The sequence below is a fragment of the Meles meles genome, chromosome 9, assembly GCF_922984935.1.
Source record: "Meles meles chromosome 9, mMelMel3.1 paternal haplotype, whole genome shotgun sequence".
Taxonomy (NCBI): domain Eukaryota; kingdom Metazoa; phylum Chordata; class Mammalia; order Carnivora; family Mustelidae; genus Meles; species Meles meles.
In genome coordinates, this window is record NC_060074.1 from 92896268 (window position 1) to 93040446 (window position 144179).

At 36.4% G+C, this 144179-nt stretch overlaps 1 protein-coding gene across 2 annotated transcripts; it reads right to left on the bottom strand.

The window, feature by feature from the left end:
• Nucleotides 1-20967: 20967 nt before the first annotated feature.
• SPOPL (speckle type BTB/POZ protein like) lies at nucleotides 20968-86582 on the bottom strand. 2 transcript variants are annotated; one of them, XM_046019466.1, is made up of 11 exons: nucleotides 86268-86582; nucleotides 48489-48625; nucleotides 47578-47699; nucleotides 47181-47332; nucleotides 45182-45309; nucleotides 39444-39534; nucleotides 39221-39276; nucleotides 37689-37811; nucleotides 27621-27763; nucleotides 27478-27531; nucleotides 20968-25269 (listed from the first exon to the last, which is right to left on the bottom strand). In XM_046019466.1, the coding sequence occupies exons 2-11, from the start codon at nucleotides 48564-48566 to the stop codon at nucleotides 25125-25127; spliced, it is 1092 nt and encodes a 363-aa protein (XP_045875422.1). In that variant the 5' UTR covers nucleotides 48567-48625; nucleotides 86268-86582; the 3' UTR covers nucleotides 20968-25124. The 2 variants fall into 2 exon arrangements, with proteins under 2 accessions (XP_045875422.1, XP_045875421.1); XM_046019465.1 differs by having other exon boundaries at nucleotides 39357-39534.
• Nucleotides 86583-144179: the final 57597 nt, after the last annotated feature.

The following is a 144179-nucleotide window of genomic DNA, read 5'->3' on the forward strand; positions in this document are numbered from 1 at the left end:
AAAGAGGAGAGATCACAACTAACACCAAAGAAATACAGACAATTATAAGAACATACTATGAGCAACTCTACGCCAACAAATCTGACAATCTGGAAGAAATGGATGCATTCCTAGAGACATATAAACTACCACAACTGAACCAGGAAGAAATAGAAAACCTGAACAGACCCATAACCAGTAAGGAATTGAAACAGTCAACAAAAATCTCCAAACAAACAAAAGTCCAGGGCAAGATGGCTTTGCAGGGGAAATCTACCAAACATTTAAAGAAGAACTGATTCCTATTATCCTGATACTATTCCAAAAAATAGAAATGAAAGGAAAACTTCCAAACTCATTTTATGAGGCCAGCATCACCTTGATCCCAAAACCAGACAAGGATCCCACCAAAAAAGAGAACTACAGACCAATATCCTTGATGAACACAGATGCAAAAATTCTCACCAAAATATTAACCAATAGGATTCAACAGCACATTAAAAGGATTATTCACCACGACCAAGTGGGATTTATTCTAGGGCTGCAAGGTTGGTTCAACATCAGCAAATCAATCAATGTGATAAAACATACTAATAAAAGAAAGAACAACAACCATATGATACTCTCAATAGATGCTGAAAAAGCATTTGACAAAGTACAGCATCCCTTCCTGATCAAAACTCTTCAAAGTGTAGGGATAGAGGGCACATACCTCAATATTATCAAAGCCATCTATGAAAAACCCACCGCAAATATCATTCTCAATGCAAAAAACTGAAAGCTTTTCCGCTAAGGTCAGGAACACGGCAGGGATGTCCATTATCACCACTGCTATTCAACATAGTACTAGAAGTCCTAGCCTCAGCAATCAGACAACAAAAGGAAATTAAAGGCATCCAAATCGGCAAAGAAGAAGCCAAACTATCACTCTTCGCAGATGATATGATACTATATGTGGAAAACCCAAAAGACTCCACTCCAAAACTGCTAGAACTTGTACAGGAATTCAGTAAAGTGTCAGGATATAAAATCAATGCACAGAAATCAGTTGCATTTCTGTACACCAACAACAAGACAGAAGAAAGAGAAATTAAGGAGTCAATCCCATTTACAATTGCACCCAAAACTATAAGATACCTAGGAATAAACCTAACCAAAGAGGCTAAGAATCTATATGCAGAAAACTATAAAGTACTCATGAAAGAAATTGAGGAAGACACAAAGAAATGGAAAAATGTTCCATGCTAATGGATTGGAAGAACAAATATTGTGAAAATGTCTATTCTACCTAAAGCAATCTAAACATTTAATGCAATCCCTATCAAAATACCATCCATTTTTTTCAAAGAAATGGAACAAATAATCCTAAAATTTATATGGAACCAGAAAAGACCTCAGATAGCCAAAGGAATATTGAAAAAGAAAGCCAAAGTGGGTGGCATCACAATTCCGGACTTCAAGCTCGAATTCAAAGCTGTCATCATCAAGATAGCATGGTACCGGCACAAAAACAGACACATAGATCAATGGAACAGAATAGAGAGCCCAGAAATAGACCCTCAAATCTATGGTCAACTCATCTTCGACAAAGCAGGAAAGAATATCCAATTGAAAAAAGACAGCCTCTTCAATAAATGGTGCTGGGAAAATTGGACAGCCACATGCAGAAAAATGAAATTGGACCACTTCTTTACACCACACACGAAAATAGACTCAAAATGGATGAAGGACCTCAATGTGAAAAAGGAACCCATCAAAATCCTTGAGGAAAACACAGGCAGCAACATCTTCGACCTCAGCCGCAACAACATCTTCCTAGGAACATCACCAAAGGCAAGCGAAGCAAGGACAAAAATGAACTATTGGGATTTCATCAAGATCAAAATCTTTTGCACAGCAAAGGAAACAGTTAACAAAACCAAAAGACAACTGACAGAATGGGAGAAGATATTTGCAAATGACATATCAGATAAAGGGTTAGTGTCCAAAATCTACAAGGAATTTAGCAAACTCAATACCCAAAGGACAAATAATCCAATCAAGAAATGGGCAGAGGACATGAACAGACACTTCTGCAAAGAAGACATCCAGATGGCCAACAGACACAAGAAAAAGTGCTCCACGTCACTCGGCATCAGGGAAATACAAATCAAAACCACAATGAGATACCACCTCACACCAGTCAAGAATGGCTAAAATTAACAAGTCAGGAAATGACAGATGCTGGCGAGGATGCATAGAAGGGGAACCCTCCTACACTGTTGGTGGGAATGCAAGCTGGTGCAACCACTCTGGAAAATGGCAAGGAGGTTCCTCAAAATGTTGAAAATTGAACTACTTTATGACCCAGCAATTGCACTACTGGATATTTACCCTAAAGATACAAACGTAGTGATCCGAAGGGGCACATGCACCCGAATGTTTATAGCAGCAATGTCTACAGTAGCCAAACTATGGAAAGAACCTAGATGTCCATCAACAGATAAATGGATAAAGAAGAAGTGGTATATATACTAAATGGAATACTATGCAACCATCAAAAGAAATGAAATCTTGCCATTTGCGATGACGTGGGTGGAACTAGAGGGTATCATGCTTAGTGAAATAAGTCAATAGGAAAAAGACAACTACCATATGATCTCCCTGATATGAGGAAGTGGAGATGCAACATGGGTGGGTAGGGGGAGGGAGAAGAATGAATGAAGCAAGATGGGATTGGGAGGGAGACAAACCATAAGTGACTCTTAATCTCACAAAATAAACTGAGGGTTGTTGGGGGGAGGTGGGGTTGGGAGAGGGGGAGGGGGTTATGGACATTGGGGAGGGTATGTGCTATGGTGAGTGCTGTGAAGTGTGTAAACTTTGTGATTCACAGACCTGTACCCCTGGGGATAAAAATATATTATATGTTTATTAAAAAAAAAGAAATAAATTAAAAATTAGGAAAAAAAAGTTAAAAAAAAAAAAAAGAAAAGAAGATGAAGAAACCAGGTGCCTATGGTAGTTAAGCATCTGCCTTAGGTTCAGGTCATGATACCAGGGTCCGGGAATCAAGCTCCTTGTCAGTGGGGGAAGCCTGCTTCTCCTCCCTTTGCAGCTCCCCTACTTGTACTCTCTCTGTCATATAATCGATTAAAAAATAACACAAACAAACAAACAAACAACCTTTATAAGAGGGGCACCTAGTTGGCTCAGTTTGATAAATGTCTGCCTTGGGCTCTGGTCATGATCCCGGGGTCCTGGGATCCAGCCCCACATGGGGCTCCCTGCTCGGCAAGGATCCAGCTTCTGTCTCTCCCTCTGCCTGCTGCTCCCCTTTTTTGTGCTCTCTTTCTCTCTGTCAAATAAATAAATAAAATCTTAAAAAAAATACTTTCAAAAGAAAATGAAGAAACAAACTACAAACTAGGATGAAAAAAACAGATATATTTGACAAAGGATTTGTATCTGGAATACACAAAGAACAATAAATCAATAATAAAATTAATGATAAGTAAATAATATAGTAATTAAATTGTATTCGAAATAAATAAAATAAAATAAATGATAAAAACATCTTAGAGGTGTCTGGGTGGCTCAGTGGGTTAAGCCTCTGCCTTCGTTCGGCTCAGGTCATGATCCCAGGGTCCTGGATGGAGCCCCACGTCAGGCTCTCTGCTCTGCAGGGAGCCTGCTTCCTCCTCTCTCTCGCCTACTTGTGATCTCTGTCTGTCAAATAAATAAATAAAATCTTAAAAAAAAAATCTTAAAGTGGGCAAAACTCTTGAACACTTCACAAAAGACGATATATGGATGACCAACAACAGTTATGGTTCAAGGTCATTCATTTAACAATTAAATCACAAAGATATCACTTCACACACAATGGAATAGCAATAATTTAAAAATGTGGGCAAAAATGTGGAATAACCATAACTCTCATACTTTACTCTAGGGACGTAAAAAAGTACAACCACTTTGGAAAACTGTGAACTAGTGTCTTATAAAGTTAAACATACACACATCCTATAATCCATTAATTTCACTCACTGGTATTTATCCCAAAGAAACGAAAATATCCCAGACTTACAAAACAAAAACTTGTAAAGCAATGTTCACAGTAGTGTCATTCATAATGTTTCTTAAATGGAAACAATTCAAATGTGCATCAACCGAAGAATTAATAAACAAATTGTTACATAAACATATAATAGACTACAGCTTAGAAATTTTTAAAAAAACTACTGATATATACAACATATTAATAAATCTCCAGAGCATTATGTCGAGTGAAAGAAGCCAGACATAAAAGAGTACATGCTGTATAAGTTCATTAATATGAAGGCCAAGAGCTGGCAAATCTATGGTGATAGAAATCAGTGGTGTTGCCTCTGGAGCAAGAGGATTGGCTGCAGAGGGGCATAAGGAAATTTTCTGAGGTAATGGAAATGTTCAATATGATTGGGGTAGGTTGACAATAAGAAAAGCTTATTAAACTGTACACCTAAGATCCATGCATTTTGTTTTATATAAGTTATATCCCAGTTAAAAATATCAGAGGAAAAGAAAAGCTTTAAAAAAAAAACTAGAAGAAATTTCTAAAGAAAATTAAAAAATCAATGAGCTACAGAAAAAGATGGATAGATTAATCCTCTTAAATCCTCATATATCTCTATATATATATCTATATTACATAGAAATATATATATGTCATATATATATATATATGGCTTAAAGTCACCATAAAAGAATGAAAAAACAAATTACAGACCAAAAATAGAGAGTTGCAACTTATGAAACAATTTTAATAGTCTTAATAAGCAGAATTTCTTTTAAATAAGTAAGAAAAACATAGACTGTTCAAAAAAAATTTAGCAAAAATGGTGACTAAAATAAAATACCAGTAATATCCTTCAGTCCAGAAATCCCACTTTGTATTTTGTCCATGGAAATATACACTACGGGGCTCCTGGGTAGATCAGTAGGGCATCTGCCTTCCGCTCAGGTCATGATCCCACTGTCCTGGGATCTTGCCCCATGTTGGGCTCTCTGCTCAGCGGGGAGCCTTCTTCTCTTTCTCCCTTTGCCTGCCTCTCTCTCTCTTTCTGTGTGTGTGTGAAATAAATAAATAAAATCTTAAAAAAAATGGAAATACACACAAAGAAGGAATATGTACAAGATATCTATTGTTTATAAATTTAAAAATTCAAGAAACCAAATGTATATTTTGTTATCCTTCTATTGACAAACTATAGTATAACCATATTATAGAATTAATCAAGGAAATTTAAAAAGAATGAGGTAGTTACATGTATATTCACACTGAACGATTTCCAATGCATGCATTAAGTAAAGCACAAAGCAAATTAAAATACAGACAGGTTTTAATTTCAAAGTTGATGTTTGGGCTATTTTACAACAAAACGATTTTTTAAAGATATCTAACTATACTTCCTATGCCCCTACTCCTTCCTGAACAACCTCAATTCTACAGTCATTATGCGGGTAGAACAAGTTTGGTGACCACACCAATGAAAGGAGAAGCTGCAGTGTCTCAGAGTGGGAAGTAAGAGACTGAACAGGGTGAAAAGGATACCTGTGTAAGCTTGTGGGGTGGGGTGGTGGTACAGATAAGAGGTTGAATGCACTCTCGATAACTGACAAAACAACTAAACCTATTAAGGATAATGTAAGAAAGTTTTATCACTGGCAAAGAAGAAGTATATAGCTACAAAAGAGAGAACATTTAAAGGAATCTTGTGGTTTGGTATTGGATTTGGAAGTATTAATGTCAACCTGTGGTTTTCAATATAGAGATGGGTGTAAAATAAGTATAAAGATATCAGTATATAAATGTATATACATATACATATACATGTACATATACATATACATATATCCTCTAGCTCTGTCCATGAAAAGGATCTGGGAACAGATATTCTTTTAGCAATAAGCATACAAAGTGCCTAGATCCAAATACCATTCTCCACTAAAGGAACTGGGGTTACTTGAAGAAATGGCTGATTCTAGGGTTGAGGCAAAATATAAGTCTGAAATATCTTGCTGTATTAGGAAGCAAGAAAATGCTTAAAGAATATCAGGAGACACGGCCAAAAAAACCACAGAAGTTACCCTAGCTAGATCAGGGACAATTTGACCATCAAAAGAAATAATGATAGTAATGGGTTATAATCCATTGGAAAAAGTATGCATGTTCATATGGATATAAATAAACACATAAAGAAGTAAAAAAAAAAAACATGGAGTGGGATATGTACTTGGTTTCAAAGTAACTCGTCACAAAAGACTTAACTAATTTCAAAATATAAAAGACTAACATCACAGTGGAAAAGCCTGGAAGGGAGCATCTTAATTAAATGATTAAAATGAATATGATCAGTAATGGGACAAAGGAGAGTGACCTATCACCAGATAAGACACAAAGAGAAGAACACAGATTTACTTCTGTGATATTCCTGCTAGTGTATTCCTGTGTGTAACCTGAATTTAATCAGGAGAAAAAAATCAAACTAACCCAAATTGAAGGACATTCTAACAAATGATTGGCCAGTAATCTTCATAGGAGTCAAGATCATGAAAGTCAAGAAAAAACTGAAGGAGACTAAAGACATTACAACTAAATGTAACAAGTGAGGCTGAGTTGGATTCTTTTGTCGTAAAGAACATTGCTGAGACAACTGAAATGTCCATAGAGTCTCAGACTAGATTTTTTTTTTAAATTTATTTATTTATTTTACAGACAGAGATCACAAGTAGGCAGAGAGGCAGACAGAGAGGAAGGGAAGCAAGCTCCCTGCTGAGCAGAGAGCCTGATGTGGGGCTTGATGTGCAGCTGGATCCCAGGACACTGGGATCATGACCTGAGCAGAAGGTAGACTCTTTAACCCACTGAGCCACCCAGGCACCCCATCAGACTAGATGGTTTTAATGTACTGATGTTGATTATCTGACTTTGATGATTTTCTTGGATAACATCCTTGAATGTAGGAAGTTTGCACTAAAGTATTCAGGATTATGGATTTGCACTAAAGTATTCAGGATTATGGATTATCAGGTCAGTAACTTCCTCTCAAATGATTCAGGAAATCAAGTCTTTGTTTTGCACCTGCAAATTTCTACATCTGTGATTATTTTAAAAAATTCTTAAAGACAACTATGTAAAATAGTATATAAAGTACATTATAAATATGAAAATAAAAAACAAAACGGTGCATAGTTTTACATAGAAACCTATGAAAATATGTAGGGAAAACTTTAGATGAACTGGAGTGCATTTGAAAAAAATGATTGGTTGGTGAACTTAAAAAGGATTCTTATTTGTGATTCAAAATATTTCTGTATTGCTTGATTTTTTTATACAATGAATAATGTACTCATATATTGCTTATATAAAATGGGAAGGAGGACATAAAACTGTCACTATTTGCAGGTGATATGATTATATACTTGGAAAATAAAATTAACTTGAAAACTACTAGAAGCAACAAGAGAATTCAATAAGGTAGTAGAGTAGAAAATTAGTATTCACAAATCAATAGATTTCATATATAACGGAAACAAGTTACAAAGTGTGATAGAAAAAAAATCCCACTTCTAATTGCAACAACGAAAATGTATAGCTTTGCAGGGGAAAACATAACAAGATGTTGGTTCTCCTTAAATTAATTTTAAAGTGTACTGTAATCTCAAAAGTATCAACAGGACGCTTTTAAGAACTAAAAAAAAAATGTTATTCTGAAGCCTGTATGGAAAAACAAACAAACAAAAAAACAGGACAATTCTGAAAAAGAAGAACACTGAAAAGGAAGTAAAACTATCAGATGTTAAAACAGATAATAAATTTTGCATAATGAAACCAGTGTGGTATAGGTGCAAGAATAGACAATGTAGCAAGGTAAATATAGAACAAAAAAAGATCCAGAGATAGACCTATATACAAGTGCATTTGAAATGACAGGGGATAAGATGGACTTTTCAGTAAATAATGTCAGAAGAGCTTAATAGCCATCTAATAAGTAACGTTATTTCCAATCTTCCATTTTATAATGTGATTAATTCCACATCAATCAAATAATTGTCTAAAAAAAGTTTTCAAGTCTTCTTGAGCAAATTCCTTTACAAACTTGGAGCCTTTCTAGGATTCAAAATCTAGAAGCTATTAAAGAAAAGATAAATAGACACACTCACTTCTATAAAAATAAAAACTTCTACTCAACTAAAAAACAAGACCAAAAGCAAAGTCAAAATATTACTAACTGAAAAAAGTATTTACAGTTTGTATTAGAAGTATAGTGCCAATCTTCTTAATAAAGAATAAAGAGCTTCTAGAAAATGAAAACAATGACTCATAACTTAACAGTAAAGGAGAAAGGTGATGAATAGCTTCTTTCCAGGCAGGGGATGGGGAGAATTCCTTGAATGAGACACACGTACACACACAAACACACACACACACCCCCCTAAGCTTTATTCATAGTAATGGAAATATAAATTAAAACCAAACAAATGTTACTTTCCTCCTATCATATGGACAGAAATTCTAACCATTTAATGACATATTATGTTAGCAGAGCTTCAGGGAAAAGTTTTTTTTATTCATTGCTTGATGGGAACATAAACTACCCCTATAGAAACAATATGATGGTGTTTATCCAAAGTGCAAATATTTTGAACATTGGACCCACCAACTCCATTTCTGAGACTGTATCTTAATCCCCCATCTGCACACATAGGATGTAACGACAGTGTTATTTACTACAACATGGTTTGTAATAGCAAAGATTTGCCGGGTGATATCAATAGTCATCTTAAAAATACCACCAACCTGAAAAATCCATTAATTGGGGGGGTGACAAAATGAGTCATATTACATTCTTATAATGGAATATTTATATACTTGTTTTTAAAAAGAGAAGAGGTGAGGAGGACAAGAAGCTACTGATAAAAAATCATGATTTTTTTTTTTTTTAAGCAAAGCATATAACTGCGCATGGTCTACTTTTTTTTTTTTGCAAAGAAAAGGAAAAATAAAGAATATGTTGGTTTTAATTTTTTTTTGTTTTTTTGCTTATTGATGTAAAGATATTCTGGATGAAGATAAAATTACCACTAAAAGGAGCAATGGGTTTGAATGGATATAAGGATAGGAATAAATTTTCCCCATATTACTAATCTTAAGCTAATGAGATGTGAGGTTATTCCATATGAAATTGGCAATATGTAAGTATTCTGACCTATAAAAATGGTGATTTCTAATAGTTACTATTCCTGTTGCCATTTTACAGATTTTGAATGTATGTGAGAGTCTTGAACAGAGGAGATGCTGATATTATTGAGATGTTGTCATATAATCAATTCCATTAACAAATCAACATTTAAAAAGGTATCATCTGAGGAATTGGTACATTTCCTTTTATGGGATAATGTTAATTTATCAGTTTTTCTTTTTGCCTTGGCTAACAAGAATCTCAAATATTGACATTTAATAGTTGTCCTGTTTTCTCTTGTTCTTTTCTTCTTAATTTGTGCATACTTAAATATTTTTTCTGTACTATTAAGTTTAATTATAAAAGGTGTAGTACAAAAATGTTGTTGTTAAATAGCTGGTGCCCATCCCTACCCAGTGGAAATGGAAGATGTTAAGGGTAGTGGTACATAGAGAAATTAAGCCTTGATTTCAGATAGTCCCATAAGAAGTACTGAAGGTCTGTGAGGATACACTAATCAAAGAGTCACAATATACACCACATTTTTGTTGCCGCTTGGATCTTTGAAGATGTTTCCCTTGTGGTTGGAATAAGGACCGAAGATGTAAGAGACAAATTATTAAGAGGAACACTGGGGACTAAGTGAAGAATGTGGATTAAACATAAATAAAAATGCAGGTTGGACCTTGAGTTCAGAGGGCTGGAGAGACATAAGCTCTAATCCAAAGTTTTTAAAGTTTTTTATGTACCCTGAGTGAATATTTTCTCAAAATGATATCATAAGCAGGATTGGGGCTGCAGCTCTCCCAGAAGCAGAAAGATAAAACCTCATTTCACAATTCTAAGAAGCACTGTCCTAAACGCACAATCAGTTTCTTCTATCTGTGGCTCAGAGTGTCCTTTCCTTATGTGATGTTCTGATTTCATCAATGGTTGCAACCCAGTCTCAGATCCAAAATGTCTCTAGGAGGAAACTGCTCTCTTCCCTGATGTCATCAGCTGTCATCTTATCAGGGTACACCAAGTCACCTTCAAGTCCCAGGAGAGAGTATGGGAATCAGCAAATAACTTCTCGCTCTCCCCACCCTTCCTTGAATGATAAAGTGGCCAAGGAAAGGAACAAAGAATAGGGAAATGGAGGGGAAAAGGAGGAAAGCATCAGCTAAAAAATATAGGCCCTAAGACTCTAAGTAGAAGGTCACTTAATCTGAGACAATTTTGGAAAGAGGTTCTCAGCATCTTTTTCACAAAACATACTCAATACCCTAAGAGATACAAACATTGACCAAGAAGACAGGAAATCACTAAACTTAAATGTAGATGAGCTACAGAGATACATTTTATTCCAAGAGCTACAAAAGGAATAAATATAGCCATTATGTAAAGCCCTTTCTACAAACCTGAAAATAAAGAAACATTTCGGAGAGGAAGGGAAGGAATGAAACACTGCCTGATTGGAAAAGACAAACAAGCAGATGTCTGATCCAGGCAGAAGGAAGACAGACCATGTGAGCATCGTTTACTTTACAGATTAACAAAATGCTTCAGCTTCATGTTTGCTCTGCTGTCTTTTCTTTCCCATGGTTTCTAGCTCAGGAAGTTGGTTCAACAAGCTTGTTTTGGGAGTTGAGAAACCAGGGCATAGATCTTATCAAAAAGACTGATGGTTTCAACTTTGATAAAGATGAAACTTAAATTTAGATCCACAGTATTAATATTTTATTTCTAATCCCCACAACAAAGGGCACCTGCTTTTATCTCAGAAACAATTCAAGCCCCGTTTTGGATTTGTAAGACATAAAGACAACTTCCTAGATTTATCCTTCATTTTAAAAAAACGGGGTGGGAAGAGAGAAATTAAGAAATTCTTTACTTAGAACAGTAACAAAAACAACATCACAGATTTTCCTTTGCTATCTCTAGATCCCATGTCCTGGCTGCCCCATTTTGTTGGGAGGAAACAAGACTTGAGAGGTCTCATGTTAATTTGAAAGAGAAAGTCATTACGTGCAAGGATGCCCAAAGACTTTGGCCAGCATCTGCTCTAGGATGCAGCTGATCCATTATGGAGAATTAAGAGACTGTAGTTAGGTACTAAAAGAAAAGAAGTCAATTTCTGAGAGAAGCCCAGTCTGTGGTATGATTCATTTAAGTTTAGTGCTTAACTGGAAGCTCTCAGCAGTGTTAGGAGTGAACTAATGTCCCTTTCTGGAAAAACTGTTCTATCCTGCATTATGTCACTGTATAGACAGTGTCAAGTTTCATGAGGTTTGAGATTTATACAATTTGGGGAGGAGGCTCTTTAAGAGAAAAAAACTAAAATATTAATACAAAATTTGTTAGAAAAGTGAATATTTAATTTGAATGGGGAACAAAATTACAATAAACTACAAACTTATCAAAGCTGATAGACATCACAAAATCAATATAAACACCATATTTTTACTAATTGCCTGACATATGCTATACTTCTTTTTCTTAGATTGCATAACCTTTGAATACTTCTTCATATTGGAAATTTTGTGGTATATTGTCTCTAAAGAGGTAACAGAAATATAACTCAGCCTGAAACATGGATGATGAAATTCGTTATAGTACTGCTAGTTTTTTTTTTTTTTTTTTTAAGTCCGCCTTACAACTTGCTATTGGTAATGAGATGCAGTATGTTGGGATGCATAAAACATGACTTTGCACCCAGGTGTACCACATCTTCAATACCGCTACGGGTTTTGTGCTGTAAATATAGATATTGGGATAAATTTCACACAAATTCCATCAAGAGAGAAAAAATGATTATGCATTGATAATTATATATGGTGAATTATTGAGTATATTCTTAACGCAACTTCTGTTTTTTTCTAGGTATTAATGAGAACTAAATTCACCTCTGGAAAACTTACACATTTGATAGAAGACTTTCCCACAAGCCATTTGGCTCCATACTTTTCAAACATTGTTTCTCCTTCATTATCCATTACTCAATGTCGGTCGGGTGTAATAGGACAGGTTTATATCAGATACAACATATGATCCTGTATGGTTTGCTTGTTTTTACAGGTTTTAGGGAAGTGGCATGGCGGGAAGTAGGATTATTCCTAGAAGCCATTCCTACCAGAACAGCTAGCAGTAGCTTAACTGTATGTGAACATTTGTAACCCACATACATACAGCCCACAAAACTCAAACTAAATGTATTCCTAACTCATCTTTCCTTGGTAGGAGCCTCAAAATTCCTGTGGCCACTCCAATACCTCCCAAGAACAAGGGGAAGAGTGACAGAAAGTTGAAGTGAAAGGCAATGGTCTTACAATTCCAGTTAAAACATTCTGCAGTTTTTATGAAAACACTCGAATATGCAATCACATTACCAAATTTTCTCCCAGAGCCCTGGAAGGAGCTCATCTGTGCAAGTAAGGGAGCTTTGAAGCTAAAGCTTTATTAGTTTCATGATAAACCCACATTTATACAGGAGCTACTGCCTCCTGTAGCCAAGTATATGCTTGTATGCATGTCAGGTGTAACGGGTGCATTCATATCTACTCTGTCGTTCAATTGTCACAACATTCCTATAAGGTAATAAAGTTATTATCAACATTTTAAGAAATGGGGCAATGAACTCAGAGTTTCAGTAACTTGCCCAAAAACACACAGCTGGTAAGCAATAGAGGATTCAATTGCAGTGATACCAACTCCCAGCTGCTTAATAACATCTATGTGGGCTGAGAGCAGGAAACATTGGTGGTTGGTGGACCCAAGTTCTAACCGTCAGACTTAGACCGAGCATCCTTCTATGCAGCTTTCTCTCGTCACTATCGTCAGGCATACCAAATCCTTTCTTAGGCCCAGAGCACACCCACAAGCTCTACAAGACAGAAAGTTATGCACAGTAGACTTTGTTTTGTATTCCCATTCGATTTCAAACTTGTTTAACATTTTGACGATATCTATCCAAAGCACAGGAGTTCAAAAATTATAGGGATGACGTAGACAGTTGTAATTTTTCTGCAGATGCTAACAGCCCTCAGGTATCTGTAAACAAACCTTACTTTGGTTATTCAGAGAACAGAAAAGAACACATCTTCAAGACTGAAGTCACTTGGGGCGCCTGGGTGGCTCAGTGGGTTAAAGCCTCTGCCTTTCGCTCAGGTCATGATCCCAGGGTCCTGGGATCAAGCCCCGCATCGGGCTTTCTGCTTGGCGGGGAGCCTGCTTCCTCCTCTCTCTCTCTGCCTACCTCTCTCCCTACTTGTGATCTTTATCTGTCAAATAAATAAATAAAATCTTAAAAAAAAAAAAAAAGAAACCACTTTCAAAAAAAAAAAAAAAAGACTGAAGTCACTTGAGGGGAGTAAACCTGAGACTAAGTGGAAGGAAAAAAGAAATTATGAAAGGAAGCATACAAAATAAATTAAGTAGTAATGTATCAGGCTATGAGGATGAACATGATAACAAAAATAATCCAAAGAAAATGAATGAAAAATTTTTAAATGATTAAAAAAATCCTCTCATTGTCACCACAGCTGGGTCTCAGGGAAAAGCAGTAGCACTTTGCTTACATTTTACTCTCATGCTGCGGTCATAGAGAAAATAGAATCAGGACACACTTCAGTTTCCTACCACCAGACACAGAGAGCTACCATCATTTGCTCTGATCCTATCATCCTTTCCTCTTGTTCAATAGACCAGAAGAACTATCTTTTCTTGTATTTAAGGCCATTTACTTTTTGGATTATCATACCAATGTGTGTAGTCAGAAATCTTACCTGGTCCATTTGTCTGTTTCTTCTATACTTGTGTTTTTTCTCTCACTGAAATAGTCCCATTGGCTTCACAATTGTTTTAGTTATCAGATTAGTACACGTATATAGCATAAAAAGTCAAACGGTAAAATTAAACCTGTTAGGAGAAAGAGCAGTCCCTCCCCTACTGCCACTCCTGCTTCCCAGAGGCAAACTCTGCCAACTGTCCAATCTTCCCTGGGGAACTTACTTTCCTCTTTCCAAACTCCAAGTTTGCTGCTATGACTATTAAATTCTTAACCTAATTTTGTACTTTTTATTTTCATATATTATTAATTTCCCACTAAGAAAGATCAGAGCATAAAATCACAATTTGTGGTTATGATACTATTCAGTGTATACAACATGATGCTGGTACAAAAACATCGTTCTCAGATGGGGCACATAGTATGCTGATTTCATTCCCTCTCTGTAGGACTATTTTGGTTCCAGGAGCTGATGTTTTTGTTTGTACATTTGTTTACTTTTCAGATTATCAATCACTAACTTATCAAAACAGTCTCCGGAGCTCTCTAAATAAATTCAATAGATGGAAAGTCAGATTTATGGGAATAAGAGCATTGAAATAGTAAATATGGGTAAAGAGAAAATATTTTTCATTAATTTTCCTCTAATTTCTTTAAAAGTGCTATTCACTGTTTAGAACAATAACCATAACATGATATTGTATTTAGAACAATAACTATAACATGATAGAACAACTATAACATGATAACAATAACTATAACATGATATTTAGAACAATAACTATAACATTATTTAACATGATATTTTAGGGTTTATAATATATGTTGAAGTAAAGCATATGACAAGAGTAGTGCAAAAGATAGTAATAAATGAAACAGTTGTGCATGTTTTATACTTTACATGAAATGATGCAACACTGCAAGTAGACTGTGATAAGGATACATATTGTAAAGTCCAGAACAATGACCAAAAATGCAAAAAAGTATAGATTAAAAAGTAAAAAGAAGAAATAACATAGAATATGTAATAAAAAGAAGAAATACAATATTAAAAACTTTAAAAAAAACCCAACAAAAAAGCAGGGGGCTCCTGGGTGGCTCAGTGAGTTAAAGCCTCTGCCTTCAGCTCAGGTCATGATCTCAAAATCCTGGGATCGAGCCCCGCATCGGACTCTCCACTCGGTGGAAAGCCTGCTTCTCTTCCTCTCTCTCTCTCTCTGCCTGACTCTCTGCCTACTTGTGATCTCTGTCTGTCAAATAAATAAATAAAATCTTTAAAAAAAATACAAAAAGCAGGAAAGGAGCAACAAAGGAACAAAAGACAAAGGAAATAAAGAAAAGCAGTATTAAGACAACACATAAATTCTAACACATCAGTAATTATATAATGTAATTTATAAAATGTATTTTATAGTTTACACACACCAGTTAAAAAGCAGAACGTATTAGACTGGATAAAAAAAATAAGACACAACTATACATTGTCTACAAAAGACTCACTTCAGATATAAAAACACAAATAGGTTGCAATTGAAAGAGTGCCATTATATGCATCATGCTAATGTGTGAACTTTAGACTTCAACAGCATTCTGAGAGATAAAGAGGGCTGTTTTATCATGATTAAAGATCAAGTCATTAGAAAAATGTAAAAATCCTAACTATGTGTATATCTAATAAAAAGAGTTTCAAATTCAAACACTGCCAGGACTCAAAGGAGAAATGAACAAATCCACAATTACAGTTGGTGAGAATATTTACTAGGCTACCGCTACCACTGGACACTGCATCAGTCTTACACGTATGATTTCCTTTACTTTCTGCAATTTCCTAAGGTTACCTGGTTTATAGTAGCTTAAAAGAAAATACTTTTCAGCATTTACTTCAATTCATGTATCATGGGAATGATCAGTTCCTAGAAAGTTTGAAATCATTTCCATATAAAGTCAACCTAATTCCAAGCCTTTTGTGGAGGTAATTCTTTGATTATTGTTTCCACTTTTTTTCCTTGGTCTAGTCAATTTGGGCAATTTAGAACTTAAAAGGGTTTCCCCGACTTAGTCCTACTGTGATTCTCTCACTTGGATGTCTATCCTCAAGAAAAGACACAGAAACACAGAGACACTACACAACAACAAAAAGCACTAGCCCTCAGCTCTACTGTATTTCAGTAAAATCACCACCCCCATTTTCCCCTGGGCTGCCTCACTTGTCCCTTTATAAAAAATGCTCTTGTTCTATGCCGGGCTAACAATTGTGGACTGTGAGATGTGCTTCACAAAATCCTTTACTTCCCTTTCACAAGGCTTTTATTATTGGTTTTATAGTAAACTCTATCAGAATAGGGCATTTCTCTCTCATTATTACATTTCGAGCTCGCACAACCTGCTGAATGAGATCATTGCTGAATAACTTTTCTTATAGTAGGTGTGTTTAACTTATTCCAATTGTTATACTACTTCTGCTAGATCTTTGTAATTTTCTTTGCCTTCTCCTTTCTTTGGTGTCCTAATTGGGTTCTCCCCCCACTGTGACACACACACAATGTTTTGGAGGATATGTATGTAGTCTATTTTAAATTCTACCAGTGGATAGTTTAAGGTTTTTTGTTTTTTTTTTTAAAGATTTTATTTATTTGACAGACAGAGATCACAAGTAGGCAGAGAGGCAGGCAGAGTGAGAGGAGGAAGCAGGCTCCCTGCTGAGCAGAGAGCCCGATGCAGGCCTCCATCCCAGGACCCTGAGATCATGACCTGAACCGAAGGCAGAGGCTTAACCCACTGAGCCATCCAGGCGCCCCAGTTTAAGCTTTTTAATTTTAAAAAGTCCTTAAATGTTTATAACTCAAGGTTTAAAAATCAGTAAAAAAATACTTTTAATTCCCATTTATGCAAGAGGAAGAATTTTGTATTTTTATTTCCCAATTCCGGTTCCCTGTCTTCCTCCTGTCTGGTTTCCTTTATATTTACAATAGATGACCATTCTAACATTTATAACATTTATATTTTTACATTTTATATAGTTTATACTTCTAAACTAATCAAGGTTCATCAGCAAGGCAAGAAGACCCCTCTGCAGGGAAGCTAATAGCTGTCTCCGTAGGTCATCCTGAAGGCAGAGGCGGAGGGGCAGGCAGGGTTGGGAACGCACCAGGTTGGGGTGAGGGAGTTGTGGTCAAGTTTTACATTTATATTTATGCATGTTACAATAAGTTAGACTTCCTTCTAACAGTTTAATACTCATTGCCAGTCTTTATAAGCCTCAACTTCCTATGCTCAGATTAATTTTTGTTAATATTCATCATTGCCTACACTTTAGGGACTGTGTTAATACACTACTTCTATGTAATTTAAATGCGAACATTAGAAGTGAATTATTACACAGCTAAGAGTTTTTGAGTAAGAATTTCTTTCACTAAAGTCTCGTCAGAGAAATAGGACTTTTAAAATACTTACTTCTTGGATGTTCACACTATCTTTCCAATTTACAAGTCACCCATTGTGTCTGGGTTTAGATAACTGTTGATGAACTTTACCTGGAGAGCTATATATTTTCTCATTTCCAAAATTCATTTAAAAAATATTTTAAAGTAATCTTTACACTCAAAGTGTAGCTTGAACTTACAACCCTGAGATCAAGTCACATCTCTACCAATGGAATCAGCCAGGCGCTCCAAAATTTCATCTTTTTTGAAGAAAAGTGATTAATAGCTTTAGTCACTGTCTTCCAATTATGTCTTTGATATTATCAATTATGTAAAGATTTGTTACCCTTAACTCATCCTCTGTAAAGTCATGGTCTCCAATTTCAACTGGGCCATCCATGTATTTTCATATTTGTTATTTCAAAACTACTCTGGTCTTCCCAAATTTTGAACTCAGTGAACTATGGCACAATAGTCAAAACCAGCCGAATGCCTGCTTTTGTAAATATTTCGAATGGGACACACCCACACTGTTTCTTTACATACTGTCTATGGCAGTTTTATGCTACAATGGCATAATTGAATAGGTAAAATATTTACTATCTAAATCCTTTATGAAGTAAGTTTGCTGACCCTTGCTCTAAACCCATCACCTGCCTTTATTCTGAATAGTTGACTTCACAAGGAATGAGACGTAAAATATTAACTTTCAGACCAAAACAAAACAATGTATAAGTCTGACTCTGCATCCATCATTTCTCCCTTGCACATGTTAGGAGCAATCTTCCTGTCTGGTATCTAATTCCATTTCTCTTCTATTCGGACTAAAACCTCAGTAATCCCATCTGTTTTCTACTTTCTGACTCCTTGTCATTACCTTAATAAACACACACTTCTCCTAGCATAAAAGAGAATAAAGTAAGAAACTGATCCTAAATCCTATCCCATAGCTAGTTTCTTCCCTGCTGTCTTTGCCGAACATCCTGTTTTGTACTTGGAGCATCCATTTTCTCACTCCAGTCCTACCTACTTCTTTCCCCACTTCAGACTCCTGTCAGGTCCTCTTTCAAATATTGAATTCATTTTCTAGCTTCCTACTTGACCGCTCAGCATTTGACACTGTTAGCCATTTCTTCTCTTGAAGCATTGTTTTTTCTAACTTCTGGGACAGGTCACTCTTCTGGTTTTATCTTTGTGACCATTCATTGTCTTTTGTAAAAGCTACTTTCTCTATTCTTGTTTCTTCCCTTTGCTTTTTACTAACCTGCATGCACTGATTATCTTCTTTATGTTGAGGATTCCTGACTTGATAACCCAGATCACTCTCATGTCTAAGACTCACCCAATCAGAATGTCCAATAGGAATCTTAAGCCTAACAGGCTCCAAATCAAAATAATTGCTTTTCTCTCAAAGTTGCTGTTACCCTTGTGATTACTGTATAGTGAATGGTACTACCCTCCATCCTGTCGCTCAAATACAACACCCAGGAGTCACTCCTGAATCTTTCTACCATATGCAATTTATTTCCAAGCCCTCATAGTATTTCCTCACAGATTTCTCCCTTTTGTTGCAATTTATTTCCAAGCCCTCATAGTATTTCCTCACAGATTTCTCCCTTTTGTTCCATTTCAGAGCTCCTGGCCTAGCAGAGCACGAGCATTCCTCATCTCTTCAGAACTTTCCTTACCTTCTCCTCTAGGCCCCTGCAGTTCATTTGAAGATTGATAGATTATTGATCATGACATAACCACACTTAAAATCCCTCAAGTTAAAACTTGACTCCTGATACCTTCAAAAAAATCATGACCTTCATCTTCTGGTTTACTCTCTCCTTCTCTTACACATAAGGATATTGCCATGTTCATCTTCATTCCCATACACGTTCTTCATGAACTTTGGTTCAATCTCTGGGATTTCACATAATGGGGTGGATGATACTCCCACTAAGCTGCCTAAATTCCACTTAATTTCAATTTAGATATCACTTCCTAAGAGGGTATTCAGGATCTCCATCACCTTCCCAGAATAGGTGGCCCTCTTGTACTCCTATCACAATTCACATACATATTATATAACTGTGCTTTCTTCAAGAATACACTTATAAGGATATGAGCTATTTATATTTTGTTTATATTACCAAGTTTGGTACAATGCCTGGCACTCTATTTAATTATCTGGATATAGAAATTAAACTGAATCATCTTTATTTTCATCTATTCTTGTCTTTGTAATCTGGGAGCAGTTATGAGCTTTGTCTTCTATTGATTCAAATTCCTGCTTTGCATCTCTGGTATTTATCAAGTTTGATGCATCTAATTTTGTTCCTCTTTTTCAGCTGCATGTCATTCTTATTTTTCCTCATTTCTGCCCATTCCATTTTCATGAATTGCACAACTTTTTAGCTAAAAACTCAAGCATATTCTAATAATCTGCCATAGCAATAAATTTATTTTAGAGCAAAGTAAGTATCAGAATTGTCAGGACACTTTTTTTGTTTGGTTTTGGGGTGTGTGTGTGTGTGTGTGTGTGTGTGCGTGCGCGCAAGCACGCACATGTGAGTATGCTGTACTGTTATTCCTAAATCCTACAACTATCTGGCTATATCTGAATCCTTCATAAAAAAATTAAGGATGTAAGGCAATAGAAGAAGAGGTGAAAAGGCAGCATTCATAACAGAAAGGACAAACCTTTTTTTCTACTATCCACTGCAGATACAAGCAAACCTTTCTGATACCAAAAAAGTAGCAACAACGTTATCACATGCAAGATTTCTACCAGAGTGTCTTCTATTTAAAAGTGTGACCAAATTAAAATTGAATGGATATTGAACAAAAAAAAAGCAGTGATCAAAACAAATACCACTTTTGGCATTCTCTTAGAAATAAATGATTCTTGGGTGGTAGAACTAAGGAAACACTACATTCCAATGTTCTAAAAATATATATATTCAGAATGCTGGCTGCTGCAGAGTAGAAAGGGAATGGTTATACATAATTCATTTAAAGTTTAGAATATAACCACTACCTGTCCTATTTTACTTTAATTGAATAGACAATGTTCTTAAGTTTTTCAGGCCTTCCTTTATTCTTCTAAGGGTAACGTAGTGTGCGTGCACATGTGTATATGTGTGTTGGGTGTATGAAAGGTTTTTTCACTATGCATTCATACTGCCACTTTGGCCACAATTTTTATGCACTAATTGTGTTACTGTTACTAAAAGAGGCCAGGAATGCATTGCCCCAATTCTGCCCTTTTTGATGGCAGCAAATAATTAAGTTGTCGGTTAATAATGAAGAAGGAACAGGAGGACCAGGGAGAGGTGATCTTTAAGTACTACATTAAAGCTACAGGACATTAGCATAAATCTTCCAATATTGATAATGCATACTTAAAAGCAAATATAGGTATATCTCACAGTTAAGGAATAAGTCTTTAGTAGGTTCCAAAAAATACTAGTTTTCCTATGTAGGAGAATTAACTACTATGCATAATTTAAAGTTACTACATCAAACACATGGCTCTTCTGCAAAACATCATAGGAACTGAAAATGAAAGAGTTCTTATTTTCAAATAAACACAAAATAAACCAATTAATTCTGAATAAGTAGTAACAACTTTATTTTAACTCAACGTGCTGAAATGCAAAAAATATTTTCAGCAACAAGATACAAAAAGTATGTATCTCATCATTAACATCAGCTGATTAAAAATGAGGCTGAAAAGTTCATATAAGTCTTTACACATTTGAATCTTGAAAATCAAGTTCCCCCAGAATTAATTTTTAAGTAATTTTAGCAGAATTTTATTTTCAAAAATGGGGCTCAAGTTATATCTTCATTCTAAAAAACTGGATGTGAAATTAACGGGGTTACAGTATACAACGATAAACTCTAACAAACAGAAAAAGATTTAAATATAAGAATTCCTTTTTAAACATAAAGTCCACATACTGCAAACAGAAGACACGGTGTGGTGATTTCATTCCTAGTGAAGAGGAGTCTTGCATATGATAGGCACTCAATATTTGTTCAACTAGACCTAAAATTGACATCATCCCATGAACACTTAAAGTAGAGCTCATAATTTGTATAAAAGAGGTTTACAAAAAAAAAAAAATACTCTTATGTGCTGAAAGTGCTGTTTTTATAATCTGAAAACAGTAAAGCCCACTCATCCACCTCCTTTTGCAAGAATACATTGAGTATTTTTATTTTATCCATCAAAGAGCAAGAATGTCCAAGTCAGAATAATTCATCTTTCAAATACCTTGCTAGGAAGAAAGCTTATTGAGTTGGATTTTAACAAAATAATTTACTGAAGTCTCTAGTGTTCTAATTTAGTTACACTGGGTAGCATGTATGAGCAACATTTTTATAAAAACTTTTACTTAGATTTTACATTTATGCACAAAACTTAAATGGGTAAATCAGTAATTATGCTTTTGGCAATTTAAATTCTAACTTAGATCTAGTTTAAAAATAAGCTAATAATGTTCATGACAAGTTTTTAAGATATATTTGAATATTTTAAAACTTAACTTTAAACTTGATGTCCTAAAAAGGCACTGTTTTCACATTTCATCAAGCAGTAAATGGTCACATTTTTGAAAATTATAATTTCCTATCAATTGCCCCCCAAAATAAAGCTCATTTAATGAAATATTTCAACTAACCTGAATTTTCAACATTTAACTGAGTCCTATTTTCAGAAATTCACTCTTCTAAACATACCACACACAAGTCCAAGCAAACACAAGTATGTGTACACACACACACACACACACACACACACACACACACAGATGACATAATACATGCATGGTTCTCCAATTACTATTTCAAGACAATGACACATGAATATTCAAGGAGGTAACAATGGCAAGCCATAACATTATGGCACCTTCATATTTGTGCTCTAAATACCAATGTATGTTAAAATTTAAAAACGAAAAAAGGCACAAATACAGTATTTCTGTATCTCAAGCTAATGAACAGCTCTCCAATGGTTACTTTGATAACATGTAACAACATTTAAAACCAGTCACTACTTTTCTAAGGAAAAGCTCTGTTTAGGTGACAAAAGGGAAACAAGAGCAGGCTAATAAAAGGCAAAATTGTTCAGGACAGATTCTGTCCCTACTGAAAATAATGTGTGTAGTTTCAAAATGAAAAAATAAAAAAGCTATTAGAGCACTCACATCAGAATACATTTTTTTTTCATTGCCTCAAGAACCCACAATACCAAAAAAAAACCAAAAAACCCCATAATAAATAAAAAAAATAAATCAACTATGATATGATTCTGTTAGTATCATGGTAGGCATTATATAATCTGAAAAGTGGACATTTCTACAAACGTGTATCTCCTCACAGCACAGTGTTTGACGTTTTTGGTACAAAATGTGCTACCAAACTTAGAACAAAACCAAAAAACAACTTTATAATAAAAACCTTAAGATCTGCAATAAACACTAAAGTAAGTAGGTAGGAGCAAGCTTCAGTGTTCATTATATGGGTGTTATTACTGAAGTCACTATCGTTAGAAATGTAGATATAAGCATTGAATTAATTCACAATGAGCCTGTGTATATTTGATATAAATGGATACACCAGTACTTTTTTGAAAACAAGGTTCTACAGCCTGAGGAATTTTAAGACCTTGGAAAAATATTAAAATCTTAACGTGTATATGTATGTGTATGTATAAAATTTGTACATTGTAAATTTAATGGATTCAATCTGGTTAATAAGGAAGCGAGGTTCTACTCCCTACAGTATTCTTACACAGGATGGAGTCCAATAACATGTAAGAATCCTTCTATCCCAAGGGATTTTTCCAATTTCAAATAAGTTAACATAAGAAAGATTCCCATTAAACTACACAGAAAGAAATGAAGCTATCTGAAAACACGATCTTTTCAAACTACAGTTTGTTGTGGATTAACAAACGCTTATTTGACAGTGCTTGCTTAATGTAAGTATGAATCATTTTTTATATATTAAGATTGCTTCAGTGACTACCTAACAAAGAGATAACAAAAATGCAATCTATTTTAAAACCTCAGGCTTCATTTTTCTCCTTTTGTCCTAAATTCAAAAATTAAACAAACACATCATACAAATTTTAATCTGGGGAATAAAGTATGTATGTGAATATATAGGTACATGTGTTTTTTTTCCAGTGACACTTTTTCCCTTGTGGTCAAGTATAAATCTTACCTAAGAAGCATATTGTCACTATCACAGAAAATCAGATGCAGTGACTTGCCACTGATCACTCCTACTTCTCTGGGATAATACACCAGAACAGACCTCCACTGTGAACGGAGCTATCCAAACACTAAACATGTGTATGTGTTTAAAGCTAAATTCATTTATAATAAAGAACTGGCCCATGAAAAGCAGTTTATAAATAGTTTATCCTGTTCACATTATGCAGAATTTCAATATCATCCACAATGTTAGTACAGTAACTGAAACAGAAAGGAGAAAGCTAGGGGGGAGAAAAGGTTCAGAGTGTGGCCTGACATATTTCTAAGGGCTCTCTCCTTTAGTCTGCAAATAATGTAAGTTCACTGTTTTCAGGAGGAGAGTAGAGTATGCAGGATTTGTTTGTTCAGTTGCCTTCTCCAAAGTGTGATAAGACAGGAATAAATTCAATAATAAATATCTGAAATTTAAACCAATTTAACTATAATCAAGGATATTGTTCTTATCTATTATCACAAACATCCCAATTGCCTCCATTGGTCTTAAAAAATTCTTTCAAAAGTTAAGACACAATTAATTATACCTTATTAATACCCTCAAAAACAAAAAAAAATATATGTACCATTTAGCATACAAAAGTTACACATTAAAAGTGCATATATATCTTTCTTAATTGGCCCACTCCTTAAATTTACATTTGGTCATCCTTACTTTCAACATGGACAGAATTCTTCATATAAATGTATGTCACTATAAATTAAAAAAAATTAATTCAGCATAAAACATGCTTTCTTTTTATTGAAATCTTAACCTCAATCAGTTCTCAATCATTGTAAACTTGAATAAATCCACAAAAAACACAAGCAAAAGTTTGTTATGCTTTTCTTAGTTTGTTGGACAGCCAACACACAGACAAACGTCACAAATTTTACTAAAAATTTGGGCCAACTCATTGCATATTTGCCCCCTGAAATGAAAAATAAATTAGAATTGAAGCAGTGTATTGCCGTAACTTACCTTGAAGGTAAGCAGGTTCTCCTATATGTATAGAACTTAGACTGGAGACATTATCAGTAATCTCCAATTCAAGTGCTTTTAAGAAGAACCTAGTTTTAAACTTTGAGACAGCACAGGACAAACCCTATAAAATTCATTTTGCTTTTTTCTCAAACTAATGGAAGATCCTTTTGAAACTTAATATCTTCAGTTATCAATATTACTGCATTATGGACCTAGTGCAATCCTGCATAGCCTTAGTCAAAATGACAAGGCACAATAAAAAAATTAAAGTATTATATGAACAAGAGAAGTCACTGAAGATAATTTAAGGCCTTGAAGTGAATTAGAGTATAATCAGTCTAATTTAAAGCTGAAGAATAAACCATAAATTATCCACCTGAAATGCAAGCAATATGCTTTTTCAGCTTCTGTTCTGTGGACAAGACAACAGAAACAACTCTTGCTTATGGTTTGTATATTAGAATCCTTCTGGACCTGGAGGAGTAAAAGTCAATTCCATTTTTCTACAGTTCATGGAAGATTTCAGGACTGTTTTAGCCGTTTGCGTGGAATGCCAAACTGTGGACACTGTGCAGATGCTAGTGCTCGGAAGGCTTCTGCTACTAAATGAGGGTGAGACTGAATCATGGACTTCCATCCCGATGTTTCCATTATGTCTGCTGCTTGGCTGAAAAATAAAGTTATGTTATGTTTACTAAAGAGTACTTTTCAAAACACATTATTATTATTTTTAAAACTTACAAATTTCAAAATGTTTTAAACACTTCATTTCTCTATGTCATCAGGCCCCATGAATTCATGAAAATACCGTCTTCACCTTACTGGTATTTTATGTTGCAGCAGAAACTCTTAAATTCTTCTGGAAGTTCTATACTCTGGAACTATGTTATGCTTTTCTCCATAGACCTAACTCCCATTGTTACCATTTGTGTATCAGCTCTTTCAACAGCTCTTTTCCCTGGCTGTTACACACAGGTTTTCTCTAGAGTTCCAACTTTTTCCCTCTGTTCTTCTCCCTCTACTTCAATACTATCAACTTCTACTAATACTTTAGGTGTTTTTTCAACAATTCCTCAAAAAGGCTTTCTTCCCCTAGCTTAGGTAAGATTCTTTTGCTATATGCTTGGATGGGTATGTTATATAGTATCTATTGTTATACTTTATTTCAATAACTTGTCTAATTCCAATTTGCCTCCTGCTAAGCTATAAACCCCGTGAAGGCAGGGGAACATTCATCATGTTCACTACTATATTCTTTGTATAAGCACAGTGCCTCAGGTATTTACTGGACAGTAAATATAAATACCTGTCAAATGAATGGTCACCGACTGCTTCATGCTTCTATACTTTGGATGGAGCTATCCTTTCTGTTCACAATGCCTGTTATTTCCTTCTTAGTTTTACTAATTCCTATTTATGTTTAAAGGCTCAAAAGTCATCTCCAAAAAGCCATCCCTAAACCATCCAACCTTTATCCAGTGCCCTGTACATATCTTCCTTTATCACATTACTTACCACATTATAATAACATATTCATGTACTTAGTTTTTATCAATAGATAAATTTCTCAAGAGAGGATTTTTCCTAATCACTTTTATATGAAACTCCTTAGCATGGTGCTTGAGACACAAGAGTACCAGGTAAATGTTTGTGGAACTAAACAGTAGCTAATAACAATAAAACAACTTTTTAAATTTGCCTGATATCATATTACCTCTATGTCATTGTGTTTGTAATTTTAACTAATTGTTCAGAATCACAAAGATACCTATCAATATACCTGGCATTTTCATTTATTTAATTCAATAAATATCTATTGAAGATCTGCATCTACAACAGCTTTTCCAGGGGATGTGAAATAAACCGGCATTTGCTGACAGTGGAAAAAAGTTGTTCAATGTAATATTTTCTTAACAGAATACAATTAGAACTTGAAAGTGGCTAAGTACAAAGGATCACAAAATTATCATTTACTGCTAATACATTATATTTTTGATTCAAATGGATTTTTTAGGATCAAATGCCATGATGATAATGTATTATCACACACCAATCAATATACAGAACAACCAATAACTTAAAAGTGGCCATAGATGAAAACAATGGGAAGTAATTAAATGGTCAACACTCATTTTATTGTCTCTAACACTGTCTTTTTTCACTTATATCAACTTTTGATAATATGTGAAAATGGAACTGAAGGGTTTACAGGTAAAAACTAATCAAAAGCAGGTACAAATTCTTTATACTATCAACTCTTCTTTGATTTTGAAAAATTATAAAACTTAGACAAATCATTCTAAAAATGAGAGAAGAAAACGTAAGAATGGAATAGTAAGTTCTAGTAGTTCATACTCAGAAGGCCCAGGCTTAGAAACATGTAACAATTATCACACCTCTTACAGTTTTACCAGAGAAAGGAAAGACCAAATAGAACCAGCAGCTAGTCTAAAATACTTGGCTAACCTAAGAAGCAGTGGATGAGCATTCAAATGTAAAGACTTTCTAAGCAAATCTGGAAGAACACACCTCAGAGGATAAAATGAGTATTTCCCACATTTTTAGAAATGCTTTCTGAAGGGGCAGGGTAAAGATCTCCAATAGCTATTGAAATACCTCGACTCAGTTATATACTATAAGCATATGTGCATAAGAAATTAAAATGTCGATCCCAGTTCACATTAGAAGCTGATGTATAAGGAAGCATAGCCTCAAGAATCCACTAAGTCAAATTATTAACTTTTAAAATAACTGGCAGTTTACTTCCTATAACTAATATCTGGATTCATACTTATGCAGATGAGCAAAAGGCTATGCAAACACTTAATTTCATGTATGCAGATCAACTTTAAGTCAGAAACTGATGTCATCTTACTTGCTGTTCCAGTTTTTCCCATCTTTACACCCAAGCTGTCGAAGTACACTGCACCTGCATTGAAGATTTAAACACACTTAAAAAAAAGTCCGGTGGAAAAATGTTGAAGGTGTCACACCCACTGAAATACAGGCATAGCTTACCTATTAATAAAGTCTATGGCTTGTGCTTTCAACTGTTCTGCACTGTGCAAATCTGCAAGGACAAGGGTATCAGCAACATTTTCTACTGAGAGGTTACTACACAAAGCTTCTTCACACATGACCTTCAGCCGTTCCAGTGCGTACTATCCAAAAGGAAAACATAACAATTAAACATTTACTCAAACTACCAAGTTTTAAATACTTGGTATCTGTAATTTAGAAAACACTTGGTATCTGTAAACTAGAAAATAAAGTCAAAGCATATTATACTCTGAACTGAGAATTAAGAAAAAGTCTTTTATTTTTAAAAATATTATTTATTTATTTTGAGACACAGAGAGAGAGAGAGCACACACGCACGTGTAAGTGCACATGAGTGGGGGCTGGGGATAGAGGGAGAAGCAGACTCCCCACTGAATAGAGAGCCTGATATGGGACTGGATCCTAGGACCGCAGGATCATGACCTGAGCCTCAGGCTGACGCTTAACAGACTGAGCCACGCAGATGCCTCTATGACTGAGAATAAAAAAACCCAAAAACCTCAAAGTTATTTTAACCTAATATTAAGATGCTCTTGAATGAATATTAAGAAGATTAAGAAGATTCTCTTGAATGAATTCAAGAGAAAGACTAATTTTCTTTAGGAAATTTCAATTTATGCAAAATACACACTGTCAATTTTTAAAAGTTTTATTCTTTTAAAAAAATCTTTCTTGCTCAATACTCTTAATGAGTGAATTTCTCTTCTCTATTTTAAACACCAAAGTGTACCTGTATGTTGCCACTGCTCAATCTTGAAGAATGAATTATAAAGCTGAAAAAATCATTTTGATAACTTCTTTAGTTATAATGACAACTTTAGCAGCTTTATTGAAGTATAAGTGATATAGGGCAAACTGCACAAAGTTTATACTTTGGTAAGTTTATAACACATAACCGTTATTAAAACATGACATTGAACATATTCATCATCCCTAAAAGTTTCTTCCTACCTCTTGGTAACCCTACCCTTTCACCCCACCCCAGGCTAAACCTCTGATGTTGCTCTCTACTGCTGTAGTTTGCATTTTCTGGAGTCTTCTATAAATGGAATCATATAATTTGTACTCATTTTTGACTGGCTTCTTCTACTCAGAATATTTATTCTGAGATTCATGCATGTCTGCTATTTTATCAACAGTTCAATGTTTTTTATTGCTAAAAAAAAAAATTCCATTGCATAAAGACATACCATATTGGTTTCTGCATTCCTCTGTTGATAAAAATTTGGGTGTTTCCAGTTTTTAGCTATTACAAATAAAGCTTCTATAAATATTCACATACAAGTCACTTTATGGGAATATGCTTTTTTTTCCTCTTAGATAAAATAGTAGACTCACTAGATCACATGGTGTGAAACTTCTAAGAAGTCACCAATCTTTTAAAGTGGTTGTAACATGTTACATTCCATCAGCAGTGTATAAGAGTCCTAACTTACACATCCTTGACCATACTTTATGTGGTCTCTATAATCTCAGCTATTACAATACATGTGTAGAAGTAACTCATATGGTTTTAATTTACCTTCCCCTAATAACTAATGATGTTGAGTATCTTTTGATATAGTTAACTGACATTAATTGAGAAAATGTCTGTTCAAATATTTTCTTTACTTTTAGAAACAACATTGTTAGGCACCTGGGTGGCTCAGTCAGTTAAGCATCAGTCTTCAGCTCAGGTCATGATCCCAGGGTCCTGGGACTGAGTTCTGAATCAGGCTCCCTGCTCAGAGGGGAGTCTGCTTCTCCCTCTAACCACTCTCCCCCTCCCCCCACCTCATGCTCTCTCTCAAATAAAATCTTAAAAAAAAAAAAAAAAAGGAAATACATATTTCCTTTAAAAAAATATTGTTTTCTTATAATTAAATTTTGGCAGTTCTTTATATAGTTTGAATGCAAAAGTCCTTTAGCCGGGGTGCCTGGGTGGCTCAGTCATTTAGGCAGCCAACTCTTGATTTTGGCTCACATCCTGATGTTAGGGTTGTGAGATCAAGCTCCATATCAGGCCCCATGCTCAGCAAGGAGGCTGCTTGAGATCCTCTCTCTCTTCCTCTGCCCCTCTCTCTGCTTATGTTCTTTTTCTCTCTCTAAAATAAATAAGTAAATCTTAAAAAAAAATACAGCCTTTTAGCAGCTATATTCTGAATAAAAGCTGCTAACTGTATAGATGCTTTGCAAAGTATTTTCTCCTAGTTTGTGTCTAGTCTTTTCATTATGTGTTTTCTGAAGTTTTAAAACTTTACTTAAGCCTAATTTACCAATTTTTCTTTTATGTATTATGTTTTTTGGTGTGATAGCTCAAAAGTCTTTGCCTAACACAAGACTATGAAGACTTTATCCTATGTTTTCTCTTCAAAGTTTTAGATTTGTAATCCATTTTGCATTACTTTTGTATTTGGCTTAAAGTTCATATAAGAAGTTCATATTTTTTTTTCTTTCAGGCATATAGGTATCCAATTGTTCTAGTATCACTTGTTGAAAAGACTATCCCTTCTTCACTGAATTGTCTTTTCACCTTTATCAAAAATTAGGTATCAATATATGTAACAGTCTATTTCTGTATTTTCCATTCTATTCCAATAAGTTGTCTGTCTTGTAACCAAAATACTTCTTAAATCCTGAAGCTTTATTTATTTTTAAAAAATATTTTATTGGGGCGCCTGGGTGGCTCAGTGGGTTAAAGCCTCTGCCTTCGGCTCAGGTCATGATCTCAGGGTCCTGGGATCGAGCCCCACATCAGGCTCTCTGCTCTGCAGGGAGCCTGCTTCCTCCTCTCTCTCTGCCTGCCTCTGCCTAGTTGTGATTTCTCTCTGTCAAATAAATAAAAAAAATATAAAAAAAAATATTTTATTTATTTATTTGAGAGAGAGGGAGAGGGAGAGAGCATAAGCAGGCGGAGCAGTAGGAGAGAGAGAAGCAGGTTCCCTACTAAGCAAGGAGCCTGATGCCAGAGGTTGATCCCAGGACCCCAGGATCATGACTTGAGCCAAAGGCAGACGCTTAACCAACTGAGCCTCCCAGGCACCCTTATTTCTATTTCTAGAAATAGAAAAATTTCTCTATTTATTCAGGCAGTCCCTGAATTTCACTTATCAATATCTTGTAATTATCAGTTCAGTCTTTTGGCATCTTTTGCCTGATATATGCCTATATATTTAATATTTTTGATGCTATTGCAAATGTCATTTTAAAATTTGTATTGAGATAGCTATAGGTTCATGTGTAGTTTTAAGAAATTAATAGATTCCAGCTTGAGAGAAATATGGCAACAGAGTAGGAGGACTCTAGGCTCTTCTTGTCCCACAAATACAACTAGGTAACTATCAGATTATCCTAAATACCCCAGGAATAGACTAGAAGACTGAAAGAACAAACTCCACATCTAAAGGGAGAGAAGAGGCCACACTGATAAAGGCAGGAAGTGTGGAGACCTGGTTTAGCAGAGAATGGATTGTGGGTGCTGTAGAGGGGAGGGAGTTGCAGTCATGGAGAAGGATGAAGGAGAGAGGAACACACAGAGGAGTTCAAAAGGGAATGTTTCTCCAAAAATGATGGGCTATAAAATGAGAGGACCTGAATTTCATGACTTCTTGCAGAAGTGGGCCAGAGTTCTGTGGGCTTGGCTGGATAGAGTTTGGAGGGTAATGCCCTGCTCCTGGACAGAAGGCAGACAAAAAACCCAGGGGTAGGTTGTGTGGAAACAGCTATCTGAAGAATGTCTGGGACACATCAGGGTCATATTATTTGCTCTTCTCTGAGGACATCCCTGAGAGGCAGCATTCACAGTGCCATTTCTCCTAGAACAAAGGAGCTAGTCAGTGCCAGTTAACTCCCCCACCTCTCAGCATAAATACAGACCCAGCACTGCATCCACATTGGCTGCCTTACTTGCTAACACCAAGCCCCCCTCCCTTGCACTCCAGCAGGACCACCCTTCTCAGTCAAGCTTCTGTCAGTCCCAGCACAGCAGGCTCTTCCCCCAGAAAATCAGCACAAACCCTGCCCATAGTTCTGCAGGGCCTCAGTTCCAGATGAAGCAGTGTCAGGTCACATTTCACAAACAGCCCAGAGCACAGCTAGTTAAAATTTGCCACATCTACATTAGGAATGAAACATGGCCTCCAGTAAAGAAGGAGAGTCTTGTGGACAACTGGCTTAAAGGACAGAGTAATCAGAATACAACAGTGGACCACATGCAGAACACACTCGAGACGTGCCCTGGAAGTGCCAGGCCCTGGGCACTACATAACTTCTTCATTAGGCCATTACTTTCAGGAACAGGAGACATAACTGGCTTTTCTAACACAGAGAAGCAGGAGATAAAATGAGAAAACAGAGAAAATTACCCAAAGTGAAGAAACAAGATAAGGTCATGGCCAGAGATCAAAGTGAAACAGATATAAGTAACATGCCTGATGGAGAATTTAAAGGAATGATCATAAGGATACTCACTGGACTTGAGAAAAGACTGGAAGATCAGTGAGACCCCTAGCACAGAGATAAAGGAATTTAAAAAGAATCAATCAGAGATGAAGAATACAATAAACAGGATCAGAAACAAGCTTGATGCAATGAACAGATGGCTGAAAGAAGCAGAGGAACAGATTAGTGAACTAGAAATAATGGAAAATAATGAAACTGGATGAAAGAGAAAGAATTACACAACATGAGAAGACTTAGGAACTCGAGTGTCTCCATCAAATGTGTAAGTCTCCTATTTTAAGAGTCCAGAAGAATAAGGAGCAAAGGGGGCAGCAAATTTACTTGAGGAAAAAATAGCTAAAAATTTCCTTAATCTGGGAAAGGAAACAGACCTGCAGATCCAGGAAGCATAGAGAATTCCCATCAAAATCAACTAAAGCAAGCCCATACCAAGGCATATTATAACTATGTTTGCAAAATACAGTGATAAAGAAAAACTCTTAAAAGCAGAAAATCAAATGAAACTCTTAAAAGCAGAAAATCAAATGAAGTCCTTAAAAAGGGATGACCTAAGGCTAGCCAGGGATTCCTCAACAGAAACTTGGCAAGCCCGATGGGGGTGGCATGATATATTCAAAGTGATGAGTGGGAAAAATCCGTAGCCACAAACAGTCTATCCAGCAAGACTTTCATTCAGAATAGAAAGAGAGAGTAAGAGCTTCTAGAAAAACAAAACTAAAGGAGTTCTTAATCACTAGACCAGCCCTTGCAAGAAATATTAAAGGGTACTTTGATTGCAAAGGAGAGTCCAAAAGTAACAAAAATAAGGAAGGATCAGAAAAAAATCTCCAAACAATGGCAGAATAAGTAATAAAATGGCAATAAATACATAGTTATGAATAACTGCTTTGAATGTAAATGGACTAAATAATCAAAAGACATAGAGTGTCAGAATGGATTAAAAAAAACAAGACCCATATATGCTGCCTATAAGAGATTCATTTGAGATCTAAAGATACCTGCAGATTGAAAATGAGGGGATGGAGAAAATTAACATGCAAATGAATGTCAAAAGAAAGACAGAGTAGTGATACTTATATCAAACAAATTAGACTTTAAAACAAAGACTGTAACAAGAGATGAAGAAGGACACTGTACCATAATAAAGGGGATAACCCAACAAGATATAACAATTGAATAATCACAAATTAGCCCACAAAGAGTCATTAACAAATACAAGAAAACTAAAATCATCCAATGCACCTTTTTTGACTACAATGCTATGAAACTACAAGTCAACCACAAGAAAAAAATCTGGAAAACCACAAATACAGGATGTTAAATAACACGCTATTAAACAATAATGGGTCAAGCAAGAAATCAAAAATGAAATTAAAAAAAAATACATGGAAACAAATAAAAGTGAAAACACTATGGTTTAAAACCTTTGGGATGCAGCAAAAGCAGTCCTAAGATGGAACAGGAATACCTTAAGAAGCAAGAAAAACCTCAAGCTTTAACTTTTCACCCGAAGGAGCTAAATAACAAAGGCTAAAGCCAGCAGAAGGAAGGAAATAATAAAGGTTAAAGCAGAAATAAATGATACAGAAACTAAAAACGAAACCAAACACACACACAAAAAAACAAAAAACCCAACCGAACAGATCAATGAAACCAGTAGTTGGGGAAAATTAAAAGGATTGATAAACCTCCAGCTAGATTTATCAAAAAAGAAAAGAGAAAGGACCCAAATAAATAAAATCACAAAGAGAGAAGAAATAACAACCAACACCACAGAAATACAAACGATTATAAGAGAGTATTATGAAAAACTATATACCCAACAAATTGGACAACCTAGAAAAAATGGATAAACTCCCAGAAACATATAAATCGCCAAAACTGAAACAGGAATAAATAGAAAACTTGAAGAGACTGATAACCAGCAAAGAAACTGAATCAGTAATCAAAAAACTCCTAACAACAAAAGTCCAGGATCAGATAGATGGCTTCACAGGCAAATTCTACCAACCATTCAAAGAAGAGTTAATACCTATTCTTCTTAAACTATCCTAAAAAACAGAAAAGGAAGGAAAACTTCCACTTTCATTCTATGAGGCCAATATTACCGATACAAAAACTAGATGAAGACACTGCTAAAAAGGAGTACTACAGGTCAATATCCTTGATGAACACAGATATGAAAATCCTAGCAAACTGAATCCAACAATACATTAAAAAAAATCATTTACCACAATCAAGTGGAATTTATTCCTGAGCCGCAAGTTTGGTTCAGTATTCATAAATCTATCAACATAACAGATCACATTAATAAAAAGAAAGGATAAGAACCAAATGATCATTTCAATAGGTGCAGAAAAGATATCTGACAAAGTACAAAATCCATTCATGATAAAAAACCTTAACAAATTAGGTTTAAAGGGAACACATCTCAACATACAATGAGAATATATGAAAACCCCACAGCTAATATCATCCTCACTGGGGGAAAAACCGAGACTTTCCCTATGTTAAGGAACAAGAAGACAAGGATGTCTACTCTCACTAACATAGTACTGGAAGTTTCAGCCATGGCAAGGAGACGACAACAACGAAAAACAAAAGGCATCCAAATTAGCAAGGAAGTAGTAAAATTTTCCCTATTTGCAGAAGACAGGACTCCACCAAGAAACTGCTAGAACTGATGCATGAATTCAGTAAAGTCTCAGGATACAAAATCATCGTACAACAATCTGTGGTATTTCTATATAGCAATAATGAAGCGGCAGAAGGAGAAATTAAGGAATCAATGTCATTTACAACTGCACCAAAAATGATAAGATACTTTGGAATAAACCTAACCAAAGAGGTGAAAGACCTGTACTCTGAAGAATATAAAGCACTAATGAAAAAACTTAAGATGGCACAAAGAAATGGAAATATATTCTATGCTCATGGACTGGAAGAAAAAATATTGTTAAAATGTTTTATTACCCAAAGCAATCTACACATTTATTGCAAATCCCTATCAAAATATCAATAGCATTCTCTGGAGAGCTAGAACAATCAATCATAAAACTAATATAGAAATAAAAGAGACCCTGAATAGCCAAAGCAACCTTGAAACAGAAAAGCAAAGCTGGAGGTATCGCAATTCTGGACTTCAAGTTGTGTTACAAAGCTGTAATAATCAAAGCAGTATGGTACTGGCACAAAAGCAGACACAAAGATCAATGGAACAGAATAGAAAACCCAAAAATGTATCCACAATCATAGGTCAATTGATGTTCAACAAAGCAGGAAAGAACATCCAATGGGAAAAAGACTGCCTCTTCAACAAACTGTGTTGGGAAAACTGGACAGCAACATGCAAAAGAATGAAACTGGACCACTAGCTTATACCATACAGAAAAATAAATTCAAAATGAAAGACCTAAATGTGAGACCTCACACCACAAAAATCCTAGAAGAGAACACAGGCAGTAACCTCTTTGACATTAGCTGTAGCAACTTCCTTCTGCATATGTCTCCTAACACAAGGGTAACAAAAGCAAAAGTAAAGTACTGGGTCTTCATCAAAATAAAAAGCTTCTGAAAACAAATGAAACAACCCACAAAACTAAAAGGCAACCTACAGAATGGGAGAAGATATCTGCAAATGATGTATCTAGTAAGAGGTTAATATCCAAAATGTATGAAGAGCTTATAAATTTAAGAACTTATAAATTTAAAAATGGGCAGAAAACACAAACATTTTTCTAAAGACATCCAGATGGCCAAGAGACCAATTAAAAGATGCTCAACATCACTCATCATCAGGGAAATTTAAATCAAAACTGAAATGAGGTATCACCTCACATTTGTCAGAATGGCTAAAATCAACAACATAAGAAACAAGAGGTGTTGGTGAGGATGTGGAGAAATAGGAACTCTCTTGCACTGTTGGTGGGAATACAAACTGGTAGAGCCACTTTGGAAAACAGTATGGAAATTCCTCAAAAAGTTAAAAATAGAAAATACAAAAATACTGACTCAAAGGAACACATGCACCCTGATGTTTATGGCAGCATTATTGAGAATAGTCTATTTAAGAAAATAGCCCAAGTGTCCACTGACAGATGAATGGGTAATGAAGTTGTGATATATACAGAATGGAGTATTACTCAGTCAAAAAAAAAAAAAAAAAAAAAAAAGAAATCCTGCCATTTGCAGTGACATGAATGGGGCCAGAGAGTACTATGCTAAGTGAAAAAAACAAATACCGTATGATTTCACTTATATGTGGAATTTAAGAAACAAAACAAATGAGCAAAGAGAGAAAAAAAAAACAACCGAGGCAAATCAAGAGTCTTAACTACAGAGAATAAACTGGCTACCAGAAGGGAAGTGGATGGGGGGGATGGGTTAAATAGGTGATGGGAATAAAGGAGGGCACTTGCGTCGAGCACCAGGTGATATATGGAATTGCTGAATCATCATACTGTACACCTGAAACTAATATTACACTGTATGCTAACAGGAATTTAAATAACAACTTGGGGGAATAAAAGAAATAACAGATTTTATACATACTTGGCCTAGTAATGGCCCCTCTGGCAATATTTTATAAAACAAGTACAATACTGGGGTGCCTGGGTGGCTCAGTTGGTTAAATGTCTGCCTTCAGCTTGGATCACGATCCCAGGGTCCAGGGATCGAGCCCCAAGTTGGGCTCCCTGTTCAGCGAGGAGCCTGCTTCCCCCTCTCTCTCTGCTATTCCCCCAGTTTGTGTTCTCTGTCAGATAAATAAATAAAATCTTAAAAAGAAAGAATGCTGTCTGTATATGTGTATATATGTATGTATATATACATGCACATATTCACACACATAGGCGTATCCATAAACTTACATACTATATATACATAGATATAAGTAGCATGAACATTAATACTTTTCAGAAAAACCTCCCAATGTCCTTCAGGATTGAGAATTACTGGATTTGAGATTTTCTGGCATTTTTGCATTGATTCTCAAACTTTAAGAAATCACCATTATAGGGGCACCTGGGTGGCTCAATTGTTTGGGCATCTGACTTCGGCTCGGGTCATGATCTCGGGGTCCTGGGTCAAGTCTCATGTTGGGCTCCTGCTCAGTGGAGAGTATGCTTCTCACCCCCTCTCTGTCCCTTCCCCACCCCACTCATGGGCACATTCTCTCTAAAAATACATAAATTTTCTTTAAAAAAAAATAAAAATCACCATTATAAAAGAACATTATAACATTAACATTTTTTTTCTCTTTCTGTGCTATTGTGTTAAAAAATAAATGTCTGAATAAAGGGAATTAAGTTAGAAAAAAAATCCAATATTTTCTTCTTTTTTATCTTATTATTTTATTTATATATTCTAACTAGTTCAAGATATTTTTATGCCTTATTGATTTTTAAAAAATCTAATTTCCATATTATCTTCACTCTGCTATTTCATAATATGCTCAAGAGCCATCTATAAATAGTATAAATTAATTCTTCAATATTTTAAGTTATTTGGAGTTTTTCTTTGATGATAGCTTTTTCGATACAACAAGCTTGAGGAGATTTTTCAGCTTTTTAAGACATAATTACTTACTTTGTCTGCAGCTGCCAACAAGTTGTCAGCCATTTTGTCAAGGTTTGGTGCTTTCCCTGTGTAAATGAATCTCATCATTTCTTTAAAAACCTCAGGGTCTACATCATTTATTTCCACTCGATTCTGATATTGAAAACAACATAAAAAAGTTATACTCAAAGAACATACACATGCACAAATGAACCAAAGCAAAACTTTGATAATAATTTAACGAAATCTGCACCCAAGTGCTCTATTTTAAACTCTACTTTAAAATGGAGATAAGTAAATCTTCAGTAAGCTAAGCAGGCAAAGTGAAGCAAGCAGGTCTAACAGAAGTATACCCAGACAAGTACTACCATGTAGGTACATAAAACCTCAATTTCTCAATTAAAAAAGAGTAAAACAAAAACAAACAAAAGCCTTTAGGCCAAACAAAATATGTGCGTTCAGTTTTTAACCTCTCTCTTAGAAGAAGACAGCTATTAATTTTTTCTTTGTTGAATTCCAAGGTCATAGCACAATGCCTATGACCCCCAAACCAATGGTGCTATTCCTAGCACTAAGCAAAAGCAGGGTCAGGTATTTCATGTAATTCCACAGCCACTACCTTGGAACTCTCCCTTTTGCAAAAATGACATGTCATACTATCTATGGGCATATCACCTCTTTGCTCAAAACATACTCAAGTCCAATGAGCAGTAATCCCCCCCCCTTTTTTTGAGCAGTAATCCCTTTTTTATTCCTACATCTTTGTATCTGGTTTCTCTCAAAGGATCAATGAAGCTAAACATCTAACACTAAACCATACCAGACTTTTCTGACCCTTTGCTGACAATAATATTTGACATTATTCATGTTTCCTTGTGTGGAAGTCATTAGAAAGCTAATCATAGTATCTGGCAGAACAACAATCCAAGAAAGAAAGCAGCTATTTGCTGCAGCCTTTAGCTCTACAGAAAGAATGAAGGAGAGCCATATAAATAAACTCTGGAGTTATCTAGTTAGAGCATGAAGGCTGCTATGTAATGTAACTAACAAAGAATCAATTTCTGATCTTTAATCTGACTACATTTTAAGACAACAGTGAAGGACAACATTTGAGAAAACCAAAGAGATACTGGTTAGAGTAAATATACAGTAACACTGATGTAATTTATGTTGTTTTTTTAAAAAAATCTAATAAATATCTTATTTTAGTGGTAAAAAGAATGCAGAATTCCAAAATCAATGGATAGTTTAGAAAAGAAGAATAAACATCTTAACCAGAGAACACTCAAATAGCTATAGACCAGAACCACTCCTTTGGATAAGAACTACCCACTTATTTTGCCACTAGATGGACATCAAAATAGCTATTATTTGGAATATTCATCCACATTAAGCTACATCTATTGTTCTACTACAGAACAATTTTTTTCCCTATTTTTCCCTATCCCTCTATTTCTAAAATCATAATGTAACAATGAGAACATGAACCGTTACTTTCAAAACATACATTTCACTATTCTACATTAGTACAAATTAAATATTAGCCTTTAAACCATGTTTACCTTTTTGCTTTCTTCCATTTCATGTTCAAACATTGCATTAAAAACTGGGGATCGAGCTGTAACAAGATTAAGCATCATTATTTAACGCACAGATTTATGGAAAAAATGTACAATATTGCCCAAAAGTTGAAAGTACCTGCAAGTACAGATTTATGAGCTTTAAATTCTTGTCCTCTCACAAAAAAACTGCAATCTGTAAATCTTGTGTTTTCCCAGAGATTACCTAAATCTTCTGCTAGTCGACATTCAGGCACCTTCAAAGTATTTGTATTAGTATGTCCTGATATATTTACTGAATCTTGGACCACACTCACCTAATAAAAAAGGTACAGCAAGAAAAACACTTTTATAAATTAGTATCAGTGATTAAGTCTATACTTAGATTTCTTATCATTAAAATCATCTGGATAATTCAAAGTACTCCTGATCATAAATGTTAATACTGGGAACTAAATTTAAGGATACAATTTAAAGGAGAGACTAGAAAAAGATCAGAAACACTAGATCATTTTCAAGTGACATTTTATGTAAATAGATGACTTATTGATTGGTTGGAATGCTTGGTCATTAAATTAATCACGAAAACTATTTCTCAGGGAAATAAAAGTCATAAAATGAGGGCGAACTGAACAAGCAGGAGACATTTCTGAGAGATGAAGGAAGAAATTTCTTTAATTTTTATTTTCTCACTGACACCAAAGACCTATCAACATTTAAAGTTTATTACACATGTAATAAACATGGCATCACACTCAAAAGGACTTTTTAGAGTATTAAAAAAGGTTATACAACTACAGTGTATGACATGCAATTTCTGAAGTATTGTAATTCCTACATGTTTTGACTCTAGTAAAATTGATTTAAATATCTAGTAATATTGATTTAAATTGTAAAGTACAAGAATTCTCACAAAAGCAATTGCGCTCATTAAAATTCATGGAAATCTTTTAATATAATCAACAATAAGAATAATACAAATACAATTTAGTTCAATCTGTAGACCTGTTTATCTATGAAATAATAAATGAAAGTTAGTATGATTAAAACATTGCTTTTATAAAGATTTCAATATAATTGGATTAAATTTTCTCTCATTAAAGATGACTATATACCGAAAAATCTTAAAAGACCATTGATTCTTGCACATGACTTTTTAGAAAAAGTATGTTACTAATATTAGAAATTTCGTATTATTTTAATAAGTGGAAGAAAATACCAGTCAATTAGTAAAGCAAATATTTCAGAGTAAATGAACCATTAGTGCATTAGTGCTACGTGTTAGTTATCTACTGTTTTAAGCTTCTAAGTTTTGTGGTCATTTGTTAGCTAACACAGAACATGTAATAATGGCCCAGTATAAAATATTTGAAGAATATTAAATCTCAGGAAGTCCTCCTTCATTCTGATGTATATAAACACGTGTCACATGGGAATAAATGGATACTTCTAGAGAAAAATTTTATTTTTCTGAGGATATTTTTATTAGTCATTTTGTTTTTACAACTTGTATTATTAACTATTTGGAATCCTGTATATCATAGAAATCATCTTATCTAATCACCTTGTTTTATAGAAAGACTTCAAAGGAAGATCAAAGAAGGTAACTAATGTGTCAATCACACCAGCAATCAGTATCAAAGGAAGACTAGAGACTATAATTCTCAAGATACTTTTTTTTTTAGACCATTCTTTGTATTACACAAATACTTCTTTGGATATCTTTTAAAATCAGTAGTGCTACTTTAATGCATCTATGGTTCAAAAAGGATTTATTGCAAAAACACTGTGAGATGATTTTCTACTTACAGGAGCCAAGACATTGTGTATGTACATACATACATAAATACATGAAATCCAACAATAAAGGTTATTTATTCTGTTGTTTAAATTTCTAAATTGTTTCTAAAATGACTACAAAAAAGAAAAAAAGAACTTCACTAATCCCTACCTAATTACCCTGTTTTGCCACGCACTATAATTTAATGATAATTAAAAAATGCTGGTGTTGATACTCAGAGTTTAGTTGGAGATCACTTTTTTATCACATAAACAATATTTATTTCTTCCTATCAAGCACTGCTCTTAAAAATTTCTAGATAGTAGAAGTGGATTAGTTCAATTACTTGCATAAAGTATGCAGTCAAGTCATAAAAATGTGACAACATAATTTAGGAAAGTATTTTTAAAATTTTATTTATTGTCTATCATCCTAACTCAAAATAATATATTAAATATAAAAATTTGACCAAAATCAGGTGACAGAAAAAATAAAATGAAAAAATAAGACCATTTTTACGAGGCACAGATATTGATAATGTTTTAGTTTTATTTTGTATATGTAATCATAATTCAGAAGTTGTATTATTACCATTCATCTACACAGTATCATCATGGCAACCACAAATTTTAACTAAGAGTTAAGATTTCATACTTCAAGGTATATTCAAGGGACTATTATGCAGCAAAAATTAACAACCTATTAACAGAATTAACAGAACAAAATCTGATTATTTTCTTGATACCTATAATTAAGAAATCGGTAAAATTTAGTTTTCTCTAGCACATATTCAAACACAGGTAATGAACATTCTTACTGAATGGAACCTAGAGTAAAAAATTCAGAAAAAAGTCTGAGATTCTTTCCTATGATTAAATTGTTGTTCTTTCAAAATAAAAAGGTAAAGTTATAATATTCAAAACTGACAAATGCTGCAAAGCAAAACATGAAACACATCTGAAAACTCTTCTTCAAATTTGGTTTTAGCTCAATTGTGAGAATTATGATTTAGACTAAAGATGAACATGTACAAATTCTAATCAACTGTGACTACCCTAGAAATCTGGGTCTCCCATAGTGTAAACTGAAAGACTTATGTTTCCAGTTTTAAAAAATCTCAATTCTCCAAACTAGTTTTAAAAACTAGGAATTTACAATGGTTCCTCATAGTACAAATTTTGCCACTCTTAATCAACTATCTAACCATCCCTCACAGTGGTTCCACAGTGAGAAACTTTCGATAGTCCAATTTCACATTTTCTAAAATAGTGGATCTTAGACTTTGACTGTCCTAGATAGGTATCCTTCTTAAAAATTTGGTTGACAGAAACAAGGCTGTCATTTTGTCATAAAGGGCTTTTTTTTTAAATTTTTTTAAAAGATTTTATTTATTTATTTGACAGACAGAAATCACAGGTAGGCAGAGAGGCAGGCAGAGAGAGAGAGAGAGGAAGAGAAACAGGCTTTCCGCCGAGCGGAGAGCCCGATGTGGGTCTCAATCCCAGGACCCTGGGATCATGACCTGAGCCGAAGGCAGAGGCTTTAACCCACTGAGCCACCCAGGCGCCCCCATAAAAGGGCTTTTTAAAGAATAAAACCCAACTTCCATCTATTATCACAAGTATTTTAAACAGAAGTGATAACTTAGCAAAAAAAGATAGGATGGAAAAAACAGTGTATCCTTCTAAATGAATTAATAACTTCAAGAAAAACTCAATACATACATATATTCTACCATATATACATAATCTTCTGCAATCATGGGATACTATGGGTCTATAGACTATGAGGTTTAAAATCTATTGGCCTGGGTGCCTGGGTGGCTCAGGGGGTTAAGCCTCTGCCTTCCGCTCAGGTCATGATCTTGGGGTCCTGGGATCAAGCCCCCTATCAGGCTCTCTGCTCAGCAGGGAGCCTGCTTCCCCCCCGCCCCCACCTGCCTCTCTGCCTACTTCTGATTTCTCTCTCTGTCAAATAAATAAAATAAAATCTTAAAAAAAAAAAATCTACTGGATTTAAAAAGATGGACTAATCTAAACAGTTTTCTATTTTTCAAACGTATTCCTCAAGTCCTGTCTTCTGCATAATTTTGGGAGGGAGAGAAGGGGCAGAGATCTTTACACTGCTAGAAATATCTACCTCTGGCTACTTGATTCATGATATGGAAGTTGCAAGATGAAGTTAGGTCTTGCAGAAAAAGGGTAGCACCAAACTGCCTTACCTGTCTACAGCACCACTTGCAGGGGAGGGGGAGGAGGCAGTTCTTTAGGTAGGGCAGTGCAATGCTTCCTCCTCTTCTGCAAGCAGTGCTGGAGGTGCTGTAGAAGGAAGGGCATCAATGAGAGGTATGGAAGAAATGGTGGACGGCATGAGGAATGCTCGTTCAAATTACTTTTTGCCCACCGATGCTAAATACAGTGCATTTTACTGATATAGAGACCAGAGTATAAGTTTCTATATCAGTAAAAAGGTACATATTACAACTATCAAAAACTGAATCTGACCAATGCCAACTTACAAGTCATGGTGGGTTATATTTTTAGGAGTTCACTAGTAGGTGGATAAAAAACATACTTCAAAAGTATATATTGAAAAAAAGATCTTAATTTCAGCCTTCATTCTGAATTTCTTGGTTGACTAGGTTCCAATATAATATGCTTAGGAAAATATCTGTTAACACTATTTGAATTCTAACACAACAGTAAAAAGAAATTATTTTCTTAAAAGAGTTTATTTATATAAAGACTTTTAACCGCAATAAATTTTTGAAACTGGATTACATAACTTTTTAAGGTCCTTTAAATTCAAAGATTATATGACTTAAAAAATTTAACATGTTGGAATTTAAGATAATTGCTAAAATTCTGGAAGAGTCTACATTAAGGATACTAAAATTTTAAAATAATATAACCTGTATTTATTTAAAATATTACTCTGAATATATGTCTATTGGCAACAAATGCTTTAGTATTTGTTTTACAAATTATTTAATGATAAACTCTGCTGAAGACACTAGTGGTATGTGCTTTACCAACCAAATAATTATATTCATAACAAATTCATCCTACAGTTCATTTAACTTGCCTAAGTGCAAATAAGATGCACTGTATTTGCATTATGTAGTCTCTAGAGCCACATTTCAATTATTTTTCTGACACAGCATAAAATCGTACAATTAGTTTATAATGTTGCCAAGAAATTCTACAAATTCCTACAATGAGATTAAGGCTAATTTTGTAGCAGTTAAAGTAAGTTACCATACTTCCAAGACACTCATTGGTCTGAAGTATATTTAACACTGAGTTTACTTGAGCATAACTTTTCAATCAGTTTTCCTATGAAAATTATCAACTACCTTAAACATTTTGATAAAACTATGTATATTCTCTATAAACTGTATTGGTAACATAACATAATCCTTGAATTCACTCCAAAGAGGAATCTCAACAATTTGCATGAGTAAAATCATGTAATGGTAACAATGACAAAAGCAAATTCCAGCCTCAAATTAAGACAAATCATAGGTGTAAATTATTTCAGGGGCTATACTGGTAACTGTTAAAATATGACATTTTATACAAATAAATATACCTTGTAAGTCTGTGAACAGACACGGGCAAATTTAAAAAATTTGGGATACTATTTCTTATAATGCTAACATCTATTTAACTAAATGAACCCAACTGTCTGAATAAACAAAAAGCTTCCCAATCTTTTCAGGCACTTTCAATATGTATGTATGTATCTATTTCAGTAGATATTCAAATTGATATATTACTAATCATGTTTAATATGTTCGACCTGAAAATGACAAAAAAATGAACATCTATGTTAGAATTATTCAGAATGAAGAACATACTTACACATTTTCATAAAAAGATATACACATCCATAGTCTTCCTAGGAGGAAGAAGTATTTAGTATGTGGTAGTATAACTACCATATATAATTTATAGCTATACACATGACAGTTTTTTCAGGATGAGCTACTTACTACACTGATTTCTGAAACAATCTAGTCTTACTGGTAAAACACAAACGAAACCTTATCAATTATACTAATTACTTAATTTTAAAAATATACCCTTAAATTTAAAAAAGTACACCCAATATTGTTCTACTTTGTATTTTTGTTTATCATGAGATATAACTTTGGAGTTCCTTGAAATAAAAAATATACGCACCTCACAAAATAATGTAAGCTTGTCGTCTGGTAAAAGACCATTAGCTTCATCAAGCAAAAAATCCCTTCGAATGAATTTTTTAAAACCCCAGTCTTTCCCTTGTACAAATCGATATGCTCTTTGGCTTTCTGGTGGAAAATAGAATAGAAGTTTAAATAAAAAAATAATCTAATTGAGAACACAGTTAAATGAATGCACAAAAATAAAACTTGGCCAATATATCCATTATAAGAATTATAGATGTATGTGTTCATAAAAGAAATGTCTTAAGAGTTATATCACATAGGACAAGATTGTTTCACAGCAGTATTCAAATTCTGGCCATCATCAATCAGCTCACATTCAGATTTCTGCATCTCTAAGTGGAAGAAAAGCCATATCAAAACTCTTGGAAGACATCTCTCTAACAGGCCCTTGAATAATGAAGGAGGAACAAAATACATGGGCATAGCCATATTCCTCCTCATCAAAACCTGATTATATACACATACCCCTCATTTCTTGCTTCTCCCTCTAAAAATGGACGCTCTGTATCACCAGGGCATCCTTTAACGTTCCTGGGGCATCTATCCCACTAATTTAAGTTTTACTCAACTAGAGAAAGATCCATCAACTGGTAAAACAAAACAAAGTCTTTTATCACTCCTAGATCTCCCCTCATCCCTAAAAACAACTTTCATGAAGTCTAAAAGATGATTTTAGTACAATTTGTAAAAGACAACCAATAATGTGTGAGGTAGATGTTTCAAATGCCTAGCATACTACAGAATTGTGTATTATAAAATAAACAAGATCCTCAGTAGAAAGTATTTACAATCTGTTACACAAAGTATTAACTAGAGGTGAAAAACAAGTAATACATCTAATAGAAAGACTCCACATTATGGACTGAATGTTTGTATCCCCTCAAAATCCTTATGTTGTGATCACATGTCCCTGAAGGATGGTATCAGGAGGTCAGTGAATGGAATTAGATGAGTTCCTGAGGGTAGAGACATCATGAATGTGATTAGTGCTCTTAAAAAGGAGACTGCACAAAGCTCCCTAGCTCCATCAGCCATATAAAAACAGTGAGCATTCAGCAGTCTACAGCCCAGAAGATGGTCTTCACCAGAACTTGACCATGCTGGCACTCTCATCTTGAACTTTCAGCCTTCAGATCTGTGAGTCTGTTGTTTATTATAGTACTTTGTTATAGCAGCCTAAACCAAGACACTCCACTACCATAAATGTCAGACATGAGGAAAATATATATAAAACTATGTATTACTTTGGCAATAAAAGATATTATTTAAAATTTTATCTGGAGGAAGGTTTTTTAATTTTTTGGTAATGATATTACTTGATTCTATGATTCACTTCTAGAAATCACGTAAAATTAAAAAAAATTTAATGTGGCAGTTCATGATATACTTTCCTACTATGCACACTGTACATTTCCTACAATGCTCTTATATTATGAAGCTCTAGGCCACGGTTTCAGCTGGCTATATACATGAAGCTTTGAAATGAACTTAATAGGCCCTGAGACTAAGAAAAACTGATTTCCTTTTGGTCAGTGTTCAGTCCATCGCTCAAAAAAAATTCTAGTGACAGAATACCAGAACATTCAATCTCCTTTCACACTGTTCCTCAGATTTTATTATCTGGAAAAACAGCAAGGGAGAACTATTTCCTGAACACCAATTATATTTGCCAGGAATTGAAGCAGGCATCATGCCCTAAAAGCAACTATTTTTCTAAGTGACAAGTAAATATTGTTTTAGGACATGAAAAGTAGAATTTTAATATTATTTTTAACAAATTTTACATGTCTTATGAAGTCAAAGATTCATTAAAATAACCATGACTCCAGACCAGCATTTAAAATTAAACAATGGCTGCATGGCATGTTTGAGGTTAAGCAGATTTCAGTGGGGAAAAAAAATATATCCTTTTCTAGGCAAAAGTACATAAGTTAACACATAGTTACTCAGAGACTTTACTCCAAACCACTTACCCATTGCTTTTGTTTCTTCCCTTTTGGCGTTTAGAAGGGAAAATTTGAATTTTGCTCGAACTTCACTTTTTGGGCAGCTGACTAAAAGCAAATATAAGGACAAGTAGTCTTTACTTTCATCATCTAATCCCTTTGGATTTACCCTCAGGCACCTAAAATAAAACAACAAGCTCATATGGAGGAATATAAAACTTAAAACATTCAAAAGAGAGAGGCAATGCTGAAATTAGTTGTTAAATATCACAAATAGCACTCCTATTAAATATCTCCAATTCTTTATAATTCTCTATACTATTAGTAACTTACTATAAATCTAATATAACCCATTAAGAAACAGTAACAAAACCATAATGTAGCTGATAACATCAAAAACAAAAATTCAAAACAAAAATCTTACCATTTCATTTTGTCACTGGGGCTAGACGAGAATGTTGAACTTTTTAACACTTCACCCATTTCCTCTCGACAAAAACTGAAGTTATTAATTGTCCACATGTAGGAAAATTTTACTACTTTAACCTAAGAGATTCAGAAAACCACTTTTACAATGATGACTTTTTTTTTTTTTTTTTTTTAATTTATTTGACAGAGAGAGATCACAAGTAGGCAGAGAGGCAGGCAGAGAGAAAGGGGGGAAGCAGGCTCCCTGCGGAGCAGAGAGCCCGATGCGGGGGCTCAATCCCAGGTCCCTGAGATTATGACCTGAGCTGAAGGCAGAGGCTTAACCCCTGCCACCCAGGCGCCCCACAATGATGACTTTTTGCTTTTAACTTGTCACGTTAAAATTCCGTGACCTGCTTTTTTTTTTTTTTTTTTAAAGATTATTTATTTATTTGATAGAGAGAGATCATAAGTAGATAGAGAGGCAGGCAGAGAGAGAGAGAGAAGCAGGCTCCCTGCCGAGCAGAGAGCCCGACGCAGGACTCGATCCCAGGACCCCGAGATCATGACCTGAGCCGAAGGCAGCGGCCTAACCCACTGAGCCACCCAGGCGCCCCCTTTTTTTTTTTTTTTAAAGATTTTATTCATTTATTTGATAGAGAGAGATCACAAGCAGGTAGAGAGGCAGACAGAGAGGGAGGAAGCAGGCTCCCCGCTGAGCAGAGAGTCCGATGCAGGGCTCGATCCCAGGACCCTGAGATCATGACCTGAGCTGAAGGCAGAGACTTAACCCACTGAGCCACCCAGGCACCCTGTGACCTACTTTTTTAACACTTGGAGTAACTCTAACAAAATGCTTTACAATAGTTTCAAAATACTATAAAATTTTTAAGTGATATAAAGTTAGGCATTTTTAACAGCACGTACCTGTGTATAACACCAGCTTTCTGCTATAGGACCAGTAGACATATCTCCAGGGAGAGGTGGGCTGGGTTCCCGAGACATTGCTACTTTACTGCAGTCTTCCAAGATTTATGCAATATCTCACACAGATGAATACTTTACTACAAAGAAAAGAAGTTCCATTTATTGATCAAAAGGTTTGACTGAGGGGGTATAGCTCAGGGGTAGAGCATTTGACTGCAAAAGGTTTGACTGAATCAAGAGGGAGTATTTAAACAGTCATAAGACAATTAGTTTCCCAAATTTGATTATGAAGGAACGTGCAAGGATTTCGTTATTTCAGTAATTTAAAAAAAAATCAAAACATTCTATAACATGTAACACTTAAAATCTAAACAAACTTAATGCTTACAGATATTATTTTATAAAGGTATACTTATTAAAATACCACAAAGCAAAAAATAACATATAGTTTAATAGTAAGAATATAAACATAAAATCACAAAATAACATGAATGCTTACTGATAACATTATGATTGAGCCTTGAACAAGGTAGGGGTAAGAGCACTGAACCTCCTGGCAGTCAAAAATGCACATATCACTTTTGCCTCCCCAGAAACTTAACTACTAATAGCCTACTGTTGACCAGAAGTCTTATTAATAACATAACAGTTGAATAACACATATTTTACATATGTTATATACTGTATCTTTACAATAAAGCTAGAGAAAAAAGTTATAAAGAAAATGCATTTACTGTACAGTATTTATTGAAAAAAATCCTCATATAAGTTGACCTGCACAATGCAAACCATGTTATTCAAGCGTCAACTAATATCTGATTCACCTTTATCTTCTGATATATCAAAAGGATTGCGAAGTTAGAGCAGCCCTGAAAACTACAAATATTAGTCACTCATCTGTCTAAGTTTTGGTCAAAACACAAGAGTAAAAACTAACGAGCAATATTTTATGTGAAGAATAACATAGATTTCCACAGAAGTCTACCTCTATCTCAGATAAACAGGTCTCTGTTGAAGATTTTGCCCCTATCAGATAATGTGTACTTATCATAAAATTTCCTCCTATTTAGCTGCTGTCTTACTATATTCATTTATTTTATTTTTTTTTTTTACTACTATATTCATTTAGACACAAAATTAATTCAGCATAATCTTGCCAGGATATTAGTGACTAAAGGATGATTCTTCGCAACATGTAAAGTCTATAAAAGAAAAGCGAAACTCAAGAGGATCTAAGTGTAGTTTGTAGGTGTGTGGGTGGGGGTGTTTGAAGATTACATTCAAACATAGGCACGTCATCCAAAATTCATAAGAAAATCTTTGTTCTGTGTCTACAATGAAACTGTAGTATGAAACAAGAAAACAAAGATGGAAGAAAGCTATCGGAAAGATGCACAGAAACAAAAGGACCTATAAAAGATATAAAAAAATTTAGAAGTACAAATGAAGACGCACATTAAAAATCTGCACCAGAAATAAACAATAAAAATATAAAACTACCACTGAGATATATTTCTGTGAAATTCAAAATGAGAAAGAAAATGTTACAAGTATACATGTGTTCCTTTAAAGGAACAAAAATCAAGATGGCCCTATTTTTCCCCCTCATTGTGAAATGCCTGAGGGTAACACGATAATTACTATAGAGTTCTAAGGGAAAAAGAGCTGTAGCACAAGGATTCTACACTCTATCATGTTTTTATTCATGTTTAAAGCAGCAGAAATTCATTTCCAGATGTGTAAAAATACGTAAACTACCTCCAGAGCTATTTGGTAAAAGGATTAATTCATGCAAATTATTTTCCAGCCAAAGTCAGATGAATCAAAAGCAAGAACAGAGACAAAAACTTCACCACCATGATGTCAAGTTTTCATATTTATATCTCGGATCATGTAAAACAAATCTATGTTTTAAAACTTTACAGACATAAAAAAAAAAGTTCTTAGAGCACTGTGACAAAATAAGTCAAATGAATAAAATATTAAGTAAAATTATGAAGTAAGTTATTCTTAAGGCACTAAATCAGTAGAAATCTATAAAGGAAGGGGTGCTATCCATCTAATCCTTAGATCAAGAAATAGCTACTTCAAATCAAAAGCCAGGTTTGTGGGGAAAAAACCCACTAACTTAAATGATTTAAGGTTTAGTTTAAAGGAAAAAAACCCTGACAAATTAATTATAATTCACTGAACCACTGAAAACTAATGCATTCAAAAACAGAAAACATGGAAAAAAATAAACTAAATAAATTACTAAGTAAGACAATAAACTACAGTAAATGAAACTAAAAGAAAAGAAAGAAGAAAAGTAATTTTTATGCAATAGCTGAAAATTCTTCAACTAGATATGGGGAAAATCTGTTATGTCTCATGCTCTGAGAGTTGATATTTGAGTTGAGAACTAAAAGGTAAGAAAAAGAGCAAAGACGAGTCAAGGAAAAGGTGTGTGTAAGAGGAGAAAGAGCAGCCACTGTCAAGGTCCTAGGGCAAGAAAGAATCTGAGAAAATTTAAGGAAAAGAAAGGAGTCATGTCACTGATGGATTTTTTAGCAGATTAACAATGTAATTTAGATAGTAGTATGATCAGAATTACAACTTTTCAGGAAATAAACCAAATAAAAGCAAGAAAATAAATTGGAGAGGTATTAAGAATTGTATGGCAAGAGACAATGACAACAGATTAATACAGCATAACAGTAGAGGTAAGGAATGTGGTCTTATCAATTGAAATAAGTATTAAAAATAAAAAGAATTTTTTAAAAAATTAAAAACACAAAAATCAACAGAATTTGTGATGGAATAAAACTAAAGGAAGGACAAATCAAAGATTGGTTCTAGCTTGGGACTGGTGAACGGGGAGGATGGCAATGCCATATACTCAGATGGGAAAGACTGAGACAAAAGACTAATTTTGGGGTGGATGGGGGATGCAACTTCATTAAAGTGATATGTGCAATGATGAAAATATTCCAAATGAAACAACTTTAAAATTAACCCTTTATAAGTAGACTGTGTCATTTCTCCTTTAAAGTATGACAACTAAACTAATACACTCACACAAATGTACTTATATTTGTGTAAGTTCCTCACATACAAGAGTTCCTGTCACGTGATGTATCTGAAGCACAGCAAAATGTGAGAATCACCAAAATATCCAGCAAAAAGTCAGAATAATAACACTGGGAATATTCTATCAGGAGTACTTAAAAATCACAAACGCATTAAAGGAGAGGTTATAGAAAAAAAAAAAAAAGTGGATGTTCCTTAACAAAACAAGTAAAAATAGGGGCATCTGGGTGGCTCAGCCAGGTTAATCATCTGCCTTTGGTTCAGGTCATGATCCCAGGGTCCTGGGATAGAGCTCTGAGTCCCTCTCCCTCTACTGTTCCCCCTGCTTGTGTGCTTTCTCTCTGTCAAACAAAATCTTAAAAAAAAAAAAAAAGCAAAAAAAAAAAAAAAAAGCCAAAATAGCGATGAATGATGGCAAACAGCATGCCTCAAAGAAAAGTGAATATGTAATTTAAGAGCATTATCCATTATCACTTTAACAAGAATTTCTCATTTATGCATAAAAATTAGGTACTGGTTTTAAATACCTCCCAAGTTGTCACCTTCAACTGCTTTTATAAAACACATATGGTTATTTACTTTTATCTGAAAGCAGAACAAAAGACAAGCACTCACAACAGTAAGTTAAGATCACTAACAGTCACTTTAAAGATAGTAGTTCTCCCTACATATTTAACAGCTTTATTGAGGTATAATTTACATATCACAAAATTCACTCATTATAGGTGAATGAGTTTTAGTGAATTTATACAGTTGTGCACTCATCAATACAATACAGTATTATAATTCTCCTATGATCCTCAAGGGTCCTTTGTACCCCCACACTTTAAGCAACCACTAGTCTGCTTTCCATAGTTATACCTTACCTAGATGTTCCATTTAAATAGAACTGTATCATATGTAGTTTTAAGACTGGCTTCTACCGTTTTTCCTGAATGTTCGTTATAGTTTCCTGTTTCTTTGCATGTCTCATAATTTTTGGCTGAAAGCTGAACAATGATTAATATATTGTAGTAACTCTGAATTCTGATTTTTTTTTTTTTTTCTATGGATTGTTGTCTTCCTTTTAGTAACTTGCCTGGAATTAACACTAGTATCTGTTGCCATCATACTGTGTGACTGCTGATGTCCCTCCTGGCTTTTTATTACTTTTTTTAAAAATTTTTTTTGGTGGGGGGGGTCTAGTTACTTAGCAAAACTGCAGACTGTTCCCCTTCCTTCTACCGAGTCTGCTACTTTAAGTTGACTAAACTACAGGTTCCCCACCCTTTGGCCCCAAATCAAATCCACCTGATCTGGCTGCAAAACTGCTGTTTCCCTGGCTAGGCCCAGACTGATAAAACTGCCACTACTGTTTACTAGGCTGGGAATGGAAATATGAGCAGAAATATGAATTGGATATTTCTCTTAACCAAATTCAATTAATAAATGTACTAAAAAGGGGTGCCTGGGTGGCTCAGTGGGTTAAAGCCTCTGCCTTTGGCTCAGGTCATGACCCCAGGGTCCTGGGATCCAGCCCCACATCCGGCTCTCTTCTCCGGAGGGAGCCTGCTTCCTCCTCCTCTCTGCCTGCCCCTCTGCCTAGTTGTGATTTCTCTCTGTCAAATAAATAAAATATTTAAAAAAAAAATGTACTAAAAAGAGTAATGATTATCAGAGTTATCTGTTAGAAATTTGTGAAAGGACCCTATCCTAGTTAATACTTTGCCAGCTGCTCTAAAGCAAGCTGATAAACCATCATGAACAATTGCAAAAACACAAACCAAGAAAAGTATCTTCACTGCATTAAATCAGGAGGGGTTAATTTCCCCAGTATGTAAGAAATTCCTGAAAATTAGAAAAAGAATACAAATAATTCACAGAAAAAGAACTTTACTCATTATTGGAGAAATACGACTTAAAAGAAAATTAAGAATTTATTTTTTAACCTATCAGACTGGCAACAACAATCCAAAAGACTCATACATTTCTAGTGGGAATATAAGTTATAAAGCTGTTTTAATAATCACCCTTCTCATTTTTTTGAAATTCCTGGCAAAAGAGAAGGAAATAATGCTAATAAAAAAGCTACATATTTTAAGTATGAGAATACCTATGGCATTATTTGATGGCCCTGAGAACAATTTATATAATTTCTAGCAACTTAGAATGATTTCAAAAAACATTCAGAAAAATGGTTAGATATACAAGCAAGTCACATGAAAAGAAAAAATTTAACCTTTGTAATCAATGAATACAAAAAGAACACATTCAATTTTTTACCTATACTACGGTCAAAGATTATTTTAAATCATTAATCTCTGTTCACCCAACAAAATTGCAGAGAGACAGACATTTAGTCTTTTTTTCTTTTTTAAAGATTTTATTTATGAAAGAGAGAGTATAAGTGAGGAGAGCACACAAGCAAGGGGAGCCCGGGCAGAGGGACAGGGAGAAGCAGGGCTTGATCCCAGGACCCCAGGATCATGACCTGAGCCAAAGGCAACAGCTTCAATGACTGAGCCACCCAGGTGCCCCCAGTTAGCCTTTTCTGTAAAACACTTTTACAATTAGTATCTAAAGAAACTCTTCACCAGATTCAGCCTACATATTTATCCCGAGAAAAGTATTACAATTGTGGAAAAACAAAATTAAGTATAAATACAGTATGTTTTTGTGATATACACGTAGAACTATGCAACCATTAAGAGTATTAAATTTTCTTATGACAGGGAAAGTATTCAAATCTGCTGTGCATGGGTATATACAATTTTAATTAATGTAATATATTTAATGATATGTAATTTTATATTCATGTACATACATATGTACATAAGGAGTATGCCTAAAAGGATTTCACTTATTTAAGTAACATACAGAGTCAATACAAGTACGAAAAAAACCAGACTGGCACAAAGATCACTGAGTTACACTTTGGCATTGCAATATCAACACTGATAAGTTATACACCTAAATATTTTTTTTTTAAAGATTTTATTTATTTATTTGACAGACAAGAGATCACAAGTAGGCAGAGAGGCAGGCAGACAGAGAGAGGAGGAAGCAGGCTCCCTGCAGAGCAGAGAGCCCGATAAGGGGCTCGATCCCAGGACTCTGGGATCATGAGCTGAGCGGAAGGCAGAGGCTTTAACCCACTGAGCCACCCAGGCGCCCCTACACCTAAATATTAATAAGGGCTATATCTGGGTGGTAAGATTTTCTAATTTTTCTCTATATTAATAAATAAATTTAAGTCATTTTTTTTTAAAGATTTTATTTTATTTATTTGACAGAGAGAGATCACAAGTAGATAGAGAGGCAGGCAGAGAGAGAGAGAGAGAGAGAGGGAAGCAGGCTCCCTGCTGAGCAGAGAGCTCGATGTGGGACTCGATCCCAGGACCCCGAGATCATGACCTGAGCCGAAGGCAGCGGCTTAACCCACTGAGCCACCCAGGCGCCCCAATAAATTTAAGTCATTATTTTTAAAAGTAGAAAATAGTTATTTGCATGCCATATGAACACACAAAAAACATGTAATGTGTGTGTGTGTGTGCATGTATTACTTTCTAAGTAGGAGAGATTGAGAGATGTTCAAAGAAAATGTTAATGTTAATCTTCCTAATATTTAAATTTTCATAAGAAGATACCAACTACTTATCATTAATAAAATACATGTAAGTTTAAAAAACCAGAAGCATAAAGAACAGAGTTCTTTAATGCCTCTACAAGAGCTATTACCTCCTCAAATGTAACTCACAACATAATTAATATATAAAGCCAACTAAGTAAGAGGCTAAAAAGATTTTTGTTTCTTTTCCAACTATTCTTGCAAATGATGCAGTTATGGAATGGGAGTATGGAGAATGCCGCTGAGCGCTTAAAAGACATTACATACTTGTTTATTCAACAAATCTATGAGATGTGTGGTAATAATTCCATCTTAACCATGAGAAAATCATCAGACAGGTTAGAAAGCTTACTTTAGACTACAGATAACCAGAAAATGGTTGAACACAAATTTAACGGGTTTCAAAGTCTATATATACTCTTTCCGTGGAATCAGCTGCCCCTTCTGATATTAGAGAGCTGAAACAGCCCATACCTAACTGGTCCAACTCTCATTTTACAGATGAGAACCAAGAGAGAGACTGGGTACAGAAATAAACTGTCCAAGCTTATACTGTTAGATAAATATTAGAAGAAAGAAAAAGAACTCCCAAAGTCCATTTCAGTGCCGTTTCCAGTATTTTTTTTTTTTTTTCTCTTCCAAAAAAAAAGCACAGTAGACTATCAACCATCAACTACATCCAGGACATTCAGGACTTCCTAATCTTGTTCTCACAGAAGAGCTTGCAGAGAGAGCAAAACTAAAATAAGATCTAGAGAATAATACAAGATAATCAATCAACATATTAACTAATAAGTAAAAGTTTCTTCCATATTCTACATAGGCTTTTGAAAGTTTTAAGTAGTGTTTCCTAGTTTTACGTACTAAAGGAAAACAAGACTCTTGTTATTGAAATAAACACATGTAATTTTCTACCTTAACAAAATGTCTGAGTGCCAAATTAGTGTTCAAATGTATTTGTCATAGACATACACATAACTCCATAAATTATAAAGAATTTCAAATATTCAAAAAATGTCAACCATCTTCCTCCCAATATCCTTGTGTGCCCTCCCACCACCAAACCTCCTCTCCCCACGAAAGTTATCTATATCCTGAATTTGTCATCACAGTGATGAAATTTCTTCACATTTTTATTACCCACTTATGAATCTCTGAACTATATAGAGAGAAGCTCACAGATAACAAAATATATGAACATAGATGTCATCAAAAATAGCAAAGTGCGGAACTCCAAAACTCCATCCCTTCACAAACGCAATGAATAAGCTGGGAAAAACTTTTTGGAACTCTGAAATCAAATGAAAACTTACAGTCAGGAAAAAGCCTGATGAAGAATGCAGCTGCTAAAATTTCAGGGAGTATGTTTTAACATATGTACTTACCACAGCCCCTTCCTCAGTTAAGCAGCAGCCATGAAGACACGAGCCCACATTTCTGGTGCAGGTTGCTGATACCAGAGGGAGCTATACAGACTTACTCCAAAAGAACTGTGCTTATGTACTTTCTTTAGGTTTGTAACTCCCTGAAGGATCAGCTCAAGAGCCTTCCTTTGTTTTTACATGTCTTGGAGCTTCCACAGGGTAGAAGCAATATTCTGGGTGGCAGCCTTTGTCAAAGCATTTAAAGGCAAATGTATTAGCTAGCTGCAGCTGCCTGGAACAAGGGTTAAGAGTTAATAAGCAATACCCAGACAGGAAAGTCTGGGAAGAAAAAAAACTAAGAAAGATACGTGGGGGGCAAAGGGCTTTGAAAAGTTCCTGCACAGGGCACCTGGGTGGCCCAGCCTGTTAAGCATCCTGACTCTTGGTTTTGCCTCAGATTGTGATCACATGGTTGTGAGACTGAGACCCACATTTGACTCCATGCTTAGTGTGGAATCTGTTTGAGATTTTTCTCCTTATCCCTTTGTCCCTCCTGCTCATGCTCTCTCTCTTTCTAAAATCAGTCCAAAGAAAGGAAAGAAACAAGCAAACCAACAAAGAAAAGATCCTGTGTAAACTGAGGAAACTAGAAGGCCACGTGCATATCTGGGAACAAACACATGCTTGCCAAATATGAGAGAACACCATAAGCTATCAACTCTGGCTGCCCTTTGGGTACCATGTAGATAGTGAAGATGAAGGCAGAGTTCTAAATAGCCTGCCTAAGTAATGTCCTAACAGAGAGTGTTGGCTATGAGGCTAGAAGTAGTTTCCATGTATTTATGGAAGTCAAAAATAAGTTGAAATTGAAAAGATGGAAAAACATACTTCATGTAAATAAGCAAAACAGACATCAAAATTGTTACAATACATAGAAGAACTTACATATTGATAAAAGGATTAAGATAAAACAACTGTAAACATATATGCACCAAACAACAGGTTCCAAACTATATTAAGCAAAAACCAAGAGAATGAGAGAAATACACAATTCTGCAAAAGTAGTTGAACATATCAATAACTGCCTTCCAACAATGCATAGAACCAGCAGGAAGAACATAAACACAAAAACAGAGAACTTGAACAGCATTATAAAACAACTGAACCATATGTGCTATGATGCGTGCTGTGAAGTGTGTAAGCCCGACAATTCACAGACCTGTGCCCCTGAGCTAATAATACATTATATGTTAATTTAAAAAAAAAGTGAAATCAAAAACAAAAACGAATGAACAAAAAAACAACTAAACCTAACAGACATCTACCTATCAACAGCAGAATATATACTCTTTTTGAGTGCACATGAACAGACTCCATATATACCATATGCTGACATAAAACAAGTGTCTAATAAATTTTAAAAGACTAAAATCATACAAAGTATCTTTTCTAATTGCAATGGAATGAGACTGGAAATCAGTAAGAGGAAAACTGAAAAATTCACAAATATTTGGCAATTAAACAACACATTCTTAAACAACAAACAGGCAAAAAAGAAATAGCACAAGCAACATTAGAAAAGAGTATTTTCTTTCAGACAAAAGAAAATGGGAATACAACATACCAAGATTTATAGGATACAATGAAGGATGCATTCAGACAGATATGTATAGCTTTAAACACCTATAATAAAAAAAGAAAAATCTGAAATCAATAATCCAGTTTTATACCTTGAAATTTTAGAAATAGAAGAAAACACTAAGGTGAAAGCTTACAGAATGGAGGAAATATAAAAAATTAGAGGGAAGAAAAATGAAATAGAGAATAGAAAAACAACAAAAGCAGTAAAACAAAAGTTGGTTCTTTGAAAAAAATTGACAAAACCGACAAACCTTTAGCTAGACCTGACCAAGAGAAAAAAGAGGACTCAAATGACTAAAATCAGAAACAAAAGTGAGGACATAATATTACCAACCTGACAGAAATGAAATGCATGACAGAAATGAAATGCATAACAGAATAATATTAATTAAGTGTACACCAACAGATTAGATAACCTAGAGGAAATGAACACATTCCTAAAAAAAAAAAAAACAAAATACAAATGAAGGCTGACTCAAAAACAGAAAACTGGAACAGATCTAACAGATCAGTAAAGACACTGAATTATTAATCAAAAACAAACAAACAAGCAGACCCCAAAACAAAAACAAAAAACTTCGAAGCATGACAGCTTGAAGAACTCCACAGATTTGCTCTCCAGTGAAAATTACAAAACCAAAACTATTTGTTGTAGTCCCTGGAAATGGTCCTGGGGACAGAGGGGAAGTGAAGAAAGTTTTACTCAAGAAAATCTACTAAGGATTTTAAGACAAGTGAAAGTCTATGATGTTTGTACCAGGACTCGCCTGGCCCCCTTGCCCTAGCTCAGAAAGTGTCAACTCCACTCCAGACTGGTACAGCTGAGAGAACAGGGCTCCCTTTTTCCCCTGTGGGCTCAGGAATCTATCTTATTGGGAAGGTCAGGATATCAACATTTCTCATCCTGCCTCCAGGTACCTATTGCTGAAGGTAAAGTACTAGGTAAATGCCACTAAGTATGTGGGGGGAGGGAAGGTTCTCTTTTTCCATACAACCTACACTGATGGGATGTAGGCTTTAACCTTCCCATAATGCTGCTGGGGCACTAACTGCTATTACTCCAGCTTCTAAGGTGAGAATTCCACACTGGGAAAGCCAACCCAAGTAGACCTGTGTATACTATTCTCTTCATTACACAAACAGCTCAGATCCTATAGCAGAGAGATAACTGGGAGAGAAATGCATCACTGTCCACACTGTATACTTGAGACCTGATCTGGAGATATTGTCTGTGAGAGGAAGGGAGCCATAAAACATACAGCTCCAAATCTCTTCTCTGAGAAATACTTCATTTGCAAGCGAATGGACAAACGTGCTCTGAAAAACATTGGAGGCCCTGGTGGAAAGGAAACTGAGAGGAGACTGGAGAAATCATTGGACATAAAGACTAAACCATAGGTTGTTTGGTTGGCTGGTTTCCCAGACTGAATAAAAATGGGAGGTAACAGAAGCAACCTGCCTGGAGTCGGAACAAACTTCAAGCACTGATTTAAGAAACTATTCCTCCAAAGGAACTCAAATTTGATTAGTTAACCTGTAAAGCAATCAAAGCCAGAGGCACTGTTGAAAACAAGAGTGTAATTAGCACTATATTAGGAGACCTTAACAGTTACATGCAGTCAGGATGAGATAGTCTAAAAGAGTCCTGCCCAAACTACTGTCATCCCAGAGTAACTGTAGGAAAACTCAAGGTTGTGCCTTTCAGGAGAAACATCTGAAGGTTAACAGTGTGTGTGTGTGTGTGTGTGTGTTGTGTAAGAGAATGTGGGGATAGAAGAAAAGGAATGTAGTGTGTGTGTGTAAGGGAATGTGGGGATAGAAGAAGAGGAATGTAGTGTGTGTGTGTAAGGGAATGTGGGGATAGAAGAAGAGGAATGTAGTGTGTGTGTGTGTCTGTGTGTGTAAGGGAATGTGGGGATAGAAGAAGAGGAATGTAGTGTGTGTGTGTGTTTAAGGGAATGTGGGGATAGAAGAAGAGGAATGTTGTGTGTGTGTGTGTGTGTGTGTGTAAGGGAATGTGGGGATAGAAGAAGAGGAATGTAGACTCCGCTAAAATAACCCAGCCAGTCACCAAATAAATAAACAAGTGAGATACAGTAACAGGCACTAGAAAGGAAAAACCAGCTCCAAGAATTTCTATATTGTATAAAAAGTCCAGTTTCTAACAAGAAATAAGAAATAAGAAAGTATGGCTCACATAACAGGATAAAAAAGGAGATGAAACTATGGTTCTAAGAAGATGCTGAATTTAACAGACAAAATCTTCAAAGTAGCCACTATAAATATGCCCAAAGAACAAAAGGAAACTGATAGTAAAGAACATCTATAAAGAGTCGCAAGTTATATACACACAAAAAGGAAATTCTAGAGTTGAAAAGTACTATAACTAAAATTAAAATTTCACATAAAGGGCTATGTTCCTATAGAGCAGATACAAACTTGGAGAAAAATTATTACACTTACTGAGAAATCAATAGAGATTATACAATCTAGAGATAAAAGAATGAAGAAAGAAAGAGGAATAGAGACAGAGAAATCTAGGACATTATTAAGCACATTGACATAAAAAGGAGATATGAGACAAAAAGGAGAAAAAATATTTGAAGAAATAATGACTGAAAACTTCTCAAATTTACTGGAAACAATAATATATGCACATTTAAGAAGCATTTTTATTAATTCTTCAACTAAAAATTGTAAATCATTCAACTGTGAAATATTACCATATTTATGCATAAAATTTTCTGAACTGCATCATGAAGTTATAACTGAAAATAGTCTGAAACTGCCCAAGCAATTTTATATACATGATGACTGTGATTACAAAATAAAGGAGATCAGTTAATATGTAACTTAATATATCATGTTCAAATAGTTTTGCTAAGACTTATCAGGAAGAATAACTAGACTAATAAATGTTTATAAAAATGATAAAATAATATACATGTATCATAAATTTCTTAAATCTCTTGAATTAAGCATACAATGACTTCATGAGAGAACAATAAGTATTTATTATAACAGCAGATTAAACAGCAAAAAATAGGACTAGAAAACTTCTTTAAAAAGCAATAAAAGATAGTTGCACTGAAACACACACAAAATTATGGAAAATATAAAAAGAGCTGGGACAAACGTGAGACAGTGAAAGTCTAACATATGTGTAAGTGGATCTACAATATCTGAAAAGATAACTCGGAATTTTCCAAAACTGGTAAAAACAAAACAAAACAAAACAATAACTCTAATGTATTTTAGGACTTAAATATATGTACAAATAAAATGTAAGATGATAATAATGTAAAAGACATCAGGATAAATGGAATAAAAAGTGTTCTAAGGTTCTAGCATTCTTGGAGAAATGGTAAGTTTAAGTATTGGTATTAGCTGTAATAAGTCAATGAAGCATACTATAATCATTAGGGTAACCACTAAAAGAGAAGTGAGATAGCTTAACTAAAATTATGATAATATTTAAATATTATCATATTTACCATATGATAATAATTTATCATATGGTATTTTATACCATATTAAAATATGGGCCTGGGTGTTGCAGTGGGTTAGGTCTCAGCCTTGGTTTCGGCTCAGGTTGTGATCTCAGGGTTGTGAGATCAAGCCCAGAGTCAAGTCCTGCCCACCCCGGTCAGGTTCTGTGCTCAGCATGGAATCTTGAGATTCTCTCTCCCTCTCCTTCTGCCTCTCCAACTCGTGTGCACGTATGCTTATCCTCTCTCTCCCCCAAAATAAGTAAATCTTTAAAAAATATGTGATAAACAACAAAAAAGGAAAAATATAAAAGTGAAATAGCAAGATGGTAGATGATATAAATAACTACATTTACATATAAGTATGTTACCTATGCCAATTATCAGACTGGATTAAATATACTCAAAGACATAACTACTAAGTTCAATGTCAGATCTTGAATGGTAAAAAGGCAGTAATGGGAATACTGGCAAAAATCTGATTCAAGTCTACAGTTAGTTAACTGTATGTTATACAAACGGTAATTTCTTTTTTTTATTTAATGTTGTTGTTTTATTCAATAATAAAGCATTTACATTTAATTGTTAACATGGAACTTAATATGGTGTTAACATGATGGGAAGCTATGTGAGGAAAGAATAAATTGCCACTATTTGTTGTTTGCAGAAGACACAAATGTAAGGGTAAGAAAGTTTTTAATTAAAAGGATGGGAAAATGTATACTTTTTTCCCAAATCCTATCCAAAACAAAGCAGGTATAGCTACACTAGGATCAGATAGAACAGACTTTAAAGCAAGAAACATCAGGAAAGATAAAAAGAAAAGTAATACTGGGTGGCTCAGTGGATTAAGCCGCTGCCTTCGGCTCAGGTCATGATCTCAGGGTCGTGGGATCGAGCCCCGCATCGGGCTCTCTGCTCCGCAGGGAGACTGCTTCCTCTTCTCTCTCTGCCTGCCTCTCTGCCTACTTGTGATCTCTCTCTCTGTCAGATAAATAAATAAAATCTTAAAAAAAAAAAAAAAACTGTTTAAAGAAAAGTAATAAAAAGAGAAGAAAGGTCAATCACAAGAACGTAATTCTTATTTTTTAAGATTTATTTGAGAGACAGAGAGAGAGAGAACATGCATGTGCATGGGGGAGGGGTAAAGAGGAAGTGAGAAAGAATGAATTCCAAGCAGACTCTGCCCTAAGCACAGAACCTATCCAGGTCAATCTTAACACCCTGAAATCAAAACCTAAACTGGAAACCAAGAGTTGAATGCTCAACTCATTGAGCCACACAAGAACTAATTCTAAATATGTCTGCATACAATAGGACTGCTTCTAAAAATTACAGCAGGAGACTAATTTCCTCAACAAGTGAAAGAACAATCTTAATGACATATATACATACATATACAGAGACAGAACACAACACCCAACAGCAAAAGAATAAAGTCATCTCAACTACACAGAAAACATTTACCAAAACTAATCATATTCTTGCATGATAAAGAAAGCCTTGCAAACAAATTTCAGGTCATTGAAATCATTCAGAGTATGACCCTTAACTTTGCTCTCTTACAGCATTTTGTAGTTTTCTGTGTAGAGATTGTGAGCATCCTTAACTAGATTTATTTCTAGAAGTTGGTTTTTAAATTGTGCTACAAATGGCATCTTTTTAACATTTCTATTTTCTGGTTATTTGTTGCTAACTTATAGGATTAAAAAATGGATTTTTGTATGTTGACCTTGTGTGCAACAGCATGAAAAAAACTGCTTGTTAATTTCATTACTTTGTATACAATCACGTTATCTATGAGTGATTATTTTCTTTTTCAATTCTTATACCTTTTATTTTTCTTGCCTTAAGGCTAGAATTTCAGTACAGTATTGAATGAAAACACTGATAATGATCCCTTATCTCATCTCAGTGGAAGCTCTCCCTGTAGGGGTGTTGGTGTATATTTTAAGACACTTGTAAAATTAAGGAAGTTTTTTTTTATTCCTAGTTGTAAAGATTTTTTTGTTCTGAAAGGGCACTTAATTCCATCAAACGCTTTGTCTGGATGTATCAAGGTGATCTATTTTTCTTCGTTAACAGAATCTATTACATTAATAGATTCTAATATTAATTGCCCTTGCATTCCTCAAATAAATCCCACTGGTCATGAAATTGTAATACTTTTTATGCAGTCCAAGGTTTGATTTGCTGTTAGTTTATTTAGGGTTCTTACATATGTGCTCATGACAGATTTTCCTTACCTTCCTTTCTTATGATAGTGCTTGACTGGTTTTGGTATAAAAGTTAACACTGGTTTCATCAAACATACTGTGAAGTTTGTTTCTGTGTCCTATTCTGCAGAAGAGCTTATGCAGTGAAGCCATCTGTGTAAGTTTTCATTGTGGGGGTGTTTGTAATAATGAATTCAATTTTAATCAAAATAGGACTGCTTATGATTTTCCCTTTCATATTGAGTGTCAGTTTTGGTAAGTTATGATTTTTCAAGTAATTTTAAGCCTGGTTTAAAAAACCCAGAACACTGGGCACCTGGCTGGCTCAGTGGGTTAAGCATCTGCCTTTGGCTCAGGTCATGTTCCCAGGGTCTTGGAATCGAGTTCCACATCAGGCTCCCTGCTCATCAGAGAGCCTGCTTCTCTATCTGCCCATCCCTCTCCTCTGCTCATTCTCTCTTTCTCTTGCAAAAATAAATAAAAATACTTTAAAAAAAAAAAAAGAACAAAGGAGATTCATACCCTCTTCCAAACTCATGTGAAAGATATAGAGCCTTCTATCAATTTTCTAATTTCTAAATACCTAGATCAAATACTGCACTTAGGATGGAACTTCAAAAACAGAACACAGCTATAAGGCAGAGAACTGAACTTTAATTTAACATTAAATTTAACATTAATCTGTCTATTACTTTCCAACATTATCAATAAGATGACAAGTTTTTCACAAAAGAATAAACACATTAGTAGGATTGGAAAATAAGGGTGATAATGGTGGATCAGAAATTCTGAGAAATTCAAGGAACATAAATGGGAATAAGCTAGCAAAGACATCAACTATGGGAAAATTATGGAAAAATTAAGGGAGAAAAAAATCACAATCCAAGATAGTAGAAGAATCCACAGTTCTTTCAAAGAGGCCCAAAGAAGAACCAAACTTTCACCAAATACAAAAAGCAGAAAAAGGCCAAGTGGCAATAATAAGGTTAATTATTTTAGAAACAGTATTTGGGCTAGCTGAGACAGCTGGGACCTCCCCTTTCCCAAGGCTCGCTGTTGTGGCTTTTACCATCACGCCAAAGCCCAAGAACTGCTCCCTAAGGGAAATTGGCCACCTGTCTGGATACATTCCTTATAAGAGTTATCAGTGCTTAAGAGACAAACAGGACACAGACTGGACAAACTCTGAATATAATAAAAGACATTAGGAATGGGACAAGAAGAGATAATTCCTAACAGAAATTAAATATTCTACTACATGAAATAAAGTCCTCTTTATTTTGAAATGTATGGGAATGGGGAAGGGGTCAGTCCCCAACCTACCCACACAATCTACAGAGAAGTAGGTAATGTTGAAACAGTATGTCCACTTACACTGAAATCGTGCACAGCCTTCCCATTCAGGGAAGAAGGCTGATGGGGAAGAGAATATGCAACCTCAGGGAAAACCATGCCAGTCAGACACCATTATTTAATAACCTAGCTCTTCATTCCAAAATATTAATGGAAAACCAAGGACAACAGACATTTGGGAAAAGATTCACAAATGAAAACAAAACAAAACAACTGATAGAAATGGAGGCCATACAGGGGGCAGAATGGCACACTCAAAGAAATTTCTCATAAAGTACACCTGAATAAAACAAGAATAAGCTGCTTTGAAAAAGTGGTCAGAAAAGATTAATTCTTATAATTCTTGTAAATGGCCATAATTGATGCATGAGTGCAAAATAAAAGTTGAAGACTATTTTTTTTTGTCTAGTTGAAGACTATTTTTGATGAGACAGACTAAAACACAAAGAATATTGTAAATAAGAAAAACTAGGGACCTGAAGGTCAGGTTGAAGAGATACAATATGGCTAACAGATGCTTCCTAAAGAGGAAAAAAACAGGAAAAAACAGGGACATATAAAAAGAAAAAAAAAAAAAAGCGAAGCTATACGATGATCCGAAGGAAGACACAAGTTCATAAACAGGGCTTACCAAGTACCAAAATGCTTAGTGAAAAATATATCTATACACAGACATATCTTAGTGAAAGTGTTCCGTTTCACCATGTTATCCACAAAGAAACAAGTCACATTGAAATCTAAATGCTGTTAAGACACAGAACTAATGCTTTTAAGATTTAAAGGAGAAAAAATGTAAACTTAGAATTCCGTACTTAAATGTATTCATGAATGTAAGCCAAATACAGGATATTTTCTGACAGCAAACACTTGAAAAGTGTGCAGTCTATATTGATAATTACTCAATGAGGTATTCTGAACCCAAAGAAATCCAGATGTTTTTGTTTATGACACACCTTTATGAGTAAAAACCATTTGAACATATGCTCTCAATATTTATAAATATTTTATAATATCTTATATTTATAAATTAACATACCATTATATTAGTATGTTTGTGTATTATAAAGCACATTAAAATAAAAATTAAAAAATAATCAGATGGGGCGCCTGGGTGGCTCAGTGGGTTAAAGCCTCTGCCTTCAGCTCAGGTCATGATCCCAGGATCAGGCTCTCTGCTCAGCGGGGAGCCTGCTTCCTCCTCTCTCTACTTGCCTCTCTGCCTGCTTGTGATCTCTGTCTGTCAAATAAATAAATAAAACCTTTAAAAAAAATAATCATCAGGGCGCCTGGGTGGCTCAGTGGGTTAAGCCGCTGCCTTCAGCTCAGGTCATGATCTCGGGGTCCTGGGATCGAGTCCCACATAGGGCTCTCTGCTTAGCGGAGAGCCTGCTTCCCTTCCTCTCTCTCTGCCTGCCTCTCTTGTGATTTCTCTCTGTCAAATAAATAAATAAAATCTTTAAAAAAAAATAATCATCAGATAAAACACACAATTTCAAATATATTCCAACACCCCCCAAAATTATTCCCCATACCCTCTTTAATGTGGATGGATGTCTCATTTTGAAGACCACAGCTCTAAACCGCATGAAAAAGAAATCCAAGGGGAAAAAAAACACATGGAACTAAAGAAACAACTGAACTGAACAGGTCTCAGAAGAAGAGAAGGAAATTGAAAAAAACTAAAGGTTTGCCTCAAACTGCAATGTACGTCTTTAAAAAAAAATCAACTATAGATCATTTCAGAACCTGACTGCTTTTCCTACAGCATAAAATAATAAGGACACTCTGGTTCTTTGGAAGCCACTTTTAAAAAATCACCATTTGCAAACAACTACAATTATATGTCCTGTTTGTTGCTGCAAGTTCAATTGTTTTCTTATTACTTATGTGATACATCATATACAAGGCACAGTAAGAAAAACAGAAGTCTATCTACCAATAAATATTTCACTATTTATTTATTTATTTATTTATTTCCAGAAATCTCATAAAGATGGTACTGGGGTTTTCAAAAATCAGCTTCAGTTAACATGATAGTTTTTTTTTAAGTATGGTTAATAACCTCATAAGGTAAGATTTTAAATTGTAGTAATATATAAACTGTGTTAAACTAAAAAGGGGTGAGACCAGCAGTCAGGAGACTACTCATTCAATATGGCCAAATTACAAAATATCTTTTTTTTTTTTTTTTTTTTTAATCCTTCCTTCCTTCCTTTAGTCATTCTTATGTACTAACGCACTGGAGAACGTACACTTAGAGCCTGTGGAAACAAGGTAGGATGACAGATAGCCCCAGACCTCATCATTTGAACTAGATCTTGTAGGTCTCCCAGGGAAAATCTATACTTTCAAATGTGCTTAAGGGAACAAAGTAAAAACTTAATCATGTCTTTTTTGGTAAAAATTTCAGAAAACTAAAACTAAATGTTGTTACCCAAATGTGTGTGTGTGTCTTTTTTTTTTTCTTTTTGAAGTAGGGGTGTGGAGCCTAACACAGAGCTTGAACCCATCATGATCCTGAGATCAAGACCTGAGCCGAGATCGAAAGTCAGATGCTGGGGGCACCTGGGTGGCTCAGTGGATTAAGCCGCTGCCTTCGGCTCAGGTCATGATCTCAGGGTCCTAGGATCGAGCCCCGCATCGGGCTCTCTGCTCTGCAGGGAGCCTGCTTCCTCCTCTCTCTCTGCCTGCCTCTCTGCCTACTTGTGATCTCTGTCAAATAAATAAATAAAATCTTTAAAAAAAAAAAAAAAAAAAAAAGAAAGTCAGATGCTTAACCAACTGAGCCACCCAGGTGCCCCTTTTTGAGCAGCTCAAACACGGTTAAGGGAACAAGATCATCCAGATACTCTTAATACCAAAGCAGTACCTCTGAGTTCACTATAGTCTCTAAAAACAAGTTTACTTAGATATTAGCCTAAATTTTGAAAATTTTAGCAATGGCTGAAAGGTCCTAACAAGACACTTAATCAGAAATTACCAATGCATAATTTATTTAAAACATGTGACAGCATGGCACTATATACAATGTTATAAACTTTTGATACAATTTAAAAAATTTAAAGTTAATTTATTTATTTCAAGCATTAATTTGTTAGTTACAGTACCATACCACACTCTTTTACCCAACTCATAGTAAATTATCTTAATTAACAAATGATTATTTAGTCTTAACCCTTAAGCACCAACACCTTTTAATCTGCCCATTTTAAGTGCCCATCTTAATCTGCCCATCTTAAGTGCCACCTCTTTCGTAAAACTTTTACTAACCAATCTATAACCCCATACCATTTTTTTCAGTAAAATGAATTACTCCGTAGCCACTCAAATAATTTTATAACCAATGCCTCTTGCACAGAATTAATCAAAGTTAGGTGCGTGTAGGTGGCTCAGTGGGTTAAGCATCGGCCCTTGGCTCAGGTCATCATCCCAGCGTGCTGGGATGGTGCCCCATGTCAAGTTCCCTGCTTAGTGGGAAGCCTGCTTCTCCCTCTCCCTCTGGCTCTCCCCTTGCTTGTGCTTGCGCTCCCTCTCCCTCAAATAATTTAATCAAATTTATTGTAGTTATTAGTACAATTATCTGTAAGATTTTACTTCACACTTTAGAACTTTACTCTTACATGTATTATCTCACGAGACCATCTAAACAACTCTGTGAAATACTTCTATTTTACAGTTAGGGAAACTGAAACACAGAAGCAATGTGCTCTAAGGTCATATAGTGAAGAAACAACAACAAAAAAACCCCTATTAGTCAAAAATTATATCCAAGAGTTTTAATTGATAATACAATTTTTCTAATTAATCAAATACGTTAAGTACTATACTTTCACATTTATGTAACCATTGCCTCATATACAAGGCAGCAGATAGTAAGCAAAGACATACTGACTGGATCTGAAGTTAGTTACTTGAACAGTATTATATATTTCCTAGGCAGCGTATAATTTATTGCCTCCTAAAAAGCAAAGTACCAAATATAATTTAGTACTACAGAATGATTCAGGGACTACCATCAGGGTTAAAAATTTGGTTTCTGATATTAGACTTAAGTTCAAATCCTAAAACTGGTGTGAGGGCTCTCAGCCTCAGTTTTCTTGTTTGTATAACAGTAATAGTAATAATAATAATAAATGGTAATACCTCAACAAATGGAATAATAAATGGTAATTACCTCAAACGACTGCTCTGTTGAGTGGGAATGTATAGAAAACACCTAGGATAGTGTCTGGTACATAGAAAGCACTCAATAAATTAGTTTAATGTGTATGAATATCAATATGAAACTCAAAGATAGTAGTAGTTTACAAAACAGTAATAATCTCATGAACTATTAAGAAGAGCAAAGTGAAACTTCCCTAAATGTGTATTTTCAGGTTCTATTTTTGTTTTTTCAACCTTTATCACTTGGCTCTCCAATAAATATTATATCAACTATTAACTCTGTTGCTTTCACATCGTTATTTCTAACAGTTTCAGTTCACTTTTAATGCAAGTAATGTGGAGGCATAGAGGGAAAAAGGTAAGACTGATGTCCAAATATCTCTTAGGAATCATGTAACATTCAAATGAACTTTCTGGAGTAATGAAAATGACCTATATCTTGACTGGACTGTTGTTATATAGTTGAATACATTTGTTAAAACTTGCTGAAATATGGGCGCCTGGATTGCTCAGTGGTTTAAGCCACTGCCTTCGGCTCAGGTCATGATCTCAGGGTCCTGGGATCGAGTCCCACATCGGGCTCTCTGCTCAGCAGGGTGCCTGCTTCCCTCTCACTCTCTCTGCCTGCCTCTCTGCCTACTTGTGATCTCTCTCTGTCAAATGAATAAATAAAATCTTAAAAAAAAAAAACTTGCTGAAATATAACTGTATATAAAACAATGCAAATTAAAAAAAAAATTAGAACGTACAACCTTTGAACAAGTTACTTTCCTTTTCTGACCCTTAGCATTCTCATCTTCAGAAAGGGAGTAATTACTCACCCAGGAATATTTTAGTACTGAAGGAGAGAAGGTCAGAAAAATACTTACAGTAGTTTCTGCCATTAGTTGCGAATTCTGAATCCACTAAAATTAAACCTAGACATTTTTCAAATTTACCTAAGTCCTAAAACATGTATCTAAAATAAAAGCTGTATTTCCCTTTTCCTACTTTCCCCCAACTTTGTTTCATTAAAGTTTTTGCCCCCAGTTGTGTTTTGTTTGTTTACAAAGTCATAATGGAAACTTTTGCTTTCTATTTCTCCTCCTGCTCATTTAGCGAGGATCAAAAATTTTTACCTATTTTTAAATAAGTGAAGACTTCTTTACCTGTCTTGTGCAAAGTTAATCAATCTGCTACAATTCCTTTCTCCAAGAGTTTAATGTTCCAATAACAAAACAACACAGTAATGTATTGCCAGAGATTAGAATTTTAATAATTGTCTAAAGATCTGAAAGACATATATCAATTTTGCAATGTCCTCCTGTCAACCTTTAAAAATCAAGAATGGTCCCCCAAATATTTTAACTACTCTTAATAGCCCATTAAGAAACTACCATCCATTGATTTATGTAAAGTTACATAATTTATTTCTGGTATTACCCTTTCAAATACAAACATATCTAATTAAATTGGGGTAATTGTGTAAAAGTAACAGTTCCTTTTACTAGTTTTCAAATCATTTTTTTAAGGTTTTTTATTTATTTATTTGACAGAGAGAGAGGAACACAAGTAGGGGGAGTGGGAGAGGGAGAAGCAGGCTTCCTACCGCCAAGCAGGGAGCTGGATGTGGGCCTCCATCCCAGGACCCTGATATCATGACTGGAGCCGAAGGCAGACACTTAACCACTGAGCCACCCAGGCGCCCCCAAATCATTTTCTAAAAGTGTCTAAGCAATGCTCTTTGTTCTAGAACTCCAGCACACTGGAACAATTTCACATTCATCTAGCATTTACTGAACAAACATTATTAAGTATCTAAATAGGTCAGGCACTGGGGAAACAAACATAAGGTCAGAGAGATAAATACCTAACTAAAGCAGATAAAATAGAATCGCTAAAATAAGGCCCTTTCCTTATACCTGCAAAGAATCTAGAAAAAGGAGTTGGAAGTACAGTTCTTCCAACCACTTTTTTTTTTTTTTAATTTAAGATTTTATTTGACAGAGAGAGAGAGAGAGAGAGAGAGAGTGCACAAACAGGCAGAAGCAGGCAGAGGGAAAGGGAGCAGGCTCTCTGCTGAGCAGGCAGCCTGATGTGGGGCTTGATCCCAGAACCTGGGATCATGACTTGAGCCAAAGGCAGGAAGCCACTTACCTGACTGACTCACCCAGGTGCCCCTCTTCCAATCACTTTTGCTTCCAACCAGAGTTGCTTCCAGACCACTTTTCTAATCTTCTGCCAAAACTGTGTGACAACTGCATGACTCCAATGTTATATTCTCTTACCCTCTTCTCCCTTCTCTCATCTTCTCACCTTTCCTCCAGTTAGACTCCTTTACAGTGGAGGACTTCAACACTTGTCTCCATGTCTTCCTTGCAGTTCCTGCCATCACACTGGATGACTGCACTCCTGTTGATTTCCAATCTACCAGCATCGGAACTCCTTCACCTTCCTGAATGATCTCACCCACTTGAAATTTTAGCAATCTTTTTCAAAGATCCTGACTTGGAACTTATTACCTAAAATAGCTTAAGCCAACTATGAAAGTTAAACCTCAGTATATCATTTTCATAAGAGAACTTATTCCCATCTGTCACCAATTTAATCCCCCAATACTTATTCACAATACTTCATTGAGCCCTCTCCATTCTTAAGTCATTATGCCCATTCTGGGCTCATTTCTTTCTTTATCAAACTCAAACCCCACAATGCTTCACTTCAAACACTCTCTAGCAAGCATGCTTCACATTTCATTCCCTTTCTCTTCTACTACAACCATTCTGTAAACCCTCTACTCCTCGTCAATCTAACCACCCAAGGTCTGCTGCTCCTTTATTTAGGTTTTCGAGCATGCAAAAAATCTTTATAAGCAGAAGACTAGTTTCCTAAGTGGATGCGTTCATTAAGTACATATTTCTATTTTTAACTATTGTCAAAAGGGTTTGTTGCAAAATAAATCTTACCAAATAATAAAACAAATTAAATTAAATTAAATTAGAAGTTCAGCTCCTCAGTTGTACTAGACTCATTTTAAGTGTTCTATAGACACAAGCAGCTAGTGGCTACCACAATGGAAAGTGGAGATTATAGAACACTGCCACCATTGCACAAAGCTTTATTAAATACTGCTGCTCTACACACTCCACTGTAGGACTACTCAGTCACTATATTGGCTCACATGACCTGTAATTTCCCACTATCTATTGCTCTCTCTGTGACTTCAAGCTACAGCACCCGACATGGAACAAACTGGTTCCTAAAGCAGTCAATAAGGGCAGTGGCATCACACCTATCTCTTACCATCACCTGAGACCAAAAGGGGTTTGTTGCTCCTAGTCATTTGCATGCCAGCCCACTTCTAATCATGGATATCCCCATCCTGATACTGTTATTCAAGGAAGGCATTGGTTGCACTGTATCTTAGAAGGGTTAGAAAAAGAGAGGTATACTTAGTAGATTCCAGATTTTACCACCTGTTAAAGCCAGAACTCATTACTACACATGTATCTCACATACTAGACCGTGGCAGCAGCTGGAAGTAAAAATCTGCCAAACCAACCCAGGCTTATTTTAATTCAACTATTAATAGTATTTTATTAAAAATTAAACATTAAAATGCTGAGTAAGACCAGGATGCTGGGACACAAGACGTAAACTGAAATTAGTACTATCTTAAGTAAAAGCAGGATAAACCATCATCCTTGAAAAAGAGAAACTACACTTACTGGACCTTTCAGTCATTAAAATCTCTGGGAAAAAACTGGCAAAATAGTATGCTTTAGGATAAAGGGTAGTAGGGATCCATATGTCTACATCATTATACCCTGCATGTACATCACCATTAAAATGACTTTATTTTCCTTAAAAATATTTCCTTAAAGAAGAACATTTCACATAGCTGCTTAGTTTACAGGAAGAAAAGAAGGAAAAAAAGAAAGAAAAATAAATCAAAAGGGAAAGAGAAAGAAATAAAGCAAAATGATCCATGAAGAACAATGTGTTAGGAGATCCTAAATTTTAAGCCAGTCTTTTCTGAAGTGATGTAGCACATCATCGAACTGGACTTAATAAAAGGAGGTTATTGCCATCCACCTACCAGCCCTACCTCTCTCATAAGGAAATGCTTTGCAAAATAAACCGAATCATTTTAATACCTCACGGGAACACTTTAAAGGACATGAATGCCATCTCAGCTCTTCTCATGAGCTAATAATTCCACGATGACTAGCAATAATCAGTAACAATTTAAGAATATGTAGAGTACAAGTATTTATCAAACGTCTGCTCTACCCAGGAATGGTATTTTGCAGAAGTAAGAAATGAAGTCAGACATAAAAATATTAGCTATGAAAAGGCATATGAGAATGTTAAAAAGGTGAAACTATCTTATCTGCAGTTATGAATTCATATGTGTGTTTTAATAGCAGAAGTCAACAACTAATTAAGAATAAAAGGTACAGGAATGGCACTTCCCTACATCAATTCTAAGGTCTACATTCACTGAAGAATAAGGAATAACCACAATCCTAACACTGAAAAGGATTCGCAGGTATGAACATTTTTTGCAGTCCCTGGTTTAAGCCGCTGCCTTCGACTTAGGTCATGATCTCGGGGTCCTGGGATCGAGTCCCCCGTCGGGCTCTCTGCTCGGCGGGGAGCCTGCTTCCCTCTCACTCTCTCTGCCTGCCTCTCTGCCTGTGATCTCTCTCTGTCAAATAAATAAATAAAATCTTAAAAAAAAAAAAAATATATTAGCAACACTACCTTCTGTTGACACAAGAAAAAACTCCATATATAACAAGAAATTAAGTATAAAACAGCATACAGCATGCTGTGGGCATATGGTAAAATTTTCTCAACATTCTGGGGCGCCTGGGTGGCTCAGTGGGTTAAGCCTCTGCCTTCGGCTCAGGTCATGATCTCAGGGTCCTGGGATCTGTACTCAGTGGGGAGCCTGCTTCCCCCCCTCTCTCTGCCGGCCTCTCTGCCTACTTGTGATCTCTGTCAAATAAATAAATAAAATCTTGAAAAAAAAATGTCCTCAACATTCAAGATCTGAAAACTGAGTAAATTCTGCTGCATAGGCCTCTCTGCCTACTTGTGATCTCTGTCAAATAAATAAATAAAACCTTGAAAAAAAATGTTCTCAACATTCAAGATCTGAAAACTGAGTAAATCCTGCTGCATGGACAGTGTTTCCCTTATTTAAGAGGTAGCAGAACCTCACAAAAGAAATGAACCAACACAACCTGCAGTCTGGGTAGAAATCAAATAAGAGCAAGTGCATTCCAGCATTGTGTAATGAAAGCTTTGAGCCAATGTCGCAGACACACTCAATAAACTAGCCTACAAAACTTTTCACCAGCTTGCAAAATCTTAAAACCTTCCCACGTTTAGCAACAGTTAGGCAGAAATGCGCCATCTGTCAGAAAGTCAGTGAACTATACAATGAAACTATCATTTTCATGACATGCTCATTTTGCTCATTTTCCCTAAATTATACTTATATTTGCTTTATATTCCTGCATCTCATCAACTGACAAGGCAGCCAGAATCATCTGATGGGTTTTGTGAAAATAAACATGTCTCTATTCCACTTTTCCTTGGTGCACATGTGGGAGGGTATGTGGGTATTAGTGGGGAAGGAAATCACGTTTATTTTGAAAACCTAGCCTATCCACAATGCAGTACCACTTTACACCCACCAGAATGGCTAAATAAACAAGACAATATCAAGCAAATGTTGCAGAGTCTGTGGGACAAATGGAATTCTCATTCACTACTGATGAAAGTATAAACTGATACAACCACTTTGGAAAACACTGAGTAATACATACTAACACTGAATACAAGCACATACCATGACCCAACAGTTGCACTATAAGGAACATATACTACAAAAATGTATACTACATACACAAGAATATTCTACAAGAGCACTATTCGCTGTAGCTCAAAACTGGAAACAACCTAAATGTTCATTAACAGTAGAGTGGATAATTTATGGTATATAGCTAAACAGTGAAACAATAATACAGAACAGTGAGAATGAATAAGCTGCTGCTACACACTAAATGAATGGATCACATAAAAATAAATGTTTTGGGGGCACCTGGGTGGCTCAGTTGGTTAAGCATCTGACTCCTGATTTCGGTTCAGGTCATGATCTCAGGGCAGTGGGACTGAGTCCTGCATCCAGCTTCACACTGGGCGTGAGGCCTGCTTAAGATTCTCTTTCCCTCTCCCCACCATCCCCTGCACATACACCCACACTTTCTCTCTGTCAAAAATAAATAAGTAAACAAATAAATAAATAAATAAGAAAAAATAGAAATGTTTTGTGTAAGAAGCCAGACACAAGGGTGTATATGCTATATGATGTAGTATGCATGTCTTTAAATGTATATTAAATGTCAATAAAAAATTTACCTAAAAAAATATTTAATAAATAAATAAGCAGCTTGATGCCTAGATGTCTGTAATAAAATCCTGTTCCCAGTGCCATGCTCCTTCCAGTCTAAAATTGGGACAGAACACTTTTTTGAATCTTCTCTCATGCTAATTTAAAACCATTTTTATATGAAAACAAAGAAGGTTGTATTAAGGTTATAGAATGCAAGAGCCAAATGTTTTCCAGAAGAAAACACTAAAAATTTTTGAAAAAAAAATTTACACTAAAGCTCTCCCCTCCACCATGACCTTGACCATTCAGACCTTCACCTTCCTTCCATCAGCAAAGAGTTCACTCTTCTGCCAATCATTTAGAAGAAACACTTGACAAGTAATAACCTACCCTAGCAGGGTAGTTATAAGGATTAAAACAAAGAGTGCATATACAATTTATTGCACTGTGCTTAAGCACTCAATGACTAGACAGTATTATATCCCAAATAATGAGGCTTTCAGGTCAAGGGCTATTTCCAACACATCAGTGTAAACACAGAACCTGATCTTTAGTAGTTGGGTCAATAATCACTTATGGAATAAATGAATGATGTGAGCTCAAAATAGAACAGAAAAAATGAAAATAAAGCAAAAGTGAGAATTAGGGAAAAAATCCGGAAGTACAAAGGAAGATCTTAATCTACTTTTACTATTAAAGCATATGACAGTATTTTTAAATCTCCAAAGAACCAACAAAATCATGAACATATAAAATATACCATCAAAATAAACAAAAACTGCCTCATTATTTTCCCCCATATATTTCACAATGTCAAAGTAGGATGCTTTAAACTAAAATTAAAACATTGTTCTTTAATTTGAAACTCTTTAAAAATATCTGAATGGATTCCTTATGAGGTTAACAGGAATCCTAAGTATATCACAAGTTATTTTCAAGACATCCGTCATAGCACGTCAAATTCTAACTATATCATAATACAGATGAAAGAAAAGCAAATTTCAGCTGAATCTTTATATAGTATTATTTTCATGAAAATAAAAATGCAACTTTGGTATCAAAAATGTAACTTTGGTATCAAGTTGTCAAGACTGCAATCTCACATTAGTTTTAAAAAACACAGGAAAAAAAAGAAAAAAAAAACGCAGGAAAAAAAAAAAAGAAGACAAATCAACAAAATACTTTAATCTTCACTGGGTGCCCAAAATACCAATTACCCATTTGATAAGGCCCCTTGTCCCTCCCTTTTAAACACATCATTTACTTACATATCCTAAATAAGAAATAATATTGTCCTTAATCAACCAACATTTACACAAAACATTAAATTATGTATAAAGCACAACTCTAAATGTAAATATAACTCATTTCATTCTTATAAAACAAATTCTTTCAAGGTAAATACTATTACCATTTCCATTTCACAGATGAGAATGTTGAGACAAAGATGCTAACTGCTTAAATTCACAAAGCTATTAAATAGCAGTCGGGTTACATGCTCTTAATTTCTGTGCTATGCTGCTTAAAGAGCTCTGAAGTAAAGCAGAATTTTAGAATTCAGAAAGCTCTAAGGTAAAGCAGGATAAAATTTCACTTCATGTTGGGAGGTTAGTTATTTTGAGGAATTTGGGTGATAACCATAAAATGAGGTACATTAATGCCACATTTCATTAATTCTAAGATGCCCATTTTCTCTCATATTTTAACATTTCTAAAATTGATGGCATTCTAGGGGTACCTGGGTGGCTCAGTGGGTTAAAAAAATGGGTTAAAATTGATGATATTTTATATTTGTAACTGATACTGTTTTCTCTCTTTGGGGTACATGTATAATGATGCATCCAGTAATTAAAGGCAAGTACATTTCAAAATTATGCTATTATCTATACCTAATGTAGTAAAATATAAAAAATATGGTACAAGTGTTTTAAAGGGCAGTTCTTCCCTTTAAACCATAATGATCTATAAGAAAATTCTATGAAAATACCTTTACAGTACTGTCAGTTTCTCAGACCATGTGCAAATGTTATATATGTAGAAAGACTATGTTATATCCTTTGTGAGGAAGAAATACTGGTTTCATTAAATAACCTGATGAGGAAATTTTCTTTGATAAGGGATATGCTATGGGGGGAAGCAGACAGACAAAACAACAGTGAAAATAAGATATCTGAGAAAATTAAAATCATCAAGAATAAAGCATAAATTAGGATACTCCCAAATACCACTTGCTTCAAGCCAGTTCTCAATTGTCATGGCTAAAATGCTCACATAAAAAAAATATTTTCAAGTTTTAAAAATATAGTTTAGGGGCATCTGGGTGGCTCAGTAGGTTAAGTGTCTGACTCGATTCTGGTTCAGGTCATGATCTCAGGGTCGTGAGATTGAGCGAGCCCTGTGACATGCTCCACATTGGGCATGGAGCCTGCTTAAGACTCTCTTTCTCTCTCCCCAGCTCATGTTCTCTATAAATAAATAAATAATAATGATCATCATAATAAAAAATACACTTTGAATGCAATCAGAAATGACCAATCTGCTTAGTGTGTGCCCACTCGAGCTCTAACAAAACTGGACATATTAAACTTGAAGCTCAACCTCCATGCTGAATAACTAAAAAAGGTTTAAACTGGTCCTAAGAATTGCCACCAAAAATTTTAACTAAAACAAAATTCAATTAATTTAAGTATTTGGTAGCATCGTGTGCTGACATCTGCCTTGATGATTTCAGAATGAATTTATATTCAATTTTTTGTGTGTGTTTGTTTTCGATTTTATAGGATGAAAACTATTTACCTTTAGGGGAATTTCCCACTAAAACATCAAAAATCGTATCCAAATTACAACTGAAAAAAACATCTTTTACCAACTGCACTCTTTACTTAAAGTCACTTAAATTACCTTGGGGGAACAGGGTGGTGGGAGAAGTACAAATGCATTTATACACAATAAAAAAATTGTTCAATTTGCTTCAAAAAATATATCCAGACAGGAAACAATGGTTTCTTCTTTGCTAATAAATCTCAAGTAGAATTTTAAAAGCATCATACTACAACCCTTGAAATATTGCATTACTTAACAGGAGTGTAAAGTACCTCTTTTTAAATTGTCATTCCTAATTTATTCTCATATCCAATTAAGAATGAAAGCAAATACAACAAGTTTAAAGGAGTATTTTGTAAGCATGTTCATATTGTATAAATGTATTATTAACATCATACATTTGTTCAGTGTATAAACAACCTATCCCAATCATGGTTTGAGGTAACACAATTTTATATTTGTTTATAATTTTTTTAATCTGCTTTTATCTATGTAAAGTTTTGTTTCATATATAGTAGTTATAGAGCACAATTCAAAATATAATGCTAGTAATTATTCTGTCCTCCTTTAGAACATGTAGCCAAGTCTGAAAACATCAGAGCTCTACATATGTATATAAAAAAGAGGCCTGAAAAAGTATGCCTCTAAGAACTATGGTAACATATGAAACATATACAGTTGTTACACAAGAATTCAGCAAGATTTAAGGAACTGAAAACCAGCGAGAAGGCAAAAGCAAAAGGTATTAAAAAACAATTAAGAGTTACAATTTTCTAGTACAAAATTTAAGGGAGACTACCTTAGCAGATCAGAATAACATTTCCACAGTAACTCACTGAACTCAGAAGCAAATTTTGATAAAATCCATTCCTCCTTTATTTTAAAGCAGATCAATTTTAGAACTTTTACTGTTTTAAAAGTTTAAAATATATTTAACTTCATTTTCCCTTTTAACACACTATTTTCTATGAGCCTTTGATTGTGCCAATAAGGTTTTGCCAACTACAGGAGTCTTTCAGAGAGTAATCCCAGCAGATGAACTGTGTTCTACTATGGTGCAAGAGGGTAAATCTAGGGACATTTAGACAACTATCTAAAATAGTGTTTACGGTATCAGGGGCCTATTCTTATTCTTCATTGTCCAAAATCACCATCATTAACCATATACCTGAGGTTTAGTAGTAAACTCTTAGCAATCCTTACCAAGGCCTTCATTTTCAACTCTCCAAGTTTGAAAGAAGTTATATGTATTAAATTTCTCCCGTTAAAAAATCACCAAAGCAGGGACGCCTGGGTGGCTCAGTCGGTTAAACATCTGCCTTCAGTTCAGGTCATGATCCCAGGGACCTGGGATGAGTCCCACATTTGGTTCCTTGCCCAGTGGAGAGCCTGCTTCTTTCTCCCTCTGCCTGTTATTCCCCTGCTTGTGCTCTTTCTCTCTCTAGGAAATAAATAAAATAAAATCTAAAAAAAAAAACAACCAAAAAACCCCAAGGCATAACCAATATTTTTAAATTATGTTATAAGTTACTTAATGATTCTATAAGTATGGGTGTTAATGTATGAAATATAAAGCTAACCAATAAAAATAAATTATCACCTTGAACAATAAATGCTACAACAAAGTTATCTTTAACTTTTGAAATATTCAGCAGGTATCTCCAAGCCTGGTACCTTTACATGGGTAGTGATATTAATCAAAATGGCAAACAGAAAGAGGTACATAAGTTGAAGAGAAAAACTTTTGAATGGCACACTAACCTCTCCAAACTATCATGCGCATGCTAGTGTCCCAATTCTTTGCCTTTGCATGCTTTCAAAATAGCTGTATTTTGTATCATCTCTTTAGTAGCCTTTCTTTATCATTTTTTTAAACTCCTCTACCACTAACTACACTGGACTGCCCTCTCCACCTTTCAGACACTACTCAAGTCTTCCTTAATGCCTTATCTGTGCTTCCAAGGCAACCTGAATAAGCTGCAGTGACAGCACTATTACGCTGTAACAATATTTAACTGTCCAATGCCCCTAGTCTCTTAAGTCTAATCACATTTCTACAAGTTTAGTATTCAACCCCTGATAAACAGTACTTAAAAAACACTGTTTGAGTATGTTCTGATGCGTGAGCTGTAGAAAGAATTTAAGATACTTATAGAACATCTACATGGTGATAAATAGAAACATGGGTCTAAACTGAGGAATGAAGATGGCCCATGCTATAGATATGACAATTTTATCCTAAATTTAGGATTGTTGCTTTGGCAGGTTAAAACAAAATTCATCATCAACTAGTTTATGGACAGACTTAAGAAATAAAAAATTTTGATGTTGTGGGTAGCTCATCAGAGTAAGTATCCAACTCTTGATCTCAGCTCAGGTCATGATCTCAGGGTTGTGAGATGGAGCCTTCTTAAGATTCTCTCTCTCTCTGGGGGTGCCTGGATGGCTGTGGTTGAGCAGCTGCCTTCGGCTCAGGTTATGATTCCAGGGTCCTGAGATCGAGCCCCACATCGGGCTCCCTGCTTGATGGGAGGCCTGCTTCTCCCTCTCCCACTCTCCCCGCTTGTGTTCCCTCTCTCGCTGTGTCTCTAATAAAATCTTAAAAAAAAAAAAAAAAAAAAAAGATTCTGTCTCTTTCTGCCCTGCTCCTCCCCCATAAATAAATAAATAATAAAATTAAATTCCCTTCATGTCGCTCAATCCAAAGAGTACTTTTTAGTTGCCAACTAAATTGAGTTCTCAGCTTCATTCAACATAGTTGAAATAGTTGATTACCCACTCCTTTTTCAAACAGTCTATTGCCTTGGCTTCAGCAATATCAAGGAAAATTTCTTCCCAACTCTGGCTACACCTTCTCAGTCTCCTTTGCTTCATTTCTTTTTCCCAATGTTAAAATGCTGAAAATTCACGGGGATTATTATATCCCTTTACCATCTCTCTCTGGGAAATCACATTCACCAGCTCCCACAGTAAGATATCAACTGTAAGCCATATACTGAGGATTTCAAGCTGAATTATTATCAATACTCTCTTCACTTCCCAAAACCTAACAAACAAAAAACTGCTCCTCTTCCTAGTATTATTCCCTGTGTTACCAACAAGAAGCACCAACCCTGGAAACCTGCCTTTTCCTCTCTCTAGACCCCCTACTCTAACTCATCACCAAATCCTATCAATTTAACTTTCCCCCAATCCAGCTACTTTCTATTGCTGCCATCCTGGACTAGGATTCCATCATCACCTGCCTAACCTACTATAATAGCTGAACTCAATTCTACTCAAAGGTGTGTTCTGTAGACCAACAGTCATCCATGAACTACTGTTACTGGTCTGAGACAAGGTAAATACAGAAACTGAAAGTAGTATTTAGAAATTTTTATGGCAATTTGACAACTGCCACAACATCCATTTTATTGTGTCACTAAAGTACCAGTAGAGATTAGAAACCAAACCAAACCAAACCAAACCAACCAAAGCTGGTCCTTCTCCACATTTAAGTTTGAGAAGGACTGGCCTAACTGGTCTCCCTCCCTTTACACTTGCCTTTCTCCAGTGTGTCCTCTGCAGAGCAGTCAAGTGATATTTTTAAAGTAAAAATTTAAGTAACTTATTCAGGTTTTTAACATTATCCAGTGGCTTCCCATTGCCAGAATTTACGTACAAAATGTTTAACAATGACTGACCACTGTGATCTGCTCTGGTGTCATTTTGCGTCAACCAGCTTCATGTGCTAAGGTCTAGCACCCACAGGATTTTCAGTTCTCGAAAGCTGAAACTGCCAACAACACTTGGGTAACTTCAGTTAATCCTTCAGATTTAGCCTAAAAGTCATTTATTCAGAGAAGCATTCCCTGTTACATTAGTGGGCTTTCAATGCTTAAAATAATTTTTCTTTGTGGCAGTAATCATAATTGTAATTATTATTTTTGTAATTAGCTGTTTAGCTTCTTTATTCCAATAGCTTTTGCCTCCATGAATACAGGTACATTCCTTCCATTAACATACATCACCAGAGCCTAGCACATTATCCATCATTCAATAAATTTTTGGTAAGTGAATAAACCCATGTCAGGAAACATAATGGTGAGTAGGACCACAAAAATGCAAATGCCTTCAGTATCTAGTCATGTATAAGACTTGGATAGGTCTGTGCACCCCTTGCTTTACAAAAGTTACATCTCCTTTACTTCCCTAAACCACCTAAAAAGACTGGGAAACCTCACTGTCAAAATTATTTTTTCTTTCTTCCCCCAAAAGGTGAAGAACTTTGTCTAAAGTAACCAACAAGGAACTAAAAGATCTGAGAGGTAACAAAAGGTAATAGACTACAACAATATCATATGGTTCCACTGTTTACAAAGCTGTGTGATTTTGTGGCTATTAAATAATTTCTTAGTTTCCTTATCTGTGAAACTGAGATACAATAAAGTCTACAAAGGACTGTTATAAGGATTAAAGAAGATACTAAATTATTTTAAACAGTGCCTGGCACAGTGTTTTATAAAAGTTAGTGATTATCGTCATCTTCAATATTACCAGTCTCTTATAAAGTAATTTTATCTGCCTTCTTGCTTATTTTCTGTCAGTGCCACATTAAAATAACTTACAAAAAAGCAGAGCCCATTATTATTCTCTGATGGGGCTTTTCTCAGCCAGGATTCTATGAGAATTAAGCCCTACAGAAACCAAGTTAAGCGATTATTTCCTCAGTTCTCTCTTTCAAGGTACATAGCTAGTACCATTTTAGATACATAGGAGAGGAGTTAATTCATTACATACCCTGGATGCCCTAGAGCATTAGGGCTTGATACTCAATAGAACTCATGGTTCAGAAGGGCTGCTCTTGCATATCCTCAATGCCTGGCATGAAGTAAGTGCTCATTAAATATTTTTAGAAAGGATGAATATGTACAAAACCAAAGCAAGAGTGCTTAGCACAAAGTAGAAGGTAAGTGTCCATTTCATTCCACCCCTTCAAAGTTCCTATAAACTTCTGAAGTCTTATTCTAAGGGAGTCATTTTTCTTGAACCAGGCCTTATACTACTCAAAGCCAAAAAATGCAGCATACAGACAGCAGGAAAACCAAGAGACAAAGAAACCAGTGTTGGCAGAAACTATGTGAAAGATAGGTAGAATCTGGGTATGTGGGGAAAAGAGCAGAGGTTATTTAAGGTGAGACAATAGCATAGGTAAAGTCACTGTCACTCAAAGTTTGGAGTACATTTCACTGGTGACATAAAATATGATTTTAAGCTATCCATGGGCAACATCTTTATTTTGATAGCGCATATGGCTCCATTTATAACAATACCAACAGTACCTATTTGGGTTTTAACTGAGTTGTTATAAAAAGAAATCAAGAAAATAATGCACAGGATGTAAGCAAATATGACAAAAACTGTCAGGGTTTTAAAGAGAGAGTAAAATCTGGGGAAACATCAAGGCATGGCTGTATTAATAAACATGATATGTTGGGGCACCTGGGTGGCTCAGTGGGTTAAAGCCTCTGCCTTCGGCTGGGGTCATGATGTCAGGGTCCTGGGATCCAGCCCCACATCGGGCTCTCTGCTCAGGAAGGAGCCTGCCCTCCCCACCCCGCTGCCTGCCTCTCTGCATACTTGTGATCTCTGTCAGGTAAATAAATAAAATCTTTCAAAAATAAATAAATAAATAAACAAACATACATAATATGTTCAGAGAGAAAAGCCACCAGTCTTTTGAATGAAGCTAAGTTCTTGAGTACCAATTCAACATAAAGGACTGGTAAGTGTGAACATCAGTTTTACTTACCAGTAAAACCGTCATTTTCCACTATGATAAATTTGGTATGTATTCATCTATTCTCAAAACAAATATAACATTTTGGGCGCCTGGGTGGCTCAGTGGGTTAAGCTGCTGCCTTCAGCTCAGGTCATGATCTCAGGGTCCTGGGATCGAGTCCCCCATCGGGCTCTCTGCTCAGCAGAGAGCCTGCTTCCCTTCCTCTCTCTCTGTCTGCCTCTCTTGTGATTTCTCTCTGTCAAATAAATAAATAAAATCTTTAAAAACAAAACAAAACAAACAACAAAAAAAAACAAATATAACATTTTAAGGATACCTGAAGCTGGGACTGACTTGCTTGTAGCCTAGTAACTTACCCTTAAACAGGGAGCTAAAACTCTGTACTTTTCACACCAGAAGGAATTAATTTATACAGCAACAAAATATGAATCATAACTACATCAAAAAAGGTGTTAAATGAAAAAGAGCAAAAAGCAGCCTTCCATTCCCACCTTCCCTCCTTAAAATTAACCTACCAATAGATAAGAGAAGTCAAGCTAAGAGATGATGATAAAGAACATTTACTGAATGTTTACCAGGTGCCTGGAACTGTTGTATTTTACCTGCAATAAGTTATACGATTATCACCACCATCTTATCAAGAATACCACTATCCTCTTTTAGAGGTGTAAGAATACTGAGGCATAGAGATTAAATAACTTGCCCAAGGCCAGAGCTGGTAGATGGCAAAGCAGGGGATCCTGGCAGTTCAGCTACATCTGAGCTCTTAACCACTAGGCACCATTTCTCCTAAGAATAACAGGATGATAATTTGAAATATTCCAGCTTTCCCATTACGGCAGCAGAGATGTAATTTTCCAAGGTATAAACCTTTTATTACTTAAATTTCCTAAGAAACAGTGGATTCAGCTATAAGGAAAAACTGCGAAGACAAGTATTATAATGGAATAATCTAGGCCCAGGATCATTCGAGTATACACAAAGCCTCAACAGCCTCAAAAGTATGGCTGAATGACACAATTCACAGAAAGAGAGGTCAAAAGTTGAGATAAGTAAAAGGTAAATCTTATTTCTACTGGATCTACTGCTCTGAGGAAGAAAACTCCACCATCCTCTCCCCTTTACTCAGTACACATGGTCTAAAGAAAGAGGAGTTAGGGGAAAAGATAGCACAAGGGAATAAAAGGGGAAAGTGAACATTTGAACCCTGAACCTCAGAGCTAGTTTGACGTTACCTTGTGAACGTGACAGAGAATTTGTGAGAGGGCAAGGTGTGCTTGGAAGTAGGGAAGTAGGCTGAGGGCCTGAACACCGCAGTAAACACTGAGTGGTCTAGCTGGAGAGCAGAGAATTCACGCTAAAATGGGCTTATAGGGATAACTTCATACGTTTGGGATGAGAGGTGATGGGGACGCTGGGGAGCGGGGGGAGAAGGGGGGGCAAAGGGGCTTCCCTCTTTGGGCACTACACCAAGAGGGGAAGAAAACAGACCAGGTATAAAGGGGCGGGCGTGGAGATACACAGGTATAAAGGAGCGAGACGGGAGAAGGAAAAGGGGCGAGGTTCGTGGAGGAAAGCCTCCGGGATCCTGGTAGGCGGAGGCTGGGAAATCGATAAGGGGGGGGTCGCCAGGGGCAAGCCAAGACTGGCGAAGGGAAGGCCTGCGGGGGGAGGGGGGCAGAGGGTGGGGCTGAGGGGCGGGGGCGAAAAGCAGCCCTGAGAAAGGGAAGGCACGCAGGAACAGGGGTCCGGAGCCAGGAGGAATGGGGGTGCACTGGGTGAGGAGGAGGCCGCCCCGCTCCAGCGCAAGCGAGCTGGAAGGGCTGGGAGTTGGAAGAGCAAGCAACCAAGGTGCGGCGGGGACCTCGGAGGAGGAGGGGCACCTACCCGGGCGTGAGGCGCGGCGGCGGGCAGTCCCCGCAGCGACTCCTCTCCTGCTGAGGCGGAGGCTGCGCCGGCCGCGGCGGCGGAGGTGATGGCGGCGAGTCCCTTTGGCGGCCGCCTCCACCGAGCCGCATCCCTCCTCCGCGGCCCGCCTTCCTTCCCTATCTCCCGCTCCTAAACTTCTTCCCCGGGATAAACAAACCCGCCGCCAGGGGCGGCCGCCTCCGCTGCTCCCGCCCCCGCGCAGCCCCCCCTTCTCCGCCCCGGGCCCGTCCGGGCTCCGGCTTCCGAGTTGCGACTCCAGCCCCAGCCCCAGGCAGCGAGGGCGCGTGCGCGCGGCGGCGGCGTGGGCTCGCAAGGTTCTTCCTCCCTCCCTCACGCGCCGGGCACTTCCGGGCCGGCCCGAATCCACCGCCGGGTTTTGGAAGCCGCCGCCGCAGCTGCGGCGCCGCGGCTTGCGCCAGGCTCTGGGCCCTTGGCTGTGCATGCCTGAAGCACTGGCAGCCGTGGAGAGGACCAGGAGTTCCCTCGTCTTGCGGGACCTCGCTTCGACCCAGTGTAAAACTTTCCTTGCGTAAAAAGCCCGCTGAAACGCCTCTTAAATGGATAGATGTAGGCGCGAAAGGCGGCAACCGTTTCTCCGTATGATTTCCATGGTGCTGTACCAGACTGGAGAGCCAAGGTGCAACTTCTATGGAGCCCCTGTTGCGAGCTCATAACTATGTGAAGTGCGAAAAAGAAAACAGCAATATACAGCCTCCAGGGAGAAAGAAAGACAACTCCAGGTCGGCAAATGAAATGCCACAGTGGAACGGTTTTTAGTTGGAGATGAGCCTGCAGTGGAAGTCTCAGGCCTAGGAAGGAACGGGTCCGCCTAAAGGCGACTGGACTTGCTTGCAAAATGAAGAACAGGTGGCATCCCATGACTAAACGTTGGTAAATAATGCTGTATCTAAGCAAACGTCTTAAGACATGGGGAGACTTCCTCATGGAGTTCAAAGAAAGGTGACCATGAACAGAATATTGTTTCATCACTCGTGAGAGAAAGCTTACTCTAACTACCGAGAATGCACTCATTTAAAGAGTTTTGAGGACAGTGCAGGCACGAATATCATTTAAAGACAGCACCCAGTTCCTTTAACTTTTTAAAAACCGCACATCAGTCCATTGTTTACCCGCTTTTCCAAGAAAAGGGGAGGTGGAAGAAAAATACTATTTTACTATGTATCGAGCACTGAAAGCACAGACTTGGATGATCTTTTAAAATCCTCTCAGCAACTTTACAGTTTCATGGTAGAAATGATTCCCATCTTACAAATAAAGGAGCTGAGGATCAGAAATAGTAAGTAACTCAGTTTGAATACCAGGAAAGCAGATCTCCTTCACTTCAAATTAATACTACTTTGTGTTATTCACGATGTAACACACAAAACATGAGAGGGATACAACCAGCGCCAGAGAGTATCAGAAAAAGAAAAAAAAAAAGGTAAGATCAGCATAACCATAAAGTTCAAAATTACCTTAGTCAAGGGTTAAAAAGCAAAAGTGGAAGTGAGCATTAGTGTGCTAGGGACTTGTGAGTGGGGAAAGCAAATATTAGTGCAAAATTTCGTGTTCTCCAAACACAAAGAACAGTTAAATTATTTGCTGTACTCATTGTAGGTCTGTGTTAACTTTATGTTCTGTGACAGAAACACTGAAAATTGTGTAAAATTTCTGCTCAGGCCTTTTAGCTCTTTCAACCCCTTAAATCATATCACACCCTCTCTTCCACTAATCAGTCATTGTTAGGCACTGATACATGGAATACACTCAAGCAATCATTATAATAAATCTTTGAAGTAGATTTTCAATTGGGAATTAAGGAATGAGTGGTACTTGGGTGACCTTTGACACTTGACTGGGTTCTGGTTGGAGGTGCTTCCACCACAAGAATGTCAAATAGCTCCTCAGGGTATTTTCATAGAGTCCTTTCCCTCAGAGAGAGGCTTGCTCTCTCTGCAGTGTTGGGACATGCCATTCTTTTTTTTTGGTGACTTTATCCACTGATAAAGTAATAGTAAAGAGTAAGAGTAAATATGGTTTATAACTAATGCTAATAAAACTGTTATAGTTTGGCAAAGTAGAAGATGACTCAGTGGTCAATAAGCTTGGATTAAAGCTTGGTGCTATTATGCCAATCCCCTAAAGAACTACCTTTGTTGATTTGATTTCGAACTTACTGGATATCTACTGGAAAACTAAACTATTATAGACTATGGTTTATTACTGCTATAAGTGATTTTTATAAATATATAAATAAGTAACAGCTTTATCACTGGTATTGTGCATAGTGTACATCCACTAGTCATTTATCAGGTTTGCATTGCTCAAGGCAATGCAAGGTGTTCTAACTCTGTAGACACCAAGAAACTTTTGATACTCATTTTTCTGTCCAATGCTAGTTTTCTGTCGAAAATTCACACTCCTCAGTGGATGACTTGGAAGTTCTACTCATTGTAATTGATAGGTTGGCAGTTAGTAAAAATCAGAAGAGTCGTTCTCTGAGTGTCATGAGCACAGATGAGGACTAGACTTTGGATCTTCTTCACTTAACCCTATGAGGCTCATCTGAAGAGCCAGCCATGTGTCCCACTTTGGTATTTTAGTGACTGCAGCATTTTAATTTTCTTTTCTAAGTTAAAATCACAATGCTCCCATTTCGTGACTGGGTACACACAATAGACTCCCCACTGCCTTCCATACCACCACCTGTTTTGTACTATTATTTTCCAGTTCTAGCTATCAAAAAACTAAGGCAGGGACACCTGAGCATCTCATTTGGTTAAGCATCTGCCTTTGGCTCAGATCATGATCCCCAGGTTCTGGGATCAAGTCCTGCATCAGGCTCCTTGCTCAGTGGGAAACCTGCTTCTTCCTCTGCTTACTGCTCCCCCTGCTTGTTTTCTCTGACAAAAATAAATAAAATCTTTAAAAAAAATAAATAAATAAAAGCTAAAGCATGCAGTAGCAAATAATTCCCAAATTCATTATTCTGTTTAAAGTCAAGAAAGTGGTACTAAGCTTTTTGGTACACATGATATATTTCATGAATCCCAAACGAAGTACTCTGTGCTTCCCTGGACATTTTGATCAAACCCAACCTTCCCAATGTCCACCAAGCTCTTCTCTCCTGGTGAGCTGGCTTCCTCATAGTTTTCTAGCCATTATCCCTCTCTGTCTTAAATTTTCTTCAAGGGAACCAAACTAAGGCTTTACTTCCATAAACTAACACATGTGACCAGACAAATATTTGACATAACATTTATTTTTTGGAATTTATGTGGAAAGAAAAGAACAACTTGGTTGCTAATTATCTTTCACTCTTATAAATTTTGGGTCTTTTATTTGGAAGAAAACACTAAAACTCTTTAATAACTTGTGAATTATTTACACGTAATTTTTTTTTAAAGATTTTATTTATTTGTTTGACAGACAGAGATCACAAGTAAGCAGAGAGGCAGGCAGAGAGAGAGGGGGAAGCAGGCTCCCCGCCGAGCAGAGAGCCTGATGCGGGGCCCGATCCCAGGACCTGAAATCATGACCTGAGCCGAAGGCAGGGGCTTAACCCACTGAGCCACCCAGGCGCCCCTTACATGTAATTTCTTTTCCTTTTCCCATACCTCCATTTCTTTCTTGGGTCTCTGGCTTTCACCTTGCATGTGAATTCCTAATTTTGTAGTACTTTTGCATTATATGATACTCATTAAAGATCCAAAAACTTTAGAATTCTAGAATTAAGTACCTACAACCTTTTATAGAATTATGCCTATAGCAAGAAAGAGCCAGCAAGTTTGATGTACTTTTTATTCAAAAGTCATTCCCAGAAAACTGAGATAGGGCCCACCCAGAATCTTGAGAACAGGATCATTTTTGTGTCCTTTACATCCTTCTCTGGCACCTTCATTTTCATGTCCCCAGCCACATTAGGTCAAATATTTCAGGATACTCTTGTTTCAAATTAAATATGTATTCATGTATTTAATGCTTTGGTCATTTGGGTAATCTGTGGGGTCTACTATAAGAAAGATGATTTTTGTTATTTTTGTTCTATCACCATGTGAAGAGTTAAGGGTTTAGTTGCAGTTCACTAGTTGGCTTACTGTTAAATTTTATAGCCATTCAATTAAATATTAATCAGTTTTGAAACATTTTTGAAGCTCTTAAAACATTAATTATCCCTAGATTTTGGATCACTAATACACAATGAATGGGAAACAGCAGACTTTTACCTAGGCAATAAATTGTCTTGGAAAAAAATCTTGGTTACCCTAATCTACAGATTCCCTGTTTACAATGTAATAGGACAAAAACAACAAAAATGATTTCCTTGACAACATTATCCAAAGCCCCTATACCATCCCTCCAAGCATGCCCTGAGAACTCACTCTCATCGGGGTCACTTACAGTTGCTGGAAATCTTTTAGTGTGCCAGGATCCAGGTGATTGCTACTGCCATGTTCTAGTAGTCCCTGATGACCTCTCTCTTCTTCAGGTTGGCTAGCTAAGCTCTTTCTCCTTTGATGGTGCCCTGGCCCTACTCTGCTGTCAGGTAACCTGAGAAGTTGTGGTTGATCCTGGACCTTGGAGATAATCCCAGGGGAAGCCTAGAGCTCTCCACTGTGCTCTCCAGCCAGAGGTCACCAGTCCCTGCAGCAGCCTCAAATGACTGTAGAGGTATAGCTGCTCAGTTTCCTCCTCTTTTATCTCTGCTCAGTCATCACACTGTCTCTGGGTCAGGGTCTTTGGTCCCCTCCCAGAGAGACACACCCTTCTGCCTATCAGGGCAATTTCTGGTTAGCAGAGTTTATTTAAACATCTGCCCCTGCAAAGCCTGTTGGGTGGTTCCTGTCTCTAGCTTTCTCCCTGAAAATTGAGATCACTTCACTTCACTCCCCTCTGACCCTGATTCAAGGAACAATAGCTCTATAGCCTTTTGCTCTGGGCACATTAAGGGGCCCTGCTTCCAGAGTAATCTCTGATGACCCCGTTTCACTTAGACTAAGGTACCTCTCTTCTCAAGGGGAAAGCATATAGAATTGGGCCCTGCTCCAGACTCCTAGACTAGAAGTCCTGGAGGTCCCATTGGTTGAGCTCTGGCAGTATTCCTGGGGTTGCCCAGTAGCCAATCACACTAAGTGAACCTGGGAGCCTCGGAACCTCTGTACCCCAGTGTTCCTTGACTCACTGATTTTCACTTCTCTGCTCCTTTAGAAGGACTGAGTTCTCTGGCTCAGTCCTTACTTCCCTTCTGCCTCTTCCTCCCTTTAGAAACTAAGCCCTACTGTCTAGGTATTGCTGATTCTGCATTATACCCCTCCATAAAACTGAGTGGCCACCTGCCTCCAGATGGTTCTCTCTACTATTCAGAGTCCTTTGCTGCCAGCCTGCCTGCCAGTTTGGAAACCCTGGTATGGCCATTTCCAAAATTAGAAACCAAACTGTGCCATCTCCAGGGACAGTGCACGGGCCCTCCCAGCGCCCCTTCAAGCCCAACCTCTGCATCTGTCTCAGACACCCCTCCCCCAAGCCTCCCTCTTCTCCCAACCCCCATCTGGTCTTGGTGATTTGGGCTTCTGCCTTCCTCTTTTTGCCTGCCCATCCTTGCCAAAATTCTGACACACTCTTGACCTTCCTCGCCTGAACTACGCCAGGCTAAAGAAGGGCCAACTAAAGGGCTGCCATAATATCTGGATATTCTTTTAGAGGCCTTATCCAACATCCTGTCCAACTCAAAACTACAGTCATATCCCACATGAAAAATACAATGTTCAGTTATGCAAAATGAAAGATTCATATAATTTTCCTCTTAAAATATATATTAATTTCATCTCACAGTTTTCTGTAGATTTTAGAGCCAAGATATTTTCTTTTCCAGCTCTCCATTTGGTAAAACCTGGAAAAGCATAAGGACTCTAGGGGTTGTGCCTTTTAGTTAGAACCAGAACCTTAAAAGGATTTAAAAAATGGCTCTGGGAGGGAAGAATATAAGCACTTCCACACTGGATTCAGGTTCAAGCCCTCCCCTCTACCTCCTATCATCAATTAAATCTTTTTCTTTTCTAGTTTTTAATAACTGAGCTTCTCTGTTTGATTCCCTGCCTAGGTCACTCACCTTTTATTCACACTGCTCGCATAGACACTCCCTTTATTCCAAATGTCAGCTGGCCTGCTGGGATTTCACAGCATCACAAGACCCTAGATTTGCTTTCACAGTGCTTCTACCACTGGGGGCCCACCGTTACAATCTTAAAGCCTCCTCCCCCTAGGAAACTGCAGCTTTGGACTATGGCATTTGTTTGCTTGACCCTGTAGCTATGATGATGTTCTCTACACACTGAACTCTCATAAGTCTGCAGCTGCATCCAGCCGTCTAGTGGCTCTTGCACTCAAACAGACAGGTCCAGTGCTGCATTTTAGATGCTTCATTCTTACCCTGTCTGCTGGGACTGACCAGGAAGGCCCACTTGTGTCTGAGGTAGGATAGATACCAGAAATCACACTTTACATTTTTTTTTTTTTTTTACTTCAGAGCCTATTCACATTTACCTGCTTTAGGTATCTCCTTACAGTAATACATTATTGCCTCTTTAGTTTACTTTCTGAGTATTTTTTTTCCCAAAAAGAAAATCAGGCTAGCCTTTTAAAAATCATTTTCTGCTATAGTCTACAAATTTAAGAGGAAAGATGATGAATGTTTTTATTTTCATGTTGTCAAGAGCTCAGAAATTGCTTCTGTTTTGAATATGGAGCCTACTGTGTGCAAAATAGGTGTGACAAAATCCAAGCTTCCTTTCTGAGCATCTATTATAGCAGGATTTTTTCTGTATTTTTATTTTTCTCAGTTGTCACTACTTAGGTCTAGATATTTATGAAAAATTATTCTGTGCTTCATCTGTCAGATTCCTTTTCCAAGTTTGATTTTTAGTTTACTTATTTGTTGGGTCCAGAATAGACTTAAGACCTGTTTTTCTTGCCTTGCAGGAAAACAGTTTAGTACCGGAATATTTATTTATTGCCTCGAACTAATTCGTGGTGTCCTTGCATTGGCAAAATGCCCAAAGGACAATGTGATGGCTCTAAGCTTGTCTCCTTTAGATTCATCCCTTGGCTCTTCTGTGCTCCCAATCTTAGCCAGCTCCCAGCTGTTTCCTATGCCCTGTGTCAGCTGGCTTCCTGCTCAGTTAGACCAATTGGAAGCACTGTCAGACGCCTGGAGGGAGGGAAGAAGGGAGAAAGTAGTGTATTTCTCCCCCTCTCTTTCTGCCTTAGGCATTGTTCGCAGCAACAACTGTTTATCCTCCCAGGTTCCATCTCCTACTGGACAGGCCCTGAGCCCTGGCAATGCTGTTTCCACTCTCCTGCCCATTTAAAACTGTTGTGGCTTCCTGTGGTTACTAATCCCTAGATTCTTCTCAGATTTTCCATCACCTGTACAATAGATTCCTTGTATCAAATTCTCTGAAGTAATGAATGTGGTTTCTCTTTTACTGATTGGATTCAGCACTTTTGTCTGTTTTATGTTTTCGTATTAATTTTATCCTATTTATAGGGAAAAAAATGATTTTCACAGAGAAGTAGTCATTTTAAATTTAGGGATCTATCTGTGCTTATCCCCATGGCTTGACTAATGTCTTTGTTCTTTTTGCTTCTTATCTCCCATACTTGCTTCCCACCTCCCAAAATAACCAACCCATTCCCTGTTCTCTGCCACTTTCCATCCTTAGAGTATATGACATCTTTTTTCTGGAGTTATAACCTCATGGATGATGATGTTTTATTTGCTTTTTTTAATTTTTAAATTCATTTTTATGTATTGTTCTTTAACAAGAGTGTCACAACTGTAGGATAGCAAAAAAGGGCATGGATTTTTCATCCAGAATTTGAATCTGTGTGTGTGACCTTATTTGAATCCCTAACCCTTTCCTCCTCCTCCTCTTCAATCTCCTCCTCCTCCTCCTCCTTCTTCTTTTAATGATTTTATTTATATATTTGACAGAGAGAGAGAGAACACAAGCAGGGAGAGTGGGTAAGGGAGAAACATGCTCCTTGCTGAGCAAGGGAGCCCAACGCAGGGCTAGATCCCAGGACCCTGGGATCATGACTTGAGCCACCCAGGCACAGTCCCCCTCCCCGCCCCAAGCTTCTTCTTATACAACACGTCCTTGGTAGTATAACAGGGAAAAGATGACTTCATCAGAGGGAGGAACAAATGAGATTAAAACTATGAACAAATTTTGGAAGTGATAAAATGCGAAGCAAATGCAAGAGGCTATTTAAAAACTGTGAGTAAGACTAGTTATTTTTTCTTAAAACAAATGTAACTTTAAAAGTTGCAGCAAAGGTATTTACCAATTGGAATTTATAGTGAAGTTTAGTAGCATTACATCTAACATATGACTTCTTAATCTCAGTTCTGTTGACATTTGGGACTAGATAATTCTTTGTTGTAGGGGACTGTTCTGTACTTTGTAAAAGGTTTAGTAGAATCTTTGCATCTGTCTGATAGATGCCAATAGCACCCTCCCCTTCAGTTTTGACAACCAGAACTTCTGTAAACATTGGCAAATGTCCCCGGGAGAAAAAGAGAAGCAAAAGCACTGATCGAACTAAACCTATTTGGAAAAATGTCACCTCTTATTAATTTAAGTTGTTAAAAAAAATAATGGAGTTTGGCTTTCTAAAGAAGATTATGAGGAAGGACTTTTTAAAATGAAGACTATGTGGAAGGACTTTTAAAAATGCAGCCATGAAACGTAACTTGTCTTAAGTGATCAATAAACCTTGCAGTGAAAGTTAGTAGTTGTTGTAACAGCAGTGATGTGTCTCACTAAGTATTTACGTTGGAGAGACTAATCTTCCTGCTTAGTATTGTGATTAAACTACCTAACCAAGATGGGCTTTCTTCATAAAATTAATTCCTTTTGTTATTTATATTAGGTATTTAAAAATACACTAATATGTTATATCTGAATATCATATGTAGCTGTCTTTGATGTCCTTTAAGACATCAGTGAATATTAGTAGGAACATATATTACAGTCATAATATGACTCGATATTCTGGGTCTGTACTTGTGTAGACTACCTTTAGTAGCAATAGGAGTTAGAGTTTTATGAGCATCCTGGCTAGCCCATAATCAGTAGAATCCTTCATATTATTATAATTCCTAATATGATATTCTTAGTTATCATTAAATTATCACTGGAAAGCAAACTATAGCTATTTAAAAAATAGAAATTATTATTTTTAAAAATACTGATTCTAGCTTTCCAAACCTGTCTTTTTTAGCTTATATTGTCAACAGGTTTCTAAGAGCTGTTTCTCATTTCTGTGTTGGTTAGCTTTCTTCCTAGCTTAAGGAAATATTGGCAGATTGTAAAACAGGAAAAGTGGATAGTAGTAATAGGTACGGTACTTTTGCTGGAAGACAGAGAGATGTACTGTCCTTACAATGAGTGTATTGCTAAGCTTTGTGGACACACAGCCTCTCCTCCAAGACTGGTAAAAAGGATACTTACTGCTTCAGGGCAGCTAGATTCATTTCCTCATCTATGATTTTGTATTCTCCTGGTTAACCTTTCTTTGGGGGGCTAGAGGTTCTCTTTGAAGGACTTATCAGCATTAATAGTAATACCACTATAATTATTACTATTATATAGTGCTCCCCCCATAGGGTATTTCAGTAAAAAGTCTTATGATTGAGGTAGGTGGTAAGAATTGAGGGTGAAGATGTGCAATAAAGTTGGGCCAGAAAGTTAGGGCTCTCTTACTTGCTGTCATACTACTGAATTTGAATGACTTTGGGCCAGGCCTACCTCTACCTTCACTGCGATTTCCCCAGTAAATTGTATATTATGTCTGGCCTATAACTTCCCATCTATGGGAGAAATTTGGATTTGTAAACTATCAGGATAAAGCTTGGGCTAGCACACCACAACATAAAGGAGTATTCCCCAGTAGAATTCTCTTGTTTCTGGAAAAGGAAGTTGTTTGTGATATCAGTGTTTTCTCCATCTCTGTGTGTGTGTGTGTGTGTGTTTAAAGATCTGAGAAACAAAAAAACGGTGCGTGTGTCTATGTGTGTGTGTGTGTGTGTGTATAAGCCAAATTTCTCGTTCTCATCATAAATAAAGAAGAAAAGACATTGATGAGGATCTATTCAGAGTGCTTCCTGCTACCTCTGCTTAAGAAAAGCTCACAGGTGGGGTTACAGGGTCTAAATTCTCCTTCCCACCTGTAACAACCAAAACGAACAACAAAACAAAACCAACACAAATTAAACAGTCGTTTTTAAAACACTGGATACCAGGTAATAAAGGACAATTTATTACAAATTGATTCTTGAAAGACAAGAAACAAGAGATGAGACCTACTTTTGCCCCAGGATATTAACTTGAGAGAGAAGCTGAGGTGAAACCCAGTTAAGACCATGAATTGAAGAAACAGATGTATAAGTCCAGGGACATTAGGGCATTGAGAGTTGATAAGTTGAGGGAAAAAGGGCAGAGAGCTACACAGAAAGAAAACTGGCAATGTGTAGGGGTACTGGTGTGAAAATACTCAGTGAAGTTCTGATCAGCCCATGCTGTAAGGAAACTACCTGAGGCCCAGGAAAGAATCTGGAATGAATAAAGACAACCTATACCTGGAGCACATAAAGGGCCAGAAATAGTGCCTGTTCCCTCCAGCCTGACTAGAAACACTCACAGTTCATAAGATACTGGGTAGGTTACTCAGGAATGTCTTCTTCACTAGCAGGGAATAATTAGCTCTAGACTCAGAACTGCTCCCAATCTGTCAAACAAACCATAAAAACAAAACCTGAACAGATCAACTGTTTCCAATACCAGCATTACTCTTGAACAAAACTCAAGAAGATTTATGAGAATTAAAAGTATCCAGCACCCAACAAAATAAAATCACAAAGTATGTATGCAATCAAAGAATACCACACCTGTGTAGAGATAGGAAAATACAACCCACAATAAGAATAACCAGTTGGTCAAAACTATCTCCAAATTGACACAGATACTATAATTAGTAGCAATGGACATCAAAACAATTGTGGTTACATTCTATATATTCAAAGAGATAAGTAGAGATTTTAAAAAATAAGACCCCAATCATATATCTAAAGATGAAAACTACAATGTCTAGGAAGAAAAATATAGCGGATGGGATTAACAGCAAATTAGGTGTAACAGAAGATAAGAGTTTGTGGGCATAGCAACAGGAACTATCTGAAGTGAAACGCACAGAGAAAAAGGAACTCCCAGATTAAAGAGTATTATTGAGTTGTGGGACAACTTCAAGCGGCCTAGAGTTACTAGAGAAGAGAGAGAGGAGCAGAATTTTTTTTTTTTCAAGAAATATGTTCAAAACCTTTCCAAACTTGATAAACCCACATATCCAAGAAGCTCAATGAAGCCCAAGTGCAAGAAACATGAAGAAAATTAAAGCAAGGTCTATCATCACTAAATTGTTAAAAAATGGTGGTAAAAAGGAAAAACCTACAAGTACCAAAAATAAAAGACACATACAAAACAACAAAGATAAGACTGAAAACAATTTTTTTTTTTTTAAATTGGGAATAATCCAGGTGGGAACACAGTGGAACATAGTTACAATAATGAAAAAACTTGTCAACCTAGAATTGTGTCCTGCTAAAATATTTTTCAACAACAGTGAAGTTGACATACAAAAACTAGAAGAATCCATTACCAGTGGACACATACTGTAAGAAATGTTATAAGAAAGTCCTCAAACACAAAATAATACCAGGTGGAAATGTAAATTCACACAAAGCAATAAAGAACTCTGTAATTGGTGACTATGTAGATAAATATATATCTATTTTTCTACTCAAATCCTTTAAAACATAACTTACTGTTTAGGGTGGTTCAGTTAGTTAGGTATCTGCCTTTGACTTCAGTCATGATGCCAGGGTCCTGGGATTGAGACCTAGGTCAGGCTCCCTGCTCAGCTGTGCTTCTTCCTCTCCTCTGCTCTGTTCTTTCTCTCTCTTTCTCTGTAATAATAATAATAATAAAAAAAGATAACTTACTGTTTAAATAATGGTAACAGTATACTGTGGGATTTATAATCATATAAGTAAGATACATGCAACATTAGCATAAAGGTCAGGGAGGAGAAATTAAAGTTTTTGTAGAGCTTAAGTGTTATACTATCACTTGAACATAGACTGTTACAAGATAAAGCAATCAATAAAATAACTAAAGAAAGACATAATGAGTAACCCAACAAAGCAGCAAATTCATAAAAAAAATACAAAAGATGGTAGGAAAAAAGGAAAGGAGGAACAAAGAACATATTTAACAAAGATAAATAGAAAACCTAACTATATAAATAATCACATTAAATGTAAATAGTGTAAACATTGCTATTAAAACAGTAAAATTATCAGATCAGATTTGAAGGTATGATCCAACTATATGCTGTCTCCAAGAAGTACACTTCATACATAAAGACAGAAATATGTTAGAAGGATAGGAAAAAGATACAACATGGCCAAAACTAGTGAAAAGAACACTGAGGTGGCCATTAGACAAAGACATTTTCAGAGAGGAGAGTATTACCAGGCTTAATCCTTAATAATCCTTATGAAATTATTTTTATTTCTATTGTAAAATTTTCATTTTGTAATGATTATGATGGTCATTTCGTAAGGATTAAGTAGTCAACTCATCAAAAGGATATAATCCTAAAGGTATATGCAACTATTAACAGTACTTCAAAAAAAGTGAGGTAGAAACTGATAGAACCACAAAGAGGAACAGACAAATGAACTTGAAGACTTGAACAACGCTCATGACCAACTTGATCTGATTGATTTATAAAATTATTGATTTATAAAATCCTATACACAAGAGTAGAATATATATTCTTCTCAAGTATACATGAACCATTTACCAAGATAGATAATATTTTGTGCCATAATACAAATCTCAGAAATTTAAAAAAAAAATTCCAATCATACAGAATCTGTTCTCTGACCGCAATGGAATCAAACTGGGAATCAATAATGTAAAGATCCTTGAAAAATTCCCAGATATTCCAAGATTAAATAATGCACTTTTAAATGACCCATTAATCAAAGAAGTCAAAATTACTTTGAATTACATGAAAATAGAAACATAAAAAAGAATCAGTGGGATATTTCCCCTATATCAAACCTATATTTACAAAAAAAAAAAAAGGTTTGAAGTGATTGACCTTCCACCAAGAGAAACAAAGTAAAGGAAATTAAGACCAAAGTGAACAGTAAGCATGAAATAATACAGATCAAAACAGAAATAAAAAGTAAAAAACAATGGAGAAAGATTGATGAAACCAAAAGATGATCCTTTGAGATCAGTAAGACAGATATACCTATAGTTGGACTGCTCAGGAAAAAAAAGAGACAAGATACATAATATCAACATCAAGAATAAGAGTGGACATCACTACAGATTCTACACACAGCAAAAGGATACTAAGGGAATATTTTGAAGGAACTTTGATCTAGAAAATATAAAAAAAAACCTTCTAAAATAAAACTTTTAAAATAAAAAATATAAAAAAAGACTTAAAACTCAAAAAATAAAGAGATGAATAACAATTTAAAAATGGACAGATGACACAGGTATATAATTATTTGAAAACAACTATCTTGAAAATCCAGGAAAAAATTACTAGAATCAATGAATAGTTCAGTATGATGGTTAGATACACAATTAGTATAAAAAAATAAATATTTTCCTATGTATTATCAACAATATATTAAAGAATGAAACAGAAAAAGGAACCTATTCTCAACAACAAAACTTTAAGATATCTAACAAAAATATGATTCATATTTTTAGAAACAATAAAAGATCCAATAAATGTAGATACATAGCTTCTTCCTAACAGACACTACCTTTGAGATATAAATCCTCCCCAAGGTAATTTAGAAATGTAATCCTAATCATCATTTATGAAAGTTAAGCTATAGGTCAAATGGTAGAGAAAATAGAAAGTAATATCCTGAAAATGCAGAAGTAAAAGAAAGGTAGAAAATTCTCTTTCAGAAATAAAAACACATTTGAAAATACAATTGTAGAAGTATGGGGTTTGTGCAGACAGAGACATTGTTGAAGAAGATTGAATAGAATTTAGAATCAGGAGTCTGTACACTGGGATTTAGCATTGTAGTTCAGAGTATTAAAACCTCAAGCCAGGGTTTAGTGGCTATGCATTCCTGAGCAGGGTACTGAAACACTGCTTTAGTTTCCCTATGTGTAAAATAGGGACCATTGTACCACCTATATTTTATAGCTGTTGTGAATAGTGAATAGTAAATGAGTTAATATATATATTTTTAAATGGACAAATAGGCTCCATAGCTCAGGGGTTAGAGCACTGGTCTTGTAAATGGACAAATGATTTGAATATGCATTTCTCTAAAGATATACAAATGATCAGTAAACACAATCTGTTAAAAGATGTTTAACATTATTGGTTATCTGGGAAATACACATCAAAACTACAGTAAGATACCATGTCCTACTCAGTAGCATGACTGTAATCATAAAGTCAGATGATAATAGATGTTGGTAAGGATGTGGAGAAATATACATTGCTTGTAAAATGCTGTTAGGGATATAAAATTGTGTGGCCTTTTTGGAAAACAGTCTAGCAGTTCCTCGAATTGCCAAACATACAGCTATTATGTGGTCTAACAATTCCACTCCTAAGTATAACAAAGGAATGAAAACATGTCTACACAAACAGTCATACATGGGTGTTTATATGAACATTACTCATATAGCTAACAGGTGGAAACAACTGCAATTGTCTATATACTGATGAATGAATAAACAAAGTGTGGTAAAACCATACAGTGGAAAAATATTCAGCCATAAAATGAATGAAATAGGGGCACCTGGGTGGTCAGTCTGTTAAACATCTGCCTTTGACTCAAGTCATGATCCTGGGGTCCTGGGAATGAACCCCATGTCTGGTTCCCTGCTCAGTGGGGAATCTGCTTGTCTGTCTCTCCTGGCCCCTCCCCCCCAACTCATGCTCACCCTCACTATCACTCTCAAATAAATAAAATCTTAAAAAAATAGAATTAAATATTGACATATATAACACAGATGAACCTTGAAAAAATACTAGCTGAAAGAAACCATACACGAAAGACCGCATATTGTATGAGTTTATTTGAATGAAATGTCCAGAATAGGCAAACCCATAAAGGTAAAAAGTAAATTAGTACTTGCCAGGGGTTGGAGGTTAGGGGATGGGTTGGAGAAGATGGAAAGTGACTGCTAATGATAATAGGGTGTTTTTTTGGGGTGGGAGATATTGAAAATGTCCTAAAATCACAATAGTGGTAATTGTTGTACAGCTTCTAGATATAGTAAATGCCACTAAATCACTAAATTATACACTTTGAAGGTTAAACTTGCTCCTTGTTCGCAATAAAAATGGATATAATCAAGGGGGAGCTGACTTATCTTTCTACCATCAAATCAGTTGTATAAGCTCTCCTCCATTTGACTCCTCCCATTCTCTTCTTAATCCAGTTACCACCCAAATGACACCATCATTCCAAGATCACCAATAGCCTGCATTTGTTTAATCCATTGTCGACTTCTGTCATAATTTTACTCAACCTTGGCAGCATCAAAAATAGATTGCCCCTGCATCCTTTTTGATAACAACATTTTTTTTTTCTGGGGTTCCGTGAAATCACACTCACCTAGTTTTCTCTTACCAGATTTGTATAACCAACTGCATACCCTTACTCTTCTATTAGATTTCTAATAGGCTCCTAAAATTTCCAATGTATGTGATAGAATTCCTACCTATTACCTATAACCCCACATATGTATATTAGGCCTGGTGTTTCTTATGAAAAGTTAACACATAATCATTCACCTAGGTGCTCAGGCCAAAAATCAAGGAGTCATTTACCACATCTGATTGTTCCCTTCCCCTGATCTTACCACAGCAAATTCATTGGCAGGTCTTAATAGTGCTAGTCTCAAAATAGAATCTGCTGAATCTGTCCAACTCTCATTTATTCAAAGACGTCAAAGAGTCTATGTGGAACGGTGCCTGGGATATTAGGTTCTATGTGGTCCCCTGGGCCACTGTAAAGACTCTTACCTTTAGTTCAAATGGATTTCAAGATTTTTCCCAAAGTAGTAACATGATCCAGCTTACATCTTTAAAGAACACTCTGATTTCTGTTTTGAAGTTAAATTATATGGGGATAATGCAAAAATGAAAATAGGGACTACAATGAGGAAGGTTTTACAAGTGTTGAAAGTACAGATCATCAGAGTGGCCTGAGTGCATGCCTGGCTGTAATCTGGCAGTCAGGCCTGGCTCCTACTAAATCTGTGCCAGAAGTAGAAGACCAGTATATTTTGTATATATTGAGGATGTGTGTGGAGGGGCTACTCTGCTGAAGATAATAAAATGTAGCTCTCCTGACATCATGGAAGGAAATAATTTTCCACTTATTTAGAATTAGAACACCAGTTCATTCTTAAGAGTCTTCTGAAACAAAATTAGTGGAAAAATGCTGAGAGCGAGGAAGATAGAGGCAGAGTAGGAGGCCCCTAGGCTCACCTTGTCCCATAAATACAACTATATAACTGTGAGCTCATCTTAAATACCCGAAAAGTTAACCTGAAGACGGACAGAATAATCTCCACAACTAAGGAGAAGAGGCCACATGGAAGAAGGTAGAAAGTGTAGAGACATGGTTTAGGGAAGAAAGGGATCCTGACTGTTCTTGAGGGGAGACAACTGTGGTCATGGAGAAGGGCAAGAGAAAGGAGCATATGAGGGAATGCAGAGCTTAAAGCCTGGAGTTTTAAAGGTCAGCAGTCTTGGCTGCGATAGGGCACTGTGCTGCTCCAGGATGGAAAGCAGGCCAACAACCCAGGGATGGACAGTGCAGAAACAGTGAACTGAAGACCACCTGGGCACATAGTAAGGAGGTTATTTTCTCTTAGACCATGTCAGTAAGAGGCAGCATTCACAGAGATACCTTTTTGAGAACAAAGGAACTGCCTGGCCAGTGCCATTTCCCTCCCTCACCCCCAGCATACCACAGAGCCACTTGTGGGAAGTAGTGCTGTGTGGAAACTAGCTGCCTAAATGCTAACCCCCACACCCTTGTGCTGCTGTGTCCTTCTCAGTCATGGTTACCTTAGTCCCAGTGTGGTGGGCCCCTCCCCAGCATAAAAAATTGCTCACACTGTGTTTCCCACTGAGTTTTGTAGGGTCTCAGTTGTGGAGATGGTGACAGATTTCATTTCACAAGCAACCTAGAGCACACCTAGTTAAAGCTTACTATATTCACATTAGGGATGAAACACTGCATCCAACATTAGATGGGGATGAGAAGTGAGATGGGGGAAATTGGAGGGAGAGACAAACCATGAGAGACTGTAGACTCTGAGAAACTAAGGATTTTGGAGGGGAAGGAGGTGGGAGGTTGGATGAGCCTGGTGGTGTGTATTATGGAGGGCAGGTATTGCATGGGGCACTGGGTGTGGTACATAAGCAATGAATTTTGGAACACTGAAAAAAATAAATTAAAAAGAAAAAAGAAAAATAAAAGAAACACTTCCTCCAGCAGAGAAGGAAAGTTGCGGAGAACTGGCCTAAAGGACAAAGTAGCCAGAACACAACAGTGGATGTGAAACACACTGGAGACACTCCCTGGAAGTGCCAGGCTCTGGGCACTACATAACGTCTTTTTCATTAGGCCATTACTTTCAGGAACAGGAGACATAACTGGCTTTTCTAACACAGAGAAGCAGTCCCAGACTTAGACAAAGTGAGAAGACAGAGAAAATTATCCAAGAACAAGATAAGGTCATGGCCAGAGATCAAAGTGAAACAGATGTAAGTAACATGCCTGATGGAGAATTTAAAGCAATGATCTTAAGGATACTCACTGGACTTGAGAAAAGAATGGAAGAAATTAGTGAGACCCTTACCACTAGATAGAAGAATTAAAATAAGAATCAGAGATGAAGATTACAATGAAGAGGATCTGAAATAGGCATGATGCAATGAACAGAATGTTGAAAGAAACAAAGGAACAGGTTAGTGAATTAGAAGACAAAATAATGGAAAATAATGAAACTGGATGAAAGAGAATTATATAACATGAGAATAGACCAGGGAACACAGTGTCTCCATCAAATGTAATAACATTCCTATTATAGGAGTCCCAGAAGAAGAATAGGGAGCAAAATGGCCAAAAAATTTACTTGAAGAAATAATAGCTAAAAAATTCCTTAATCCGGGGAAAGAAACAGACCTGCAGATCCAGGAGGCATAGAGAACTCCTATCAAAATCAACTAAAGCTGACTAAAACCAAGACATATTGTAATTAAATTTGCAAAACACAGTGATAAAGAAAAACTCTTAAAAGCAGCAAAGCGAATGAAGTTCTTATAAGGGATGTTCTATAAGGCTAGCTGGGGATTTCTCAACAGAAACTTGGCAAGCCAGAAGGGGGTGGCATGAGGTATTCAAATTGCCGAATGGGAAAAATCTGCAGCCACGAAGAGTCTATCCAGCAAGACTTTCATTCAGAACAGGAGAGAAAAAGAGTTTCCCAGAAAAACAAAACTGAAGAAGTTCTTGACCACTAAACCAACCCTTGCAAAAAATATTAAAGGGTACTCTGACTGCAAAAGAGAGCCCAAAAGTAACAAAGACAAGAAAGGATCAGAGAAAATGTCCAGAAACAATGACAGAACAAGTAACAAAACAGCAATAAATACAGAGCTATCAGTAATTACTTTGAGTATAAATAGACTAAATGCTCCAATCAAAAGACATAGAATGTCAGAATGAATAAAAAACAAAAAACAAGAGCCATCTATATGCTGCCCATAAGACACTCATTTTAATCTAAAAACACCTGCAGGGACACCTGGGTGGCACAGTTGTTAAGCGTCTGCCTTCCGCTGAGTTCATGGTCCCAGGGTCCTGTGACTAAGTCTGGTGTTGGGCTCCCTGCTCAGCAGGGAATCTGCTACTCCCTCTCCCACTTCCCCTGCTTGTATTTCCTCTCTTGCTGTCTTTCCCTCTGTCAAATAAATAAATAAAATCTTAAAAAAATAAATTTAAAAAAACCCTGCAGATTGAAAGTGAGGGGATGGAGAAAATTAACCTACAAATGAATATCAACAGGAAGCCGGAGAAGCAATACTTATATCTGACAAACTGGACTTTATTTTTTTAAAATTTTCTTTCTTTCTTTTTAAAAACATTTTTAAAAGATCTTATTTATTTATTTGAGAGAAAAAGACAGAAATAGCAAGAGAGAGCATGAACAGGGAGGAAAGGGAGAAACAGGCTCTCTGCTGAGCAGAGCCCACATGGGACTTGATCCCAGGATACTGGGATCATGACCTGAGCTAAAGGCAGATGCTTAACTGACTTGAGCCACCCAGGTTCAGTAAAGTCTGACAAACTAGACTTTAAAAGAAAGACTGCAACAAGACACAAAGAAGGGCACTATATTATAATATATATATATATTTATTTATTTATTATAATAAAGGCGACAATGCAACAAGAAGACAAAAAAATTAATATTTATACACCCAACATGGAAGCACACAAATAAATAAAACATTTAATAAAAACATAAAGGACTGAATCCGAGATGATGGAGGAGTAGGAGACCTTAATTTCATCTGGTCCCAGGTATTCCGCTAGATAGCTATCAAATAATTCTGAACACCTCTAGACTCAACAGGAGATCTAAGAAAAGAATAGCTGCAACTCTACAAATAGCAAAGTGACCACTTTCTTCAAGGGAGGAAGTGCAAAGAAGTGAATCTGAGGCGATATATGGGAAGATAAGCCATGGGGGCAGGGAACCTTCATAAGCTGGTTACAGGCAAGAGATATAGCAGCAGAGCACAAAATCAGAACTTTTAGAAGTGTGCTCTGCTGAGGGAAGTCATTCAAATGTCTAAGCGGGGGTAAAACCCTAGCTGGAACAGTGTGGTCTCAGGATCCTTGGGGTCAAGAAAGACTGGTGGTGCCTGAGGGTGACAGGGCTCAAAGGTATAGGAGTGGGAAAGCCCAGCAGTGGGCTTTTAGCTTGGGGTTGCCATAACCCACAAACTGCGGCACATTCAGGCAACTGCTCTCTGAGCAGGGCCCCAACAAGCAGCAGAAACGGTGAGACCTCCCTTCCTCCCCTGGGGTGGGAGGAGCAGTGCAGGAGTGCACCACAGGAGTCTGCAAGGTTTGAAGAGAGTACAGCCAGAGACCAAGAAGACAGAACTGCTTTTCTCTAGGAGTGCACTGAGGAGTGGGGGCCTGAGTTTTCAGCTCTGGGACAGGAGATAGGAAGGCCATCATTTTCATTCTCATCCTCTAAACATTCAGGGAACAAAAACCATAGAGAAGAAATCAGAGCAGATTACTTAGCTTGGGCCCCTAGCAAGGGTGGTACAATTTCACCTAGGGCAAAGATACTTGAGATTCAATACAATAGGCCCCTCCCAAGATCAGCAAGAACATCCAGCCAACGCCAAGTTTATCCATGAATGAGGACTGCAAAAGTCCACTGCTAGTGGAATACAGAACATAGAACTCATGCCTTTTTTCCACTGATTCTTTAGTCTTTCAACTTTATTTTTTTTCTTTCCCTTTTCAACTAATTTCTTATTTTATCAACTCATTTTGTTTAAAAATCTTTTTAAATTTTCATTCTTACTATTTCATTCTATCCCTTCATTGTATTTAAGCTTATTTTTGTGTGTATATATATGTTTTTCATTCTTTACAATTTTAGGATGCAGCTTATTCTAACAGAACAGAATACACGCAAAATCTAGTATATGGCTATGTTCTATTCATCTATCTGATCATATTCTCTTTTTGTGTTGTCATTTTTTCCTCTTTTTCTTTTTTTTGTTGTTTTTAAAGTCTTTTAAAATTTTCATCTTTACAGTTATATTCTATACTTTCAATGTATTTAATTTTATTTTTGTATATATTAGTTTTTCTTTCTTTACAATTTTGAGATGTAGTTTCTTCTGACAAACTGATCAAAACACATTTATTGAAGAGATAGTGTATTGCTCTGTTCTGTTCACATGTCTGTTTATATACCTTCCTTTGTCATTGTTGTTTTTCTATTATTTTTTTCCTTGTCTTTTAATTTCCATTTTTACAGTTAACACTCTATCCTTTCATTGTATGGGGTTATTGTTGCCATTTTAGTATTTTGTTCTCTCATTCATCTATTCTACTTGGGACAGAATGACAAGACATAACTCACCTCAAAAAAGAGAACAAGAGGCCATACTGACTACCAGGGATCTAATACGTAGGGACATAAGTAAGATGTTGGAACTAGACTTGAGAATAATGATTATAACGATACAAGCTGGGTTTTGTAAAAGATAGAAGACACTAGAGAATTTCTTTCTGGAAAAATAAAAAAACTAAAAATCTCACCAAGTCAAAATAAAAAAGGATATTAATGAGATGCAATAAAAAATGGAGGCACTAACAGGAAAAAATGAGGCAGAAGAGAGAATGAGTGATATAGAAGACCAAATGATGCAGAATAAAGAAGCTGAGAAAAAGAGATAAACAACTACTGAAGCATGAAGGGAGAATTCAAGAAATACTTGACCATAACAGGAAACGAGGTTAGAATAGTTGGGATCCCAGAACAAGAAAGAAGGGGGGGGGGGGGGCAGAAGGTAAATTGGAGGAAATTATAGCAGAGAATGTCCCTAATCTGGGGAAGGAAACAGCATCAAAGTCCAGGATGGACAGAGAACCCTCTCAAAATTAAAAAAAAAAAAAAAAAAAAAAAAGATTAACACTCTGACATATAATAGTGAAGATTGCAAATCTCAGAAACAAAGAGAAAATCCTGAAAGCAGCTCAGAGAAGAGGTCTGTAAACTATGAAGGTAGAAATATTAGATTGGCAGGAGACCTATCCACAGAGACCTGGCAGGGCAGAAAGGACTAGCATAATATATTGAGGGTGTAAAATGAGAAAAATGTGCAGCCAAAAATACTTTACCCAACTAGGATGTCACTCAAAATAGAAGTAGTGATGAAAAGCTTCCACGACAAACAAAATCTAAAGAATTTTTGATCAATCAACCAACTCTACAGGAATATTAAAAGGGATCCTCTAAGCAGAGAGACCAAAAGTAACAGCCCAGAAAGGAGCAAAGACAACATATACTAGTCACTTTACAGGTAATGCAGTGACACTAAATTCATATCTTTCAATAGTTTTTTTCCCCTTCTTTTTAAGTTTAATTTTTTTTCAGTGTTCCAACATTCATTGTTTATACACCACACCCAGTTCTCCATGCAATACATGCTCTCCTTAATACCCACCACCAGGCTCACCCAACACCTCACCATCTCCCCTCCAAAACCCAGTATGTTTCTCAGAGTCCACAGTCTCTCATGGTTTATCTCCCTTTCTGATTTCCCCCAACTCACTTCTCTCCATCTCCCAATGTCCTCCATGTTATTCCTTATGCTCCACAAGTGTGAAACTATATGATAATTGACTCTCTCTGCTTGACTTATTTCACTTAGCATAATTTCCTAGAGTCCTGTCGATGTTGATATAAAAGTTGGGTATCCGTCCTTTCTGATGGAAGCATAGTTCTCCATTGTATATATGGACCATATCTTCTTTATCCATTCGTCTTTTGAAGGGCATCTTGGCTCTTTCTTCAGTTTGGTGATTATGGTCATTGCTGCTATGCATATTGGGGTACAGATGGCCCTTCTGTTCACTATGTCTGTATCTATGGAGGTAAATACTCAGTAGTGCAATTGCAGGGTCCTAGGTAGCTCTATTTTTGATTTCTTAAGGAATGTCCATACATTTTCTAAAGTGGCTGCACCAACTTGCATTCTCCCAACAGTGTAAAAGGGTTCCCCTTTCTCCACATCCTTTCCAACACTTGTTGTTTACTCTCTTGTTGATTTTGGCCAGTCTAACTAGGGTAAGTTGGTATCTTAAAGTGGTTTTGATTTGAAACTCCCTGGTGGCTAATGATGATGAACATTTTTTCATGTGTCTGTTAACCATTTGTATGTCTTCTTTGGAGAAGTGTCTTCTGCCCATTTTTTGACATGATTATCTGTTTTGTGTGTGTTGAGATTGAGGAGTTCCTTAGAGATCTTGGATATCAGCCCTTTGTCTATAGTGTCATTTGTGAATATCTTCTCCCATTCCTTGTGTTGCCTCTTGTTGTTGTTGTTGTTGTTGTTGTTGTTGAGTGTTTTCTTTGCTGGGCAGAAGCTTTTGATCTTGATTAAGTCCCCAAAATTCATTTTTAGTTTTGTTTCCTTTGCCTTTGGAGACATGTCTTGAAAGAAGTTGCTGTGGCTAAAGTCAAAGAGGTTATTGCCTATGTTCTCCTCTATGATTTTGATAGATACCTGCCTCACATTGAGGTTTTTTACCCACTTTGGGTTTATCTTTGTGTATGGTGTAAGAGAACAGTTGAGTTTCATTCTTCTATACATAGCTGTCCAATTTTCCCTGCACCATTTATTGAAGAGACTGATTTTTTTTTCCACTGTGTATTTTTTCCCACTTTGTCGGAGATTGGTTGACCATAGTGTTGAGGGTCCATACCTGGGCTTTCTACTCTGTTCCACTGGGTCTATGTGTCTGTTTTTGTGCCAGTACCATGCTGTCTTGGTGATCACAGCTTTATAGTAAAGCTTGAAGTAGGCAACATGATGCCCCCAATTTTCTTTCTCTTTTTCAACATCTCCTTAGCAATTTGGGGTCTCTTCTGGTTCCATACAAATTTTAGGATTGTTTGTTTCAGCTCTTTGAAAAATGCCAATGGAATTTTGATTGGGATGCCATTGAAAGTATAGACTGCTCTAGGCAGTATAGACATTTTAACAATGTTTGTTCTTCCAATCTATGAGCATGGAATGGTCTTCTGTCTTTTTGTGTCTTCTTTGATTTCTTTCATGAGTGTTCTGTAGTTTCTCGAGTACATATCCTTTATCTCTTTCATTAGGTTTATTCCCAGGTATCTTATGCTTCTTGATGCTATAGTAAATGGCATCGATTCTCTAATTTCCCTTTCTATATTTTCATTGTTACTGTATAAGAAAGTAACTAATTTCTGTACATTGATTTTGTATCCTGCCACATTACTGAATTGCTGTATGAGTTCTAGTAGTTTGGGGATGGAGTCTTTTGGGTTTTCCATATAATGTATCATGTCACCTTTGAAGAGAGAGAGTTTGACTTCTTCTATGCCAATATGAATACCTTTTATTTCTTTTTGTTGTCTGATTGCTGTTGCTAGGACTTCTAGTACCGTGTTGAACAAAAGTGGCAAGAGTGGACATCCTTGTTGTGTTCCTGACCTCAAAGGGAAGGCTGTCAACTTTTCCCCATTGAGGATGATATTTGCCATGGGTTTTCCATAGATAGATTTTATGAAGTTGAGGAATATTCCCTCTATCCCTATACATTGAAGTGTTTTGATTGGGAACAGATGCTGTATCTTGTCAAATGCTTTTTCTGCATCAATTGAGAGGACCATGTGGTTCTTCTCTCTTCTCTTACTGATTTGTTCTATCACATTGATTGATTTGCAAATGTTGGACCACCCTTGCATCCCATGGGTAAATCCCAGCTGGTCATGGTGGATAATCTTTTTAATGTACTGTTGGATCCTATTAGCTAGGATCTTGTTGAGAATCTTGGAATCAATATTCATCAGGGATATTGGTCTAAAATTCTCTTTTTTGATAGGGTGTTTGCATGGTTTGGGGATCAGGGTAATGCTAGCTTCATAGAAAGAATCTGGAAGTTTTCCTTCTGTTTCTATTTTTTGAAACAGCTTCAGGAAAATAGGTATTATTTCTTCTTTGAATGTTTGGTAGAGTGCTCCAGGGAATCCATCAGGTCCTGGGCTCTTGTTTTTTTGGGAGATTTTTGATCACTGGTACAATCTCATTACTAGATATTGATCTATTCAGGTTGTCAATTTCTTCCTGATTCAGTTTTGGAAGTTTATAGGTTTCCAGGAATGCATCCATTTCATCTGGGTTGCTTAGCTTATTGGCATATAACTGTTGATAATAATTTCTGATGATTGTTTCTATTATTTGGTGTTAGTCGTGATCTCTCCCTTTTCATTCATAATTTTATTAATTTGGGTCCTCTGTCTTTTCTTTTGGATTAGTTTGGCCAGTGGTTTATTGATCTAATTGATTCTTTCAAAAAACCTGCTTCTAGTTTCGTTGATGTGTTCTACTGTATCTCTAGTTTTTATCTCATTGATCTCTGCTTTAATCTTGATTATTTCCCTTCTTGTAAATGGGATTGGCTTAATTTGTTGTTGATTTTCCAGTTCTTTAAGATGTAATGAGAGCTGGTGTATTCTGGATGTTTCAGTTTTTTTGAGTGAGGCTTGGATGGCTATGTTTTTCCCCTTTAAGACCGCCTTTGCTATATCACATAGGTTTTGGACCAATGTGTCTTCATTCTCACTAGTTTCCATGAATTGTTTAGGTTCTTCTTTGATTTTCTGGTTGATCCAAACATTCTTAAACAGGGTGGTCTTTAGCTTCCAAGTGTTTGAATTCCTTCCAAACTTTTTCTTATGGTTGAGTTCCAGTTTCAAAGCATTGTGGTCTGAAAATATGCAGGGAATAATTTCAGTCTTTTGGTATCAATTGAGCCTTGATTTCTGTATGTGGTCTGTTCTGGAGAAAGTTCCATGTGCACTGGAGAAGAACGACTATTCTGCTGTTTTAGAATGGAATGTTCTGTATATGTCTATGAGGTCCATCTGGTCCAATATGTCCTTCAATGCTCTTGTTTCCTTATTGAATTTCTGCTTGGGTGATCTGTCTGTTGCTGAGTGGTGTGTTAAGATCCCCTACTATTAATGTATTCATATCAATATGACTCTTTATCTTGATTAACAGTTGGCTTATGTAGTTCGCAGCTCCCATATTGGGGGCACAAGTATTTATAATTGTTAGATCTTCGTGGATAGACCCTTTAAGAATGATGTAGTGTCCTTCTTTATCTCTGACTACAGTCTTTAAAATCTAATTTATTTAAAATCTAATTTATCTGATATGAGAATCGCTACCCCAGCTTTCTTTTGAGGCCCATTGGCATGAAAGATGCTTTTCCATCACTTCACTTTCAGTCTGGATGTATCTTTAGGTTCTGAATGGGTCTCTTGTAGCCAGCATATGGATGGGTCCTGTTCTTTTATCCAATCTGCAACTCTGTGCCATTTTATGGGAGCATTTATGCCATTCACGTTGGGAGCAATTATTGAAAGATGCATTTTTATGGACATCATGTTGCCTATGAAGTCCTTGTTTCTATAGATTGTCTCTGTAAATTTCTGTTCTATGTCACTCTTGGTTTCTTTCTTTATTTATAGAACTCCCCCCCCCCCCCTTTAATATTTCTTATAGTGCCAGCTTGGTTCACATACTCTTTTAAACCTTTCCAGTCTTGGAAGCTCTTTATCTCTCCATTCATTTTGAATGTCAACTTGCTGGATAATGTATTCTTGGCTGTATGTTCTTATTTAGTGCCTTGAACATGTCTTGCCAGCCCATTCTGGCTTGTCGGGTTTCTGTAGACAGGACTGATGTTATTCTGATGGACCTTCCTCTGTACATAAGGAATCTCTTTCCCCCCAGCTGCCCTCAGAAGTTCTTGTCTAAAATTATGATTCATGAATCACAATCAAGTGTCTTGAGGTCTTTCTAGATTTGTTGATCTTGGCGGGGGATGTTCTTTTTGCTCTATCTAGGACACAAACGCTGATTCTATACCCCAGACTGAGAAAATTTTCATCCAGAATTTGCTCAACTATATCTTCTAGTCTTCTCTCTTTCTCCACCCCCCCACCCCCAGGGATCCCAATAATTTTGACATTGGAACGTTTCATGGTGTCATTTATTTCCCTAATTCTGTTTTTGTGGCTTCTAAGTTGTTTCTTCCATGCCTCCTGATCCTTTTTCTCTATCAGTTTTTCCTCTATATCACAAATTCTATCTTCTGCCTTTACCCAAACTGTTAGAGTATTTAGATTAGATTGGAACTCATTGATAGCATTTTTAACTTCTTCCTGGGCGGCTTTCACTTCTGTCCTTAGAGATTCTATGTTGTCACTAATGGTTTTATCCAACTTAGCCATTGCCTGGATAATTGTTACCCTGTATTCCCTTTCTGACATACTGTTTATGTCTATATCCAATAGTTCTTATGGAAAGGGCATAATCTCTGAATTTTTCCTCTGTTGGGTGTTCCTCCTCCTAGTTAATTTGGTGAGAGGTGTTTGAGGGCATGTGTAGCTGAAAATATCAAGCACAATCCAGGCAAGGTGTATCCTGGAAGGCTTCAGAACAATTGGAAGTCACCAGCAAAAAGAAAGAAAAAAGAGAGAGAGAGAGAAAGAAAAAGAGAAGACCCAGCCAGAATGAGCCCTAAAAGTAGGATTTATAAGGCATACAAACAAAAATGGACAAAGAAGAAGACTAACAAAAGTAAATGACAAGGGAAAAAAAAAAAAAGAACCCAGCCAAAATGAACCCCAAGTATGAGATTTATATAATACCAGAACAAAAACAGATACACAGAAACAGTGACAAAAGAAAAAGATGAGAGGGTGGTTATAAATCCTCAATGTGGGCGAGGAAGTTTATTTTGATTCTTCCTGGGTGTATCTTGATATCTTTGTTAAAGGACTCAACTTTCCAGAGATAAAGGGAGATTAAAACTGGTTTATCTATAAGGGTAGTATTGATTAGGAAAAGAGAATTACCATGAAGCTTATATCTATATGTATATTTAAAAAAAGAGAAAAGAAAAAGAAAAACAGGTATATGTATGAAAAAAGTTCAAGTTAAAGGTTATTATGGAATATGTTGTATTAAACCTCTAGTTGTAATGGTAGGTAGGTTAAAAAAAAACAAGAATAGTGAGAACGAATGAAAAATAAAAGTTGTAACTCTGAAATATACAGTTTTTAGGGCAATATTGGGAGCTTAATATATTGTTTTCTCCTGCTATTGGGGTATTACAGTTTCATGAGGACCCTGTGGTGGTTATCCTCTCGTTCTTTTGGATTGCTTTCTGAGGGAGGAGGCCTGCCACGTTTTTCAGCCTTGCTTGGGTTGAATCCTCTTGCCCACTATCAAGGGGCTGGGCTCCGTGGAAACTGGTTTTTCAGGCTTTTGTTCTCTGGAGGTTTTTGTTCTTTGGCAGCTTTTTGGAGATTTAGTGGAAAACAAACTGCTCCCAGACCTCCTTCTCGGAGAGAAGCCTCAGTCTGCTCCCCTCTGGGTGGCCTAGAACACACTACCCCTCAGCAAACTCCTCTGAACCATGTAATCTCCCACAGGCAGTGCATGTCCACAGCCACTGTCTCAGGGGTTGCCCAAGTGCCCGCTTGTCTCTGCACCCCTGTGCCACTAAAACCTTGAGCAATATTGGTATATGGAGCCTGCTTCCAGTGGCTGAATTTGCCAGGACTGCTGTCTGGGATCCAGACCTCACAGTTGCATAGGCCACTGCCAAAGGATCCAAACCAGAGATTGCACTTAGTTCCTTCAGGCCCGGGCTGGGAGCATCCAGACTCTTGGCCAGTCCTAGGGACTGCTGGCTAGCACTTGCACAGAGCTTTCTCAGATGTGGATGGGAGTGGGTCAGACCCCAGTCATACAGTGCTCACAGAGCACAAAAGGGTGTAGTTCTAGAGAGCGCAGGCTGGTACCCACACCAGACTCCCTCATGCAGGGATGGGAGTACACCCGGCTGAGTGGTGGTGCAAGCTGCGCAACCCTGAGGGCTCAGGGACCAGAAGCTGGAGGCTCCCCCACACTCTCTGCACCGGTGGTCACTGGCAGTGGCTGTCCTGGGTCTGTGGGCTTAGGTCTGTGCCTGTGATCACCTAATTCCACCAGTTTCCCCTTAAGATATTTTGTTCTTTTTGAGTGCTTTTAACCAGACTCCAACTCAATGCTTGTCCCCAATCACAGGGTGCTTTTGTATTGGGGTATTACTTTCCAATGTGTCACTTCTGGTGGCTCCCTCCCCCTTCTGTTTATCCTCCACCATCAGTCTGAGCATCCCCACTCTGCTTTACCTCTCCACTGTGTCTTTTCCCCCCACAGAGATCCAGAAGTGTATAATCCTACATCTCAGTTCAAAGTGTTCTGGTAGATATTTAGTTCACTTTAGGGGATGGGTTGAAACAAGATCTCCTACTTCTCCACCATTTTGCCCCTCCTGTCCATATCTTTCAATAGTTACCCTGAGTGTAAATGCCCCAATCAAAGATACAGGGTATCTAATTGGATAAGAAAACAAGGCCCATTCATATGCTGTCTGCAAGAGAATAATTTTAGACCCAAAGATGCCTCCAGATTGACAGAAGGGGGTAGAAAACCATTTATCGTGCTAATAATGGACATCAAAAGAAAGCTGGGGTGGCAATCCTTATATCAGAAAAAGTTGATTTTAAACCGAAGACTAGTAAGAGATAAGGAAGGACACTATATTGTAATTAAAGGGTCTATCCAATAAGAAGATCTAACAATTGTGAACATTTATGCCCCTAACATGGGAGCAGACAATTAATACAAAATTAAAGAAACACACTGATAATAATACAATAATAGTAGGGGACTTTTAACACACACCCATTGCCATGGACAGATCATATAAGCAAAAATATTAATAAGGAAATAAGGGCTTTGAATGACACAGTGGACCAGATGGACTTTACAGAGTTTATTCAGAACATTCTATCCTAAAGCAACAGAATACACATTCTTCTCAACTGCACATGGAACATTCTCCAGAATAGATCTGGATCACAAATACTGGGTCACAAATCAAGTCTCAACTTTTACGAAAAGATTGGGATCATTCCCTGCATATTTTTGGACCACAATGCTTTGAAAGTGTAACTCAGTCACAAGATGAACTTTGGAAAGAACTCAAATACATGGAGGCTAAAGAGCATCCTACTAAAGAATGAATAAATGGGTCAACCAGGAAATTAAGGAAGAATTTTTAAAAAATGGAAACCAGGGGCACCTGGGTGGCTCAATGGGTTAAAGCCTCTGCCTTCAGCTCAAGTCATGATCCCAGGGTCCTGGGATCAAGCCCCACATCGGGCTCTCTGCTTGGCAGGGAGCCTGCTTCCCTTCCTCTCTCTGCCTGCCTCTCTGCCTACTTGTTGTCTCTGTCTGTCAAATAAATAAATAAAACCTTTGAAAAAAAAAACTAAAAAAAAAAAATGGAAACCAATGAAAATTAAAATACAGCTGTTCAAAACCTTTGGGATGCAACAAAGGTGGTCCTATGAGGGAAGTATATGTAATACAAGCTTTTCTCAAGAAACAAGAAAGTTCTCATATACACAACCCAACCTTACACCCAAAGGAGCAGGAAAAAGGACTGCAAATAAAGGCTAAACCCAGCATGAGAAGAGAAATAATAAAGATTAAAGCAGAAACTGATGAAATAGAAACCAAGAGAACAGTAGAACAGATCAACAAAACTTGGAGCTTGTTCTTTGAAAGAATTAATAAGATTGTAAACCCCTGACCAGGCTTTGAAAAAGAAAAAAGACACAAGTAAAGAAAATTATGAGTGAAAGAGTAGGGGCGCCTGGGTGACTCAGTTGTTTAATGTCTTCCTTCAGCTCAGGTCATAATCCCAAAGTCCTGGGAGTGAGCCCTGCATCAGGTTCCCTGCTCAGCAGGAAGTCTGCTTCTCCCTCTCCCTCTGTTGCTGCCCTGCTTGCATTCCCTCTCTTGCTGTGTCTCTCTGTTAAGTAAATAAATAAAATCCTTATTTTTTTGAAAGAGTAGAGATCAAAACCAACACTGAAGAAATACAATTATAAGAATATAGTATGAGCAACTACACGCCAACAAATTAGGCAATCTGGAAGAAATGGACGCAATCTTAGAGATGTACAAACTACCAAAACTGAATCAACAAGAAATAGAAAATCTGAACATGCCCATAACCAGCAAGGAAATTGAAGCAGTAGTCAAAAAATCTCCCCAAATCTCCCAGCCCCTCCCTGGGGCTGGATGGCTTCCCAGGGAAATTCTACCAAACATTTATTTATTTATTTTATTATTTTTGTTCTTTTAAAAATGCCTTTATTACACATTTAAAATCTAGGGAAGCTCCTTTTCCCCCTACCCAATGAGTTCATTAATATAAACATTGGAGCAAGTTCTTCATTTAAAAATATCATTTATGAATTTGTAAAAGATGATATCCATGGACACCAGTTAACTTCTACTAGGCAGTGCAAACCTCAGTCACCATGCCAAGGCCAGCAAGATTGCCTCACCATCCAGATTTTATAGGTTAATTCCTGCCCCAAAAGACACTTCTGGATGAGTCCCCACATTTTCCATTTGAGGTGATGTTGACTTTTCCTGTCCCACTGGCTTTTGGGATGTTGCCCCACGTTTACTACCATTATTCTTTTTCTCTTTTTGAACAAAGGTGAATACAAAATTTCTTTGAATGTAGCAGGATATCAGGAGGTAACCAGTTATATTTAAATTTGCCGGCACATAAGTGATTGAACTTTCAATGAGAGTGACCCATGGGTGCTCTTCAACCTGATTACACAAAAGAGAGATGGTAAAGGAACTCAAAGAAATCCAACATCCCTCCAGATACAGGACAGCCAGTTCCTAAATAGATTTCATAATTTCGGGGTTTCTGGTAATACAGATAAGGCTTTTGTTTAATTCTGACATGAAACTAGTACTGGTTACAGATTACAGACACATCCTCAAAACCACGAATCAACATGAAAAGTATGATAAGCCCTCCAAATAAGCCAACAACCTTCTTCATTTCAGATCTCAACCCAAGATGCTAGAGGAAACAGATACATCTATTAAACATTAAAAGAAAAAAAAATAATACCCATTCTTCTGAAGATGTTTCAAAACATCAGAATGGAAGAAAGTCTTCCAAACTCTTTCTATGAGGTCAGCATAACCTTGACCCCAAAACCAGACAAAGACCCCACCAAAAAGGAGAATCACAGACCAATATCCCCAATAAACATGGATGCCAAAGTTCTCACCAAAATACTAGCCAGTAGGATCCAACAGTACATTAAAAGGATTATTCACCATAACCAAGTGGAATTTATTCCTGGGCTGCAAGGGTGGTTAAGCATCCCACAAATCAATTAAAGTGATACAATATATAAATAGAAGAAGGCACAAGAACCATATGATCTCAATAGATGCAGAAAAAAACATTTGACTAAGTACAGCATTCTTTCTTGATTAAAATTCTTTGTGGTGTAAGGATAGTAGGAATATTCCTCAATATCATAAAAGCTGTATATGAAAAGACCACAGCAAATATCATTCTCAATGGGAAAAAACTGAGAGCTTTTCCCCTAAGGTCAGGAACATGGCAGGGATGTCCTCTATCACCAGTGCTGTTCAGCATAGTACTAGAAGTCCTAGCTTCAGCAGACAACACAAAGAAATAAAAGGCATCCAAATTAGACAAAGAAGAAGTCAACTCTCACTCTTTTCAGATTACATGATACTCTATGTGGAAAACCCAAAAGACTGCACCCCAAAATTGTCAGAACTCCTATAGGAATTCAGCAAAGTGCCAGGATATAAAATCAATGCACAGAAATCAGTTGCATTTCTATACACTAACATTGAGACAAAAAAAAAAAAAAAGAGAAGAAGAAGAAGAAATTAAGGAGTTGATCCCATTTACACTGCACTCAAAACCATAAGATACCTAAGAATAAATATAACCACAGAGACAAAGTATCTGTACTCAGTAAGCTATACAACCCTCATGAAAGAAATTGAGGAAGACACAAAGAAATGAAAAACATTCCATGCTCATGGATTGGAAGAGCAAATATTGTTAAAATGTCTATGCTGCCCAGAACAATCTACACATTCAGTGCAATCCCTATCAAAATACCATCAACTTTTTTCACAGTATTGGGACAAATAATCCTAAAATTTGTATGGAACCTTAAAAGAACCCAAATAGCCAAAATAATGTTGAAAAAGAAAACCAAAACTGGTGGCATCAGAATTCCAGACTTCAAGCTCTATTATAAAGCTGTAATCATCAAGAACTTAAGGTACTGACACAAAAACAGACAAATAGATCAATGGAACAGAATAGAGAACCCAGAAATGGACCCAAACTCTATGGTCAACTAATCTTTGATGAATCAGGAAGGACTATCCAATGGAAAAAAGACAGTCTCTTCAAGAAATGGTGTTGGGGAAATTGGACAGCCACATGCAGAAGAATGAAACTGGACCATTTCCTTACACCATACACAAAAATAGACTCAAAACAGATGAAAGACCTAATATGAGCAGGAATCCATCTAAATCCTAGAGCTGAACTCAGCTGCAGCAACTTCTTACTAGACACATCTCTTGGGACTTCATGAAAAGCTTTTGCACAACAAAGGAAACAGTTGACAAAACCAAAAGACAACTGACAGAATGGGAGAAGATGTTTGCAAAATTTTTTTTTTTATCAGATAAAGTGCTAGTATCCATGACCTATAAAGAACTTATCAAACTCAACACCCTCCAAAAAAAACCAAATAATCCAGTAAAATAATGGGCTGAAGACATGAAGAGATATTTCTCCAATAAGACATCTAAATGACCAACAGGCACATGAAAAAGTGCTCAACATAACTTGGCATCAGGGAAATACAAATTAAAACCACAATGAAAAAAAATAAGAAAGAAAACCACAATGAAATACCACCTAACACCAGTCAGAATGGCTAAAATTAATAAGTCAGGAAATGACAGACATTGGCAAAGATGTAGAGAAAGGGGAACCCTCTTACATTATTGGTGGGAATGGAAGCTGATACAGCCATGCTGGAAAATAGTATGGAGATTCCTCAAAAAGTTGAAAATAGAGCTGCCCTATAGCCCAGCAATTGCTCTACTGGGTATTTACCCCAAAGATACAAATGCAGTGATCTGAAGTATGTATATATATATATCTATATATATACCTAGATATATATAGATATATATATATATACCTAGATATATATAGATATATATATCTAGATAGATAGATAGATAGATAGTCTTTATATATATAAAACTCAGTTATCAAAAAAAAATGAAATCTTGCCATTTGCAACAACATGGATGCAACTAGAGGGTATTATGCTAAATGAAATGTCAATCAGAGAAAGACAATTATCATATGATCTCACTGATACATGAAATTTAAGAAACAAAACAGAGGATCATAGGGAAGAGAGGAAAAAATAAAACAAGGTGAAACCAGAGAGGGAGACAAACCCTAAGAGACTCTTAATCAAAGGAAACAAACTGAGGGTTGCTGGAGGGGTGAAGAGTGGATGAATGGTGTAACTGGGTGATGGATATTAAGGAGGGCATGTGATGTAAAGAGCACAGGGTATTATATAAGACTGCAGAATCACAGACCTGTACCTCTGAAATCAATAATATATGATATGTTAGTTAACATATCAGTTAGTTAACTGAATTTATTTTAATTTAAATTAAAAAGAAAAGAAATGACAAAGTTAAGTAAGCATGTTTGACAACATACATATTCTTTACAATTTATTTATAAAATGAAATTAATAAATGTCATTTAATTTAAAAAGTTCAAGAAAAAAAAGAAAAAGAAAGGAATCCATTGATAATAATCAATAGTAGTAGAGTATTTTAATACCCTACTTATATCAAGGGACATATCACCTACAGAAAATCAATAAGGAAACAATAGCTTTGAATGACACAGTGGACCAGGTGGACTTAACGGATAATATTTATCCTGAAAGAGCAGAATACACATTCTTCTCAAGTGCACACGGGACATTCTCCAGAATAATCAATTAGCCCACAAAGAGACATTAACAAACACAAGAAAACTAAAATCACCAAGCACCTTTTTGACTGCAATGCTATGAAACTACAAGTCAACCACAGAAAAATATCTGGAAAGACCACAAATACAAGGATGTTAAACAACACGTTATTAAACAATGATGGGTCAACCAAGAAGTCAGAGATGAAAATTAAAAAAAAATACATGAAACAAATAAAAGTGTAAACACTATGGTCTAAAACGCTTGGAATGCAACAAAAGCAATCCTAGTCCTAAGAGATCAGAAGTATATAGTAATATACAAACCCACCTTAAGAAGCAAGAAAAATCTCAAATAACCTAACTTTGCACTTCAAGGAACTAGATAAACAACAACAAACAAAGGCTAAAACCAGCAGAAGGAAGGAAATAATAATGATTAAAGTAGATATAAATGATATAGAAACTAAAAACAAAGCACACACACACAAAGCAAACAAACAAAACCCAATAGAACAGATCAATGAAAGCAGGAGTTGGGGAAAATTAATGATTGATAAACCTCCAACCAGACTTACCAAAAAAGAAAAAAGAAAGGACCCAAATAAATGAAATCACAGAGAAGAAATAACAACAAACACCACAGAAATACAAATGATTATAAGAGAGTATTATGAAAAACTATATGCCCAACAAATTGGACAACCTAGAAACAAATGGATAAATTCCCAGAAACATATAAATCGCCAAACTAAAACAGGACTAAATAGAGACCTTGAAGAGACTGATAACCAGCAAAGAAACTGAATCAGTAATCAAAAAACTCCTAACAACAAAAGTCCAGGATCAGATGGCTTTACAGGCAAATTCTACCAACCATTTAAAGAAGAGTTAATACCTATTCTTCTCAAACTATTCTAAAAAATAGAAAATAAAGGAAAACTTCCACTTTTATTCTATGAGGCCAATATTACCAATACCAAAACCAGATAAAGACACCATTAAAAGGAGTACTTGAGGCCAATATCCCTGATGAACATCGATACGAAAATCCTCAATAAAATACTTGCAAACTGGGGGCGCCTGGGTGGCTCAGTTAATTAATCAACTGCCTTCAGCTCATGTCATGATCCCAGAGTCTGGGACTGAGTCCTGCATCAGGCTCCAAGAAGCACAGTTAGTGTGCTCCCTGTTCATGGATTAAAAGAACAATTATTGTTGAAATGTCAACAGTACCCAATACTATCTACACATTTAATGCAATCCCTATCAAAATTATAACATTTTTCACAGAGAACAACATAAGATTTGTATGGAACCACAAAAGACCTTAAATAGACAAAGCAATCTCAAAAAAGAAAACCAAAGTAAAGCCATTACAATTCCAGCCTTCAAGTTGTATTATAAAGCTGTAGTAATCAAAACAGTTTGGTAGTAGCACAGAATTAGTCACATAGGTCAATGGAACTGAATGGAAAACCCTGAAATATACCCATAACTATATGGTCAATTAATCTTTGATAAAGCAGGAATGAATATCCAATGGGAAAAAAGACAGTGCCTCCCACTGATGTTGTTGGGAAAACTGAACATCCACATTCAAAAGAATGAAACTGGACCACTTTCTTATACCATACATAAAAATAAACTCAAAGTGGATTAAAGACCTAAATTTAAGACCTGAAGCTACAAAAATCCTAGAAGAGAACACAGGCAGTACTTTGACTTCGGCCATTGCAAGTTCTTTCTAAATATGTCTCCTACGTCATGGAGTAAACTGTTAGGATTACATCAAAATACAAAGCTCTGAACAGCAAAGGAAATGACTAAGAAAACTAAAAGACAACCTATTAAATGGGAGTAGATGTTTGCACATAATATATTCAGGAAGGGGTTAATATTCAAAATGTATAAAGATCTTATAAAACTCAACATCTCAAAACTAAATAATCCAAAAAAAATGGGCAAAAAACATGAAAAGACATTTTTCCAAAGATGACATGTGGATGACCAACAGACACATGAAACGATGCTCAACATCACTGATCATCAGGGAAATGCAAATCAAAACTACCATGACATATCACTTCACACTTGTCAGAATGGCTAAAATCAACAACACAAGAAACAACAAGCATTGGTGAGGATGTAGAGAAAGGGAATCCTCTTGCACTTTTGGTCAAATTGCAAACTCGTGCAACCACTCTGGAAAACAGTGTGGGGGTTCCTCAAAAATTTAAAAATAGAACTACCCTACAATCTAGGTATTACACAACTAGGTATTTACTGAAAGAATACAAAAATACTAATTCAGAGGGATGCATACACTCAGATGTTTATAGCAGTATTATCTACAATATACGAATTACAGAAACAGCATGTGATAATTGGTGAATGGATAAAGAAGATGTGGTGTGTGTGTACACATACACAGATACACACACACACAGAGGAATATTGCTCAACTATAAAAAAGAATGAAATCTTGCCATTTGCAATACATGGGTGCAACTAGAGAGTATTATGCTAAACAAAATAATACCATATGATTTCACTCATATGTGAAATTAAAGAAATGAAACAAATAAGCAAAAGGAGAAAAAAAGAGAAAGAGATGAATTAGAAACAGACTCTTTTTTTTTTAAATTTTATTTATTTATTTGACAGAGAGAAATCACAAGAGAGGCAGGCAGAGAGAGAGGAAGGGAAGCAGGCTCCCCGCTGAGCAGAGAGCCCGACGCGGGACTCGATCCCAGGACCCTGAGATCATGACCTGAGCTGAAGGCAGCGGCTTAACCCACTGAGCCACCCAGGCGCCCTAGAAACAGACTCTTAAGTACAGAGAACAAACTGATGGTTACCAGAAGGGAGGTGGATGGAGGTGGGTGAAGTAGACAAAGGAGATTAAGGCATGCACTTGTTGTGATGAACACTAGGTAATGTATGGAAGGGCTGAATCACTATATTGTACAACCTGAAACTAATATTACACTGTATGTTAACTAACTGGAATTTAAATAAAAACTTGAAAAAATGTCTTTAAAGTGTTATTGTTTTAACACATAATAATTACATAATTACAATTACATTACATTACAATTACATTAAATAAACAATGTTATTGTTTAACAACACCTTTTTTTAAAAAGATTTTATTTATTTATTTGATAGAGAGATCACAAGTAGGCAGAGAGGCAGAGAGAGAGGGGGAAGCAGGCTCCCCGCTGAGCAGAGAGCCAGATATGGGGCTCGAGCCCAGCACCCTAAGATCATGACCTGAGCCAAAGGCATAGGCTTTAACCCACTGAGCCATCCAGGTGCCCCCTGTTTAACAACACCTTAAAAGGTATTGACAATGGAGCTGTAAGTTGTGGTTGAATTCTATATATACTTTTAATGTAAAGTCAAAAATAATTTCCTACTAAAGTAGATATGGAGCATGAGAGGAAGATAAAAATCAAATTATGGCATATGTTTTGAGCAACTGGAAGGAGGAGTATGCCATTTTCTGAGTAGGGGAAGACCATTGAAGAAGAATGTTTGGATAGGAGGTAAGAAGTTTGAACATTTCCAGTTAAAATCATGTATCAGATATCCAGATAGAGATATCAGGTAGGATATTGGATATATGAGCTATGAATTTTGAGGGGAGGAACTAGTTAGAGAAATAAACTTTGGAGTTGTCAGTACATAAATGGTATTTAAAATCTTGAAACTGGATGAAATCATCAATATAGGCAGCGTGGATATAGGAAAGGCTATGTACTGAGTCCTGATGCCCTCCAATCATTGCTAGACAGAGGGATAGGGAAGAACCAACAAGGAAGACTGTGATAAAATGGCCAGTGGAGTAGGACAAAAACCAAGTGAGTGTATTACCATTTTAAAATGGGTGAAATTGCAGTATAATTGAATCCTGAATATAATGGCCCAGTGGAAATGGGAACATTGACGATGCAGGTAGAGAGATACAAATTGCTGGAGTGATGTCCTTGAATAGGCAAGAAAGTATGGGATTAAAATACTAGACAACATATTGGTCTAGATAGGGGCAGGGACAGTTTATTCATTGTAGCAAAAAGGAAGGTAACATGTGGCACAGATACCAAATGATGGGTAGATCCTGTGGTGGGAAGTTCTCAAGGTTCTCTTTTGACAGACAGATAAGGTCACTGGAAAAAGGAAGAGAGATCAAGGAACTGAGAGGACATGGTAAATACTATAATCACCAAGAATTATAATATCAGTGTTGTATAGAATGACAATGAGCTCATGGCCAAAATCTTTAAGGAATAAGGAAGGTTCTTCAAGGGGCACTCCTAGGATGACGGATGGTGGTATTATGGTGGGAAGATATGAGATTCAAGATGGAGTTTTTCGGGAAGAGGGTGGGAAAATGATCTAGAAGCAGTAAAGAGCCATAAGAGGACACTAAGCCTACTTCCAGGCCAGTGGTTTGAGGAACTTGAAAGGAATAAGTGGCACTCTAATGAGGGTGATAGAGGAGAAGCTTTGTTCCCAGGGATGAGACGAAGACATGTAGAAACATGAAAATGCAAGGAATAAGGTTTGAGTTGTCACAAGGACTAGTAACTAGAGTGCTATAGAAATTTAGTGTGCAGGGAAGAGGAATGCTAAAAGTCCTAGAAGGTAGGGACAGACCTGTAAAACATAGGCTATATCTGCCCAAATGCCAATAGCATCCCCTATAAGGAATCTAAAGGTAGAACATATATTAAGGAGGAGCTGGAGGATTCTTTTAGTTGGATTCCTCCAGGAAGCAACATTGATTGTAAGTAATTTATTTGGAGGTGCCGTGAAAACCAGTAAAGGAAGAGGAAGGTGATCTAAGGAAAAGAAATCAACCAGTGGTGCACTATAAGCCAGGTACCTTAGTCAGTAACTGTAGCTTAGTATTATGGGAAGTTAAAAATGGGGGAAACTGAGAAAGGAACAAAATACACTTCTCACAATTATTCAGTGTCAAGGGTGAGAGAGCTGAAGTAGATACACACCAACATCTGAGAGTCCTTGGTTGAGGGATACAGATACGTGGTTGAGGGATATGGGCAAGCATTAACCACCTCTGTAAAAGATGTATAATGAAGGTTTATCTGTAGAATAAATTATAATAAACAGAATTGTAGGGTCTGAGTTCAAGTACATTTATGATTTTGATAAACATCTCCAAATTGTTCATCACATAGCATATACTTAGATTCATACCAGAAATGAATGTTTATTTCTTCATGCCTTCCCCAAACTTATAATCTGTTAAACTCTTTGCCTTTTACCAGTCTTTTGGTTAGATGAGTATTTCAGTGTAATTTTAATTTTCATTTATCTTATTATGAGATTGGGGAGATTAACATATTTAGAAGGCTTTTTATTTCTTTTTTTTTTTTAAAGATTTTTTATTATTATATATTTGAGAGAGAGAGAGATCACAAGCAAGCAGAGAGGCAGGCAGAGAGAGAGGGGGAAGCAGGCTCTCCGCTGAGCAGAGAGACCGATGCGGGGCTCGATCCCAGGAGTCCGGGATCGTGACCTGAGCCAAAGGCAGAGGCTTAACCCACTGAGCCACCCAGGCGCCCCAGAAGGCTTTTTATTTCATTTTCTGCAAGTTAGTATTTTTTTGTCTATCAGTCTTTTTCTTATTGATCTGTAGAAAACCAGACCTTGTGATATGTGGTGCAAATATTTTTCTAGTTTATTTTGTGTCTTTATTGTGAATCCTTATGGAATTCTGTCCATTACTCTCTCCAGTACTGGTCCATGCCTCCATTGCTCCCACTGGGGCTAGAGCTCTGGCCTCCTACCAAATTTCTACTTCTACTCCTCCCGGATGTTATTCTCTTTGTACAAAACAGAATGGCCTTCATAAAATATGAATCAGATCATACCACATCCCTACTAAAAATACCCCAAGGACTACTTCTCTGCACACATAAATCTAAACCCTATACCATGGCCATCATGACCCTGTGTGGTTCACACCTTTCCTACTCTTTGAACTAATTTTCATCTGTCTGTGCAAAGAATGACCTTCTTTTAGACCCTGGAACAAGCTGAATTTGTTCATGCTTTATGGCTTTTGTGCTTTGTATTTAATATTCCTTGTGGCTGGAATGTTCTCTCTCCAAACTACACATGGGGAACACCTGGGTGGCTCAGTGGGTTAAGCCTCAGCCTTTGGTTCAGGTCATGATCTCAGGGTCCTGGGATCGAGCCCCGCATCAGGCTCTCTGCTCAGCGGGGAGCCTGCTTTCCCCCCCCTCTCTCTCTGTCTCTCTGCCTACTTGTGATCTCTCTGTCAAATAAATAAAATCTTTAAAAACAAAACAAAACAAAAAAAACTACACATGGTTCTCTTTCTTCCCTATTTGGCCATCAGCATGCACATCACCCCCTGAAAGGGGCCAACCCACCCCATAAGAGTCAAAATGGCATACACACCCGTACCAGACTTCCAGTTTTCAAGTCTCTCCCCGCCTCTATATTTTATCTTTGTTGTTGTACTTAGCATAATGTCTAGAATATAATTGACTCTTAATATTTTACCCAAAAGTATGCCTCAGAATTAAAGGATATTTCTTACATACAGATTCTTGTAAATCCTTCATAATTTATGGTATTTTCTAAATTATTTTAAACAAAATTGTATGGGGAATACAATTAAGTTGAAATGGCCAAAATCAGTGCTAGTTTTAAAACTATGTTTATATAGGTCACTTGGCTGAACTATTTTAAAGGGATGGGGTGGAGGAGACACAATAATGTAAACAGATTTAGTTTTTTGGTGTGGGGAGGCTATGACTTTAAAACTATGAAGTCAATTAGAAACATGTCTCTCAAATATCACTTAAAAAGCAATGTAGGGGAGCAGGTAAAATGGGTAAAGGGGATCAAAAGATACAAATAAAGAGGTCATAGGGTTGTGAGGTACAGGATAAGGAATATAGTCAATAATAATGCAACAACTTTGTATGATGACAGATGGTATTTAGATTTATGGTGATCATTGCATACTGTATAAAAATATTGAATTGCTACGATGTACACTTGAAACTAATAGGTATTGTATACCAATTACATGTCAGTTTAATAAAAGGCAATGTTAACAAATATGGTGGAAATAGATTTTTAAAAACCTGTCCTAATGAATGACTAGATACTTGTAGCTTAGAATAAAAATGATAGTTGGGGCCCCTGGGTGGCTCAGTGGGTTAAAGCCTCTGCCTTCGGCTCAGGTCATGATCCCAGAGTGCTGGGATTGTGCCCCACATTGGGCTCTCTGGTCAGCAGGGAGCTTGCTTCCCTTCCTCTCTCTGTCTGCCTCTCTGACTGCTTGTGATCTCTCTCTGTCAAATAAACAAAATCTTAAAAAAAAAATTATAGTTGATACCATTATACACATTTTTAAAATGTTCTCATTCAAATAATTTTAATAATATCATATGCTTTGAAAACTATTAGATGATAAAAGAAGCCTCAATTTCTTGAGTCTAATTATGAACCATATTTGCTTGAAGAGCTAGCTTGACTCACAATAGATTTATAACAAACAAGAAACAATTTTTTGTTTTTATAAGCTTGGATGGTAGGGTTTTGTTTTGTTTTTGTTTTTGTTTTTTTTACCAAAGTATAATACAGCCTATACAAATACAACAATCTACAATATAACTTGAGTCAGCCTAGCCATCTAAAGGTAGATTCACATGGTTTATATCTTTTCAATTTCCCCTACATTCTTTTAAGGACAAAGCAATATATAAAATAATGCTTATATGAATAAGTAACTCTGAAAATGCTGCCCAGAAATAACCTTACCTATAAGTATAAAATTTAAAAACTATTACTTTTTGAAAATTAAATTAATTCCTTAATATTATCAATCATATAGAGTTTATACTAATTTGTTTTAAAATATCATAACCATAGTGTTTAAAAACTCAGCCTATAGATCTTATTTTTTTTAAAGATTTTATTTATTTATTTTACAGAGAGAAAGAGATCACAAGTAGGCAGAGAGGCAGGCAGAAAGAGAGAGGAGGAAGTAGGCTCCCCACCGAGCAGAGAGCCAGCCGTGGGGCTCAATCCCAGGACCCTGGGATCATGACCTGAGCCGAAGGCAGAGGCTTTCGCCCACTGAGCCACCCAGGCGACCTGTAGATCTTATTTTTTAAATGTCTGCATTTTTTGCAAGATATATGAAAAACAAGTATTTAAAAAAAAAAAAAACCTTTTCTTGTTTTATTCTAAAACATGAAAAGAACACACATCGTCACCTGAACTTGGAGTTAGGAGTATTGATTTACCAGATAGAGATGTTTGTCCATGCTTTTTTTTTTTTAAAGATTTTATTTATTTATTTGACAGACAAAGATCACAAGTAGGCAGAAAGGCAGGCAGAGAGAGGGCAGGGAAACAGGTTCCCCGCTGAGCAGAGAGCCCGATGTAGGGCTCAATCCCAGGACCCTGAGATCCTGACCTGAGCTGAAGGCAGAGGCTTTAACCCACTGAGCCACCCAGGTGCCTCTGTCCATACTCTTAGTGTAAAGAATCAAATCTTCATTAATAAAATATGCTAAAACCATGTCCTAGAAATACCTGCTTTAGTTACTTTAATAACATCTTTTAGCAAGATATACTTTTACTAATAAACTTTATTTTCCATATGCCCATCTTCCACTGGATATGAGGATTTCTCAAAGTCTGGTTTGAGACTATTTGTGGAAATGCTACTTCCCTCTTCTTTGTATGCTGTACAGTAATCTGCTCCCTTGGAGAACCAGAGTTTTGACTGAGCTATGCTTAGTGGGGAGTGATGGAATTCTCTGAGGTGAAGGTAGCATAGCGAAAAGCTCATCATTCCCATTTGGAAATGTCCAGTCCTATTTCCTATATCCACTGCTTCTAGATTCATTCACCAAGAGACACAGGACCAGGGCAAATTTCTTGCCATATTGTACCAACATGTGCTACCACATCTTTCTGTATAGCAGTTTATTTTTCTGTTTACAATTCTTGATCCTAGAATTTTATCTCAGACCAGAATATATTCACTATGATATGTAGAAATTCTATAATTATATATATTGGTATGAGAATCTAAATGATTACCAATAATGGCTTCTATTATTATTACCATTTTATTAAAAAGAAAAAAGTGTGTTTTATTGCCTACAGTATTCTACAAACCCTTCATTTGTTTTAATATGAAGTTGTTATTGTGAAGACACTCTTTAATCATCAGCATCTAGCTTGGAAATTTCATAAACTCAATTACTAAGGTAATGTCTATGGCCTGGTTTATATTATTATAAATGGCTTAAATTAGCCATGATTCCAAAAAAGAGACAACATGGTGTGGTGGTAGACCAAGTATCTCTAAAGAAGCTGTTGTTCTGGATTCTCATGTCCCTGAAGCTACAGTAAGACTCAGCATAACATTGAACTTCACTCCATAAAATGAAGATACAGGTATAGTTACATCTTACTGATTAGAATGCGGTTTATGGCAAGGTGATCTTTTTAGGCCTCATCTAAAAATAAAACCATTAGCTGACTTATAATTAGGATCATATTAAGAACTGAAATTGTAGAAAATACTTGACTCTTTTAGGTGGAGATTTATTTGGCTAGATATAATATATCTATCTATCCAAAATGCCTAGTTAGATATAAAAAAATTACTGATCCTTTAAAAAAAGTATTCAAGCTAACAAAAGATGTTTTAAATTTTGTTAGTGAATACTATGATTCTGGGAAAGAAAGAAGAAGAAATGCCAATGAATGTGAATCAGACAGGTATATGAAGGAATGACTTCATATTTCTCCCTTGCATGTGGTACAGAAGGATGGGTAAGGACTTATTCCAAGTTTTCCAGGTCCAGGTTACTGTACCTGTGGACTAAAAGAAAAGCAGTGGGACTAGACTGAAAAGGAAAGCTGTTTTGGTACTCTAAAGTGGTTTCCACCCACTTTAAGTCTTCTCTTCCCAAAGAGAGTAGAATGACAGTACATTTAGTTTTGGGAAAGTACTGATTGATAGACCATCTTGCCACTAACACTCTGGGATCTGTTGGGATGGAACGGGGGGAACAAACAAAGCTTCAGCCAGTTCATTAAAAACATATGTTTGAAATCTCTTTTTGATTTGTGGCTTTTCTCAATGACTTTTCCAGACATCTGCTTTTATTTTCCTACAAGTTATTTCAAAGGATAATGAAAGGTGGGTAAAAAAGATTTTTCAGGCTCTATGGGGGAAAAGAAAGTATAGATTATTTTTGTCCTTGCTTTGATCATTCTTTCCATGACTCTCTAGTCAGCTTCATAAACTAATACTAAGATCAAAACATAACAATTTCTGTTATCATTCTGAGCGAGTATCTGCCTGAGTAAGTGTGCTGAGTTTCTTTTCATTGGCCTATTCAGGAGCAGAGTTCTTAGAAATATATAACATAGAATTCCCATATCCCTAGTCATTAAAAACTGATATGTCACTGACAAGGGTTCCATGACTCTCAGCATATATAACAGCTTTGAAATAAGACTCAAGCATCATTTCTTTTTATGTAGCTACAGACATGTACCCGTTGTCCTTAATGATCTCATTTTCCCTACTTTCATTGTCTCTAGCTCCTCCATGCCAGAAATAGTAGTGTCCTTCTTATGCTGGACCAGGCTGACCCCAGTTCCATAGCAGAGCTTGACCAGGTCAGAAAGAGCAGTTTTGTTAGCACAACTATTCTTCCTGGCTTATAATTGTCTTGATCCTTGGAAGCTCTTGGATTGAAGCATATGAATATTTTATTGCAGGTTTCCCTCCCTGTTACAATCTTAGTCTAGATCATGAATTTGCCCTGCTTTCTTTGCTGGACTTGAGATACTCCCTGAATTGGAGTTTACTTGGCTACAGTTCCAATTCCTTATTTGGCTCGCATCAGGCCTCTTTTCTTTGGACCCTGGCTCCCGACAAGAGGCTTCCTGTAATGAGAGTTATAATCAACATCAGATGGATTGCTAGTGTTCTTCTTCCCCTGACTGATGGAAACCCTTAGTTACACATGTTTCTAGGTATGCCTCATTTCTTAATCTGCCAAACTTATGATAGCATGGCATTTATCTCTATATGGACATACAAATGCATTTGTTTCCAGTATTCTAAGATATGCTCAGTAAAGATTAAGGTATTATATCTCTAACTTTCCCTGGAATCCTCAAATACTAATGTAGAAGGAGGTAGTCTGAGGTCCTTTGAAGCCCTTGAAGCCACTATTCAATTGACCTAGAGAATTGTACTTATTGTTTATACTTGTCCTTCCTCTTCTGGATCTATGACATGCCTGAATGACACTTCATATATCCACGTGAGGCTAATAGAAATGACTGCTCATATTACATCACTTGATGGTTTCCAGACTCTCCATAACTTTAGAAGGCATTCCTTCTCCTAACAATCCATTTCATACCTAAAGATTTAAATTTTGCCTTTGACCCACTTGAGCAAAAACCATGATGCTGATATCTAAACAGTGTGTTTTTATTTTATAGACTCTGGCATCTGAGAGGTATCAAAGTTGTTACTCCAGCACTGGAGTTTTATTTCCCACAGTACAACCTTAATAGTACTGAGGTTATTCCCATTTACTAAAAAACATTTTTCTATTGACACAAGTTTTAATTCTCCCTAGCCTCCTAGAACTCTTTCCCTTCTTGATATCTTTCCCAGGTCATTTCTTCAGCCCTATTCAGAAATTTTCATTTTCTCTAAAATATCAAGTCAGAGAAGCATTCATTGCTCAGACTTTTTTTTTTAACCTTGTCCTTTGTAAAGGAGATTATATTCTTCTTTAGAACACAGAACACAAAATCGATAATAATCTGAGGCAAAAGCATAACTATGCATATCTAGAGCACTGGAAGCATCTCATTGGTGTTCCTACCCCTGTGGTCACAGTGAACTATAAAATTCTATGGTCAATAATCAGCCAGGCAACTTGTTTTTGTCTTGGTCACTAAGAACTCCTATCAATATTGTTTTAAAATCTGGATTTTTGTCTTCCTCTCAAGCTATTAATCCCTGCCTATCTATGACATATTAGTAATTTTCACCTTAGAAATATTCATGCCTGTTTCCCTAATGGTTGTAAGACATGCTATTCAACATGGTTCATAGCTGTTATCCTCTGGGGATTTTTTGTCACCATCATCAAGGGATTGTCTCTCTCTCTCTCTCTTTTTTTTTTTTTAAGATTTTATTTATTTATCTGACAGACAGAGATCACAAGCAGGCAGAGAGGCAGGCAGAGAGAGAGGGAGCAGGGTAGAAGCAGGCTCCCCGCTGAGCAGAGAGCCCGAAGCAGGACTCAATCCCAGGACCCTGGGATCATGACCCGAGCCGAAGGCAGCGGCCTAACCCACTGAGCCACCCAGGCGCCCCTCTCTCTCTCTCTCTCTCTCTTTTTTTTTTTTTTTTAGATTTTATTTATTATTTATTTGACAGATAGAGATCACAAGTAGGCAGAGAGGCAGGCAGAGAGAGAGGAAGGGAAGCAGGTTCGCTTCCGAGCAGGGAGCCCGATGTGGGGCTCGATCCCAGGACTCCGGGTTCATGACCTGAGCTGAAGGCAGAGGCTTTAACCCACTGAGCCACTCAGGTGCCCCTCTCTCTTTTTTTTTTTTAAAGATTTTATTTATTTGTTTGACAGACAGAGATTACAAGTAGGTCAAGAGGCAGGCAGAGAGAGAGAGGAGGAAGCAGGCTCGCCGCTGAGCAGAGAGCCTGATGCGGGACTAGAAACCAGGACCCTGGATCATGACCTGAGCTGAAGGCAGAGACTTTAACCCACTGACCACCCAGGTGCACCTCTATCTCTCCTTTAAGTTAAATTTCCTGTGTGTTTGATCCTAATGTTCCTCTTCCTTTTTGATGAACTGTAGTCTCCTTTAGTTGCCTGAGAAAGGTTTTGTGGGTGTGTATCAGTCAAGGTTCAACCAGGAAAAAACAGAACCAGTAGAAGATATACAGTAAGGGGATTTAGTTCAAGGAACTGACTTATGCGGTTGTGGTAGGTAGTTAGGCAAGTCTAAAATCTGTAGGGTAGGCTGTCAGGAAAGGCAGATTAGATGTTTCAGAAGTGAAGCTGCAATTGACAGGTGGAATTCTTTTCTTTTTTCAGGACACCTCAGTTCTATTCTTTTTTTTTTTTTCCAGTGCTCCAAAATTCATTGTTTATGCATAACACCCAATGCTCCATGCAATATGTACCTCCTTAATACCCACTACCAAGCTCACCCAGCCCCCCATTCCCCTCCCTTCCAAAACCCACAGTTTGTTTCTCAGAGCCCAGAGTCTCTCATGGTTTTTCTCCCCCTCTGATTTCCCCCAACTCACTTCTCCTCTCCATCTCCCATTGTGCTCCGTGTTATTCTTTACGCTCCACAAGTAAGTGAAACCATATGATAATGGATAAAGAAGATATGGTCTATATATACAATGGAGTATTATGTCTCCATCAGAAAAGATGAATACCCAACATGTATCAACATGGACGGGACTGGAGGAGATTATGTTGAGTGAACTAAGTCAAGCAGAGAGACTCAGTTCTGTTTTTTTTTTCTTTAAGATTTTATTTATTTATTTGATAGAGAGAGAGAATGAGAGAGAGCGAGCATAAGAGGAGACAGGTCAGCGGGAGAAGCAGAGTCCCTAGTGAGCAGGGAGCCTGATGTGGGACTCGATACCAGGACTCCAGGATCATGACCTGGGCTGAAGGCAGTTGCTTAACCACGGGAGCTACCCAGGCACCCTCAGTTCTGTTCTTAAGGCCTTTCAAATGTTTGGATCAGGCCCATTAGTGTATCTAGAATAATTTCTTTTACTTAAGGTCAACTCATTATATATGTCTGTTTTTTCGTTCTTTCTTGACAACATGGAAGTATTTAAAGGCTATAAGAAAAGCTTGGTGAGCCATCCTTATTCAATGAGAGTAGACCTCAGGTGACTTAGATATAATAATCTCTTCTTAGATAGTGTTGGATAATTTTTTATGAATCTTTATTTTTTTGTTTCCCCTTTTTTTAGCCTCAGTTTGAATGACTGTTCTTTCATAAATTCATCCCCATCTTACTACAGGAAATAAATGGATATGATTGATTAAGTTACTGCTTTTCTTATTTACATCTGATTCTTTGCTTGGATTTAGATCCTCTCAGAAAAAAAAAATCTCTTGAATATGGATCTATATGTTCTCTGTAGATAGAATATATCTTCTATAGCTGGCTACTTTCATCTACCGTGTTTTAATTCTCATTACTTTCAGTTTCATATTTTGATCTTTTTTCTGATCTTACCTAATCTTTGAAAGTTTCTCATTGTAGCCATCCATGTAATATAAACCATATATAAATTTGAAATTCTATAATGAAAATTCTAAGAATCTGGACATTCTGTTCTTTAATCATTAGAAAGTAAATTATAAAGTTTAGCAGCCAATTTCATACTACAACATGGGAGAAATTCATTCTAGTTTCATCCATAATGACAACAAATTCCAATTCATAACCTTACACAGTTGGCTTTAGAAGTACTAACATTCCCTTCCCACATCCTTATCTATAGCTTCAGCTTCCAACCAAGTCCCAGAGACATATGATTCTGTATTTTTTGGAAGGTTTGCAGTAATTTATCACTACATTCAAAAACCCATGAATTTAGCTACAGTGCTGGATAATTATTTTAGTGTGGAAAAGAGTCAAACTGCATGTGAACATGCTTCTCCAATAATTTCTAATCTAAATCTTTAAGGTAATAATATATTCTTGCTTACCTTTTACAATTGTAGGGTTGGAGCTCAGTTAAATATTGTGCATAATGTTACTCTGGATACTAAGCATTGGGAGTACATTGACTTTAGTCAAGTCGACATTTCACCCTTACTTAGTAAGTATTCAAAACTATTTATACACTAAATAAAGGACTTGTTAGCATCACTGCTACTACTCAATGGTAGTTTTTCAGGACATAACTAGATCACCCAAATGAAATAGTCACAATCAGTAGTTGGGGGAACATTACTATTGGCAAACACTTTTATGCCGTAGAATCCCAATTTGTAAAACTGATACGAATGGAATTGCTGAGGTTGAGGAGTATGGGATGCAAAGAAAGAAGTGAGTTTATCTTTCTCTTCATATCATGGTGGCCAGCAAAGCATATCTATAGAATCCTGTAACTTTGCAGAACATATTAGAGAAATCATAAGTCTATATTATTTCCAATAAAATTTTGCTTATTTGCTTAATTATGTTTGTGTGTGTGTGTGTGTGTGTGTGTGTGTGTATTTTTTGGCTATATAAAGAGATAGCCAGAAAGCTTTTGGAGGACTTATTGTACATTGCCTTAAAATAAACATCTGAGGGAAGAAATTAGAAAATTTCATGGAAAATAAAACCTTCGAGCCTGGAGAGAATCTGAAATAAAAACTTAAAAAGGACACTATTATGCAAAAAAAAAAAAAATGGAGTACAAATGAATATAATCACAAGAAAATATTTAAGCCATACTAAATAGAACATAACTGATCTTGTTTAATATGGGGAACTAAGTAGACCTAATCTTGTTAAGTTTGTAGGCAGAAAATGTCTAGAGTTACCAAGAGCTATCTACATAAGAAAAAGTTTTTGAGCAAAGATGTAGTTGTGCTTACCAGAGATCTGGTAATACTCCACTCACTAGCACCCTAGCACAGATGTTTTGCTTGCTGTGAGCATAAACAGACACCAGGATCCTGAAGTGTTTTATGAGTCAACCAGAGATGATTACACTATATCCAGCAGAGGTATAGTTATGATTATAATATAATGTAATATGACAATAAACATACAGCTATGTATTGTTATTGTTAGAGATCTGTAGGAAACCTTATATAGTATGTCAGAAGCATAACTTTGCAATAACTAGAATATTTGTAGTCCTACATATTTTATTAGCCAACTATATTACATGAGAGATGTTCTTTGTACAACTTCTAAAGAACAGCTAAAGTCATTGAAGGAACCAATATCAAGGATATGAAACAGGAAGTTTCTGTGAACTTTAAAGGTTGAAAGAGTTAGTAAGAAAAGAGTAAGAAGGCATTAATTATAAGATAATTAAGTTTGGGGAATTTCAGGTACAGCATGGTGACTATAGTTAACAATTCTGTATTGTATACTTGAAATTTCTAAGGTAATAGGCCTTAAATGTTATCACCACACACACACACACACACACACACACACACATTGGTAACTGTATGTGAAAGATTTGTTTAACCTTATTGTGGTAATCATTTCACAAAATTATACTTGTATCAAATTACCATATTACACACCTTAGATTTACACAATTGTATTTGTCAGTTATAGCTCAATAAAGCTGGAACAAATTAAAAATTAAGTTAAATTTTTAAAAAGAATATTCTCTTGCTTCCATAGGCTTAAATTTATTTCATTTTTAATTTTTCAATATTTATAAGCCTTTTGTTTTTCAAAAGTAGATCTGTTAGTGGCACTAACGCTTCATTTATAGGTCCTATCTGAATAACCTTTGTCAAATCAGACTGGGCATAGCATAAATCATACATTTGCTTCTTCCTAGTGTTGCTTCCTTTTGGTGGCTGTGCCACAAGGATAGCATTCAGAAATAACAGTTGTATCTCCATACTGTGATGGACTAGTCCCTGGTGATTCTAAAGGCTGAATGACTTGATTCTGTAACCAAATAAATACAATCATAGAGACTTTAGTCTATCCTGACTAGGCTTTCATCTTTTCATTAATTAGCATATGTAGTTTGACTTATGCTTTGTATAGCTACTATAGGGCATATAAAGTTTAATCCAATATGGCATCCCCCCCTCCCCAGTGCCCTCCCCCCACCCCGGATCTTGTTACGGTTATTCTTATATTTTCCCTTCTGGTTATCTCTGAAAATTTCTCTCTTTTCTTCTTGGAACACCATACTAGGATTAGATTTGCTTTCAAGCATTGGCCACGGCTTAGAAAAATGAGTCTTTTGCTTGCCAGGATCTCCATACACACTCTGCCGAGTCAAATTTAGTGCCAAAGGGAATGTGTGCTATGTTTGACCAGCACTGATTTCTGAACTGAGCCCTGGAAAAAGCAAACATGGATTTTGTCAGTATCTATAGAGCCAGAGAAAAGTGCCCTGATTGCAATCTGTCCTGATTACAGCTGTGCTAGTACCAAGTGTGGCACTCTACTGTGGTCTCATGGCAACCAAACTCAGTTTCTGAATGCAGCAAATGTTAGGGCCTGTTAAGTAGATGAGCTGTACAACCAGTAAAGTTTCTAATTCTCAAGTTCGAAGTGACTTTGTCTTTGATAACTTAGCCTTCCTAAAGAAAATCCACTCTTACTACCCACCCAGAATTTCTCCTGATCCCCATGATGACACATAAATACCTACCCTGAACTCATGATGATAATTGGATTCAACATCATAATTGCATATGCCTGACTTTTCCACTTTGTCAACAGCTTCTTCTCTGGAGTGTCTCCCAGTGTGTGTGTCATATCCTGTTAGGTAGATTTTGAGTCTATAGGACTGCATCTCATCGTTTTTTGAACAAAGATCACATTTAATTCTCAGTCATTTTCAGCATTTAATACATTGTTAGTGCATTAAAAATATGAAACAATTCCATAACATATGTAGGTGTAGGGCATTTGTAAACTTTAAAAGTACTATTGTGTCTGTTATCTTCTGCAATTCCCACAATTCCCTGTGAAGGGTGACAAATCCCTTTGACAAATGAGGAAACTGAGGCATAAAGATTAAGCGACTTCACCAAGGTCACACAGATAGTGACAGAACTAGATTTAGGATTGAGTTCCTCTGACTCCTAGTCTCAGAATCTTTTGTTTAATATTGTCTAGTCATAGCATTACTTCCCAAGAGTTATTCCCACCAGAAATATCATTTTAATTAGATATTTCATCTCTTGAAACTCTGTCTTGTGGCTAGCATTTACAAAATCATGATGAATGGAGGAAAGGACAAAACCATCACACAGATTTTCTTTATGACTCTTTGAGACAAGACAGTGCAACTTCAGATCCACCTTGACACCTGGTTATGTTGAAACTTGGTCTTCATCACAGGGGGCACTGGGTACCTTCCTCACAGTCATTCCAGCTTGGTTTTATAACAGTATTGAACAATGAGACGGTCTCAGAGCTTCACCAGTCTTCCTACCATATCTGTGGATCTATGACTGTAACTTTACTTTTAAAGCATGGAGTGAATCTTAAGGATCACGAATCACATTTTACAAATGAGGATAGAGGATGTGAATTTGAGTTATCTGTACTATCAGGGCCATGGAGTCCATTAATCTTAATTATTAACTGATTTACTAAAGAAAATTATTTGAAAAACCTATTTTGTTCCAGTAACTATTCTGGGTACTGGAAATCCAACAAGGGGGGTGGTTGGTGGCGCGAGAAACACATAAATCATTGCTTCAGTGGAGTTTGTTTACACACACACATGCATACACATGCACATACATATATTTATAAAATGGTGACAACACATGAGAGAAAAAATAATACAGGTGTCTTAGTCTGTTTGGGCTACTACAACAAAACATCACAGACTGGGTAACTTAAGGATAACAGAAACTTACTTGTCACAGTTTTAGAGGGTGGAAGTCAAGATTAAAACACCAACATGATCACATTCTGGAGAAGGCCCCTTCCTTGTTCATAGTTGGCATCTTCTCACTGTGTCTTTATATGCTAGAAGGGGCTAGGGAACTCTGTGGGGTTATTTATTTATTTATTTATTTATTTATTTATTATGTTCAGTTAGTCAGCATATAGTACATCATTAGTTTTTGATGTAGTGTTTAACGATCCATTAGTTGTGTATAACACGCAGTGCTCATCACAACATGTGCCCTCTTTAATTTACATCATCTGGTTACCATAGCCCCCCACCCCCCTCCCTTCTGTAACCCTCAGTTTGTTTCCCAGAGTTCAGAGTCTCTCATGGTTTGTCTCCCTCTCTGATTTTTTCCCATTCAGCTTTTCCTCCCCTCCCCTGTGATCCTCTGGGCTATCCCTTATGTTCCACAGATGAGTAAAACCATATGATAATTGTCTTTCTAGGCTTGACTTATTTCACTTAGCATAATCCCCTCCAGTTCCAACCATGTTGATGCAAATGGTGGGTGTTCATCCTTTCTGATGGTTGACTTTTTTTTTTTAATAAGAGCATGATACTAATCCCATTCATCAGGGTTCCATCCTCATGACCTAGAACCTTCAAAAGGCTCTACCTCCCAATAATATTGCATTGAGCATTAGGATTTCAACATATGAATTTGGGTGAAGTGGGGGAGAGACATTCAAACCACATCAGCAGGAAGGAGGATAATGAGTTCTGGGTAAATTTTAAATAGGACGTTCAGGGAGGTTTTCATTAACAGGGTGACATTTTTGAGCAATAACATGAATAAGGTAAAGGAGTTAGAATGAGAATATCTGGGGAAAGCTTGTGCAAAGTTCCTAAGCAGGAGCATGATGACATCTTTGGGAGGCCATGTCCAGGTGGCTGGGGCAGAATGAGCAGGGTTCACAGCAGTGGGTCACAAGGTCTTAGAGGTCTTGGGAAACTAGATGTAGTGCCTTGTAGGCCATGGCATGGGTTTTGGGTTTTATTCTAAGTGTGATAAGGAGATACTGGAGAATTGCGAGCAGTGGAGTGATATATTTGGTATTAGTTTTAAACGAACACTCTGGGTTTTTGTGTTGAGAATGGGTTAGAGTAAGATGAGGGTAGAACCTGGGAAACCAATTGTTAGGAGGCTGTTGTAATAATCCAGATGAGAGAAGATGGTGGCTCAGACAGGTGGGAGTGGTAGATGTTTGTAATGTTTGTGGAAAGTTTATGGAGAGATTATGATCTTGAATAAGTCCTAGAAATGGGTTGTCTTAGGTCAAATTAAGTGTATATTATACTTAGTTTGTGAGTCCATACAATCGAGGTTTTTCTAATAACTAGCTTGATGGGAAAGCTGCTTGTAAATGTGTTTTGTCCTAGGAAAAACAAAAAAGGAAACATTAGTTTGAGATGGCACAGATTTCTTGTTTGGGAGATAAGGTTTTGCTAACTGACCTCTAAAGCCACCTAAATTATATTTGGAAACAAAGAAGGAAATGTATAAAGAAATAATCTCTTTTCTTTTTAAAAAAGATTATTTATTTATTTATTTATGAGAGCACAATCACGTGGTGGGGTGTGGAGAGTGGAGCCAGGGGAAGGAGAGGAATAAGCAGACTCTACATTGACCATAAAGTCCCATGCAGGGCTTCATTGAGGGGCTTAATGGGAGGCTTGGTGGGGGTGCTCAATCTCACAACCCTGAGATCAGGACCTGAGCTAAAATTAAGAGTTTGCCACCCAGCTGACTAAACTACCCAGGCTTTCCAAGAAGTAATCTCTTTAGGTACCTACCGACCTGCAGATAATTTTAGTTGTTTTTAATGACCTGAAAAATACTGAGGACTGGCTCATATTATCATCATGAGTTTTCTCTTTCCTTCAACCCAGGGACTCTCTGGTGGGGTAGAGCAATTTGAAACTCTTCCCAGATATTCTGCTAAAAATTTCCTCCCTACTGTGGTTAATATGAAAGTGAACCAGAGTGTAAAACTTGGATTGCTATAAACTTTGAACACTGCATGTAAACTACATGATAAGAGAAATTGTTATATGAAAAGTCTATACTGGATGATTTGCTAATTCTAAGTTTTGTAAAATTCTAACTCTATGATTTCGCACGGAATCTTTATCTACCCTTATGGAAAGCTGAGTCATATTTGCTGGAGAATTCACAGAATCACATCTCTATAACTCATTCTCTGAGTAAATTCAGGAACAACACATCACACACCAAGAACCCCAGGTCTTTATTCCATCTTTTAAATGATTTATAGATATCAAATACTTAATTCTACCAAATGCCTCATTATAATCAAGGCAAACAGTTATTGCAACTTGCAAAAAAGGTTTTAACTTCCATGTAATATGCCTTCAAAATTCATTTCAAAATGTACTCACTGTCTTATTTTGAATTCTTAGTGTCTTTTTTTTCTTTGAGTGTTCTGTATGTAATGATTTGTTATTCAATGGCATTCCTATAGGTACATCTCTGTCAGAATTCCAAAAGCACCTTAGCAGTGGTAAAACAAAGTCCTTAGAGTTAAGCATATTTTACTATAAGATAACATTCCCCTTTTAGGCATTGTTTGCCATGTGTCTTTGAACACCTAGGAATTGTATTATCTCATTGTAGCAGAAGGCTTAGTGTTTTCTAATGTAATTATGTGATGAAAGAAAGTGTAGTTAAAAATGAACTATATTGTGCTGCTTATGTTTTTAAATGACAGGTTTAATAACAATAAAACAGGTAACTGTAAGTAGCATACTAAGAGAAGAATATAAAACATCTAACTTGAGGTACTGAGAACTTTCTAGAATAAGTCTCTGAAATGATTAAATGGGACAATCTTATATCACCTTCATTTATTGGGTTTACATAAGGCAGAACTTTCCCTTATAAAATGTTGTAATTCTAACTAAGACATTTGGTATTTTATTTTATTTCATCTCACGTTTAGCAGTCTAGCATCTCTCTCTTCCTTCTGATTATAGCACCATTCCTTCCTTTTGGGAATTTCTTCTTGGCCATTATTTGTAGTCTTAAGGGTCAAATTTCCCTACCTTCACCTGGTTAAGAGGTAAACCCATGAACCTATCAGATGTTCATTCTTTTCCAAGATTTGACTCTTGAAAGGAATGATAGAGAAAAAAATAGATTCCATTTATCCTCACAAAGGGGACCCGAGTAAACTCTGACTGGTTCCTGATACCTGAGTCTTGCTACCAGCAACACTGGGTCTCTTTGCTAAGCACACTCCTGCAGTTACTTCTCTGGTTCTGAGACACCCCATATCCTTCTAATAAGTCCTTTTTTATTTCTCAAGTTTTCCAAAGCTGGACATGACTATTGCATCTAAAGATCCCTGATAGATGCACAAGAACTTGTTTCTCTTCAATCTGTGTTATCTTTCTAAAGGATAATGCAGAATTTAACACTTTATATCAATATCTAGATATAAAATTGTTTTGCTCCCTTCCATGGATGTGTGTTTATATGTGTACATGCTTATGCATATGTGTATTGGTATGTAAGACACATATGAAAATACCAGGATTACACCAGCATCTTAATGAGATCTTCATCTTTCTTACTTAGGGGAAATTACTGGACTCAAAACAGAAAATAAGTGTATTCTAAGGACTCTCTCTTAAGCATTTTCTCAGGTTCATTGGTGAGTTTGTAAGCCCTAATTTTACAATAGGGCTTGAATGAGATGAGGAAAGCTCTTTTCATGTCATTAAACAATGCAAGACACTAATTTCATAACAGAGTTGTGCTTGGTACCTGGAGAAAGAACTTACAACTAGTTAAGTTCTATTAACTACCATGAATTTCCTTCAAGGTAATATTAAAAATATTGTAGAAGTATAATCATAACAACATTTCTGGAATGTCAGCATAGATTCCTTAAGAGACTTAAGAGAATCTTGAAAAATATATGGTCTAGAAATCTGAGGCCTATGAGGCCTAAGAATTTGGACTTAGTCTTGCCTCAGTCATTGCCTCTGTCACTTTGATATTCATTTCACCTTTCATGATCATAATTTTCCCAACAGTGGAGTGAAGTTGATAATTTCTTTATCAACCTCACAAAGTTGTATGAAGAACAAATGAGATTTCCTCTCATTATGCTAAGTGAAATAAGTCAGACAGAGAAAGACACATACTGTGTGACCT

Bases quoted from the DNA above. Each gene is read 5' to 3' on its own strand.
- SPOPL (XM_046019465.1), bottom strand. From the start codon at position 48,566: ATGTCTCGGGAACCCAGCCCACCTCTCCCTGGAGATATGTCTACTGGT. The intron at 37,812-39,220 runs GTAAACATGGTT...TTTCAATATCAG, and splicing joins AAATGGAAGAAAGCAAAAAG to AATCGAGTGGAAATAAATGA. The intron at 27,764-37,688 runs GTAAGTAATTAT...CCTTTTGGATAG, and splicing joins TGTTGGCAGCTGCAGACAAA to TACGCACTGGAACGGCTGAA.